This window comes from Heterocephalus glaber, unplaced genomic scaffold (genome assembly GCF_053883595.1).
Source record: "Heterocephalus glaber isolate CG9 unplaced genomic scaffold, H.glaber_assembly_v1.0 deba00001509, whole genome shotgun sequence".
Lineage (NCBI taxonomy): Eukaryota > Metazoa > Chordata > Mammalia > Rodentia > Bathyergidae > Heterocephalus > Heterocephalus glaber.
Genome location: NW_028258325.1, coordinates 8,597,290 through 8,741,468, shown reverse-complemented (window position 1 = coordinate 8,741,468; position 144,179 = coordinate 8,597,290). Strand labels below are relative to the sequence as shown.

The 144,179-nt window shown below is 43.1% G+C and overlaps 2 protein-coding genes and 1 pseudogene across 3 annotated transcripts; all 3 read left to right on the top strand.

Annotated features, from left to right (window-relative positions):
• The first annotated feature begins 51,650 nt into the window (after window positions 1-51,650).
• On the top strand, window positions 51,651-51,971 carry LOC101725258 (small EDRK-rich factor 1 pseudogene; annotated as a pseudogene).
• Window positions 51,972-65,556: 13,585 nt separating this feature from the next.
• Window positions 65,557-120,836, top strand: Bod1l1 (biorientation of chromosomes in cell division 1 like 1). 2 transcript variants are annotated; one of them, XM_013073049.3, is made up of 27 exons: window positions 65,557-65,912; window positions 71,051-71,175; window positions 75,321-75,511; window positions 75,967-76,581; window positions 77,288-77,437; window positions 79,795-79,961; window positions 84,391-84,502; window positions 85,128-85,263; window positions 86,455-86,527; window positions 88,581-94,602; window positions 96,953-97,017; window positions 98,086-98,170; window positions 101,330-101,373; window positions 102,824-102,884; window positions 104,437-104,507; window positions 105,141-105,213; window positions 105,947-106,017; window positions 107,475-107,559; window positions 107,898-107,971; window positions 108,991-109,066; window positions 109,151-109,185; window positions 110,153-110,198; window positions 112,894-112,943; window positions 113,041-113,125; window positions 113,543-113,696; window positions 116,196-116,336; window positions 119,567-120,836. In XM_013073049.3, the coding sequence occupies exons 1-27, from the start codon at window positions 65,691-65,693 to the stop codon at window positions 119,682-119,684; spliced, it is 9,147 nt and encodes a 3,048-aa protein (XP_012928503.2). In that variant the 5' UTR covers window positions 65,557-65,690; the 3' UTR covers window positions 119,685-120,836. The 2 variants fall into 2 exon arrangements, with proteins under 2 accessions (XP_012928503.2, XP_004847326.2); XM_004847269.4 differs by lacking the exon at window positions 116,196-116,336.
• Window positions 120,837-135,719: 14,883 nt separating this feature from the next.
• Window positions 135,720-139,605, top strand: Nkx3-2 (NK3 homeobox 2). The gene is given in 3 exon segments (XM_004847270.3): window positions 135,720-136,531; window positions 136,534-136,632; window positions 137,808-139,605. Coding segments are annotated over 3 exon segments (966 nt in total). The 5' UTR covers window positions 135,720-136,197; the 3' UTR covers window positions 138,341-139,605.
• The last annotated feature ends 4,574 nt before the right edge of the window (window positions 139,606-144,179 follow it).

Here is a 144,179-nt window from a genome sequence, read left to right as displayed (position 1 = left end):
TAAAGGTGCAAATTTCCAATTAAAAAATATATTAAAAATGTAAAAATTCATTAACAGTTTGCTATAATCACTGGACTCCCCAGGTTTGTATTCCTTACCCTTACATGATTCTCACTGAATAGGTCAAGGAAAGATCAGGAATCTATGGGATTACTTTCCTGGATTAAAACGTGTTCACTACCTGGACTAATATTAAGTCACCTGGAGCTTTAAATTACCATGCCTATGGTATATCCAGAAAAGTTCTGATGTAAGTATCTGGGGATGAAGACTCAGCATCAGTATTTTTAAATGAGCAGCTGGGGTTGAAAATCCTTCACTGAAGTTTGAGGTCCACTCTCAACCTTGCTTTTTTGTTCTTAGCCAATCTGGATAATTACCCATGTTAATGTTCACGAAAATCCAGAGAAATGAATTTAAAACCATCAAGTTGCCAGGTACCCAGGTGGAAAATTAGGACAATGAGCCAAACTGAAAGTAATCATCAAGCCATTATTCACTTGCTACAACAGTGTAAGCAAAAGGCAAAAGAGGTGCTGGCTGCTCAGGGGTCCACTTTCCCCACCCGGTGGCTCTGGGTAAGGATCAAATGGATGCATTACAGATGGGGCAGTTGGTATCACTACTGGGGAGCCCTAGATAAAAGGTTCCTACCTCCTATATACATGCCAGCTAGAAAGGAAGACAGGCAAATGCTAGGAGTAGAAAGGTACTCAGTCAAAGTGGAAAGAAGTACCTCTGCCAAGGCTTCCACTAGTGAGGCTTCCAGATGGAGCTGCCTGTCTAAGAGTGCAGATACACTGAAGAGCACGGCTGGCCTGGAGGCTGAGTCCTTGCTGCATCTCCCTCCAGACAGCTGCACCGAAAGGTCTGTGCACCAGGTCTGATGTGGGAAGGGCACGTCCCCTCCAGGAGGCTGCCAAGCAAAGCCTTCTAATTGCCAATGGTCATGTTTGGAAGATCATATAAGATTGTGAATTGGAGCTGAACTCTTCACAATTATCTATCTTTCTTATAACTGTGTTGGAAATCATGAGTCAATTCTTTATGTGAGTCTATTCTGAAAGGTAAGTCAGCTCCTGACCACTACGATTAGGCTAAGAGAGTCTTCAGTGATCCACTTGAACACCTTGCCGACCTTCTATACAGATCCTTCACCATAAGCTTCTGTAGACACCCAGCACTCTTGGCTCCTCCACTCACTCCAAGTACTCATTAGGGTTTCTTTTCTTTTTTCAGTTACAAAGGACAGAAAAACAATTTAATCTACTTTAGATCATAACGGAGATTCTGTCTGAAGGAATCAAGCAGTCAAACCAAAGGCAAATTTGAGCTTAGGCATAGTCAAATAGAAGCAGAGGTTCAAATAGACCATGAAGACTGTAATATTTTTTTCTTCTGCTTTCCATGATGGGAGCTTTATCCTCTGAAGGCTCTTTCAACAAGGCATCTGTGGAGAGCTGCGTGTGCCGCGCCTTAAAGATGGCGCTGGTTTCCGCCTTCCGCCATCCCGACGGCGAGAGCTCTTTATGATAAACAACTCCTTATTTGGCTGTGATGTGTCTGATGCTCTGCCCCCTCTTACGTGTACCTATCCGCATTCGCCACATGACTATCCGTGATTGGTTGGTTCAGGGGTACTTATTCTAGGGACGGGTGCTCCCCAGGGGTAGAAGAAAAAGAATGTTAAGTTTTCCTGAATAAACTGCTAGAAGAAGAGCGTTGGTGTTGCGTCGTCATTGCTGGTCAAAGGCGAACGCGACAGCATCAAAGACAGCCAACAGCAGCTTCTGAGTTAGTGTTGCTTATATCCATCAACTTCAGAGAAGAGAGCTGCTTTCCATCCACCAATGACCATAACAAACTCCAATAAAGACTGTGATTGGCTCTTCTAAGATCACATGTCTAGCTCTCAACCAAGCACTGTTAATTTCAACCCTGCCAGAAATATATGGAGAGTGGGAGCAGAGTTTCCAGAAGGAAGGAATGCCAAACATACAAAAGGGACAACCAGATTACATACTAAGAAAACTGTGAGGAAATAACTTTAAAAACTTGTTTTCCTAAAAAAAATGATGTTTGCAAATCTTGTGTTCTTGAAGTTCATAAATCACTTCAAAAAATATTTCTTATCAAAGAATATTGTAACAAAATCAAATTATCAATGCAAAAAAAAAGTATGAGAAGATAGAGGCGCTTCTAGTCTGGGACCTACTGTAGAAAACATCCAAGTACTGGGTTTCAATTTCATAGAGATAATCTCATTGAACCCTCACAGCCACCATCAGACAAGAGGAGAAAACTGTGAAGCCCAAACAGATAAGGGTCTTGTTTGAGAACCAGAACTAGCAAATGACAGAAGAGCTTTTGTACACTAGCCCATTCTTTCATTCTTTTTTTTTTTTTCCGTACTGGGGATCGAACTCCAGACCTTGAGCTTGTGAGACAGGCGCTGGAACTACTGAGCTAAATCCCTGGCCCTAGCCCATTCTTTTATGTATGCATGACATTGTTTTCTTTTTATAGTCTATATCTCCACCACAGAATCATGTACATAATCTTATTTTATCTTCCCAACAGCCAATGAAGAAAATAAGACAGATGCTATAATATAAGGTAATTTGACAATACTTCCTCCAGGTTAGACCCTATGCGATATCCCTAAAGGCCTAGACACCAGGGGAGGAAGAATTCAGAGCATTCACAGGGAATTCCAGGCACCTCTGAAAAGAACACCAGCCATTTAGGAGACAGGAAAGCGACATAATTCCTAGCTCCCCTTGTTTTCCAGTGGTGTCTCTTGGGGAAAAACAACACCTTCCTTAACAGCTTCCATTACTCCTCACTCACTTGCCCGGAGGACACAGGAAAGTGATCCCACCCAAGGACTATTTTCATCCTTAAGTGCACTAGCCCCTCACACTTGACAAGGCCTGGGTTGCCTATGAAACAAACTAATTTAATCAACTTTATATAATGGCACTTTGTGCTTACACTTTGTTTCCAGGCTTCAAAGAGGAAATATTAGGAAATGAAAAGAATTTAGTCCTTGAAATCAAACACATGGTGGTCTGAATCATGTCAAATATACTTTCTGGCACATAGTAGGTGTATGTTACTAAGTTCTTTCCTTTCTTTATTTGGCAGTTAAATTCAAATGTAGTGTAGTAGAAGTAAACTTGAACTAGAAACTAGAAAATTTGTATTCCAGTCCTCCCTCCAGCACTAGTTTACTCTGTGACCTTGTTAAGGTGATATCACCTCACTGTTCTTTGGCCTCCTCATTCCTCAAATGAGAATAATAATGCCAGCCTAGCCTACCTCCAGACTATCGTGGGGATTAAATAAATGAATGTTCATGAATTCATTGTGAAAAGTGTAAAGAGCTACACAAATATTAGGGATCACATTTGCCATACCCCTCATCAATAATCTCTGGGACAGCCTTTGGAGAGCATGAATGCTCGCAGAGAGAAATGCAAAGTGGCTGTTTCACTTTGCAAGGTCATTGCTGTGCTACAGGCGCTGACAGGCCGGAAGAATGTGGAGGTCGAATATCAAGGAAATCCTTCATGCAACAGAAGATTTTTGTCAGCAGAACTAGCAAAATGGCAAGTCACAGAAGGCCCCCTAAAAGCATGGCTCAGTCCCTGATCAACATTTCAAAGTAATTTAGAAAAGTCATTGTAAACCATACACTCCTATAGGGTTAGACTTAGAACAGAACTTCAGAAGTCATAAGCCCAAATCTTCTTTGTCCTACTGAGGAAACTGAGGCCCAGATTCACATTGATAATATAAATCCACATTTCCAGTATAAATCCACATTTCCTCTTCTATGCCAAGTATTTCCTTGCAAAATAAATAAGGAATAAGAGATTCTCAAAATCCCAGAATACCTTGATTAAACAGAATACTTACTACAGATTTCTCCCAATTTGGATCCCAGGAGTGGTTGTAGCTCTACGGGGTTTGTAACTTGGGAAGAACTTTGGAAGCTCCACATACAGTGTAACTTACAAAATTAGCATAGCATTTGAGGCACTTCAGATGAAACTCACCACAGACATTCCCATCTTTTCACAAAATAACTAAAAGAAATAGAATGTTTTGCATCATAGTATATCTCACAAGGTTTCCATTAAATTTCAAAGCTGTTCTGTTTAATTTTAAAAGACCAGTTTTTTATGAAGTAAGTAAAGTAACTCCAGGGTTTGAACTTCTCTGTGGTACTACAAATAGGACCATGTAATCTTTTTCCTCCGGCTGGGTGCAAGACTTATCACAGAAGAGGTGGTTTAAGAATGAGGGAGGCCCTCAAATATGGTCCACGACTCACCAAGGAGACGGAAGTCCTTTTTCTTCATTGTTTGGAATGCTATCATCTTATTAGAATGAGAAGATTGTGTTCATTCAAACAAGTATAACTCATGGAGGGTGTGCACACAACTAGTACAAGCTTAGAGCTGAGCTTCTCCCCTTCCCCATCCTACCTGCAAAGTACACACTCGAAGCAACTCCCATCCAGACCCAGGTCTGGTGAATGATTAGGAAAAATGCCCCGAGCTTTCATAAATGATGCATCCTTTGGTATCTATCCTGTTATAATTTGAACTATGTCCCCCAAAAAGATATGTTGAAATCCTGCCCTTGCAAGGTGATCATACTTGAAAATAGGGTCATTCCAGGTGCAATCATTTAAGATGAGGACAAACTGATTGATGTCCTTATTAGAAAAGGCATAAAGACAAATACACACAGGGAGAACACCGTGTAACAACAGAGGTACAGGTTAGAGTGACACAGCTGCAAGCCAATGAACACTGAGGAGGCTGGCAACACCAGGATAAAGAAGCAGATTCTCCCTAGAGCCTTTGGAGAAACCAGGACCCTGATGTTGGACTTTTAAACTCCAAATTGTGAAAGCATGCATTTCTGTTTTTTTAAGCCACCCAGTTTATGGTACTGTGTTACAGCAACCCTGGGAAAATAATACACCTTTCAACTCCAAGGACAAAAAATGAGGACCAGGACTAGGTAATGCAAAGAGGGAAGCCGAAAAGCAGCTCAGCAGGAGAGTTGCAAGCCTCCCTCGCCTGGTAGGCTGCACAGGTTTGAGAAAGGTCTCTTCTGTCACATTGCTCTGGAGAAGGAACAAAGCAGGAAGGCCAGCTTTATTGCTGACCTAGTGTCATAAAAATAATTAGCAAATTGCCACAAGGTGCTACCGGAAGGTGATTCAGAATCTCTGTTGTTCTGCCTGAAAGAACAGCATGGAGCAACCAGCCAGGCTGCTAATGCATCACTTTTGGAGGAAACAACTGTGTTTATGAGCAGATATTAGTCCAAATTGTTCTCCACAGCAAAGAACTTCTTTGTGCACCTGGTACATCCATATTTGGCTCAAAGTGAACAGCCTCAGGTGTGGCGTGAAGGTCACATCGGTCTGAATAAGTGGATGTGACAGCTCCAATCTAGTCCCAAAGCCCAAGGGCAGCAGGTCTGCCTGCTCTATTATGCAGCTCCCTGGAAAGAGACCATTGCTCAGGAAGCTTGGTGTGCAGCTCCAGACCCTCCAAGTCAGCTGCCATGGGGCATCATGGGCCAGTAAGCCCTGAGAACAGAAAAGTTAAGTACTGGGCCCTAAATATACATGTCTCTTAAGATGCTCTTAAAACTTGATCCCCTGCTCCTGATCGAGTTCTAGAAATCAAAACTCTCCCATTCCTTAATTTAAACCCAAGAATGTTTGCTTTATACAGCTATATATGTAAGGGATCATCCTGTGGCTATCACTTTAATTTTTGCCATTATTCATCAAAGACATAAATGCTGACCTTGAATGCAAGAGCAGCATGGCAAGGCAAACAGGGTAGCTGATGGTCCTCACCACCATTTGTTAACTGCTTTGACACTCCCTGGTGCCATGCTGAGCTCTCTGGGTGTATTATTTCTTTTAGGCTTTGCCCAGACATAGGAGTCAGGGCCTATTATTATTCCTAAATCGCAGATGAAGAAACAGGGACCCAGACAATTTGCATGAATAATCATCTCCCCAAAGGCCCACAGCAAGATAAGGCAAAGGTGAGATCTGTCCAGCAAAGGCTGTCATCTTATCCCCTTAACTGCCTATACTGCTTCATCTCTGAACTGGAAAAACATTCTGGGGCCAGTTTCTGGTTCCAGTACTGGGAGTTAACCTCCAAGGACTTCGGACACATCTGTAGCTCCCTTTTCCAGGGCAGGTAAGGATTTATAAACTGTAAAGTTAACACATTCAAACAATGAACAAGTTTCTCTTTTGCTCTCTCTGGTTATACACGGCACACGCCTAGTAGGTAGTTTTTCTAGTTCAAGATGATATTGCTATAGAACAATGACTGTCATTATATTTTATACATGCAAAATTTGCTGAGAGTAGATCTTAAAAGTTCTCACCACCAAAAATAACCACCAAAAAGATAGCCATGTGAGGTAATGGATGTGTTCATTCTGCTGAATGTGGTAATCACTTCACAGTGTATACATACATCAAAACATCCCATTATGTACCTTAAAATATATATTGTTTTTATTTGTCAATTATAGCTCAATAAATCTGGAGGAAATAGGGCAAAAGAGGAAAGGAAAGAAGGAAAGCAAGGGGAAAAATGAAAGAGGAAGAGAGAACATAAATTAGAATTAACAAAAAAAATTTTTTAAAGGAGGAGAGGGCTGTTGAGCATGGCCAGCAGACCACATAATAAAAGAAGTCAGGCAGCATTAGCAAGCCACTGTTTTTTAAGTTGGTATGAATAGCAAGTGTAAGAAGCACAGAATGGAGTGGATTCTGCACCATATGTGGGGAAAACAGAAGGGCAGAGCAATGAGGGTGAATAAAATAACATAATTAGAGTAGGAGACATCCTTTCCCTTATGAACATCTGTGACCCACAGGGAGAAAAACCAGAGGAGAGCTTTGAACAAATAGCAACACTTTGAGAGTTGTAGATCTTTATCTGCCCTTTGGGGACATAAGAAATTTCTCACTCACCTGCTTTTAAATTAAAAACAAGAAACTGTCTTCAGCGATATCACAAGTGGTTATACAAATTATAGTCCAGCCATAGTAGCCCCTATTCAAAAAGCACATTTTTGAGAATATTTAATACCAGTAAATAATGTTAACAGAAGAATGTTAAGCATGAAAAAACAGGATTCAAATATGCCTCTGCAATAGAATCCTACCTCATTAAAATAAATGTAATTTCTGTTCATGTGAATGGAAGGAGATTGGAAGGAAATGTACCCAAATTGTTAACAGTGTTTATCTCTGGGTAAAGGAATAGTAGGGACTTTTATTTTTTTCTTTTCAGTTTCTATAGCCTTAAACATATTTTACAAAGGCCACATAATATTTTATAGTATAAAAACATTTTAAATACTTTTAGCAAGCACTAAATAAGAATATTATTGTTTAGTTACTACTAATAAGAGTGTTATTATTTAGCTAGGAGTTGGGAGTTTATCTCAGTGTCAGACAACATGCTTAGCATGTGTGAGGCCCTGGGTTCAATCGCCTGCATTAAAATAAGTAAATAAATAAATAAATAAATAAATACAAATATTGGGCAGGGAATCACCAGAACCAACTGCTCTAACTCTACTTCAGATCTCTCCCTCAGCCTCAGTTTTGTCATCTGTAAACTGCAAGGATTATTCTTTTTTTTTTTTTCCTAGCCCTCCCTTCACCCCCTCCACCCTTCCCTATTTACAAAGACTTTATTTCCATTTTTTCCATTTCTCAGCATTTTTCCTTTCCCTTCTTTCCTTTCCCCTGCCCCTCCCACTACCCCTACCCCTTTGGACCTTTTCTTCCTATTTTACATTTTCGATTATTCATTCTAATCATTGGTACATTTTAGGTATACAATAGAATGACATTCATCATTGGAAATTTGCACCTTTACATAGTCTCTCTTGGTTCTTATTTTTCAGCCTTGCCCAGCCCTCCCTTCAACCCCTCTATTCCTCCCTATTTACAAAGATTTTGTTCCTATTTTTCCATTTTCTCAATTTAATCCCATTCCCTTCTATCCTTTCCCCTAGCCCTCCCACTTCCTTCCCCTTTGCCCCTTTCCTTCCTATTTCACATTACCTATTATACATTTAGTCCTTATTTACACTTTCAGTTTCTCACACCAGAGAAACTATTCGGAATTTATTCATGTGTGTCCTATTTATTTCACTTAAGAGTATCGCCTCAATGTGCATCCACTTTATTCTTAATATCTAGAGTTGTGTGCTTCCATTATATTTTATGGGCAATTAGTAAATGTAATTGAGAAATGGAAGAAGAAGGAAATGAAGAAGGAAATAATAAGAAAGAAATAATAAGAAAAGAAGGAAATAAGAAGAAGTACAAAAAAGGAGAAGAAAGAGGGTGAGAAAGAGAAAGCTAATTAGATAAGGGTCAGACCAGCAGGGGTAAACGCAGAAGACTTTTTGGGTGCATGTTGATTTTAAGTGACTATCTGACGATCCTCAGGACCCTGTGTTCTTTTGACCTTCGATTATTCACAGATCTTCTCCTGCTTTAAAAATTAAACCACAGAGTGGTTTTGCCTCACAAGTCTACCAGTATAAAAGTTAATCTCTACGCAAAAGAAGGAGTGCCCATAGGAATGTGATGAAATCAAACTCAAATCTGGACCTAGTGCCCAAGGCCAGAAATGACTCACCATTGAAATACAGCAATTATCTGTGTTATCTGCCCACTTCACCTTTAGTCCTTGGCTTGTGTGGAAAACAATTCAGTTAAAGATGGTGCTGATTAACCCCATTCCACCAAACACTCACAGGTCCCTCTGGTCCAGGCCCTCAGACACTAGGAATGTGCGAACAAAACTTTCTTCCTGTCCAAGCTGACCACTACCAGGGCCTCCATATTTCTAGAAGCACAGTGTAGGAAAAAGTCATTTTCACTCTGCTAATACGCTGGGATCTCCATTTTCTATCTCTCTTCCAACCCTCACAGCATCCAAATGCTAGAAACCCAGAATACACTTAATAGTCACCTTAGCTCCTGCAAGATCATACAACGGCAGTACTATGGTCATATCAAAAATATATTCTCATTTCCTTCCTGGACAGAGCAATTTGAAGTCTACCATCAACCATTACCTGGGAGTGGGCTGTACAGCACTGATTTTCTGAAGTTACAAGGGCCGTACAGATTTCATTATTATATTAATAAGACCTAAGGTTGAATCCCCTCCCGGTAAGAATGTACTGCTTGTTTCTGTGACAGGCACTGAGTGAAGTGATTGGGAAAACTAGGTCTTGGGCCAGACTGCCTGGATTCAAACTGTGCCTCCACAGTACAGTCACAGAAAAGGGATCAGAGTATCTGGCTCCATGAAGTTCATCAGCATGCAAAAGTAATCAAGGACATCTGAAGATTAGATATGGAGATTAGAGTGACCAATTGTCCTGAATTTTCCAGAACTTTCCCAGTTTTAGCATTGGAGATTCCACATTCCAGGAAGCCTCTCGATCCCCGGCAACCCCAGGCTCAGGAAACTGTGACAGTTGGTCACCACAGTCATTATCCCAGAACAGTTTACATGATTGGATAGGCCATAAGGAAACTTTGAGGTGGAGGTAGGGCTGGAAATGTAGAACATTTGACCCCTGGGCCCAGGTCCTGACATCAGACTTGTCCTCAATGAAGATTGTGTAGATAAAACACACTAGAATTCATAACTGCATAACTTTTTATCCATCATCCAAACCAGTTGTACATCTTGACAGTACCCCATTCACAAAGTCTCTGGTTCTACACACCCATTTGGTAAAAGAATCCAGTGCCACCTCCTTCCTGAACTCATCATCACTCTCTTCCTCTGTCTCCATTTCCTGTGGCTTTAGGTAGCTGTTCATGGACCTGGCTTCCAATTCTGTCCACCCTCTTCAGACCAACACTTTAGTCAACTGTTTGGCTCTTAAGTCAATTTCACCTCTGAAAGCTTATGGAAGTGGAATCCGATCCCCAGTACAGTATGTCTGAACATTCCCAGAATTACTATAGCCATGATTCTCCCACTAAAGAAAATTTCTGATAGTCTTAAAAATATAGCCCTGATTCTTCTTCTTCATCCCAAAACTTGGGCCAGGAATGACTAGCAAATATTTGACATACTTGTCTCCAATCCACCTCATCATACCCTCAATAGACATCACTAATCAATACCAAGTCCCCTCTCTGAGCAAGAATGAGGTCTTGGAACTTCCCTTTACCTAAAGTTCCTTGTGTGATTCATGAATGAGAGAAGATGCAACCTATTTATTATCCCTATAACAGATTCCAGCTTCACAGAGGGACTTTCTTGCCTTTGTGCCTGGCTAGAGAAGCCAACTGCATAAATGGTGCTTCTTGTCTGGCTAGTCCATCTGCTACTGACAAATGAGCTAAGCCCTCCACCCCAGGTGCAGTAAGTGAATTTGGCTGCTCTTCCAAACAATAGGTCTGGTTCTGACCATGCCAGAATTGATTTGCCCCACCACCTGGTGGTTGCTAATTTGCCATTGGGACATTGGCAAATAGAAGAATATTTCTTCTTTTTTTGTTTTTTATTATTTATATTATTTTATCAGGGTACTGATATCAATAAAATGCACTGATCTTTGATGTTCAGTTTTATGAATTTTGACAGTTGCATTACCTAATGCAACTACCTCCCAGGACAAGAAAGAACATTCTTCACCTGGTCATAAATTACTTCCCTTGCTAGTAGAACTTTTTTTTTTGGTAGCAGGGATTGAACTCAGGTCCTTGTACTTGTGAGGCAGGCAGCAGAACCACTGAGCTAAATCCCTGGCTGAACATTTCTTAACATTGTGAAAAACAGCAAAAAGTTATCCATTAGTTTCCCTTTGTGGCTAGGATCAGATTCCTTCCTGGCTGGTAAATTATACTCCTGCAAGGTCTTACTCAAACTCCAGGTATAAGCTCAAATGGTGCCTTGTAATTTTCTATCTACAGTACAGAAGACTCCATTCCACTTCTATCTGTTCCTGTACTATTGAGTTTTATCTCCCCAGGCTTTGTTGACCTTCTAAAAATTTTTACATCTCCTACATCCTGTTCCTTCACTTATCTTACTTACTGAAGTACCTGTTTCCAGAATAGACTATGTAGGTTCTTTTATAGCATTGCACAGCAATCTCATATATTAGGTATCTTGTAGGAAAGTCACAAACTCAGGACACTGTGGTAGGCCTCATGCTTGGGACTTGCTAGGATTGTATTTTGTGTCTCATTCCCTACAATTTTTCAGCCTATGGTTTAAAATCCAAGGTTCTCAACCTGTGGGAAATGTGATATACTCCACATAACATTTCCATGTTACTCTAAGTTTGCATCAAATTCATCAACTCAGAGAAAGGAGAAGTGTTTGTTAGAAATGTTGAATGATTAAGATATAATTTACACATGATAAAACTCGTAAATTTTTACCGTATAATTCAATGAACTGTGACAAATGTATATACCCAAAATGCCACCATTCCATTCAAGGCATAGATCATCTTCATCCTTTCAGAAAGTTCAATCTTTCCCATGATAATCAGTTGCATTCTCAAGAGGTAACCACTGTCCTAATTGTACTACCATAGTTCTGTTTCACCCATTCAGGAATTACTTGTCACAAAGTTATAAAGTATGACTTCTTCTATGTATAGTATCATTCACTCAACATAAATGTTTTGTAATTCATTTGTGTTACCTATATCAGTAATCTCTACATGTTACCGAGTAGTATTCCACTGTATAAATATACAGCAATTTGTTTATTCTTCTGTGGATAGCTTTTTGGACCATTTTCAGTTTGGAGCTATTCTTTAAAAGGCTGCTATAAAAATTCTTAGAAAAATGCACATTATAATATTATTTATAGTAGCTAAAAACCATAAACGACTTAAATATCCAGGAGTAGTTAAACTGGTAATAATATAGCAATATAAAAGAAACTGCAATCTTTCAAAATTATGTTTACGTTGAATTTTTGTGGTATGGAAAATACTTAGAAGGTTAAAGGGGAAAAGTAAAGTGCAAAATTGTTTTGCAGTATATTCTCAACTCTGTTAAACATATGTATATGCATATAAAATCCGTATTTTAAGTACATATGCATAAAAATAAACTAAAATATTAAAGGGAAAAGAGTTATGAACTGGATCTGACTATGAATAAGGCAGAGTCATTTTGCTAGAAGACGAAGAATGTGCCAGGTTAGGTTGTTCTAGATATTTTTCAATCTCTGTACCTAACCAAGTTAAAAATAAATCATTTCTAGAGATTTTCACATGCTCTCCAGCAGTGACCTCAAAAGCATAATTGTGAAAGATGCCCAACCTGATTCATCTGAAGGACACAGGCAGTAGCAAGTCTGAGGGAAGCGGTTGTGAAGACGTGCCCCTGCCGCTTCTCCATCCCCACCGGGCGGCTTTGTTCTGACCCTCATTACTTCTTGCCCAGATTATTTCAGTAACCTCCTCACCAGCCCTCTGCCACCAGCCTCATCCCACTCTGTTCTCCACACTATTGACAACATGATCTTTCCACATCATCCTCTGATCAAGGACCTTACTTTGCAATTCTTCAACAGCTCCACATGATGCAGAATGATGCCCACACTCCTGTCCACCATTCATGGCTCTCCGTGAATCAGTACCTGCCTCCCCAACACTCCTGCTTCTACACCTGTGTCCTCGCTTGTCATTCCACAGGCCACGACCAGGACAACCATGTTCTTGTAAACCCACTTACATTTGCAGCTCTTTTTTTTTTTCAGGCATAAAATTTTTTTATTTCATCTTCTAGTTAATTCTCTATCATCGTGAATTAACTTAAATGTCACCTCATCAGAAACTCTTTGTGAGCACTTCTGAAAAGCTCAGAAACTCTCTATCAAAGGCTTTTCAGCTCTTCTGTGGCCCCAACTCCAGGAGGCCCCATTCTCATTGGAAACAGGAAGAATGAGGCTCCCTGGAGTTGTGCCATGTGGCAGCACTGAGTGCTTGCCCTTGAATCTCTGCTTCCCTCTTTCCCCTACCCTCTCTAAGTCCTCCATAGCAAATACTTTACTTCTGTCCATGACCTTAACTTAGGTCCCCTCGGGGTCTCTTGTGGACCTGTCCATCCTTTTGACCCAATTTACTCCATCAAACTAACTCCTTTTGCAAACCCTATGTTTTGGGATTTCAGGGTTTTGTTTTTTCCAGTAGTTCTTAAGTTCAGCTCCACCTGGGTTAACATCATTGATTTCCATTAGCCCCATGTCTGACAAGGACAAGTAGCACCCGCCTGTGCGTGGCCAGCATCCCAGGCCTCATTGCTCCCATGAGAAGACTCAGCCGCAGTGATACAAGATTCATTGGGATCCCTGTCCTCAGCATTGGCACCCTGCAGGTCAGCATTTAAAAACATTTCTTTCAGGGCCGGGGATTTAGCTCAGTGGTTTTGCTGCCTGCTGCGCAAGCGCAAGGACCAGAGTTCAATCTCCGGTATCAAAAAAAAAAAAACATTTCTTTCTCCCATAACCAACTAAGGCATATGGTATGCATCATAAATAGTCCTTTCATGGTTTGGATGTGAATGCATTCATAATCCATGCTAGGAAGCAAAGAAATAACATTTACCTTTATTTGACAGACATGCATCCTTAAAATAATAAAAATAAAATCAAGGGGTTTTGTTTTTTAAAAACATAAAGAATACATGAGCTGTTTTATTGATATCACACATCTTCTGCACAGCTGAGAAGATTTCCTAAACCAAAAACCTGGAGGAACTAATCGTGTAAATGCCCATTTTAGTGCCTACAATCCATGGACACAATCTTTTTGACAAGAAGCACTCTCCAGAGTGGATTAGACTGTTACCTTTCTTAGCGTTAGTATTGCTGGTTTTCTGTTTCTTTCCAGAGACACAAAGAGAGTAAAATCTCCCAAATCATATTTGAAACAGATGAGCTGTCAGAGAGAGAAGGATGTGAACAGTGGGATGGAAGTTACGTCCTTTTTTTCCTGAATGTGAAAGAGAGCCAGTCCTTGGTCTCGAACTTGATCCTCCAGCAATACTGAGTATGTAGTTTTTGGGGACAGCCCCTAGCCCTTGAGAACCAACCTGTCTGACTGAATTTTTCTTCATTTAAAAATAAATAAATAAACTTTCCTTTTTGAAACCCCTGATGGCCAAGTGAAATAACGTGGTTCTTGCTTTGGCGCTCACGACACTGCAAGGTCATTATAGTGGTCAAGATATCTGCCCGTGGCCCCCTGCTTGGTCAAGATTCAGATCTTATTCAGTCTTAATCTTTCATCATAAATCAGTGCTCCTGGCTTTTTAATCACTCCTGTTTCTCAGTTCTGAACTGATTCCAGGGTAATAAATCAATTAGAAAAAGTAAAGTGCTTGAAATGATTTTTTTTAAGTGCATAAGTTTACAATGGAAACAAAAGCAGGACACTTAAAAGTGAATCTGGTGTTCCAGGTGTGCCACTTCTACGCATGGGGGCTTAGTGCTAATAAATTCCACAGTAATCTCACTGAGCTGGATTGATTCATTTCTCCTTTGATATTTCTCTTATTTTGTAGGCACAAAAACAAATCATATTTCTTTGAGATACTTGTTCCAGTTGAAGAATAAAGACAGCTCTATTTTTACTGCAGGCAAGATTAAATTTGATATAAGAACATTTTGATGGCCATAAAACAAAAAAGAACAAAGAAGTGATCAACAGCAGGAGACTATGGAGTTTCCATTGATGGAAACTTTTAGGAAAAGCAAGAAACAAAAAAATGCAAAAAAAAAAAAAAATGACCATACTAGAATTAAGACGAGGGATAGAAAATAGACTTCAATTTAAGTTTCAGTTCTGATCAATTACTATTAGCTGTCTATAAAAATGGTTTGAAAAGAATGTGGAAGCCATGTCCAAGCTCAGTGGAACAGTATCTTGATGAATTAACAATGTCTTCCCTGAGTGCTGAGGAGACAGGTAGAGGTGTGCATGTTACTTATTTGCCATTAGATATGGGACAACCTGAAGGCAATATACATAGGTGATGGTCTGACCCAAGACAGTTCTTCCCCTGCTTCAACCCAGTCCAGATTTTAATTAAAATTACTTTATAATATGCTATAAGGAGTCCACAAGAATAGGTGGCCTCTCAGCCTTTATCAGCTGTATCACTAGTCTCCATAGAGATCTATGAGAATTTCATGCAGGTGGGGAGGGCAGAACACTTTGTGTTTGTCTCATACCCTGAGCATCTATGCTTTCTTATTTTATACTCATTCATTTCTCAACAAGTAGTTATTGCACCAGGTTACCTATTACGAGCTGGCTCTAACTGCTAAATTTATGAATAAAGTAAGTATGGTCCCTGACTTGTGAATTTTACATTCTCATGGAAGACAGGAAGGAGGAAGAGCTAGATGAGGGCTCCTTTCAAAAATGAAAAACACTGATGGTCATACATAACTCAAGAAAAAATGCCATGTAGGGGGACCAAGACGAGCCAAAGGCTGCCAGTGTAATTTTCTCCTCTGTTTAGTCCTGGGCATCTACTCCACTGTGTCATGCAGCCCCAGCCTCACAGCTTGCGTATTCCATGGTTCTGATGGTCCACTTCTCTCCTGGACAGTGCTAACCTTCCTGGAGTCCTGCTGACACAATGAGAGCATATCTTTTATAGCCTCCATCCCACAGGTCCTGGTGGGTCCTTCAGAGAATGACATGCTAACATCTGTGTTAGAGGAGAAGCCCTCATAAATAATCTGTAGTAAAGCCAAACTTTCAACAGCAGAAAAGACCCTAGGTAAAGACAGGGAAAGCATTGAGTTGCAGGGAGTGGCAGAGTAGGAAGAAGAAATGGCATGAAGTTATCATAAGGTAAGAAAATCACAAAACAAGTGATTTCAGAGAACAATGAGACAGATTTGGTTAATCCAAAGGAATAACAAAGTATTTAGTGCTCGTGTGCCAAGTACTTTCTTAAAAATATTTCATTCATTAATCCTCACAACAGCTTCATAGGCTACGAAGGCAGACATAGTACCTCTTTACAGATATTTACCAATATGTACCATGCTCAAGTCTAAGGCCACGGGCATATAACAAGCAGAGCCAGAATCCAAGCCCTGTTGTTTGCTTCTCCACATCTAGACCTCCTTCTGCTCAAAGCATTCATGGTGGGATGTTCAAGATTCTCAGAAGGTGAAGTCTGAGAGAGAGTGAAAGACATCAAAATTGGACTACAGAACAGAAAGACCATTTCTGCCAAGTTGGCATTGCTGCTGTTAACTGCTCTTGCCTCAAAACTGATATGTTGACAGAAGATCATAGCCAAGTCTTTATCAGGAAATCCAAGCCAGTATCTGCCACAAGAAGTAAGATCCTTGACTGCTTCTACTTTAAAGACTATTAAAAACCTAGAGATGTGTTCCTCATAAGATCCTCGTTTTCTCCTTCTGCCTTTCTGGTGGCCATTGCTCTTCTTGCTCCTTTGCCTCTTGCTGAAGATACAGCAGGTTTCATTCTTTATGTCAATTTCCTCTTTCCTCCCTACAGATCTGGAATTCATTCATTCACATCCTCCCCACTCTGAAAGCCCGTGTGCATCAGTGAAGATAGTGTGTATACCCAGGCTCAGTCAGAAATTCCTCTTTGATCTAAATCACTCATGGTGACCCCATTGCCCTCGGCAGTACTGACTTAGGTGTCATGCATTCAGGCCAGTGAAACAGGGTAAATCCTCTAGGAAGCATTTAAGAGAAGACTCTTCACTCTTATGGGGATGCAAGGAAGAAATAGCCCCTGCTTGCTCTGGATACTATTCTATCAGTTTGTGGAGCTTTGGCAGCCATCATGTGAATAAAAAGGGACTAGGCCAAGAAAAGGCCCCCTTCACAGATTTAACAATGCTGTTCCTGTCATGTGTTAAAGGGGGAATGGTGCTGATTCACTGTGCATGACAGTTTTGGTGGGAGCATTTTGGCAACTAAGAAGCTCTAAAATGGAAAAATGGGCAATGGCAGAATGTGACTAAAGGAAAAGAGCAAGATAAGTATCTTTTCACTTATTAAATAGGTGATATAAAATATCCTATGACAGAAAAAGGAAAAATAATGGAATTCTTAAAATTGGTTGTGGAACTGTGCTCACTGAATGTGACACCTCTCAGAAACTAGACCACAATGATCATAGTTCCCATGGCATTAAGCAGATGGAAAGGAAATGAGTCACAAGACAAGGGATAGCTGTTATTTGCACATTTGTTGATTTGTGCAAATTCTTCACTCTGGAACCAGGGCCAGTGTAAGAAAGCCACAGGCCCAAAATGACCTTGTTGCTTGCTTTTGAAAATAAAGTTTTATTGGAACATAGCCAAACCCATGTGTTTACCTATTGTGTGTGGCTGATTTTGCATGAAAATGTCAGAGTTGAATAATTGCAGTAAGGACTGTATACTCACAAAGCTGAAAATATCTTGTATCTGGCTTTTTACAGAAAGCTGGCTGAGCACTGATCTGGAAAGAAGATAGATTAACAGACTGAATCACACACAATGACCTCATTATATATAAAAATGACTGACATGGACCATAAGAACTCTAAGTCATAATCTGGAGCAACTAATAGAAAAATATCCCATTATCCTTAAAATCAGGCTAGGAAATCAGCCTGCTATCTATTATTCAGAATTCTAGGAGTTAGACAACTAGCCCATAAGACATAACATTGGGTTACAACAACCCATCCCATACTTTTCTACTGTAAATTTGTACTTTGGCACAATAGTAGCTGGCTGTGTGTCTCAGTACCTGTGCCTGGGGATACAAGAAGTAATCTTCTTGTTTACCCACTTGGTTTACTTGGTATGATGAATGGCAAGGTGTGTGCATGTGTGCAAAAGTGTGAAACTGGAATTTTTTACCTACATAATGCTCCACCTAACAGGTTTTGTGTATGTTTACCTGAATATCACAGGGGACAAAATATACTCACACCAGTCTTCTGTTTTGTAAATATGTATTTTACCATAATGGAATGTGGGTGTGACTTACAGTAGCTACACCTGGGGAAAGAAAAAAAACCCATCTATGCATTCACCCACTTGGCAGATGAATGGCAACGTGTGTATGGGAGCTTCAAAGCAGCAACAGGTGAGTTTTACTCATAAAATGCTCACTGCTAAATTTCTATGCATTTAGGATTTTTTTTTAAAGTTTTCTTTTTCTTTTTCTGGTACAAGAAGCCTAATTCAGCACAATGGCACATGAAAAACCAGACTTGCAAGTTTAGGAGGAAGTCAAAAGTGAACCATCAGATTACTCATGCATGAATGATGAAGACGATAATATCTTTGACATTGGCCATGTGAGCCAAACTTTCTGTGACAGTGAAATGGAGCAAGAATTGACTTATACAAACACAGGGAATCCAGACCTCCTTGATTCAGATGATGAAGAAAACAGCAATGTGAGTACATATTTAACTATTCGAAATGGTACAAAATGGTCACACAACCAAATGGAATGACCAAATGTTAGAACCTATTGGACAAAATGCCAGCACTGCCATTCAGTCTTGGAAATTGTTTGTAATAAATGAAATGCTACAAGATGTTGTGAAATACAAGTAAAACATTTGGTATGCACCAACACCCATACTCAAAAATGTATTTATTATCACACTGCACTAGTTGAACTGATAGTGTTCATAGGTCTGCTGTACTTAGCAGGGATTCCTCATGGTAATTGCAAGAATGTAAAAGACTTATGGAAAAGCACTGGGTGTAGGCTTGTGGTTTGTAGAATAACAATGATACTGAGGAGATTTGGTTTCCTTCAAAATTGCCTGAGGTTTGATTTAAAAACTACCCAGCAAGAAAGAAAAAGAACTGAAAATCAGGCTGTTATCTGCTTGTTGTTTGGGAGATTTGTGGGTGACTGTCAAACAATTTACAAACTATCTGAATACATAACTATTGATGAGCATCTTGCAGCATGTCATGGTCCCTGTAGTTTCAGGCAATATATACTCCCAAGAAAACCTTCAAAATATGGCATAAAATATTTTGCCCTTGTAGATGCAAAGACTTATTATGCTTTCAATTTAGAAATTTATCCTGGAACTCAGCTACCAGATCCTTATTCATATAGTAATAAACCAAATGACACTGTAAACAGACTTGTTGCTCCCATCTCCCAAACTAATTGGAATATGACATTCAATAATTGGTTTACCAGTTTCCAATTGATGTTACATTTACTAACAGAGCACAAGTTGACAAGCCTAGGAACTGTACATGGGAACAAAGCAGAAATTCCAAATGAAAGTTGCAATTTCAAAATAGAGAATTGTATAGTACAACCTTTGGATTTCGGAAAGATACAACATTGGCCTCACATATGGCAAAGAAAAACAAACTGGTACTGCTGATGTCAACATTACACCATGATGGGGAAACCTCAACAAAATGGAAGCCTGAGATGATAACTCTCTACAACAAAACTAAAGGAGAACTAGATGTTGTTGATGAGTTACGCAGTAACTGTTATGTCACTTGAAACACAAAGCATTAGCCAATGGTTGTGTTTTACTCAATCCTAAACATGTAGGGCATAAATAGTTTGACAGTTTACAAAGAAAATAACAAGGGCAAAATACCATGGAGAAATTTTCTTGAGGATTGGGACTGGAACTCATAAGAGAAAATTTATGCAGAAGCAAAAACAAAATGTTTCTTCCCAGGGAACTATGCAAAAAAAAAAAATTGTGGACCGTACTGGTGAGTTGACAGGCAGGTGCAGAATCATAAAGACCTACTAGGACAATAGGAAAACCAAAAAGATGTCAACTGTGTCCTACAAAAAAGGACAGGAAAACAAAACGTACGTGCTATCAGTGTAAGTGGTACTTGTGTATGGAAAATGCAGTTTTTCTGTGTGAAGTCTGTCTTGGGTGTGATAGTTAAAGCAAAGACTATTTCCGTGGTAGACTTATTTTGTATTTATATTGATTTTTACAAAGGTTTTTTTTCTGATGTTATTTTTTAGGTTTTGTTACCAAGTAAACAACTGATATGAAAATGTTGATGTCTATTCTAAGCACTTGTTACATATTTGATATTTTATTTTATTGGTATCTTATTCTCCTGCTAAGTACACATTGTACAGTATAGCAGGAAGCTCCTGCCAAAGCAGGAGGACAAGAGAGGTGACAAGAATGGTCTGCCACACAGGAAAGGAAAGCTAAGCACATGTGCTGTCAATGTAAGTGAGACATGTGCTTGGAACATGTAGTTGTCACGTGTAAAAATTGCTTTGAGTGTAACACTTGAAGCAAAGCTTATTTTTGTTGTAGAATTATATTGATATTTTCATTGTAGTTCATATGGGAATTTACTTCTGATGTTGTCTTTTAGGTTTCTAAGCAGATACACAACTGATGTGAAAATGTTGATGTTTATTCTAAATGTGCAATACATATTAAGAATTTAATACTTTATTTTATTGATATTTTATGTTCCTGTTAACTACATACTGTATAATATAATAAAAATCTTATAGCATGAACATCTAGATGTCAAGTATGTCCTACAAAAAGGCCAGCAAAGCAAAACACACGTGCTGTCAGTGTGACACATGTGTATGGAACGTGCTGTTGTCATGTATGAAGATGCCTTAGGTGTGGTAATTGAAGTAAAGATTTTTTTTGTACAGTACTATTGATATTTTCATTGTAGTTCATGTAGGAATTTATTTCTGTTGTTTTTTAGAATTGTACACCAAAAAAATTTAATGTTGAAAATTTTGATGCTTTTTTATAAATAATAAATATTAAAAATTCAATACTTCATTTTTTTTATTTTTTTCTGTTAAGTAGTTATTGTTTAATATAATAAAACTCATTAAGTTAAAATTAATAATCCAATTATTCTAAAGAATATACATGGATATTATACCCTCATACAATGTGCCTTCATGACAAAATTGGCATTATGCCCTGTGCTGGCAACTGGTCCACAAAGCCAAACAATAACTTTTGTAACAATCATCCCAAAACAGCCAGAACTTGATTGAGAATGTGAAATTTCCTAATTTTTGTTTCTGGTTTCAACATAGAACCAATCAGAGCATATGATTTACATACCCCCAGCCAGCTACATAAGATGCCCTGCTTCTACTTAGCTGCTTCCAAGTTCCCCAGGCTGATGACCTCTAAACAGAGCACACCTGAAACCTTCTCATTTTTCCACTATGTATATGGCTCACCCACTTCTACCTGCCTTTGAGTTTCTGCCAAAACACAAATGACGTGGTTGATTTCCTTGCTAGAGGAAACTCTGAATAATAGCTTCTGCTCGTTCTTATTTGTTTGGTCTTCATTTATTTCCACAGAACTTGGAGTTAAAGGATTTGAACCCTGATCCTGATCTGCCACATGCTTCATATATGCCACTGAATAACTCACTTTACCTTTAAAAAAAAAAAAAAACTAAAGAGAGAATCCCTGTTCATAAGTAACTCACAGGCCACATATAGTGTGAGGGTGAGATTATTGCCACACCTGAAATTGAAGCAAAAACCAGAGGCAGCTCTGAGGAAGGATTAAAGAATCTTATCTGGGTCATGTGTCTAGTAAGTGATTAGCATTGATGAGTTAATAGTCATTATTATCTTTGACCACTATTAATATAACCATTAGGAAAATATCTTTCCTCTAAATTCACCATTGTCTTTGATTCCAAGCACAACTATAAGCTGCCTATCTCAAAATATGGACTAGCCATTTCTTTGAAAATCCAATTTCACAAATGGCTCATCTGTTAAAGTAATGTTTTAATGGATCTTGATTCAAACAGAACTCTTGATTTACAGTCTCTTTTCTAAGGTTTCCATTAATGCAATAATTTGAGTTTGTCCAAAGTATTGTCTAGTTTGGTTCATAGATCCTTAGAGATTTCCATAAATGATACACTTCTGAATGTTTTGAATGTATTTCATCTTTTATAGAACACTTACTTGATTTGTGGTGTGCAAAAGAAACACAAGTTGTACAAAACTTTCACCCATGGTCGCATTGAGTGCCATAAATAATATGTCACCACTTTATTGTCAGTGAACATACTATATATGTCCTTTTATAAGTCCTAAGCATGTCTGTTAAAATAGCTTTTTCAAGCTATGTTTTTCATTTGTTAAAAAAGCAATATGTAGGGGCTGGGGATTTAGCTCAATGGTTCTGGCGCCTTCCTTGCAAGCGCAAGGTCCTGAGTTTGATCCCCGGTACAAAAAAAAAAAAAAAAAAGCAATACGTGAGAGGCTTTTCATATTTTAATTCAAGTGTTATATGAAATTTTAGCAAATTCATGTTGCAAAATTCTCAATACTTGAGGCTTTTCTTCTATATTCAAGTTGAAAAGGAAAGTGTCCTGGTTTCCCATCAGGAATCTACCTCTGATTGTCTGGGTAAGCCCCAGAAAGTAACCTCACATCTGTGGATCCCTTTTTCTTCTCTTGAAGACCTACTCAGATTTATCCCTATGAATTTCAAGCACAAGTGGAATGCTCAGTTGAATGGCCAGCCTAAGCTCATGGAATTTCAACAAGGTTCACTTCAAACAAGAAGCACAGGATTCAAGGTAGAATCTAAGACTTCTAGAGGACTTCTCTCCAGGTGATATTCCCAGACATGCTTGGTCTACATCCCCAGAAAAAACTATGATGGAAAAGGTCAGTGAGGGAATGGCCTTCATCCAGTCGTTCATAAAGCCGGGGCTGAGCTCAGAGGTGGGAACTTGGGTGAGCAAGATAAGACTCATCCTGATGTCCACAGGAAGTGGGCTAAGAAATGATTTGCTGATTAATAGAGACCATTCATTTGGCCTTGATCTGATTGTGTTGCATGATCCCTTAGGAAAAGAAGCAAGTATGTTCTTGTTACTATCAGAAGCAGTTTAGTATTTAACAGCAAGAAGTCTACAACCAGGTTTCCTGGGTTTATATCCTCACTCTGCCACTTACTAACTGCATTAATTTGAGAGTTATCTAAATGTCCTGTACCTCAGGTTTTTCTTACCTGTAAAACAGGGATAATAGTAGTAGTTACTTAATGGGCTTTTCTGAGAATTAACTAGTCAACATATGGGAAATATTTTATATAGGGCTATGAAAACTATAAGCACCCCTTAAGTATTAGTAATTATTAACCATTTATTGGCATTGTTTAAACAGTACAAATACATGATGTCATTTAACCTTCACTAAGGCAGGTCCTATTATTAACAGTTTATAAAAGAAGAAAGAGAGACTTGAACAGTTTATGCAAGGCCACGATCTACACTGGTCACTATACGAGATGGTGTGTTTGCTGTTGGTGAGAATACCACATACCTTTTCTTTACTACAGCAGGTTACTATTTCACATTATTACACATGAGAGTACACATGCAAAGATACAACTTTTTGAAAACTAGTGCTACCAAAATATTATAAGGTTTATCTAGCAACATTTAAAAATCAAAATTAATAGTAGTGAAACAAAACAAGCTTCCATCTATCTACATGTGACAGGTCTGAGTGGCAGCATGTTACAGTTGCCAATGTCCTGACAACATGCACTAATAGTCCTTCCAGAAAACAACAGGGGAGCTCACCAGCCCCGTGCAGCATACACGGGAGCTTATGGGGCTGCTTGCCTGTGGCTGAGCCCCATTTCCACCCTTCCACAAACTGTAGCACTGGCGAATTTCAATTTTTAATACAGCATTTAACAATTTTAATAACTGGTTAAAAAGTTAGAAGTACATGATGTTCAGTGAAAAGGGAGAAAAAGAAGAAAAGCCTATAGAATGTTGTATCATTCACCAATAAAAACTACAAAAAGGATGCTCTTTGAATTTTTTTAAATTTTTCTTCCAAAATCTGAGGCACAATTCTGTTTTCCTTTTCTACTCACATATACACTGCAGGAAGCCCTGGTCACTCCGAAGAGATAACCGTCTGGCTTTATCTTAAAATTCCTGACCTTGCCACTTTACCAGCCAATTAGCAGCTCATAATAGGTTCAGAGTGAAAATTCTTTAGTCATTACCCCTTGTAAGGTGAGACTGTCAGTAAAGCAAGGCAAAAAATGCCAAGCTTTCCTAATTTCAGCGAGATATGCTTGCAGCAGGCATCTGGAGAGTTGCCTTAAGCCCCTTAACTGTAACATTTTAACTCAGACCAAGTTTGTGGCCTAAGCAAGAAAGATATCAGCCCACCTGGAGCTTCTCAGAGCTCTTAGGACGTTTTTAAGAATGTCACTCCTGGGGCTGGGGATTTAGCCCAGTGGTGCGGTGCCTGCCTTGAAAGTGCAAGGTCCTGAGTTCGATCCCCTGTACAAAAAAAAAGAATGTCACTCCTACAAGGTTTGGTGCTGAATGCCTGTAATGCCTGTAGTCCCAGCACTCCGGGAGGCTGAGGCAGGAATACAAGTCTAAGTCACTCCTGGGCAAATTAGTGAGCTGCTGTCTCTAATTTTAAAAACAAAAACAAAAAAGAAAGAAAAAGAAAAATAGCCTGGGGATGTGGGTCAGTGAAAATGCTCTGGACCTAATCCCTAGTACCAAAAACAAAAAACAAAACAAAAAAGAATGTCACTCCGTGCATTTTTGTTCATATCTTCACCCTGAACTCAGAATCTCTGACTTCCTCCGACTTGTATTTTTTACCAAATGCCATCCTTTGTAATAGGTATACAGCTGTCTTTGGTACCCTCAGGAGATTATTTCCAGTACCTCCCACTATGGAAACTCACAATGCGCAAGTCCCTTACATAAAATGGCGTAGTGTCTGCGCAGAATCTACCCACATCCTCCCATATCCTTTAAATCATCTCTCAATCACTTACAATAACCAATACAGTGTGAACGCTGTGTAAACAGCTATTCTACTGTGTTATTTAGAAAGCAAACGACAAGGGAAAGGTATACAAATTCAGGGCAGACAGTTTTTTGCAGTATTTTCGATCCGGGGTTGTTGAATCTGCAGAGGCGGAAGCTGTGGATGTGAAGGGCTGTCTTCCTTTTGTTTCGGTTCAAGCAATATTGCATTCCAGTCCAGTTCTTGGTGACTTTAAAATATCACATCTACCACCTTTTGTCATCAGTTTCTTTTATTTCTTAGGCTGCACATTTGTATGGATATTCTGAGACTGTAATTCCCATCCTCCTCTGAAAATGCTCTTTGCTGAGTCCCCAGACACTTGCTGCACCTCTGTTCTTCTCTTTGAGTCATACTTATTATCATCCAAAGCAATTATTTTCATGAATGTCTCTCCTGTCCCATCTGTATTAGTTTCCTAAGGTGGTTGTAACAAAGTTCCACAAACCTTGCAGCTTAAAATGACAGAAATTTATTGTTTCATATTTCTGGAGGCTAGAAGTGTAAAATCAAGATGTCTGCAAACTTTATTCTTTCTGCAGGCTCTGAGGGACAATCTTCCCACGTCTGTCTCTTGGTTTCTGCTTGATGCTCCTTGGCACGTAAATGGACCACTCAAATCTCTGACTCTGTCTTCACGTGATGTTACCCTATACTCACACGGACTTCTTAGAAAGACACGTCTTTGGATTTAGGGCTTTTTTTCTCAGGATGTCAACTCCTACAGTTCAGCCCCATCTTTGAAGCTAGCCTCATCCCTCCCAGTCTTGCCTTTCAATTCCAAGATCAAATTGTTTATCAGAAAAGAAACAACAATGAAAACCTGCATGTATTTGCAAGTTCTCCAGCTGTCTGAAAACCCATTCCTGATGGTGCTGTTCTTTCACATATGATTAGAAGGAGCTGAAAATAATATGCATGTCTTAGTTTGTTTTTTGTTACTATAACAGAATACCACAGACTGGGTAATTTATAAAGAAAAGAAATTCGTGGTTCTGCAGACTCGTAAGTCCAAGACCATGACATCAGCTTTTGGTGAGGCCTCCATTCTGCAGTCATGGTGGGGAGGAAAAGCAGAAAGGCCATCATGCACATGTAAAAAAGCTTACTTTGATAACAAAGCCACTCACATGAGAGCAAAGCCACTCTGTGAGAACAGCTGTAATCCATTCCTGACTGTGGTGCCCTCATGACCTACATACCTCCCATTAGCACCCACTTGCCAACATCTCCACAGTGGGAAGTGAGCCTCCTGTATGTGAATTTGGAGACCTGATTAAACCATTGATGATCAGCACGTACAACAGCAAACTGAGGGTGTGGGGGATTCGCCCCGATTGTGGTGGCACCATCCAACCGGCTTGCAATGCAGATGGGATGAAAAGGAAAGGAGGCCTCCCTTCACGCCCTCCACTCTTCCCTATTTACAAAGACTTTATTTCCAAAAATAAGAACCAAGATGCATTATGTAAAGGTACAATTCCCAATGAGAAATGTAATTGTGTTGTATACCTACAATGTACCAATAAAAGAATTTAATACAAAAAAAAAAAAAGAAAAGGAAAGGAGGAAGAGTTTAGGAATTCGAAGAACTCCATTCCCTTGAGCAGGTGTGTTTTTTGCTACTGCCTTCACCTGTGGACATAAGACTCCAGCTTCTTTAGTCTTTGAGTGTTGACTTGCAACAGCAACTCTCCACAGAGCTTCTAGGCCTTCAGTCTCAAACTATCTTTGATCCCTTTCATTCTGCAGCTTCTGGCTCCTGGGTCTGAGCAGCTACTAGATTCTCTCTCTGGCACTCAGACAGCCACTGTGGACTCTCCCCACTCTGATCCTGTAAACCACCTAATAAACCCCCTTCCATTTATCTTGATTCTGTTCCCCTGGAAAAACCTAACCAGTATAACTATTATATATATACAGCTGATGACAATTCCTCTTCACTCAAAAAGAAGAGGGAAAAAGAAAAGGCAGACTGCAGGTTGGACGCACCTATGAGCCTTCAGCTGCAAATGACCACCAAAGCCTCCTAAAGCCAATAGCAGGATTGTCAGCCAGCCTTTGGAAAGCCTCCTTCTAGTACCAAAGTGTAGTGAGGGGTTAAGTACGGAAGCCCATCACACTTGGGAATGGAGCCAACTCCACCACTGACTCAGCCTGTGACCTGGAACTTGTGACAAAACTTTTCTGGGTCTCCTGATTCTTTACCTGTAAAACTGGGATAATAGGCACTATTCAAAGGCAATGATATACAAAAGGTGATCAGTGCTGTCCTTGGTACAAGGACAATGAATATTACAGACTGGGAGTTGGTGTTCACCCAAAATGTGTATGTTGAAACCCTGACCCCTTTGTGATAGTATGAGCATCTGGGGCATTTGGGAGGTGATTACACAGTGAAGGTGCAGCCCCTTGGATGGGATTAGTGTCTTAGAAAGGTCCTCCTTTGACCCTTCCACCACATGAAATTACAGTAAAAGGTGCCCTCTATGATTCAGGAAGCAGACGCTCCTCAGGTATAAAATCTTGATCTTGGCCTTGCTAGCCTCCAGAGCTGTGAGAAATATTTTCTGTTGTTTATGAGCCACCCATTCTGTGACAGCAGCCTGACAGCCTGCAACAGTGCACGATGAAGGAGGGCACATACAGCTGACCTCATGAGACAGGAAAGGTCTCCTCTGTGACAACTGTCACCTCCACATGGAGATCAGAACTGGAAAGAACAGAGTCCCTTGATGTAGCCACCCTTCTGTGAGAGAAGACCATCAAAAACTTACAGTCATCCTCTCTCTGCTGCAAACACAAACCTCAAGCTTGTCTGAAACGACTCCTTCACCTCCCCTTGATCCTTCTCACCTTCATGCTTTAGTTCCGGTGGTCTGACTTTCCAAGCTTCACTTCCTTCTCCTTCTGTCAAAACCCTGACATCTTTCAAGGCCTGGCTGAAGTTCTACCTCCTTGATTAAACCTTCCACTGAGATTTATCTGCCTTTTCCCTGCAATATCCCAGAGACCTGGAAACAAAGTACAGATCTTCCCCAATTTGCTTTCTCTGTGTTGCTGAGCACAGAGGCTGACAGATTAAATATTTGTGGAATGCAGCAAAGAGAACATAAAGCTGAAGCCTGGAGTAGAGATGGATGAGTGCCAAGACATTGTCTACTTAGGAAATGGCTTTATGTTTGAAAATCTGGCAAAATGTAAAACAGGAAACTCTCTCTTACAACTTGGATTTCAAATCCACTTGTGTTCATAGGGATGGAATTCTACCAGCTCTTCCAAGAAACATACATCCCTCAGGCACTATGGGAGAAAAGCTCAGGATGCTCAGCCTCTCCTAAGTGAGGAGAAAGTGCACTGGCTCTGGAGAGAAACCACAGAATGAGCCACAATGCCAGAGCCTCTGTAGAGCTGGAGATCTGAAGCTGAAATGACTTCAAATAGCAGCTCAGATGAAAACCTTAAGGAACTCTGTGTTGCCAGAAATAAGTTGCACAAGACTACAATTTCAGCATGCACTGCCTACACACTGAGACACAGGGGACCAGCCATAACGCAGGTGGGCAATGGGCACCATGGTAGAGAGCTTGACGCTATTCAAAGGCAATGATACATGTGTGATTACCTGGTGTCCATTCAAATCTCAGTCCTTAGCCCCATCATTTACTGACTGTGTAACTTTGGAAAGGTTAGTTAAGCTTTCTGGGCCTCTTAACAAAAATGAAATGGTGTAAGTTAACATTAATTATTACCATATTCTGGACACTATGCCAAATGTTTTCCATGCAGTAAGTAACAGAATCAAATAAGTTCATACGTGTGAAGTTCTTGGTGCAGGACATGGCTACTGTGGTCTGCATGTTATTATCCCCCTAAAATTTATATGTAAAATCCGAGTCCTCCATGTGACAATGTTAGAAGTTAGGCTTTTTGGAAGATTAGATCATGGCTCAGATTACATGAATGACATCAATGTCCTTATACAGAGACCCCTCGCCTCTTCTACCATTTGAGGATACAGCAAGAAGGCACCGTCTATGAGACAGACACTGAGTCTTCCAGCACCTTGATCTTGGCATTCAGTCTCATGAGCACTAATAAATACATTTCTCTGTTTTATTAGCTGCCCACTTTCTAGCAGTTCAAACACACTACGACAGAAAAGAGGTGCTGCTGTGATAATGCCTAAAGATGTGGGGGCAGCTTTGGAACTGGGAATGGGAGATAGCTGGAAGAGTTTTGGGGTGATGTTAGAAAAAGCTGACATTGCTATGCAGGGACTGTTTGAGGTGATCCTTGGGAGGGCCCAGAACAAAAAGGGAAAAGCAACAGAGAACAATTCAGTCTTCTTAGAAAATACTCAAGTGGCCATGAGCAGAATGTTTGTAAAAATATGAATGGTAATGGCCATTCTGATGAGTTTTCAGACAGAAATGATTACCTTGTTATAGGAAATTGGAGGAGAAGCCATCTTTTTTTATAAAGCGACAAAGAACCTGGCTGTACTGTCTGTGTCTTAGTATTTTGTGGAAGGTAGAGTTTATGAATAATAACATAGAATTATATTGAAGAAATATCTAAACAAAGTGCTGAAGGTACAGCTTGGCTTCTCTCAAATGCTTATAGTAAAATACAAAAACAGACAACTGATATAGGCAGAATTTTTGTTCAAAAGAGAAATAAAGTGTGGAGGAGGAGGCTTCTGGGCCAACCTACCACTGTTCCCAGCACAGAGGAGGCTTCCAGGTCTATGTGTCACAGCTCCCAGTGCAGAGGACAAGACTTCTGAGGCAACCTACCACTGCTCCCAGCACAGAGGAAGTGAGCTGCATGGGTGCCAGAAGCACTCCCCACCCCACCCCCCAAATCTCCCACCCCCATTGAAATGAGAAGACATGTACACAAGCCTCAGAACCAGACTTCCAGATCACCTAAGGCAACCCCAAAGGAAAATGAGATGGAACACTCTGATACTCAACCACCTGGACTCCCTGAACTGGCAACACAAGAGGAAATCAGAAATAATTACTCACATAACAGCAGAGATTGTTCCCATAGTGCAAGACATGATTAATAAATCTAGAGAGGACACAGATAAAAAAATAGAGGAGCTGAGGAACATGATGGAATCCCAACATAGGAAACAAATGGAATCCATAAAACAGATACAAACAGATTTCCAAGAGATTAAAAACTCCATTGAAAGTCTACACAACAGAATGATCTAATGTGAGGACAGAATTTCAGATACAGAAGATAAGATTGCACTTAGTGACTAGGAAAAGAAAAATTCCTTCAAAATTGTAAGGGACCATGAGAAATCAATCCAGCAGCTGCTAGATGATGCAAAGAAGAATAACATAAAACTGATAGGAGTCAATGAAGAAACAGGAGAGAGTGCAGATGACATAAAAAAAAACTGTTCACAGGGGCCAGGGATTTAGCTCAGTGATTCTGCTGCCTGCCTGGCAAGCGCAAAGACCCGAGTTCAATCCCCGGTACCAAAAAAAACAAAACAAAACAAAACTGTTCACAGAGGTACTGGCAGAAAACTCCCCAACCAGGGGAAAAGAACTTGACATACAGATAAGTGAGGCATATAGGACTCCAATTAGCCTTGATCAAAAAAAAATGTACACATAGGCATATAATAGTTAAGATTCCGGAAACCCAACAGAAGAATAAAGTTCTACAAGCAGTTAGAGAAAAGAAACAAATCACATACAAAGGAAAGCCCATCAGAATCACAGCAGACTTCTCAAGGCAAACCCTCAAGGCAAGAAGAGCTTGGAGTGTAATATTGCAAGCCCTAAAAGAAAACAGCCTCCAACCCAGATTGATGTACCCTGCAAAACTATCTTTCAAAATTGATGGTAAAATAAGATACTTTAATAACAAAGAGCACTTAGGAACTTTATGAATACCAAACCAGCACTCCAAAAAATTTTAGACAAAATCTAGGAAAAAACAAGAAGGATGACAACCCCAGGAAGTCTAGCAGAATGAATCCACCAGGCATGACAAGAAATTAAAAGCAAAGGGGGAGAATCCAACAAAAAGAAAAAGCCATGACAATGATAAGTCAATGCATATCAGTTATAACCATCAATGTTAATGGTCTCAACTCACCAATCAAAAGAAATAGACTGGCAGAATGGGTCAAGAAGCAAAGTCCAACAATATGCTGCATATAAGAAACACACTTAATTCAAAAAGAAACTCATAGAATGAAAGTTAAAGGGTGGAAAACAATACTCCATGTGACAGGAACCCAAAAAAAAGCAAGAGTAGCTATCCTCTTTGCAGATCAAGTGGATTTCAAACCAACACTGATTAAGAGAGACAAAGGACACTACATACTTGTAAAGGGAACAATCCAAGAGGAAGAGATGACAATCATAAATATCTATGCATCAAACACTAGTGCACTCAACTATATAAAGCAAATACTAATGGACATGAAAAATCAAATAAGCACTAATACAATAGTAGTGGGGGACCTCAACACCCCACTGTCACAAATAGAGCAACTAGACAAAAAACAAGCAATGAAATACTAAAACTCAATCAGACTCTTGAACAAATGAACTTAACAGATGTTTACAGAGTGTTCCACCCCACAAAATCAGAATACACATTTTCAGCTGCACATGGGTCATTCTCAAAAATAGACCACATACTCACACATAGAACATGTTTAGGTAAGTGCAAAGGAATTGAAGTTATCTGCTGTGTATTATCAGACCATAGTGCAATGAAATTGGAGATCAATAGCAAAAGAAACCACAAAACTTTCATACACACATGGAAACTGAACAACACACTTCTGAATAACCAATGGGTCACAGAGGAAATTAAAGAAGAAATCAGGCAGTTCCTTCAATTAAATGACAATGACAATACAACATATCAGAATCTATAGGACACAATGAAAGCAATCTTACGAGGGAAATTCATAGCAGTGAATACTCATATTAGGAAAACAAAGGGAATCCAATTAAACAACCTGATGCTGAACCTCAAGCTTCTAGAAAAAGAAGAGCAGGACAACCCCAAAGCTCATACAAGGGAGGAAATTATAAAGATCAGAGCAGAAATCAATGCAATGGAGACTAAGAGAACAATACAAAAAAATCAATGAAGCCAAAAGGTAGTTCTTCAAAAGAATCAACAAAATGGACAAATCCTAGGCAACCTTATCAGAAAAACGAAAGAAAAGGCTCAAATCCATGCAATTAGGAATGAAAAGGGTGAAATTACAACAGACCCAGCAGAAATCAAGAGGATCATCAATACCTACTTCAAGAACCTGTATGCCAATAAGACGGAAAACACAGAAGAGATGGACAGATTCCTAGATATGCATGAATTACCAAAGTTGAACGAAGAAGACCTAAAAATTCTAAACAACCCAATATCAACCAATGAAATTGAAAACATAATTAAAATCTTACCAAGAAAAGCCTGGGTACTGATGGCTTCACTGCTGAATTTCACAAGCATTTAGAGCAGAACTACTGCCACTACTGTTCAAACTCGTCAATGAAATTGAAAGGAAAGCAATACTCCTGATTTCATTCGTGGAAGCAAACATCACCTTGATCCCCAAAGCAGAGGAAGACCCAACTGAAAAAGAGAACTTTAGGCCAATCTCACTAACGTAAATAGGTGCAAAAATCCTTAATAAGACACTGGCAAATAGAATGCAAAAGATCATCAAGACCATACACTCTGACCAAATGGGATTTATCCCAGGGAGGCAGGGATTGTTCAACATATGCAAATCAATCAATGTAATACACTATATCAATAGAGCCAAGGACAAAAACCATATTTCATCTCAATAGATGCAGAAAAAGCATTCCACAAAATCCAACACCCATTCATGATAAAAACCATACAAAAAATTGGAATAGACAGTCTCTACCTCAATCTGATAAAGCTATCTATGAAAATCCAACAGCCAATATCATAGTAAATGTTCAAAAACTGAAATCCTTCACACTAAAATCAGGAACAAGACAAGGATGTGAACTATCACCACTCCTGTTCAATTTAGTTTTAGAAACATTAGTCACTATAATTACAAAAGAGAAAGAACTAAAAGGAATAAAGATAGAAAATGAAGAAGCCAAATTGTCGTTATTTGCAAATGACAAGATACTGTATATAGAAGACCCCAAGAACTCCATCAAAAGTCTTCTAGACTTAGTAACCAAATTCAGTAAAGTAGCTGGATACAAGGTCAACACACAAAAATCAATAGCTTTCCTCTACGCGAACAACAGACTCACTGAGAGAGAAATAGGGCAAATAATTCCTTTCACAATAACATCCAAAAAACTGAAATGCCTAGGAATCAAACTAAAAAAGAAATCAAAGACCTCTTCTCTGAAAACTATAGCACTCTGAAAAGAGAGATTGAAGATGATATCAGAAAATGGACAGACATCCCTTGCTCCTGGGTAGGAAGAATCAACATAGTGAAAATGGCCATACTTCCAAAACCGTTATATAGATTTAATGCAATCCCAATGGAAATCCTAGCAGCATACTTCATAGACCTTGAGAAAACAATCCAAAAATTCCTTTGGAACAAGAAGAGACCCAGAATAGCAAAAGCAGTTCTAGGTAACAAAGATATGCCAGGGAGTACTACAACCCCCAACTTGAAATTATACTGCAAAGCTACTGTGATAAAAACAGCATGGTGCTGGCAAAGAAACAGACCTGAGGACCTGGGGAACAGATTAGAACATGTAGAAACAACTCCAGACACCCTCAGCCATCTCATCTTCGATAAAGGAGCCAAACACCCTCACTGGAGGAGAGATAGCCTCTTTAATAAATGGTGCTGGAAAAATTGGGTTTCAACTTGCCAAAGACTACAACTAGACCTATATCTCTCACCATGCACTAAACTAAAATCAAAATGGATTAAAGATGTAAATATTAAAACAGAAACACTAAACCGGCTGGAAGAAAGTTTAGGAAGAATTCTTGATGACATGGGTGTAGGAAAAGATTTTATGAGCAAAACCTCAGTTGCCCGTGAACTCCACAAACAATCAACAAGTTGGATCTCTTCTTATTAAAAAGCTCCTGCACAGCAAGAGCAACCACTAACAGTGTGAAGAGACAACCCACAATGTGGGAAAAAACTTTCACCAGTTGTCCCTCAGGCAAAGGTCTACTATCTAGAGGGCTGGGGATTTAGCTCAGTGGTTTTGCCACCTGCCTCACAAGCGCAAGGTCCCAAGTTCAATCCCTGGTACAAAAAAAAAAAAAAAAAAAAAAAGTCTACTATCTAGAATCTATAAAGAACTTTAAAAAATCAGACCTCCCACATTTAAAGACCCAATCCAAAAATGAGAGAAATCTGAAATGAACAGACATTTCTCAAAGAAGTAGAAATAGCAAATAAACATATGAAAAAATGTTCAACATCACTGATCCTTCGAGAGATGCAAATGAAAACAATGCTAAGATTCCACCTCACTCCAGAAAGAATGGCTGCCATCAAGAAATCAACCAATAACAAATGGTGGCGGGGCTGCGGGGAAAGAGGAACACTGCTCCACTGCTGGTGGGAGTGTAGACTGGTGCAACCTCTGTGGAAATCAGTATGGAGAAACTTCCAAGAACTAGCACTGGAAGTCCCATTTGACCCAGCTCTTTCCCTGCTGGGTATCTTCCCCAAAGAATTAAAAAAATCATACCACAGTGATATATGTGCACCCATGTTCATAGCAGCACAGTTTGTGACAGCTAAAACTTGGAAACAGCCCAAATGCCCATCAACTGGAGACTGGATAAAGAAAATGTGGGGGGTTTTTTTACAAAATGGAGTACTACTGAGCCATAATAAATGAGAAATTAGAGACATTTATAGCTAAATGGATGCACATTGAGGCAATACTCTTAAGTGAAATAAATAGGACACACATGTGTAAATACTGAATAGTTTCTCTAGTGTGAGAAACTGAAAGTGTAAATAAGGACTAAAAGGTATAATAGATAATGTGAAATAGGAAGAAAAGGGGCAAAGGGGGAGGGGAAGTGGGAGAGGTAGGGGAAAGGAAAGAAGGGAATGGAATTAATGTGAGAAAATGAAAAAATGGAAACAAAGTCTTTGTAAATAGGGAAGGATGGAGGGGCTGAAGGGAGGGCAGGGGAAGGGGGAAAAATAAGAACCAAGAGAGACTATGTAAAGGTGCAAATTTCCAATGATGAATGTCATTATATTGTATACCTAAAATGTACCAATAAAATAAAATTTAAATTTAAAAAAAGAGAAATAAAGCCTGATTATGGTGGTATACATCTGTAATCCTACCTACTGTGGATTCTCAAACAAGAAAATCACAAGTTTAGGAAGCCAGCCTAGGCTACTTAACAGCACTCAAAATAAAATAAAATGGCTGGAAAGGTAGATCCGTGGTGAAGTACTTGCCTAGCAGGCACAAGGCTCTAGGCTTATTCTTCAGGGAGGGAGAGAGGGAAGAGAGAGAGAGAGAGACTGACAGAGAAAGACACAGAAAGAGAGAAAGAGAACATAAAGAGCAGCCTATATATGTTGAGATGTAAGACAAGGTGCATTCGAAGTTAGGCCAAGCCACTTTTTGACAACATGAGTGGTATGAGTCATCCAGGGCCTATTGTCCAAGACAATGGAAGAGCAACCCAAAGGAGTTTCAAAGTTTTTTCAGGGCTGTCCCTCCTTTCCTAAACTCAGAGCTCTAACACCTGGAGGACAGAACAACTTCACAGAAAGGGACACAGGAACCAATAGGAGTCCAGCACTGGCTTCTCCTCAAGGCTGCGTTTCCCACATTCAAGGGCAACATATCTCAGCCACCCCAGGTGTGGCTCCAATCAGCCCAGCTGCAGCATGGGCCATAAAGCCATCCTCTGGAAGGCACAGGTGATAGAAGTTGGCAGTGTCCATGAGGAGCCATCTTCACCAGTACTTAGAGTGCATAAGCCATGGGGTGTGGCCACTCTCGCTTGGGTTCAGAAGAATGGAGCAGCCCATCCTCAGGCACAAGAGCCAGGCTGAGGGCTGCTGTGAGGGTGAGGCCAACAGAGAGAGCCCCTACTGTCACTGCTCAGCAGATCCATGAATCAGGGTTCCCAAAGCCGGGGAGCTAGGACAACCATCCCACCAGGACTTGAGTGAATTATTCTCAGTTCCAAAGGCTTTAGCCTCACTGGGGCCTGTCACTTCCTCCTTCTTCCCAATTTTTCTCTTTGGAATGGGAGTGTCCATCCTATGCCATTCTATCATTGTATTTTGGAAGCACACAAGTTGTTTGATGTCACAGGATCATAGCTAATGAGAAATTTGTCTGAGTGAATCTATCCCGAGTCTCACCCATATCCAATATCTAACTATATTTAGATGACACTGTGGGTTGGATTCAAACTATAAAATTAAAGGTAGAATGCGTGAGGACTTAGGAGACTATTGGGGTGGAACTGAGTATATTCTGCATGTGAGAATGACATGAGTTTTGGGGAATGCAGGACAGGATGCTATGACATGAAATTAAAACTTCACATGGTGAAATCCTAGCCCCACAAAGTGATGGTATTAGGAGGTGGTGCCTTTGAGTGGTGACAAAGGAACCTCATGAATGAGATTGGTACCCTCATTAAAGAGGCCCTAGGGAGATCTTTCACATCTTCCATCATATGAGGACGCAGTGAGATGTTGTCTCAGTTACTTCTCTTGTGGCTGAGACACAATACCTGACACCCACAACTCTAAGGAGGAAAGGTTTATTCTGGCTCACAGTTTGTAGACGTTTCAGTTTATAGTCATCTGGCTCCAAGGCAGGGTGGAATGGCAGAGGGGCATGGGAGAGGAGAAAGAGCTCCTGGCATGGCAGGGGGAGGCAGAGAGAGATCAAGGGATGGGGAGGGAGAGACACTATTCTAGGCCGCACGTAGTAGCCCACCTCCTCAGACTAGGCTTCACCTCCCCACATCACATTTAGCTGTAAAGCATCACACCCCCATGATCCAATCACCCCCCAAATCCCCACCTATAAGCTCATGAAGCTTTGGAAGGACATTCAGATATAAGCCATAAACAGACACCATCAGAGAACAAGCCTCATCAGCTCCCAATCACTCAGCTCCTTGATCTTGGACTTTCCAGCCTCTGACTGAGAAATTTCTGTTGTTTATATATAGCCCAGTCTGTGTTTTTCATTACAGTGGCCAGAAAAGACTTAGATATTGATGCAGGATAAATTATAATGATAAATAGTTGTGGTGGTGATTGCTTTCCAAGAAAAACATTCCTATAGCCTACAGATACCAACAAACTCACGCGCTAGCTTTGTCCTCAACAAGCTGTATGACCTCCACTACACTTCCATAGCAGCTCAGCCTCTGTTTCTGTGATATTTCAGTTGTGCATAACAATATCCATTTCATAAGGTTGTTGGAGGACCCAGGTGGGATATTGGAGGTAAAAGGCTGTGAAGCTTATTGTGCTCCGTGCATAGATGAGATTTTTCTCATTTCTTCTGCCAAGATTGGGTCATTTCCTGTCCCATTCCCATTTTAAGAACATGACAGTGTTTAGGAGAACATAGAAAACATAAGCAGCCTCTCCACGGGTAAATGCTCATAGTGGCAGGCCACTACCTCTTGTCCCTCCAATTCAGAGGACACCAATAACCCATCCTAGGAAAGTCAACTGGGAAGTAACTGGGTCAAATGAATTTAGCCAACCTGTCTGTCACTTCCAGGCTCTGTCACATCTCTGCAGCTATAGGAAGGGCACCCAGGTTGACGGCGGTCCCAATGACAATGAGCAACATGGTAGCTCCCAACTATGATGGTGCAAAGGTGGGGTAAGTAGAAAACGAAGCACGGCTTTTAGAGATAGACAGCAAATGTACATTCCTGGCACCTCTTTAAATGTCACCTCCCACGAATGTTTTTTTTGACCACGCTGTCAAAAACAGGCCTTCCCCCATCACTGCTTTCTAGCTCTGTATGTTAGTTTCCCTTTCTAAAATGGAAGATAATAATTATACTTCTCTTCTCAGATGATGGCAAGGATCTAATACAGATAAGTATCTAAAACAGTGTGTGATGCATAGTATTTAGTAGATGTTAGTTTTTACCAATATTATTATCATCGAATCACTATTTCATTTTAGCATGTTTACTATCTGGAGAGTATTATCTTGGTTATTTATTGACTTGCATGTTTATTATCTGACTTCTCCACTAGATTGCAAGAGGCGCCTCAGTTACATTCCCACTTACTGTATCAACAATAACAAATATCCATTGGAAGAATTAGTAAATGATTTAATGAGTGAATGACTTAATGTGTAAACAAGCAACCATCATGCTCGCTAGACACATTATCTCCCGTATACCAAGAACACATTTGTAGGACACAGTCTCTTACCTGAATTTTAGGCATAAAGAAATAGTGACACTGAAAAGAATCCGGTAGGTTGTCTCTAGAGGAATGGGGGTGAATTGGACATTAATCATTTATCACATTCTGGCTCTATACCAACCATCATGCACGGACCATTGCTTTATCCAATCCTCTGGTCATCTATTTCACAAATACGTATTAAGTTCTTCTCTGAGCCATACACTGGGCTCCCTGGCCCCATCCACAAAGAGGAGCTGTATTATCCCTGTATCATCCCACATTTGCAAGCTTGCTAGGCCATGGGAAAGCCAAGCTCAAAGCAGACATGGGGGAAGAGGAGCCAGAGAGGTGACCAGCCCCCCAGAGCAAGCCCTCAGTATGGCTGGATCCTTTCCCCCATGACATCTGATTTCCTCATAGATTCCTCATTTCCTCATAGATGACCAGATTAAATTGTCCCCGGACCAGGCCATCTGGGCCCGTTTCGTCAGCCTGCAAGTACAGCTTGCAGATTTGTTTGTTCCGATGGGGGCGCTGATAACCATCCCCACAGTTGGGATTTGTCGTCCATGACTTCCCATTCATTTCCTAATCAGTCATCACATTTTGTTCAAGCTTAATGCTGACCTCTCATATTTAATGCCACATTTCATGGCAAAAATCTACCGCTGCATTTATTGGGGGCAACCAGCCAGCTCTTTCCCTGGCCGCTGCAGGGTGTGCTGGGAACTGAGATTTCAAGGACACCCCCTCTCCCCCAATTGTCTCGGAGTCCTCATTTCTACAGACATTGTTTCCCTTTTCCCACTCCTCCTCCTTCCTGCCCTCTACATCACCAAGATCACCATAACCAGAGTTACTTAAGTTCTAGGCAGCTCAGTGTCTAGGCCATTGTGCTGCCCGGCCCTTCTCCCCATCCATGACACTATCTCTCTCTCTCTCTCTCTCTCTCTCTCTCTCTCTCTCTCTCTCTCTCCCCCAACAAGGCCAGTCACGTCATTCTAAACTTCCATTTCATCAACTGTAAATTGAGGAGAAAGGGCTTTATCATTCTTTTCTAAAATTATAATATCCCAAGTTTTCCAGTGATTCCCAAATGATGGAGTCGGAATTTTAGATTGTCTGAGGTGAAAGACATATTTAGAAATCCACTACAGTAGTCCCATTTTTCTTGTTTAGTGCCACCTTCATCATTTTTGTCACATCTATATACCACTCTATTTGCATTCAACTATTATTCTTAAATTCACTTTTAAAAAATATATGGATTTAAATGGGATGCTTTGTCACTAACATAAACAGAAAATCTTAATCATTTGCTACAAATATAATCATAGGTAAAGGAAAATAAAATGAGCTAAGAAAATTCTAGCTGGGGACTTGTGCCTGCCATGGGTCCACACTGGGCTCTTCTCCTTTCCTGTTGAAATAACAGCAAAAGAGGTGCTGATGTCAGGCCAGAAGACTGACTCTTTGCCCTGCCAGAATGGAAAAAGGCCACAGCCTCCCTTTAAATGGTGACGTTATGTAGTACAGAGGCTGAGGCCACCCAAGATCACGCACAACTTCACTTTAGTGAAAAGTCTTCACCACTGGTTTTTAGGTTCACTATTGAAATTAGTCCCTCCAGTGCCCCAAACCGCCACCTTCCCAACCTTTGTCATCACCTTACCCGGGGGTCACTGCAGGAGGGGTGGGGTGGCAGAATCCTCGAAACACACACACTCTGAAGCACAAGATGCTCCAAAGCAGTTTGTAAAACAGCACAGTGCTTTCCCTGGCACTTCAAGTCCACAGCTCCAGGAATCCCTGACCTCGGGCTGGTCTACGCTACCGCTTTCTCTAAAGGAATCACTGCCCACAGACAACAAAGTACATCTTCCGCTGAACTTGGAGAGAGTTCCTCAGTGGCTTCCCTTTCTTCCTTCCCACTCTTTGTGGTCACCAGGGGAGCATGGAGCGGTGTGACGCCCGTTTGAGAGCAGCTACAGAGACTGCTGGAGGAAGGGGATGAGAGGCCACATCCATTCAGCAGGGCGTAGGGAGAAAATAGCAAAGCGATTTCTCTTCGGGTCCAGCCTGGGTCTCAATTCCCATTCTATCATTTTCCAGCAACATGAAGTTGGTCAAGCTACTCAGTCCCTCTGAGTTTCGCTCTCCTTAGCAAAATGGTTCTAGAGACCCTCAGCCCACCACAGTGCTAAGGACCTAAGGAGTCGTGCCAGGGACAGACAGGTCACACAGATAAACACTCACTTGACACCTGGTCTCCTCCCCTTTCACCTTCTTTTTGTTCACTTTGGAAGCATTCATGGAGGTCTAAAATCTACTCATTTTGTTTGTTCCGTTGTTTGTTTTGCTTTCCAAATCCTGAGTCTCATCTGCAAAATGGAAAAATGAGCTGTGAATTTCCATAATTTAACTTTTGTTTTCTATGACTTGATTATGGCAAGTGATGTATGGGAGCTGAGTGGAATGACAAGGAGGGGCAGAGAGAAGAGGAAAAGAAGGACTTTACACCAGCAAACCCAATAATCAGACCCTTTTGAATAATCATTAACAGCCTGCTGGAAGCTCCAAGTCCCCTAAAGATTTTGGGGATAAGAGAGTAAAAACATGCATCTAGCAAATGTGGTGTATTTTATGCATACATTTGAATTAAAGGACTCCTGGTCCATTTTGCACACCAAACTGAGGAAGTGGGGGAAAGTGCAAAGATAAACAGAGAAACACCTCCCCCTGCTGCTTTGATAGTGAATAGCAGTACAGAGACAAAACATTCTTTCCTTGATCCTATAAAACACTAAGCGCCACCCTCCAAAAAAATAAAACGTTTGCAAACCATTCCCTATGTGCAAGTATTTAAATTTTCTGGAATGCATTTTCTCATCCAAAGCAACTTTTGAAGACTTTGAGAATGACGGTACATTATTACAAAGATTATGCTCTTTACTGAGCATTTTATTATTTCTTTATTTGAACAGGAAATACATCGATGAAATTTTAAAATCAAAGTGATAGAAGTGTCTGATTGGAAAAGTCTTGCTTCTGCCCTCCTGCCCCGTACACAAATACTTTCATTAGGCTTTCATCTTCATACAAGCAAGTGTTCACTGTGTAGCCTTCACCCTCTCCTGCCCCCTTACACAAGCGTTAGTTAGTTACTCAGGCCAGGGATTTAGCTCAGTGGTTCCGGCACCTGCCTCAAAATCACAAGGCCCTGAGTTCAATCCCCAGTACCAAAAAAAAAAAAAGAGTTAGTTACTCAATGCTGTTCTTGCTCTTGCTGGTGTCACTCGACAATATATCTGAGACCTTTCCATTTTAGGGCAGCTTAAGTCTCTTGTTCTTTCTTCACTAAGTATGTTAAATGTGGAAAGAAAACATCTCCACTTGGGAAACCATGTAAATTATTTAAAATATTTCAAAATGTGAATGATTTTAACACCCTAAGGTAGAAGTAACCTCCTCTGTCCACATTACCCCCAGATACATGCTCCCCGTGTTTGCCTTTACCCTTTCTCCCACCTCCCTAACTTGGTATGCAAAATGGCCCCTGTGGAATGACCTTGTCTTCTATCTATTTTCCTTAGGTGTCCCTGTGGATTCAAACCTCTCTCCACGATATCCTCTGTGTTGCAGAGCAGAACTGAGCTTTGATGTCACTGACCTTTGAGGCTACTGCTCAGAATTAAAACAGCTTAATGCCATCAAGATTTCTATTGAAAAGCCCAGGCTGAAGGGAAAAAAGGCTTTTGCTTCAGCTGAAATGTTCTTGTAAAGGGCAAAACAACCACTGACTTTGTGACTTTGTGCTGGTTGGATACCCCTGCCATCAGCATCCCCTGGAAACAGCAGGCCTGCCAGCCCTTGATGGAAGCCAGGTCTGGCTTATTGTATTTGAGAGAGTTAGGAAACTGTCTTCCAATGCAGACAGTGAGCCAGCAAGACTGTCAAGGTCAAAGAAAAATCCAATTATCCATAGCAAACACCGACCGTACAATTAAATTACACCAGTCAGGAAAACATTTGATCTTCTGCAACTGATTTTTCCGGAAACTTCACCCTCGAATCGTTCTGAGCCATTCACCAGCATCCGGCTGACCGGTTTTCTTTCTGCCACCGAGCATCCTGCAGCCCTGTGTAGCCAACTCATCCTCGCCCGCCAGCATCCCCCTGGCCACACCAGAGGCTCTGCAGCTCCAGTGAGGGACTCCCACGCACACAGACACCTTAGGCCAAGAGCCCCTGTCTTTGCCTGGAGGCTGTCTTGCCTCAGCAGTATTTTAGGCAGGAAGATAGAAGTACAGACAGGCAGGGCAGGACAGAAAACACAGGGACTTACACCCTCAAGCAGGTAGTCGGTGGTAAATATGGGCCCTATTTGCCCCTTGCTGGGGCAATGCCACTGTGTGTAACTCCAAGACTCTGAGGGACACCCATGGAATTGAGCCCAAGATGACAGCACCATAGGGACCCAATATTCGCACGCTGCTTGTGGGATTCCTCTTTTTCTCTCATTATCTTCCCGGGATGTCTCCTAGGACAGTGTTGGTCCCACTAAGACAGAAAACACACAGTAAGCTTAAAAGAAGTTCAGTGCAAAGAATCGTTAGCTATGATAAAGAGTAACTAACTGAAACCAAAGGAAACTCCAGAAAATGCCCCCAGGCTGAGAAAGGGTACCCAGCAAAAGAACCGTGAGAAGGATTCAGACCTCTTGGGAAAATGTGCGGTTCTGTAGAAAAGTCAGCGCGTTAGCCCTGCCGAGGAGGCCTGGAATGACTGGGAACAGCCCGCTCAGCAGTCAGCCGCTGGTAGTGCGGGGTCGTCCAGCAGGTTGGAGGGGGCGCCCTTCTCAGGGACAGGGCTGCAGGATGCTCCAGGGGCCGCGACTCAACTTCAAACCTACAAGCCAAGAGCAGGTTACACTCTGGCCGGAGCGTGCAGAGGGGCGGAGGGCCACCCACCGCACGGCAGCGACAGCAAGATCAGCAGCCAGGAGAGGGGCTCACAGGCAACCCCTGGGGGCGCGCAGCCTGTGCTGGCTGCTGTTTCCAGATCGATCGAGGGGGCTGCATAAAAGTTGCACGAGGTCAAGGCCACAATGGCGTAGAACAAGCACTTTGGGGTCGGCCTTCTGCCTCTCACACCACGGAGCCTCCCTCCACTTGGAAATAGCCGAGCCTTCCCGCAGCTGCAATATCCTCCAGCGCCCTCTACTGCCCACAGTCATGCTGGCTTTAAGAGAGAAATACCTACTTCAATCCTTTCATCGCAGAGCCTGTAAAAGGGTACATTTGATCTGGGAGGGAAAAACTTGACAGCAGATACACCTCTCAAACGTAGCGTTTGCATTCAAGTATTTGTCTCAGGTTCGGCCTTTGAAGAACCCAAACCAAGACAATGTCTATCAGACCTGATTTCAGTCGGGACTCCCTGCAACCTGAGGGTACTTAGAACAGTTGACCCTGCAACCGGACTGAAGCATGATAAAATCAACAAGTGCTTCACTTCAGAGAAAAATGCGAAGGGGAAGTTCTCCGGGGCTATGATGGGAGACTTTCTGTTGGCATTTAAGTAAATGAGCCTTAAGGGCAATAAACACTGTGATAATGTCTACCACTTACTCACACAGAGAACTCACTGTGTGTCTCGATTTCATAGTGATATTCTCTCTTAATCCTTCCAGGTAAGTGTTAGTTCTAACCTCAATTTTTTTGCAAATGATAAATAGTCAGAAAGAGGAAGTAATCTGTCCAAGATTAGAGTCAAGATTTGAATCCACATCTACTTGACTCCAAGCCCCAGCTCCAACTGGGACAAAATCCCGATTCAGATTAAGGAGTCAGGAGATTGTGGCTCTTGCCCATATTTCACCTATAAATCTCTATCTATTCCAGCAGTTAATTCTTCCTTTCCCAAGGCAACGAGTCCCTCTTTTGTAAAATGGGAGTTAAGTTAAATCATGCATCTTGTAAGGGTAGTACTGACCCCAGCAAGCAAGAAGTGAAGGGAGGAGCCAGGAGGAAGATGTACTCTTCCAAGTCATGCACCCAGTGAGCCGCTCTTCTGATCAGACCCCACCTCCTACTAAGACATTACGGTCTGAACTTTGCAGTGAATGAATCCACTGATAAGTAGAACACCTCCATGATCTGATATCCTTGCAAAAGCCCAGCCTCTGAACGCATTAGCCTTTGGGGACATTCTAGATCCAAACCATCCTCATGGCTCAATAAACCTCCTAAAAAAAATCACCTCTATTTTTGGAGATTAAGTTCCAACAAATGAATTTTAGAGGGACACAACATTCAGTCAATTATAGCTCATATCTACTAACTTTAAACATTTACCCTATCTATGGCCCAGAAATTCTTCTACATATATACCAAGAGAAATAAGATCATATACCCACCTAAGGACATTTCAAGAATATGGATAGCTTTTCTATAACCATGCAACACAAGTATCCCTCAAGAGAAGAACAGATAAACTGCTGTATATTTATACAATGGAGTATACACAATAATTATAAAACCAAGCTACTAATATAGCAACATGAATGAATCCCTTAGGCATTATCTTGAACAAAGAAAGCAGACAGAAAAGTAAACTTACTATGCAATTCCCTTTATGTGAAACTGAAAAATAATCTAAATTTGTCCAGGTAATAAGTATCAGAATAGTAATTTACCTCTTGGTGGAATCATTACTAATGGGAAGGAGCAGCAGAGAAGCTTCTATAAAGGTGAGAGCATTCTTTCTTGGTCTGAGTGATGGCTAAACAGGTGTGTCCAGTGGAAGTTCACAAGCCAAACTCAAGATTATTGCATGCACACACACACACACACACACACACACACACACACACACACAGCTTCTGGCTTCTAATCTCATTTCAGTCACTTCTTACTTTGTAAGATATTGAGCTGAGACTCCATGCTAAGGTTCCAATGTATCTCCCAAAATTCCTATGTTGGAAACTTCATCCTCAATGCAAGTGCTGGGAGGCAGGACCAAAGAAAGGTGGATAGGTCATGAAAGCTCTGCCCTCATGAATGGCCCAATGCAAATATCATGGGACTGGGGGAACTGTCCCAAGAATGGACTTGTTTTAGAAAAGCTCAGGCTCTTCTTTCTTGCTCGCTCACCTTTTCTGGTCCTTCCCTCTTCTTCTAGGGTAGGGGATGATAATATGACAATAACATGAAATGCCAGCACACTGACCCTGGACTTCTCAGCCTCTAGAACAGTTAGAAATATTTCTTTTCCTCACATATGTACTGCCCGATCTGTAGCATTTGGTTCTAGCAGCAAAACATGAACTAAGATTTTCTGTTTCCTTATTTATAAAATGAGAATAATGTGAAAAGGTTTCACTGTACACGAGTTACCAATTCGTCAGTGTCTAGTGAGACAGAATACACACACGCATACACACTCACACATGCACACACATGCATTACACAAAACAGATGCAATAGATTTATTACTGATAGTTCAACAGCAAGGTAAAACTGAACCTAGGATTCCTACCAGCCCACTACCTGATGCCAAGGAAAACTGCCCGGTGTGGGCAGAGTTTCAGCTGTGTGAACTCCACTTGCATAACAGTGAAAGAACCCTGGAAAGCAGGATTTAAACACTGGGGTCACAGGCAGTGCTGGGATAAAACATCAAGGAGTTCTTAGTCCATGTGTTTCTATAACAGAATGCCACAGGCTAGGTTATTTATAACGAAAATGAATTTATTTTTCATGGTGCTGGAGAGTAGGAGTCTAACTAATACCAAGATACTGGCATCTGAGACTTCATGCTGTGTCCTCACAGTAGTAGGGTGAGCAGGTAGAGAAGGGGAGAGAGGAAGGCAAATGAACCCATCCTTTTATTCAGAACCTGCTCTCAAGATAACAAACCCACTCCCCTGAAATGAATATTAATCTATTCACAAAGGCAGATCCCTTAGGACCTAAGCACTTCTTAGGTCTCATCTTCCAACACTTGCATTGAGGATGAAGTAGCCAGTGTATGAGCCTTGGCAGGCACAGTGCAACCATAGATAGGGCATCTTGTTTCTGAGGCAGTCAGTGGGAGCAGAGTTTGGGTTATTCCAGCTCATCTCTCCTTGTCTCAGGCTGCTGTATTTCCAGCACATTCTACAGTTTTTCTTCATACTCACTAAGGGAAAGGAAAAGAACTGGGTGGGTCCAAGGATGCCAGAAGAACTGTCCTGCAAATGATAACTCAATCCTCCCCCAGCTGTCTAAAGGACTGGAGAGGCAGCACGCATAAATGTGCCTGCCACCGTCTCCATGCTCAATAGCTATTCATTCTTCTAGATGAATTTCACACTCTATTAAGTCTGACTTCCCCAAAGCAGGGATTGTGCCTGTCATGGCAAGTATGTGACATCTGTGTGCCCAACTGCCCCTCCTGAGCTTTGGAGGACATAGCTAAGCAACAGACACAGACAATGACACTTCTCTACTGTCCTTTAAAATCCATCTCAGCACAGCGCTCCCTGAGGCTGCACCACTCCATAAGAGCAAGCACATGAGGAAAAGCTTACTTGCTGTCCTGACTTACATCATATTCATCTTTGCCTTGTCTATAACATCTAGTACAAGGACTTGTCAAGCTTGAGAAAAATGAAAAAAGTGGCCAGGCAGGGTAGCAAGCACCTGTAATCCCAGCTACTTCTGAGGCTGAGGAAAGGGGGTCTCAAGTTTGAGGCAGGCCTGGGCAACTTAACCAGACCTTCTCTCAAAATAAAACTAGAAAGTGCTGAGAGGTGGCAGATGTAGCCCAATGGTAGAGTGCTTGCTTACCAGGCATGCAGCTCTGACTTCGTTCCCAGTACTGTAAAAAAAACCCTGATACTTATTTAGCATCTAAAATTCAATACACTCATACTCTCATACTCAAGCTGAGATTTTCTTTTTTTTCCATATGGTGCCTCTTAAATCTTTTTTTTTTTTTGGTACCGGGGATCAAACTCAGGTCCTTGAACTTGTGAGGCAGAGAGAACCACTGAGCTAAATCCCCGGCCCAGGTGCCTCTTAAATCTTCATGGAACAAAAAGCCTATGGAAGAAAAGCATACTTCTAGTGCAGCAATCAAAGGAAATGAGACCAATGTTTATTTAAGTAAGAAACACCGATCCACAGATGAGGCAGCGAAGCCAAGTTAGAGTCCAGCTTTGTCCACCATGGCGCACCACGTTACATCAGCTATTGACAACCTGTGCATTTTTCTTTTTTTTTTTTTGGTACCATGGATCAAACTTGGGTCCTTGAGCTTGCGAGGCAGGCAGAACCACTGAGCTAAATCCCCAAGCCCCTACCTGTGCATATTTAATATCAGAAAATAGTCAAGCAACTCCCAGTGCCTTCCCTCAACACCGGAGACAAACCGAGAAACAAGGAAAGAGAGACATACATTCTCCTATTGAGGATGAGTTAGAAAGAGAATCTAGGAAATGACTTCATGCCCAAGAAGTAAATAAAAATAAGTGAGGCCTGGTGGCTAAAAAAAGAGCAGGACAGAATCCACCATCTACAAGACTGCAATTTACTGGCTGCTAATTCTGCACATTTGCTTTTTCAAGCACTAGCACATTAGGGATTCTGCTAATGGAGCCACAGAGCGCCTTCTCTAATCCCAAGTGAGTGCAGACACGCACGCTCTGCAGGGCTGTTTTTCTTGCTTTCATTTTAGTTTGCTTCCTGCTAGGTCCATGTATCTCAGCAGAACCTGCAATAGGGAAACAGAGCTTCCCCAACAAAGCAGGGCTGTTCCCTGGGGAGGACGGAGAGGACTTACTGAGCACAGACCTGGAGTATGTCAAGGCCACTGTTTAGAATCTGAAATGCTTCTTAAATTTGTATTAGTACGTGTTCCCAGTACAGAATGGTTATATTCATTGTGTGCAGCTGGTAAAGTACATAACACATCTTAATTATTTTTCTGTCTCCTTCCCATCCCCTCCTTCCCCCTTCCACCATCTCTCAGTCCCTTTCCCTTTTAAGAAAGATCTATCTCCCTGTTTCCTATTATCTAGCTTTTATTTTGCTCCTTAAACTGTTTATACTGAGGGTTTCATGTATAAGAGAAAGCACATAATATTTAAGCTTGTGTGTTTGATTTATTTCATTTACTTATTTCACTTAACATCATGGTCTCAAAGTGCTTTCATTTTCCAATAAATGATGCAAGTTTGTCTTTCTTTATGGCAGAGTAGTACTCCACTATGTGTAAATACCACATTTTCTTCATCCATCTGTTGATGGATATGTTATGGCTGTGTCTAGATGCCCCCCTCCCACCAAAAAGCCTTATGCAGTCATAGGTGGGGGTTTTTCAGGGATGGCTGCATCTAGAGTGTGTGATACTAGGACTGATTCATGGTGCAATGCTAGGATCAAGGGCACTAGGATTAAGGGTGTGAGTTCTACCCACCGTAAGTAGCCTGGATAAGATATAAGAGATAGAAAGAGCTGTGGTTGTTCCTTGTTGCTTTGCTGCCTTCTGCCTGCCATGAACTGTTTTTCTTCTGTGATGTTCCTCTGCCATGCCAGCCTGCCTTGGAGCCAGCTGATTAGGGACTGAAACCTCTACAAACTGTGAACTTTTATAAACCTTTAATAAACCTTTCCTCCTTTAAATTTGGGTGTCAGGTATTTTGTCTCAGCAACAAGAAAAGTAACCAATACAGGCTATATGGGCTACTTCTGAGATTTAGCTATTATAAGTTTTGCTGCTATGAACATGGGTATACATGAACACTAGAATATGGCAGCTTTCGCTCTTTCGGGAAGATACCTACAAGGGTAATAGCTGGGTCAAGTGAAAAATACTTCCATGCCCTTTCTCTGGAAGAGCATATGACCACAGGAAAGAAATGGGAGAAAAGGGCAGGAGGAAGAGGAGGAAGAATTCTAGAATATCAGCACCAAGAGGCCCTGCACAGGTCACCCCCCATTTCAGTCATGTTAGTTATACCACAAGTACTGTTATTTACTCATCCTCTTGCTTCAAATAAGTGCATTTATTTACTTTAGCCCTGCCTAAGGATAATAGCCATATCATATAGCTGATAGGCTTTTTATAATTTTTAAATCCAGTAACTATGAAAATTAAAAATATTCACCCATGTATCACCCACCAGCTTTTGAGATATGCATCATGCACTGGGAAATACTGCTGAAGTTCACTGGATTCCAGGCTTTCTTCTTTTTATGATTACACTAATTGTATGAATCTATGAAGCACGGTGTGATAACTCGATACACATATTCAGTATGTAATGATCAAATCAGTGTAGTTAACAGTTCCACCTCCTTAACCCTTTTTTGTCTCTAGCAATGGAAATGCAGTGGTAATAAGAGTTTGGAAGGAAACTAGCTCTGTTTAACAGACAAGCTGTTATGCTGAAAGCTGGACAACGTAGCTTGGAAATCTAGTCTCAGAATTCACACTGCTGCCCACCCTGCCCCAAGCCAAGCTCTGGTCCTCTGACTCACTGCTCCAAAAGGTGCCTTGGAACCCTGCTCCAGCTTGAGCTCTTGTTTCACAGAGGAGGAAAGTAAGGCACCAAGGTCACACTCACCCTTACAACAGAAACAGACCTTGTACCTAGGGCTTCTGGCAGACATCTGGAGACCACTGCATACCCTGTGCCCTGAAAAAGCTCCAACCCAGCCCACGATGACGGCACTTAGTCTCCCTTTCTCCCTTCAAACCTTCTAGTTTCAAGTAACACCTGAGGTGAGCAAAGAGTAAATTCATGGCTAGGAGTTAGGACAGTGAGGTTTGAGGTTGGACAATCACGGCTGGACAATGATGATTGGGCAATTGGTGGCTTTGGTGCTACTTGAAAGACCTTTGGGCTGCGTATATAAGACCGATGCATGGGAATCTCAGGGGTAGAGAAACAACCTGAATTCTCGCAGACCATTGGGACCCTCTGTTCTCCTTTAAAGGACATCGCAACTTGTGCATGCCTCTAGAAATACGCTCAACTACCCACATGCCACGCCAGCCATGGTGGAAAGCAATCTGAGACAACACCTCTGACTCCTTCCCCACCTGCAGCTCCTCTCACTCTTTCCGGTCACGGGCCTCCATCATCCCACTCGGTTTGCATCCAGCCTCTGTTCCCACTACAACTAGGCTACTCTAGCTTCTCAAGGTCTCCCCATTACCCACTACCCACCAGCAGGCAGCACACCCCACCCTACTGTTGATGATAACTCCCTCCTTCAAGGCTGGAGGGGAAGTCATAAATAATAAAAACAGTAACCATTTCCCTTTTCCATTAGATGTTAGCTCAACACATGGAATCACTTCCCAACAGCCAGTATTTCCTGGCTCACAGAAGGTGAGTTGCCTACTTCAGATGATGGTGTTCCTCCATCTGCTGGAGATGGCTTGAGGAGGTATGAGTGAGGGATTCTAGCCACATGTAAGAAACTGCAACAGATGACCACTAATACACTACTCCACCCCTGATGTTCTCCTACCCTACAGGGCTTTGTGTCCTTTGGGTCACAGTGAGACTAATTTGTAGGCAGTGAGGAGAAGCTGAGACAGGTTAGAGAAGTATGTTTGACTGAGAAGTATCTTTGACTCTAAGGCAAGAGTCAACAAATGTATTCTGTAAAGAGGCACAATTTTAGGCTTTGGCAGGTTGTGTTCTCAGTTGCAACTACTCAGTTTTGTCATTGCATCATGAAAAGAGCTGAGACAATATATAAACATTTAAGTGCGGCTATGTTCCAATAAGATGTTATTTATGAAAGAAGTGTGAGTTTAGTCTTAAAGTGTTCGCAAATAAAAAGGTAACTCCAAATCTTGGCTGTAGTTGGCTAACCCTTGTGCTAGAGCACACCTGTCAATGTGACTACCTCGTTCTCCTTTCCTGCTTCATGCAATCAATACCAAGCTGTCAGTACCACCTCCTGAGTATTTCTTGTGGACACCCATAATGGAGACAAGCTAGCCTTTTAGGTAATCAAATCCCTATCATTCATAGTTGGTAACTAAGGAAAGATCATAAAACTAACCTTACTTTGGGGACATGCACGTATTTCTTAAAACTTCAATGGTAGGGCCGCCAGCTGTGAGAGCGGAGGCGTCGCCCCGCTGAGGGCCCCGGGCTCGGCCTTCCAGATTGACGGTGGCAGCCACCGCCGCTGGGCGTGCGAGGGAACCCTTGCTGGTCTGCGTTGCTCTGCTCTAGGCTCCGCCGGGTGGTCGGCATGGCCCGTGGTAATCAAGGAGAACTTGCCCGACAGAAGAATATGAAGAAAACCCAAGAAATGAGGGAGAGAAAAAGAAAAGAGGATAGCTTGACTACTTCTCAGAGAAAGCAGAGGGACTCTGAGATCATGCAGCAAAAGCAGAAGGCAGCTAATGAGAAGAAGTCTATGCAAACTGGAGAAAAATAATGACCGGGTCTGGGAAACGTGGGTGCCACTGCCAACTGGTACATCATAAGCTACAAGATCAGGATTCCTCAGAATGAACAAGCATTACATGTGCTATAACTCATCCTCAAAACTGTTTACCTCAAACTTTGTTTTTCGGCCTTAGTGTGAAGTTTTAGAATCATTCTTCAAAGAATAAAACATCATGCATGTAAAAAAAAAAATGTCAATGGTTGCTAAAACCTTGGAGTAGAAGCATTTGAGGCTTCTAGCTAGGACAAGTGTTGTAGGCTTAGGGATACTATGTATAAGCCTCCCCCTTTCCAGATTCCTAACTTACAGAGAGCAGACCCAAGAAACTACAGGAAAATCAAGATACATTATTGCACTTTCCTAAAGGCAGGCAAATTTACAAAGTAAATAGAATATTTAATATTTTGGCATTACTATGTTGGAGAGCACAGATTATTATAGACTATCCCCAATGTTTTTCTACCTCTTGGAGACCTCTAGGTCTGTCCAGAGGGAAATCAAAGCTCAAGAACCAACTTAAGGCCAGCTAACCCAGAGCTGCTCTCTGAATTGTTCTTACAACCCGCACAGGAGAGAGAGAGAGTGAGCAAGCAACACTGTGCCCACAGACCTGTGTTTTAATGCAGAGATGCATCACCTTGTTAATTTGACTAATATCTGATTGGAGATATCATGAGAACCTGGGATGCACTGGATTGTGCTGACCAGGTATCAGAACCACAATTCCAAATTTAGCACAGGGAGAGGAGGAAGAGACCACGGGACCCTCAGAGCCCAAGGGGACAACTCTATGTGCTAATTAGCATAACTAATTAGGGATGGTGCCAATAATTAGACATTACAAATTGACTTTCCCACATCTAATCTCATTTATTATTCTTAACAACCCTGTGGGATGGATGTTCATATCAACCTTATTTATATGAAATATGCTGACCAGTGGTGACTGAATCTTAAACTGGTTGAGACTTAAAAAACCTGGGTGCTTTATGTGTTCACCGTTAAAGTCTGAATTTAGCTTTGAGGCAAGTTGTTTCTTAACTGTCGAAATAATCGTCCCCATCTTCCCTTTGAGTTCAACCTAAGCAAAGCAAGTTTGTTCCTACCCATTGGTTTTGAGGGAGGCACGGCACTTTTCTATGGTGCTTGGAGAGAGATTTTGGAAAAGGCCTGAGTCTAGAAGAGGGTGATAGGTGAAATGATGATGGACTTTTGCTCATATATCTTTCTTTTAACCATATATGACTGTACATATATGTAGAATGGACCGAGGAGCCTTCTGGAAAAAGAGAGTTCAGTATTTATACATTTATTTCATTTACTAGAACACATATGATGGGCAAGGGTCGACACACCTGAAGCCAGCTGGTGAGAAGAAATACAAGAATTCAAGAACAGAAATGCCAGAAAGAACTGACGTGTGGATTGGGTGACCCAGGCCCAGGAAGTTGAAGCAAAGTGTTGGATCCATGTGGGGAGTGGCAGATTCAAGATTCCAAGATTGCTTTCTGGCTATAAGGTTTTGTCTTGGGAAACACAGCTGTATTTGTGTGCAGGGAAAAAGCTAACCTCTTAGGGCCTGTGACTCTGGTAACCCAGCCAAGTATGGAGAAGAAGAGTATCCTTAACCAAGGGAACACAAGAGAGTAATCGTTGTTCAGTGTTCTCTGAGGAAACACTACAAGGACAGACATTTGAGCTTCCCAGATTCAGCACGGGGAAAAGAATCCTAAGAATTATTCTTCATCTGCAGAGCCTCAGTGAGAGTTCCTAAAGACAGGAGATAGGGAGGTGCTTCCAAATCTGAGCAGGCAGAGGACTGGAGTCACAAAGTGGCTGTTTGCAAAGGAGCCTTGTTCTGTATTTCTATGAACTTTTGAGGTCCAGGGACTTCCAGGTTACGAGCATGTGGTCTGACTGAGGCTCAAAGAGGATTAATAAGAGGAGCTTAGCAGTTCTTAGCATTTGCTGTGCATAGAATTACATGGAGAGCTTCTAAAATAGACTGATGCTTAGACTAAAATCCAGTCCAACTGAACCAGTCTTTTGAAGTGTAGCCCAAGAACCAACTGTTTTTGAAAAGCTCCCCAAGTGAAGTGATTATAATGTGTAGCCAGATCATGAAGTATAGGACTAGTCTGAGGCAGATAAATTGGAGACAGACGGAGTGGGATGGGGGGACAGGAAGGGACAGAAGCGGAGGGGAGGGAAGAGAAGAGAGATCTTGTGGAGGCAATGGTGGTGTAAGCAGCAAGGCTGGTCCAGGGGCTTCAGACATCACCAGGGAGGCCTCTATGAACTAGTGTTTTAAAAAGCCCTCTCAGTATCTGTGACCACTTAATAAATAGCAATATAATTAGAGGTCCTGTTCATGAAGAGCCCTTGCACCTAGTCCTATGCAAAGACTCCAATAGGAATCGCCTCATTTACCTCCTCCCAGGCTTCTTCACACATACACATACACACGCAAGGACACTGGCAGTATTATCCTCATTGTAGCAAGGAGAAAACTGAGGCACAGAGATATGGATAACTGACCAGGCTGAGTCACAGAATAAGCAGTGATGAAGCTGAGATTAAGTCTTAGGAGGGGAAATGATAATCAGCTTCATTGCTGCTAGGAATCTGAGATCCTAGGAATGTGGGGTCTTTGACTTTCAGCAGTCTGTGACAGAGAAAAATATAATAAGGAAACTGACACCAACTAGAAGCCTGGCAGCTGCCCCTCTGTCTTTCTATGTGCTTTCCTGTGGGATATTTGCAGCAGAGTACTGCTAAATGTTTAAAAATGAATGCAATGGGGAAAGAAAGCCCTGGCTTGTGGCAGTTGTCAATTTCTGTTGTGTAAATACTCCCATGGTGGTTAATTGGAAGCTACCAAACTGGCATCGGCTATTTGACAAAGTTCCTGAATAGGTAGCATGAGTTGATTTAGTTGGCTCCAGTTCACCCCCATGGAATTGATTACACTCTAAGAAAATAATGTTTGTTGGTTAGAAGTAGAGCCTCCCAGCCTTCATTCTCCAGTTGAAAGGAAACCAGCTGGTTTTAGCATCCTTGGATGATCTCATTCAGGATTTCTTCTCACAAAGGCTAATGAGTATTTTACTCCAGTTCAGGGAACACATGCCATCTCATTGAGCTGACTGGCCTAACTCACATACACTAATGAACCAAAACTCTGGGCTTGATAAACTGAAGATCCAACTGTGAGTAAGTGGTATCCTGAAATTGGGTAAGTCCTGGACAACCCCAAACATAAATTCCTCAGATAACAAAGTACTTAAACCATCTTTCGGGAAAAGCCTACAGGATCCCCTCAAGAACAGTCTGAAACCAGCTTTTCAAATGTGGACATGTGCAGAAGAAGCCAGCTTGTGTGGCCAACGATCTTGATTTCACAAGCTCAAAACCCCCCGTGCAGGACACAAATCACCCAGAAAAGAAACCCACAACCTGTCAAGCAGGACAGTGATGTCATGACTGTATGCACCTATGCAAAAGAACTCTACCATTCTCCCATTCTCATTCAATCACCAAGCAGCTTCTGTCTGCAACTTTCTACAAATCTCTCCCGCCACTCCCTACCAACCAACTGGGGAGGCAGATCTGAGTTGACAGTTCCTTGGCTCCTTGACAGTTGATCATGTAATAAAGGTTTTTCTTTTTTAAAAAACCCATTGCAGTAGTATTGCCTTCTACTGAGACAGGAGCTGACAGGCAGGACCTTGAGGGAGCCACTCAATGGGAAACAAGCAGACAGATGCCCTTCTCGTGAGAAGTCATGAGAACAGGAAGCCAGAGGCAAACTGGAAGAAACCAATGCCAGCAAAGATGAAAAGGAATCTGACCAAAAGGTGACCCCCTAGCTTTACTGTAATGCAGTTCCACAGTACGGGCTCCTGGCAGGAGAGAGTAAAACATGTGTATAGACACATTTTGAGCTGTGTGCAAAGCTGTATGTTACCTATGCAGTAACAAACTCCAACCTGCCCAGGAATCCCTGACCATTTAAAAGAAAGAAAAAAAAAACATGAATAATTGGTCACCTTTAGAGACCCCTTAAAATGAAATGTACAACTCTTCTCAGGACTACTTTATCCATGAGGTGCAGTATACTTTTTTCCTGTAACAAACTTTTGATAAACTAGAGAAAAGTTTGATCCAAGTAATGATTTGGTTTGATTAGTGGAAGGACAAATTAGAACTTTTAAAAATAAAAAGCAGAGGGGCTGGGGATTTAGCTCAGTGGTTTCGCCGCCAGCTCCGCAAGCACAAGGACTCGAGTTCGATCCCCGGTACAAAAAAAATAAATAAATAAAAAGCAGAGTGGGAATTGAGTCAAATTACCAATATGTATCTTGGGAAGAAAAACTGGAGTTCACAGCAAATCAGAGAATACCAGTCTTTTAAGTATCGGTATAAAATACAACAGCTAATAGGATTTAATAAAAGAAAGAAGGGTGATAACAGAGGATTAAGATCTCTCAGGTTCAGGCTTACTCTGCTACTTCTGAGAATGTTGGGTTAAGTTTGGTCTTCACTGAGGGAAGAACAGCAGAATGCTCAAATGCACAGGCTTTGGATTGGAATCTGTGGCACTTTAGTAAATTAACATTTGCATGCTTCTGCAGACTTGCCTGTAGAACATTAAAGATACTATCAAGCAGCTTCTCAGATGAAATGAGAATGAGAAATTATCTACTTTTCATTTCAAGTTTATTGGAAAGGTAAAAGACTTCGAAAAAAATCTAACAGTTCAAGCATTTTCTTCTGGGAGAAAAACAAAATAACTTAATAATTTAGGGAATACTATATGGCTGGAATTTTAAAATAAGAATGTCACATTTCAAAGTTATTAGGGTAGTATAAAACACAGTTTCCTATATTTGTGTGAGACCCCAAAAAATGCCATCCCAAAATATATTGCCCTGTCATATTTCATTGTGGCTATTTAGGTATAGCCTAAATAGGTATGGCTGCCAACACAAGAACGACTCCGAGAGGCTGCTCTTTTGAAAAAGGAATTTATATCTAGAAAGGGAAGCTATATTTCTAAGGTGAACAGCCAGAGGATGTAGATGGGCTTTTCATTCTGCCGAGGAAAGATCTTTTCACGGGAAGGTAGTGGGATCTAACGCGAGCCAGAGATCCTAAGTGCTGTTACCCGGGAGACTTCGCCTGCATACCCAGACAGTTCTACTCACTGCACTACACAGCTCCTGTCCTCAACCTTCCGCAGCCTACCACCGCCCCCTTTCACCAAGAAGCCCGAGGCCCCACTCCTTCGTTTTGCCCTACGTGAGCTCCAACTGTTTAGCCCTTCTTGGTATATGTGAGGCTCCTAGGTTTAGTCATGTCAGTACATTCACAGGGGTTTTTTCCTGTTAATCGATTGCCAGTTTATATCATATATTAAAGTTACTGAACTTTCAGAGGAAAAACAGTAAATTTAAAGCTTCTCTACAGGTTCGGTGACCACCAGGAGACAGTGAGATTCCCCTGCTTGTTTCAGAGGCTCAGCTGGGGACCATGGACCCTGACTAAGCTGACACAGGTAAGAATTCACACCCACCAGTCTCCTTAGCTCCTGCCAATGGAATCTGGTCAGGCAGGTGATAAAAATCTTTGTCTTTTCTTTTCAAAATTAAACTGACAGGGGAAAAGAATTGTGCGCACTTATTCACTCAGGTGTGCCAACTCTGTTGCCAGAATTTTAGGGTAAAAGGCCCAGCCCTGGGGGTCTCAAGAGACCAAGCCTGGCCAGCCATCTCAAACATCATCCACAATGAGCAGTGGTGAAAAATAGCAAAGGAGCTTTAATCAGCAGGGCCATTCTGGGAGGGACAGAGTCAAGAGATTCAAGATCTGTCTTCAAGGGGCTGACAGACACTTGGAAACAGGGGAAAGGCAAGGCTTGAGAGTTTGCATAGCTGGGAGGGTGGCGTGGCTGGCAGGGTAGGTAAACCTAGTCAGGCCACGGTCTGCTTGGTCATTATTTCAGGACCTGTTCTGCAGGTGGTTCTGGAGCAGTCTTTATGGCTAACAGGGGTAGTCTGGCTTCCATGAGATGCTTGTTCCTGCTTGGAGCTTGGTCTCGCCATGGGGCTATCTGTTCTACAAGGCTCTGAACTCCAAGATGACGACACTTTCGGTGCAATGGCTGCGGACTTCTACGTGCTGCTCCAGGGTATAGAGCAGGATACTATAAAGCTTGGTAACTGAATACCCCACAAATCGTGAAAGAACAGTTATTCTTATCATAGTGCCCTCAGTATTGAAAGGGAGAAGATCTGGGTTAGGTAAACTTAGGGCTAAACTTTATAGTACTGGTGTTTAGACAGACAAGTCCTTAGGTGATTATCATGCCCACTTGCCGAGCTGAGCCTGGATCTGGCCCAGAGTTTTAGGGTAATAAAAGATAAATAAAGATGGAGATGCTGAGCTTTATTCTGTTCCAGTTACCTATTGGGTATCTTCAGGCCCAGTGTCTAAGCCCATTATAACTAGGGTGTATTTTGGTAAGAGTACTCTTAGTTGGCCATTTTTTCCCTCCTAGACATGGTCTTTGTCTGCTAGGCAGCCAGTCTGAGAAGGCTGAAAATAAGGACTGGAAAATGTTAGGCAGCACTCTCTTTAGGTCTTTAGGAGTTTGCCTTTGTTGTATCAAATTGCATTGCTTTTTTCCTTAGTTGTCTTGAAAGCAAAAATTTTCGATCACAGGGGCATCTTCAAGCCAGCTGGCTACCTAGCAGACACCAACACAGTGGTGGCGGTCACTGGAGGAGACCTGAAAGAGGTCTCTACACAAGTCAAGCTCTCAGGCGTAAGAAAGAGGATCTGCACTTGGCTGCAGCCGCAGGCTCTTCCGAATCTTATGCCTGCTGCTCTTACCCTTTGCTTGTGCTCCTTAAGGAAATTGCACAAAAGACATAAAAGAAGACAGAGATTCAACAAGGTGAGATTCAGATAACCACTTTTAAAAAGTTAAGGGACAGACAAGATTTATTTTGACTGAAGATGACTTTGAACTTCGACTATGTTACTAGAAATGCACGTGTTAGTCCAACAGAGACATCCCAGTAAGTCTTTTAATGGAAAGGCCATCCCAGGGATACCTCTGCTAAAGATTTAGTCTAAGCCTGGAAAGTTTACCCTGTAATCATGTCTTAACTTTTGTCAGAGTGGTAAAAGACATTTAAACAAAAAGTCATTACTGAATTCCAGAAAAGTGCAATGGTCAATTTAGTACTCATTGTCTAAAATAATTTCTGGTGAGTACTTTCATTGGATTTTATTTTAAAAACTGGCCATATTTTCTTTTTCCAACTAACTTTGCTCCTTCTAGAGAAACACTGTTAAACTGCAAGGAAGTCCTTCAAATCTTTAGAGCAAGGAAGTTCTTGCTTGTAAAGAGTTATGAATTCTCAATCCTTGGCTTCCCTATTAAGAAAAGAGCAGCCCATCTGGCTTAAAGAATATCAGATTTATACTGGCATTTTGATGCATGCCAGCATCAATTAGAACCAAGCGCCAAGCCAAGGTTCATTTGTTTATTGACAAATGCTGATATTCATTAGTCTCCTATGTGTGCTGCACCAGTTTTCATAATCCCTTGCCATTTCAGTAACTTCTGTTACCAAAATGGTGCACATTCCATATTAAACAATAGGGCTCTTAGGATACTATTTGGAATCTATTCCACACAATCAAATGATGTACAGGGACAAGTATAACAAGACTTCAGGAGTATGTTGAGTATAGGCAGGGCTTTTGCAGTCCACCATTGATCTGTGCTTCACTCTGTGGCTGGCAAACTTTTTCTTTTCAACATTGGCTCTATTTACATAGCAGGGGCTAAAACTCCGATGGAAGGATCCTAATTGATCCAGCTTGGGTCTTGTGTTCGTCTCCAGATAATTCACTAATGTCAACAAACTTATGTTTTTTCCTAGTTTACCTTAGAGAGACAAGCTGGTCACCCAAACTGGTCCCCACAGCAATACTTCAATTTATTGACCAGTGTGGGGCTCAGCTTTTTATCTTAAAAGATCAGAGATTATCAGTATGCAAAGACGGGATCTGAATCTCAGCTGATTACATAGTTAACCAAGCTCTTATGCGTCTTATGTATAAACATCATTCATGGGAATAGAGCAATTACCAAGTAGACTGCATCCTATATTTGATGGCTGGCACTTTTCTTTCTGTAGAAAAATCCAAATGTGGAGCAAAATGTGACCCAAAAGTACCTAATGATCACAGAGTCAGAGGAGGGATTACATGATCTGATTGCCTAGCACCAGGCAACAAATGCATACTCTCCATAAAGACAATGCTGTTTCTGTCATTTTGGATTCCTCTCTTTCAAAGATGCAACCCCTGTCATCTCCCTGAAAAGATTCTTTCTTCATACGTAGAATACTATCTTTAGGTATCTAATTACTTTGTTATAATCGCTCTTTGATCAATTCTCTCAGAATTTCTTCCCATATTATTTGGATTGGATTTGGGATATTCAGATAATCCTACCAATCCTATAGCCCCTCCCTTCTATTCTAATCTTTCTGAATTCATCCCTGAAGGTAGACTTTTAGTTTCTAGGGCCTTATATGCCCACTAGACTATTCAGGAAACACACAGTAAAGAAAGCTCTTTTGAAAATAAAAAATGTCACTGAAGACAACACAAAACTTCTTTCTTACTTTATAACCAAATATGTGAATTTTTTCATTTCATGTCATTTGCAATATTGTCAGCCTGGTTTTCAAAATAGCCAACAATTCAGAAATATTAATAGATATTGGCTAACTTCACAATAAATACCACTTCCCAAATTTAAGTGCTATAACTAGTAAGAGTTTAAATCTTAAAAGCAAAGAAATACAGAGGGGTGAGGGAGAGTAACAATATTACCTACAGAAAAGAAAAACTGTTCCCAGCTACTCGAGAGGCTAAAGCAGGAAGAGCTGAAGTTTGCAGCAAGCCTGGGCAATTGAGAAAGATTCTCTTAAAATAAAAATAAAATAAAATGGACTAGGAATGTAGCTCAGTGCTAAAGGCTATGAGGCCCTGGATTCAATCCTTAGCATCATAAGAAGATTAAAAACAAAAGCAAAACAAAACAAACATTTCAAGAACCACAAATGGCCACCAGGTTCCCCACTGATGAAAGAATTCATATTTCAGAATTTGACTTTAGCATAGCTATTACCTCCCCCAAACTCAAAAGTAATTTTTCATAAAGCAGTAAATCTGCCCATGTGTTAATGGAATGTCTCATATCAATGGGCTACATCACAGGATGGAATAGAAATAAAGTATATGATGCTGACTGTTCCTGTTACACATATCATGCGTACCTAACACATAGACCTTACACATAGACCTTCTGTTCAGAGCAGCAAATTCATACCTGGTGAAAGGCACAGTTCTCCAATACATGCTTCCCAACTCCAAAGTCACTACTGTCACAACCACACCTTTGCCACCCCCTTTGAGTCCAGGGCTTGCCAAACTTTAAAGGGCCAAATGGTAAGAACTCTTGGCTTGCCATGTTGTCCCTGCCTTTACTCTGCCATTGCAGCTAAAGCAGCTATAGACCATAAGCAAACCCAGTGGGGTTGCTTGTTTAGTAAAACCTTGTTCATGCAAACAAGTAACTGGATTAGACCTGTGGGTCATTAGTTGTTTATCTCAAATCATTTGTCAGCATTTGTGAAAAGTCTCAGGTCTGTCTTGGACCTACCTACCAAATGAGAGATCTGGGACAGGACTAGGAGATTTTGTTTTAACAAGCCTTCAGGGAGATGTAATGTCTGCTAAAATTGGAGAACCCCTGTTAATCTTGCTCACTATCCACACAGAAATCTCCTGTCAAGTAAAGCATTGACAACAAGCTGATTAGTATGTCTAACCTAACAAAAAGAATCTTCCTTCTTCACCCCTTCATGATTTCTCTCCTCTGAAGTCCCTCCCCCCCAAAAAAAATTCTAAAGGTTTATATAATCCAATCCCAGTCACTTTTGGCCACAAATGCTATCTTGCTGTCCCAGGCCCACTTTTCTAAAAAGCTGAGTCTCAGTCACCCTCTTGAATCCTGCAGCTCAAGGTAACACAAGTTCAGAGTCACCATTTTCAAAGCACCCTATTCTCGGGCACTTCCAGATGGGCAGAGAGTGAGGTTTCTGGTCTCTGCCAAATGCTGCAGCATCACTTTTCTGCTTTCTACCTTACCATCCGCTTCCATCACCCCCTTGTTCTCATGTCCTGACACCAACGCAACTTCAATTATCTCCTTCCTCCTTAGGTTCCTTCAGTTTTAAATGTCTTCAGTTCCATATATACTGGGAAAACCCACTAAATCTATAGTATCTTTGCAATACTGCCTTGTTCGGACTGACTTCGTCCGCATATGTAGGGGATTCCACAGAGAGAAGGTGCAAGTGATCCCTGGATGGGATATGTGTGGGTAAATCACTTGTCCTTCCAGCACTGGTTTCCATATCCACAAAACACACGGACCAGACCAGTGAGTCCCCTTCTAGCCACTGGGCCACTAATGCTATCACTAGAGCCTCAGCGTTCCTCTTGGCTCTGGACTTCTCTGCGATTCCTGCTCTCATGGCTAATTCATGCCCAGCTGATACAGAGTACAGAAGGATGGCCCTTGACCTCGGGGCCACATCAGGACCATGCAAGAAGCTTTGCCAAGGACAATACAGTGAGCCCACCTTGGGGCTGCCAGTCAGGAGGCAGTGGCATTTGAAAGAATGCTCTTCTAACAGTTGGGTTTAATGGAGGAAAGAAAGAAAAGAAAATTCTAAAAGGCCCAGTTAGGAATGGGAATGCCACTGAGCAGGGTGCCATAGGATAAAAGCAAGCAAACATCTCTGCCTGGTGATCAGGTAGGCTCCTCGGGGTAAAGGCTTTCACTGGAGAAGCCCCCAGAGACAGGACTGGGGCACTGAGGAGGGCAGGGAGCAGACCAGGCTGTGAGAAATACAGGAAATCGCAGGTACCTGCCTCTTGGCAGGATACCCATGTCTACCAGTAATTGCTGCTGTAGAAACTTAATGCCCCTCATCACCAAAGTGTTTATAAAATGTGTTGAACTGTGGTCTTTTCATCAGCCTTGGTGAATAAAATCAGAGATGTTCAGTGAGAAAATATATAACCGTTTGTCGGGATGTTCAGAATTCAGACATACATACAGAGGAGTATAGGAATAACAGCAATTTATTTGTGAAGCCTTCACCTCGTCCAGGCCCTAACTACTGTCACAAATTCTATTATTCTTTCTAAGGAGAGAACAAAACACACAGGTCACTGGCAAGAAATGCTGAGTGCTTAACACAGCTTTTTAAAAAGATTTAAATATGTCTCCCTCCACTCTCAGGTATTTGAAATGCTCATCCCTAAGACCTGTTTTCAGATATAAAGTACTTTTGAGCAGCCAAAAGTACAGAACAGATCAATGACCTAGATTCTTTTTAATGTATCCAGAACGTTTTCCCCAAGGCTAAGAAATTGTCCAAGTTACTCTGTATCAAGTATGATGTGCACAACCATCAACAGCAATTTAAGGATACAAACATTGCACAATTTCAAATTCAGTCTGTGCTATTCAATAAGACAGCTCTTATACATTTTAGAAAATGAGTTGTGAATTATCTATTTAAATTATATTCAATTCTCACCTTAATACATTTTGGAAAATAGGTAGGATTTTCTACACGATATTCACAAAATGAAATTATTAGCCAATGGAAAAAAGTCTTAATTTAGCTGCAAACCACTTATTGCTTCATTAGTTTCTTCAAAGTTAGGTCATTGTGTCTAATTAAATTTGTGGAGTTTTGCAGAAGTTTTATGGCTGATTCTGACTTAGTTATTCCCAAAAAACTTTAATAAATTTGATGTACACATTCCTATATACCAAAGAAATATTAAGTCTTTTTCATACTAACACTTAATAAGAAATATAAATTTAGCAACGTATTGTACTGTAATTGTATTGTTGAAAAATTAAAGGAAACATGTTACAGTTGCCTCGTTTTCAAAACTAATTTTGAAAATGGATTATATTTTATATCATTTTAACTTTGACTGTTTAGTAATAAAATTTTAAATATCATTCCATAACTTTTTTCTCTGTAGTCTTCATTATACTTAGAACACATGATACTTTATTTGAATTGAAACAATGAAGTTAAAGAGTCTCTAATGAGATGTAAATCTGACTTGATAGCTCGGTGAAAATGGGATTTTCTGTTAATTGACATATATAATAAACATTTTCGACTTGAGGGAACTAAATCTGCAGCTATAGTTTTGCCAAAAACAATTTAACCACCTAAAAATAAAAGGCATTTTATCCAAAACTATGAAAACAAACAATATTTAGATTTTCTTCAAACGTTGAGCATATCAGGCCGAAGAAGGTACATCTCATTGAAAAAAAAAAAAAAGTTTAACTAACAGTCTCTTAGTAAAGCTTATCCAGTATATTTCCTGGGAACTGACAAGGTAAAAGAATAACTACTATGCAAACAAATCTTTTGGTAGGTCAGGTTATTTAAAATTGTGGGAGGACTTAATTGAACAGTCAGCTCATAAATAAGCAAATTAACTTTCTGATGTCCAGAATTAAATAACTTTGCTACAACAAAACTCCCCCATGCCCAGATACAGTACTTGTTCATATGGACAAGGTCTTTAGGGCATATGGCTATAGATGCCAATTAGAAATAGAATTAACGCTCAACCCTCCAAGAATAAAGCATATTCATTTACTGATGTATTTAATGCAGTCCAATAAAATTTACATTCTATTTAATAGAGCAAGTGCAATACTTAGTTTGCTTTGAACGTACTAATAATTTTAAATCTAAATCAGTCCAAAATCTGGCGATTTGCTGGCTGTGTAACTCTGCGCCCATTTTATCTTTCTGGGTCCGTTTCCTGATTTGCAAATTGGGGACAGTCAGTAGTGAGATGAGCTCTTAAGCGTTCTTCCAAAGACTGAAAGAGTTAAGGCAGGTAAAAGCACTTAATGCTATGTATGCCCTAACCACAGTGCGAGCCGTAGAAGCTTTTCCTGTTCTTACGGTAATCAATAGCAAAAGCTTTAAAAGCCTGGTGTGGGGGAGGTGTCTTCAGACCCGAAAGAGGCTGGTCACAGGCACAGGGGGAGAATGACTAGAGATCGGGGTTGAGAACGGGATGGGTGGGAGGAAAAGACCCCGAGCCCTGGAGCTACCTGCTGGGAAGAAAACTGGGCAGCATCACAGGCTGAGAAGGCAGAAACCTGGGAGTTTGGCACAAGCAGTTGCACGAACGGTTCACATTACTCAAGTCTATGGATCTCTACTGCTCCGTGAACGGGCAAGAGCGGCCAGCCTGACGCCACTAAGGGTGTAACCCAGTCAGCGCCGCGCGGCTCGGCTCAGGCCGGCTCCGAATAGACTCTCAGTCAGGTCGAACCCACGACAGTCAGGTATGCACTTGGGTTGTAGGCCTAGACTTACAATCCACGGCCGGCGCTGCAGCCGCGGCTACCCAACTTCCGGTGCAGCCCAGCCTCGCGAGGGCGCCGGCACCCAGAGGCAGTCGGAATGGCCCCTCGCGGGCCCCGTAGCCGGGCCTTCCTTGCTGTTGTCCCCGCCTTTTCTTTCCCTCCCTCAGTTCCCTTTCACTTCCGGGGTCGCTCTGGATCCGCTGGTTCCGTAACAACATCCCGTTGGCTTCCTCAGGCGGTGGGACCTCGCGGCCGCCGCCTCCCGGGAGCGCCCGCCCGCCGGCTCTTCTGGGCCAGTGCGCTCCCCGGCGCAGGCCGCCATGGCCACCAACCCGCAGCCGCAGCCGCCGCCTCCCCCGCCGCAGCCGCAGCCTCCGCCGCCGCCGCCGGGCCCTGGGGCTGGTCCGGGCGCGAGCGGAGCGGGTGGCGCGGGCGCGGGCGCCGGAGACCCGCAGCTGGTGGCCATGATCGTGAACCACCTCAAGAGCCAGGGCCTCTTCGACCAGTTCCGCCGGGACTGCCTGGCCGACGTGGACACCAAGGTGCGGGGCGCGCTGGGGGCTGCGGGGCCCGGGGCCCGGGGCCGCCGTGTCGGGCCGCTTCCTGCAGCTCCGCGGGGCGGCGCCCTGCACCCGGGCCTCGTCGCCCCTCGCCTCGGAGCGGAGCTGCGCCGCTAGGCGCGGGGCCAGGGGTTCATTCATTCTCCGCCCTGAGGCTCAGTTAACCGATGCGGGTCTGCTTGGTACCCACCGCCAGCCGGGCACTGCCTGGGCCCCGGGTTTGCACCGGTCCGGTGAGCAAGACGAAATGATTGTTCTTAGGGAGGGTACTTTGCAAGCCCTGAATCTCCCGGCGCTCAGATTCGTGCTCATTTTCGTTTCTTATTTCTCGTTTGATTTACTTTGCATTCCGAGTTATTCTTGCCTTCTCTCTTGAAGGTTCCTGGGTAGTACGGTGCCACGTCTTTGTGTCTTGCAGAAATGATTTAGAAATAATTGATCAGATTGTTTGAAATGTGTTTTGCAGGATGTTAGGGGGTAGCGGTAGAGGGAAGGCGGTGATGAAGGGTAGGGAGGTGGGACTTTAGCTCGAATTCTCGCAGACTACTTGATTTAGGTAGCACGGGCCAAGTTACGCTTTTAAGTTGAGAAAGTAGAGCAAGGTGTGTATAGGAGGCATCCCCTGCGTGGGGGAAAGGACAGAGAAGAGGTGACAGCAGAGACTGAAAGTCGAGGAAGAGCAGGAGAGAAGAGTGAGCTCAACAGGATGAAGAAGAGGGGAAAGGTGAACCAAGACGGTCTTTATCCAAAAAGTTCGAGACCTGGAAGGGCGAAGGGAGGAATTTCTTACCAAATGGCAGAATGTAGGGGGAATTAACAGCTGCTAACTTACCTGTTTGGGCAAAGAATAAAAGGACACCAGAAAAGTGAATTCAGTGAGATGAGTGTAGAACCAGTGGAGTGTAGAAGTCTGGAAGCAGGTGAAACGGGAAGTCGATAGGAACCCCCCCCCCCCCAATCTGGGTGAGTCCTCTGGGTCAGAGACGCGCGGCTTGAAGGTTATTCCTGGAAATGCTGGTCTGGTCTGGTCTGAAGAGCCTTCTGTGAGAAAGGAGTATTTACAGCATCTGCACGTTGCTCCCAGGCTTTCAGATAAACAGCACACAGTTCCACCATCTCAGGGTATTGGAATTTTGTGCCATAGAGAATTTAGTTTACTTGGGGATGTTTATCTAGGAATTATATAGTTTTCTTACTTTGTGAAAGAAATATGCACAGCCATCTGTTTTAAAGTAATATTTATTACCTTTTTAAAATTATTTAATGGGAGAAAATTAGACATGGTAAAAGTTACTCACATAAAGCTCATTGTTTGTATCCAGCAAGTGGAGATTTGCTTTGCTGTTCTCAGAATCCTATAAATATGTGTGTTAGCATTGTGTGTGCAACTTGAAATTTTTAATGGACTGACTGGGAAAAGGCTACAGTATCTAAGATTCAACTTTTATTCATTCTGTGTCTATAATATCCCTCTGAAAACAGAGTATTAAAAACTTTTGGGGGGACACCGTTCTTTTGGTGGTCTAATGAGAGCTAAGCCTTTCTCCCAACAAAAATGTACATGTACGCATTGAAATGCTCTTCTGGTAATTCAGAGTGGGTGACTTTATGCAGTTTTCTGTGGCTCTACCTAGTAGAGAGTTCAAGGACCACAGTATAAACTTCCCTGGTTTAACTTTGAGCAGTACAATGAAAGTGATGCTAGCCTCCTCCCAGACAGCAGGAAGCAGCTGGGAATGGTTGAAGTTGTTTTATCATTCATATGCTTGCTCAGATCCTCCCCAAATCTGTCTCTCTTTCCCCAGGCTAACCTTTACCGTTCTTCCTTTTCCTTCTTTTCTTCCTCCCTTGTAGTCAAAAATTTTGTCAACTTTTTAAATTCTTATTGGGGCACATTTTATATACCTTTATTATTTAAAAATAGTAAGTTTGAAAATTAAATAAATACAATAGCTTTTTCTCCATAGGAGCTTAACATTCAGAACAATATGATAAGTAGGCAAAAGTAGAAATCTTGATTCCCTATTTAAGCAAAAGAGAATCATTTGAATGGAATCCTTGGTTCCCATCTGCCCCTTGTAGTATGGTTCTTTTGATAACTGAATCTGAAAATCAGACCTGCTGTCTGCAGGAGGGCTTACCTGTAGCATAGAGTTGTAGCTGTAACTGGATTTTGTCAGTCACCTACACACTGAAGAATGGAGGCATTTGGTACTGGATAGGTGCTCTGCAGGAGCAAATGTCATCCAGGCCAGTGTGTTTAAAAAGGGTAAGAAGTACCAGAGTCTGCTGCTACTCTGGAAGGCCAGAACTGGCTCTGAGTGTCGTGGGGTCATCGGTGGTCCTTAATACCAAGTCTTCCCAGTGGGAACCCTGGGCTCCTTCACTGTGGACATTGATCTCAGATCTCCGGAGAAAGCCTGGTGGCTTCTCAGCCACTCTGCTTCCTTTATGATGATTAGCAACTGGAGAGTGGAGGAAAGGTCGCAAACCTGTCATTCTGTCATAGGCAGGAGCTCAACCAATAAGAACTGCTCCCCTCTCCCCAAGTAATGAAAACTGATTTTTGGACACTTTCCGAACACTCTCTCATTTATAAATGGTCCTGGTCAATTTGATTACTCAACGAACATTTACCAAATGAGTTTTGTTTTAGGTCTCAGAGGTCCAGGAGTGAACCAAAAGTCTCAGTTACGGACCTTACGTCCTAACAGAGAAAAGCACCAAAATAGCATGTGACAGTGTCTATTTAAGAAAAAAAGAAAGAAAGGGGAAAAAGCTCTACAAGGATGGAAAATGCCCACTGTTTTGTTTAGGTCAGTTGTTGAGGAGGATTTCCCTAAAATGGCACGTGGCCTCTCCTTGAGCGGTGGAAGGAGCCAGTGCAGGCCTGGCAGGAAGCAGGGCGAGTGGGGACCTGAGGCAGTGCCTGCTGGGGGAGCCCCCTCCTCCCCAGATTCAGCAAGCTTCAGACACCAACCTCACTGTGGGCTTTTTCTTGGACTAGAAGCTCTTCACAGGTCTTGAGCAAAACCTATTTTAGATCGGTTGATGCTGAGTGATTAATAGTGTTCCCTTTGTGACTATTGACGATCTACTTTGGACAGTGAATTATGTGGTTGCCCCAATTTTAGAACTTTACAGTACTTTGATGGGAAATAGATATTAGGTAGGCAAGAGTAGACCAAGTGGCCAGGTACTATGCTCTAGGCAGGAGATGAGAATTTTGGACCAGGATGTTACTACAAAAGGTATTGGGAAGTAGTTAGATCCTGGAGGGACTCTGGTGCTAGCTCTGGCAGAATTTGCTAAAAGAAGGAGAATTTGGAAACAAAATTACTTGTTGGGTAGTTCAAATTGGAACTTGTTGTGGAGAGACAAGAATGCTAAATGCATTGTCGTATTTGAGTTTAATAAATGTTAGATTTGGGAATACTAGAAAGAATTATGCTTTTGAATCATTGAGAAAGAATGGGTTTCAGTTCACACTGATTTTGAGTAAATGAAGAAGAACATGAGAAACAATTGTGAAGCCTTCTTGCACAGTAGAAAACAGGCATCAGCAAAAGTCTGAAAATTGGTAGTGGTGAGAGGGCATCTCATAGGGACGCAACTTTGATCATTCTGTGTTGTGCATAGCTACCCAGTCATCTAAGAAGTATGTTTTAATTGTTTATCTACCAGGGGGGTGATGGGTTGTGTAAAAATGAAAATTAAGGGAGGAAGAGGAGTAGGGAGATAAATGTCCCCCCACCCTAACGTCAGTGCAGTGGAAGGATTGCTGAAATAGTCTTTGTGCAGGAGATAGCAGGAACATGGAGGAAGGGCCATATGAACCTCCTGTGGCTGTCAGAATGACTTCACAAGTTGAGATAAGCTCTGGAGGTAAGAAATTTGCCAGATGGACAAGTAGGGAGAATGGTTGTTGTGTGAGAATCTGTTGCTGGAATATAAACTTTAAAGGTAAAAGAATGCAGATGGCAGAAGAGAGAGCTGTACCATTTTGCTTCAAATCATTCAAAATCATTAAAAGCCCTGAAACTCACTATGCTAAAAGCCATACAAGAGAAAGATAAAGACCACGAAAGGTGGGGACAACCTCTAGGGACTGAGTGCTGTCCTGAGTAAAAGTAGAAAGGACCTATTACCCTCTTCCTCCACTCCCCTTACATCAAGAGTCCTCAGCCTTTGCACTGTGAGCATTTGGGGCTGGATAGTTCTTGCTGTGGGCTCTCCCATGCATTGTGGAAAGTTTGGCAGCATCATTGCACTTCCCTCACCTATTGACAGCCAAAAGTATCTCAGACGTTGCCCAACCTCCCCAACCCTGCATCCCCTGGGATTGAAATTGCTAGCTACTGCCTTCCATCAGACTGAATATATGGTCAGAGTGATTGCCCTGGTACAGATCTTAGTCACTCTAGTTATTGTAGACTTTCCTAAGTGTATTCTATGTCTGTTTACTCTTTCACTATGATTAGTCATTCAGGGGCTCAGCTGTCATAGATGTAGTTGCTTCTCATTCTGTACTCCATAATTTCAGACGGCTTGTAGCTACCCAAAGCCTTCCAGCGCCTGGCCCCAATCTATGTCTCCAAATTAATTTCTTTACTTTTTGTATTCTGTTCTCCAAGCAAATTGGAATGCCGGTTTGGGGGTTTACCAGATGCCCCTGACCCTGCACTTCCTCATCCAATTGCTCTTGCTTACACTGTTGGCTGCATCTGCAAGGACCTCCATTTTTCATCCCCAGCCCCATCGTGAAACTTCTAAACTGATTTTATAGCTCACACCACATTCTCAAGAAAGGCTTACTTCTGCTTCTTGCACTTTCTTTTTTAGACATCATCTCTCATAAGTTAACATTTAGTTGTGTTTTATAGTCTAGTTCTTTCTTTACAAAGAGATATTTTCCTTGTGTTCCTTATCTCAAAACACTTTGGCCTAGAGGAAATAGGCAGGATTTGACTGAGTTTAAATTAGTAAGAATTGTCATGTGCTGTGAAATTAGGTTGCTATATGGATAGGGAAAGAAATGTTAACACTATTAAAGATATTTAAATTCCTGAGACTTGTGACATCAGAGATTGTTAATATGTTTATTTGTGTTTTCACTCCAGCCTGCCTATCAGAATTTGAGACAGCGCGTTGACAACTTTGTTGCAAACCACTTGGCTACTCATACCTGGAGTCCTCATCTCAACAAGAACCAACTAAGAAACAATATTAGACAACAAGTCCTTAAGTAAGTCTCAGATTTCCAGTTCAGGAGTAGGCTTCAAAATGTCACAGTGTACTTTGCCCAAAAGCAGAAGCACTGCAGTTTATTCACCTAGTGACGGCAGTTTTTGCAGGTTTGCTGTGGCTACTCCATGTGATGCAGTATAATTTGGAAGTATAGTCCGTTTACTTTTCTTTTTTTTTTGAGGGTCTCATTATGTAGTTCAGGCTGGCAGTGAACTCACAGTGATTCTCCTGCCTCCACCTCCCAAGTGCTGGATTTATAGGTGTGCACTACTATGCCTGGCTAACCTAGCTAAACACTTTACATTTCTCTCATAAACTTTTAACAGCGTAAAGTTTGGCTGTATACTTACCAGGTTACTTGAAGGAAGAAGATAGGACTTTTAAAAAATCAAGATATAATATTAATAGACAATACCATAATATCCTATATATCTGCATTTACAGTTATTTTCCTGACCCTCAGAACTGGCTTTATAGATAAAGACATTAAACGTCACTGAAATTAAAACTTTCTCTTGATAGGAAGCCAAATTTTCCAGTACAGACCCCCCCCAACCTTTTTTTTTTAACATTTTGCTTTTAACTCTGCTATTTAGTGATAATATAGCAAAACAATAAATAAAAATAAAAATAAATATATATATACACACACACACACTATATATATATATATATATATATATATATATGTCAGTTTGAGTGAATATAAGGTAAAATAAGAGTTGGAATGCTAGAAAGACTGGGGAGGGGCAATATTTACTTCAAAAAAAAAAGGAAAAGAAAAACTTGTTTTACAGTCTTACATTTGTTTTTGAATATCATTATTTGCCAAGACAAGAAGGAGACCTCCTATCCCTGCTGTCTCGTTCTGCAAAAGGTATAAGTTATTTAAAGAGTTACTGGTCTTCCTGCGTTACACTCAGGCACATTTTTGAGAATAAGAAGATGTGGCTTTTAAACAGTTCAGCGGTCTGTTTTATACGGCCCAGCTCTTTATTTTCTCTTGTCCTTAGGAATCTCCCTAATGTGATTGTTCCAAGCCACAGGAAGCCCCAGAAATAAAAAGTCACACTCTTAACTAAAGACCCATTTAGCCACAAGTAACACTAGAAAGCAGAGCCTGAGGGCTTGGATTGTGTCTCCTTGTGAATAAGAGAAGAGGGAACTTAACAGTAGTTTGTGGTCTGCATTTTAGCGGATGTTGAGGAACCTGTGAAAGAGTCCAGGTGAGATCAAAAGATGCCGGCAGAGGCCCGCATGGGAACACCTGTTGGGGGAAGTCCAGAAAGAGAAGAAACAGAGAGACCTGTTGGGTGATGGCCTGGATGGTTGCTTCTGTAAACCACCGCTCAGGAAGGGCACGGGGCAGGCTCACTGATGGCGACTCCCCGGCGTCTGCTGTTCTTACAGTGCTTTCACCCGGCACTTTGCCTGGCTGCCTCCCTCTGCATGATGCTCACATGACTTCTGTAAAAGCACGTTGCATTCTTTTTCTTCGTATCTTAAAAGATCTCAAATGGAAGGCCAACTTCGTGGAATTTCATGTTCTTTTCAGCGTACATGATCTGTAAGATAAGGAATCAGTCATTTTTTATTCTCTTATTTAAGGGAACTAAACTCAGATGTCGCGCTTGTGGAAATCAAGCACTAAAAACACTTGTACAGCTCCAGCATGAGGCGTTGTGTGGAAAGGGGCAAGGAGCTCTGTGCCTGTTAGTGACGGGGTCCTGGGGCAGTCTACCTGTGACTGATGAGAGCTTTCATTTAGAGACACTCACGGTGAAAGAGGGACAACAGCTGTCTTCTCTTGTGTAATTTAAGCAGTGCTTGTTCCTGGGACATCGTAGATTTTCTTCCAACTGTGTTATTTCTAAATGAGCTATTTTCATTTAAATTCCATTAGTCGAGTTTTATGTTACTGAGAACATTTTAAAATTCCCTTAAAGAGGTTACTTAGCTGTGTGCATAAGGATGAACTAGTCCTGTAAATAAATACAATTTCAAACAATTTTTCATACGTATGCTTTGAGAAAGTTGACTGAAGTTGAGCCATCTGCAGCTACCTTTTTTGTGGGATGTCGTAGTCTAATACCAGCAGTTTCAGATAGTTAAATTTACTCATTAGTCTCTCGACTCTGTAGAGAGAAAATTTATATCTTATTAAGGCATTCATGTTGTGCTACAGAATCTGAAAATGCTAGATGGCTTCGAATATTAATTTTTAACTGAGCAGAATTTAAGAGGCAGACAAGGAAGTAATTTTAACTGAGAAAATGCCAGTTTCCCTGTCTCTTCTTGGCCTTGCCTTTGAGCTGGGACTGAGGCTTCTCCACTCTGGTGAGCCGCTTTGGCCGCTCCCCGAGGGAGCCCACTGAGAGCACTGTGCTCCGTAGCTCTGGCTTCTGTCTCATACGATCAGAGCTGGCATCCACTAGAGAGAGGACGGCTGCAGAAGTATTTTGTTTGTAGGACAAGAAGTAAGAACATAGGCAGAGAAAGAGACTGAATCAATAGTTTTGGGATGGATCCGTTTTATTTTCTATACATTTTTTACTTGTATTTTATGCTTTTGTACTTGTGCCTTAAAAACATATTCCAAGATTGCTGCTATGTCTTTTCCACCTGCTATATTTCAAAAACACCTTTAAGATGTAGCAGTGATCCTAGGGTTTGTGTTGGGGTTTTTTTTTAGATCTTAGAACTTTAAAAAGCAGGCAACCTACTTTGTGCCATGTCAGCTCATTTTTCTCTGTGGCCCACATAAGTGGAATTATAGTATCACGAGGCAGCAAGTTGCCTCAGGAAATTAAAATGGAATCCAGCATCCACCCCAGACAGAGCTGCTCTCAAAAATAGCTTTTGTGAAGTGTAAGCAGAGACATCTCACCCATTCTGTGCAGACCACTGAGGCCTGGAGGGGAAGTGACCAGCACCTTGTGTTTAGGAAGAAAGTGTGTCTCTTACAGTAAAGGCATGTTCTCTTGTTCTGCTCAGACGCTCTGTACAGAAGCACATTTCAGATCTTGTGCTCATCACTCCTCTGTCTGTTGTGTACATTTCTTTATCCTGGAGTACCTTTTCCCCCCTCTATAGAAATCAAGACTCAGCTGAAATGTCTGAAAGGTTCCTTTGTCTGGCATTCACAAGTTATCTTGGACATACTTACTAATTCCATTTGTGTCTCTTTTCCTACTAATTTCTGCACGGTGTGTACTCATGCCTTTCATCATACTCTTGCTGTTACTTGGTTTTCTGGTACGGACTCGCACTATTTAGTTCAGGCCAGCCTTGAACTCACTACCTAGCCCCCACTGGCCTCAAATTTGACATCCTCCTACCTCAGTCTCTAGTGCTACGATTATAAGCATGTACCACCACACCAGCTCATCTTATATTTTACCGGTTTGTATGTGCCTCCCCAGCCAGAGAGACTGCTCTAGTTCCTAGCCACAGGGTGGCTAGCCTGGCAACTGTTATGTAAAAGACACTCTTAACATAATTGCTAAATAAATAATCATCCAGTTTTTGTAGTATGAAGATGCTAAAAACAAAGCCAAAAATCTAAGTTTTATTTTTGTTTTCCTAAAGTTTTCTCTTTTTTCAATTTAATAAGATTATAGTTTGTGTGTGTTCTTCAGTTTTCCTGGAGATTCTGATACTTACTAAAGGTTTATGATTTTTTTTCCCAGAATCTGTTGATTATTTTCGATTGAAAACTTTAGCAGTTGTCTATTCCCATATACCAAGGGTATGAAGAGTATAGGAGGTGACAAAAGTATCACCTGTACATGTAAAGGTGCTGCACTGTAAAGATGATGGGCTAGTTCTAAAGGTGTTTTGTCTTGTTTTTATTCAGTCTTTTAATTTTGCCACCAGTGACATAATAATGGTTTAGTTTTGGTTTTGGGTTTTTTTTGTTTTTGAGGGGTTTTTTTATAATACAGTAAAATATCTCCAAAGCATGAAGCTTACTTTGCATTGCCTACATTTTTTGATTTTCTGTTAATCCGTACGAGTGAATTAGGGCACTTCAGAGTTGACCCATATATAATGTATAATAGATACAGTTTTATTGAAAAGTAATCTGTACAAATTAATATGAAAATATCTCTTCACCTTTCTGTTAATTATCTTGAATTTCAGATCAGGAATGCTGGAATCTGGTATCGACCGAATTATTTCTCAGGTTGTAGATCCAAAGATCAACCACACATTCAGACCTCAGGTGGAGAAAGCTGTGCATGAATTTTTGGCCACACTCAATCACAAGGAGGAAGCAGGTGGCAGCACCGCTCCTGCTGAAGAGAAACCAGATTCTTCCCTCATTACACAAGGTGCTTTGCGTTTGCTCTTGGTCAGTTCCATTGCTTTTCTTCTTGAGCCGAGTATCAAGTTAGGATATTTGGTTCTTGACAATGTGTCTCTATTTGGCTGCTCTAATGAAATTGTATTTACTTTAAATATCACCCAAGTTTCTCAACTGGCAGAGCATTTGTTTTTTGAGATTAATATATAATAAAAAGCATTTAAGTAATGGTAGATGGGTGTGCATGTCATAGTTCAGGGAATAGCTGAAAGAGCTAAAGAAGATTCTTCTGGAAATTAGACTGTTTCAGATTGCTGGTGCTCTTCCTGAGATACGGTGGTAAGCAAAATTCTGAATGCTGCTAGCAGTGGCACCTGGAAGCCTGAGGGAACACATATAGAGGTGGCAGTGGTCTGTAGTGTGGATCAGCAGAAGTGTCCACCTTCCACATAAATTTACTCTAAAACTTGTCTTTCCTCCAAGGTGTTCCTGCTCCTGGGCCCAGTGCTAATGTAGCCAGTGATGCCATGTCAATCTTGGAAACCATAACTTCTCTTAACCAGGAAGCCAATGCTGCCTGGGCCTGCACAGAAATGTCAAATGCCAAGACCAGTGAGAAAGTATCCAAAAAACTCTCATCTCAACCAAGCACTGATATTAGTACTGAGAAAGAAAAAAATTCAGAGGACACGGCTGATAAAGAAAAGGCTGCACCAGACTGTGGAGGGGAAGGCCAGGAAGCAACCCCGAAGTCTGAAGAACTCAGTGATCTCCAGTGTCCAGCTGAAGAAATAAAAAATCACACGAAAGAGAATAATAGCTTGATTCTGCTAAATAAGGATGCTCAGCAGGAAAGCAGTGACCAAAAAAATAAATCAACAGACAAAGGTGAAAAGAAACCAGACGGCAATGATAAAGGAGAAAGGAAAAAAGAAAAGAAGGAAAAAACCGAAAAGAAATTTGATTACTCAAAAAGAAGTGAAGATGCACTAAAAGTAAAAGATGAGAAACAACCCAAGGAAAAAGAAGCGGAGGGTTCAAAACTCCCTTCAGAAAAGGGCAGTAATAGAGCTAAAACCGTCGAAGGAACAAAAGAAGGTACATTAAAACACAAACTCTTTTAAACAAACTTCTTTTAGAGAAAAAGTTTCTACTTTGGGCCACTTGGCCTTCAAATTAATAAATATGTTGATATTTTCTTTTCTTTTCTTTTTTTTTTTTTTTTTGGTACCGGGGATCGAACTCAGGACTTGTGCTTGCGAGGCAGGCACGGGAACCACTGAGCTAAATCCTGGCCCTATATCTTGATATTTTCATTTCAAAATTCTGAAAACTTTTGTTTTCTGTGTTAAAGCAATAAACATATATTCTGTCCCATCCTAATATATCTATTCACAGAAAATTAACAAACTGTAAACTATCATCTGTCTGGTAATTGATTCACAGACACTATCCCATGCAATTTAATTCATAGTTGTACATCTCAGTCTTTAAAATATTAGGTAGTGCATACTTCAGTTAATTACTTTTTACTTTTGTGTATATCGTTTACATTATAAATCAATAGTTTATTATTACAGGATACTAGCTTGCCTTTGTATTTACTGATATTTGTGTTAATTGATATTGTACTCATTGATACTGATATTTGTATTGATTTATTGATAATTTATTTGGCATGTACTTGATTTATTTGATAATTTACTTGGCACATACTTAGATTTTAGATATAATTTAGGAATTGTGCTTTGAGTATGTTCCTATAACAAGGTGTTGTATTTTCTGTTTTATTTTCTTCTGGAAGATTGTGCCTTGATAGATTCTGATGTGGACGGACTTACTGACATCACAGTTAGCTCTGTTCATACCAGTGACCTTTCGTCTTTTGAAGAAGACACGGAGGAGGAAGTTGTCATGTCTGATAGCATGGAAGAAGGAGAGATCACATCAGACGGTAAAGCCTTTTACTTAGTAATGTCTCTCTGAAACTTGCACTGAGCATTATTTGTGTGTTCTGATGACTGTGTTCTGTGGGACAGTGGGCTTAAGTGTCAAGAGCATGGAAAGTCATGAGATGTTTCTGAGTCCCATCTCTGAGGCTATCTGTCTTAGCAAGCTTGGTAAATTATTAACCTCAACAACCTCCATCTATAACTCGCCCCCTGAGATGATTATTGTATGATTTGGATGAGATAATGTATATAAAAATGCCTTTTCTTTGTGTAAGTGTAATGTTTTGGGGAAGCATAATCACAAGATAAACGCTCTGGTAACAGTTCCAGGTTTGGGGGTCCCCACAACCACCCTTAGATTGAATAATTCACTGCACGTGCTTAGAGAACTCAGTGAAAGCTGGTATATTCACGGTCATGGTTATTACATCGAAAGGCCTCAGACCAACATCAGCCAGAGGGAGAGAGGTGCACAGAGTGGAATCCAGGAAAGCTCTATAAACAGGAAGCCTCCAGTGGCCATCCCCAATGGAGTTGTTCTTGGTATCTATGTCTGAACATGCGCACAAGGGTTATCAGCCGGGGAAGTTCGTCAGAGCCTTGTCCAAAGTTCTTGTCGAGCTCCAGCAGGTACTGGTAGATGATAGCCCATGTGGCTCGTACGGGCCTCTGACCCCTCTGGAGGTCAAGCGGAGACTCCATGATCCAAAGCACCCTCCCTGTGTCGCATCTTACGCCACTTGTTTTGTGAGGCATAGCATTCCCAGGACTTAGCAGTGACCCCCAGAAACCAAGAGCAAAAGCCAAACCCCTCCAAGCAAAGCTGAATTCTTTACTACACAGTTTGTTCCTAGCTAACAGTGTTTCAGGGTCTGGGCTTTGGCCTTCTATGTAATCCTCACCGAAGCCCATGGAAAGTGTGTCCCGACTTTAGCCAGTAAGCACCAGAATGGATTTCAGACCTGGCTCTCTGCTTCCAGGTAGTACTTTATGTGCTTTTTACCCCGTGATTAAATTCTCATGACTTTCTGTTTAATAATCAAAATACTGATTTTTATTTGCAGTTGGTTTTACATGCCATGTTGTAATTTGCTGCCGTCTTTGAATAGGATATCTTGGGAGAAAATCAAGAGGAAAAAGTAGAAGCTTGTAACACCACAGAAGTTTCTCTCAGTCTCACCAATCTTTCATTCCTGCCTTTATATCCATGAAAAACTGAATTACCAGAGCCGGGATTGAGCTCAGTGGTTCTGCCACCTGCCTCTCAAATGCAAGGTCCTGAGTTCGATCCCCGCTACCAAAAAAAAAAAGATAAATAAGATAAAGGAAAAACTGAATTACCTATCGAAAGAAGCAACAGCCGCCTTCCCCAGTTGTCCTGTCTGTCCTCACAAGTCAGTTCTGTAGTGCCCATGTGGGAAGCATGCTCCTCACACTGGACTCTGCTTTCTCTGCCCTAAGTTCTAATACTTGATGGTTTGGGGGCGCTTTTGAAGTGTTTTCTTAGGGCTCTATTTTATGTTTATAGGAGCTAAATAAGAAGATGGCTGTTGTGACACACTAAGCAGGAATTTAAAAGTTTGCTTTCTCTTTCCCTTCTCTTTTTAATGTATCAAATGTAAACAACTCATCTTCCTTATGTAGGGGATTTTAGTGTATGCTTAGTGTAGGAACTGTTACTGAGTCTTACCTTTCTGAACTCACAGGGAGTCATTAAAATCTCATTTACAGCTTCAAGTGAATTTGTTTAACTTAACAGTTGTAAAGCATTCGTATCAAGTCCACTGAGAGGTAAGAACTATTTGTCAAAAGAGCATTGTTGTAAGAAACTAGGGATAGGGGAACACATGTTGCTGAGACGGCCCCCGGTCCTTGGGTTCCTTGGGCAGACGCAAACTGAACATGACGTAAACAGTACAACGAAACTTAAGCTTAGGCCATCAGAAACCACTAGCTATCCCAACTAGAGAATTCTTGTCTGATCATATCCAAGTAAGGCAAAGGTCTTGCTGTATTCAACATGATAATTTACTTTCCTTCCACAGTCAGCCTGTAAAACCTCGTGTTCCCACTGCTAAGGCAGAATTCTCTGAACCTCTTCTGGTTCTCAGTCTGTATACACAGTTGATGAGTCAAGTTTTGCTCAAACTCTAAAGTCTAATCTGAAGTTTTTCTTTTAATAGCATAAGTATATAAGGGGCTGGGGATTTAGCTCTGGTTCTGCTGCCTGCCTAACAAGTGCAAGGTCCTGAGTTCGATCCCCAGTACCAACAACAACAACAAAAAAACAAGCAAAAAAATAAGTATAATGTCTGCTAATTCACAGAAGTACTGTTCTTTTTATTGATTTTTCTTTCAGATGAAGAGAAGAGCAAACAGAATAAAACAAAAACCCAAACTAGTGATTCCAGTGAAGGAAAAGCAAAAAGTGCACGGCATGCATATGTTCACAAACCATATCTTTACTCGAAGTACTACAGCGATTCTGATGACGAGCTCACTGTAGAACAGCGGCGACAGTCTATTGTAAGTCCGGCTTGATCTGTTACTTTGTTAGCTTCCTGCATCGGGATACCAAACTTGAGTAATACACAAGGTATTGATGCATGGAAGAAGCAGAGTCATGGACTCTGCCTTCAGGAACTTGTCATTTCACTAGGTAGAGTAGACACATGGGACAGAGGTGTTTGTCTTGTGTTGTTCATAGAAGTGAAAAACACAATGATCTCGTTTCATAGTATGAAAATGTGTGGATCAATATGGAACAAGTTGTGCTAAAATATAGTGTGCCGCTGTTATCTTAAAATTAAGAGAGAATTGTAGTCCATATATGTTCCAGGTTTGACAATTCTTCCAATTACAAGATAGTTATACTTGTGAATTGTAATAGCTCTTTAAAGAAAATTTCTATGTAATTGTATGTGTAGGTCAATTTTAAGTTGGCTTACAATTTAAGAAACATTAAAATAATGAAAATTTTTCTATACCAGTATGCTAATAGGAAAATCATCCTCCTAGGCTTTTCTCTTGAAAAGGTTAGATGTCCCCAGTTATGTGTCTTCTTAGGAATTTGGTACTTTGACCTTTAGCTCTGGAATGGAAATGGGTGGTAGGAGTAACACAGTGATTGTGAATTCTTCATAGTTTAAAATATGACAGCAGAAAGGTCCCACATCCAAAGCCTGAGTTCTGAGTATAATCACCAACTGAAACTTGTGGTCTCTTGAATCTGTGTACTAGCTTTTTCCTACCTATACACGCTTGATGCTCAATTACACTTTTATGACTTATCTTTTCAACTGAAACAACCAATTTGTTAAACCACCTTTTATCAAAATTATACCTTTCCCATTCTGGCATTCTAAGAATAATGAAAAATTTTCACATCTTTTTTTTTTCCCCCCATTAAGTTTATTGGTACATTTTAGGTATAAAATACAGTTACATTCATCATTGGGATCTTGTACCTTTACATGTGTGTCTTGGTTCTAATTTTTTTCCCCTTCCCTTGCCCACACTTCCCTATTTGCAAAGACCTTGTTTCCATTTTTTTCCTCTTCTCATATTTTTTCTTTTCCCTTTTTTTCCTTTCCCCTACCCCTCCCACTTCCCCTGCTCCTTTAGACCTTTTCTTCCTATTACACAATATCATTTATACATTTTTGAAATTATAATATCAAGATCTAGGAGACATTACCACAGATTTTACAGAATTTAAAAAGATATAGAAAGCATATTACAAAAATCTGTTTTGAAATAAATTTGACAACTTCTAAGAAGTACCTTGGAAGACAAATTAATGAAACTAACTCTGGAGGAAATATAACATTTGAATAGCACCTATTAAAGAAAGTATATTCCTAGCTTGAAAACCTACCTGTGTGACAAAAGCAGGCTCATATACATTTTAACTGATACATTATATCAAACAATTAAAGCAGAAAAAAAAAGGAACACTTCTCCCCTCATTTTAGGAAATCAACATTGTGCTAATCCTAAAACTGGATAAAGAAAATAGAAGAAAAAAGTATGAACATAGATAGAAATTTGTTTAACAAAACAAACTCTTAGAAGTCAGATCTGGCAGTATATAGAAAGTGGTTTTGTTATAGGGATGGCAGTGTTGGTTCAGCATTGGAAGATCCACCCCCAAAAACCATCGTTTTAACAGAGGAAAGGAAAAAGCCATATGCTCCTGTCACTAGTTAGAGAAAAAGTATTGGATTGAATTCTACAGCTGTTCATGGTAAAAGCTATCAGGAGACCAGAAGTAGAACAGAACCTTCTCAACAGTTTAAAGACATGTACTCCATACTTCCAGTGAGAATCCCTTATATGAATGGAGAAGATACAATGCTTTCTCCTTAAGGTGGGGAACAAGGGCAGATATGCTTACTCTTTATCTGGCCATTAAACTTTGAAACCTAGGCCCCACCAAAATGACCTGGCAATAAAATGACACAATTAGGATAGTATTGGCAAGGTAGAAGGAAAATCTTTATATGTAGATGAAATGATCATCTACAGAGAAAATACTAAGAAATCTCTAGGAGCCCCTAGAACTTGTATTTGAATTAAGCAGGATTAGAAAACACAGGTATATATAAAAATTCAGGTCTGTGTATACTTGCTATAAATGAAGAATTGGATATTGAAATTTAAAAGTTATGTAGGAGTACAAAGGACCTAGAAAAGTTAAAGAAAAACAGTGTTGGAAGACGTTTAGTACCTAATTTTAAGACTTCTTCTAAAGCTGCAGTAATCAAGGCAGTGTTGGTGTAAGGAAAGACATATAGATCATTGGAATAAAACAGAAAATCTAGAAATAGAACCACATATATATGGTCCACTGAGTTTTGAAAGATCATTGAACATTAGCATTTTATAGAATATAAACTCAATTCAAGAGCAGAGGAAGAGATAGTGTTTTCCAGCAAACGGCACTAGAACACCTGGTATCCGTATATAAAATATTAACCTCAACCCTTTATTTCCGTACATGAAAATAACTTGAAGGGATCTATGAACCTAAATATGAAAGCCTAGAAGTATAAACCTTTAAGAAGAAATTATAAGGGAACATGTTTATGAATTCAGGGTAGGCAAGAACTACCTAGGATACAGAAAACATGATGTATAAAAGAAAAAAATTGACAAATGAGATTCCATCAAAATTTAGAACTTTAAATGACATCATTAAAATGAAAAGTAGTCCTTAAACAGACCATATTTACAATGCACATAACCTATGACCAGAATATATAAAGAATTCTTAGAGCTCATTAATAGACAACCCAAATTAAAAGTAGACATAAGAAGATGATAAATAGCCAGTATAGCACAAAGAAAGGTGTGCAACTCTAGAATCAGAAAAATACTAATCAGTACAATAACAAGATTGAATTAGACACTCATTAGAGAGATGAAGTTAATAGTTTTCAAAGCCTTGTCATGACGTTTTCCTTTTGTTGGATTCTCCCCCTATAGGGGTTTAATTTGCCACGCCCAATGGATTCATTCTGCTGGATTTCCTGGGGTTGTGATCCTCATTGTCTTTTCCTAGGGTATTGTCTAAAATTTTTTGAAGTGCCGGTTTGGTATTCATAAAGTTCCTAAGGTGCTCTTTATCATGAAAGTATCTCATTTCTCCATCAGTTTTGAAAAATAGTTTTGCAGGGTACATCAGTCTGGGTTGGAGGCTGTTTTCCTTTAGGGCTTGAAATACATCACTCCAAGCTCTCCTTGCCTTGAGGGTTTGCATTGAGAAGTCTGCTGTGATTCTGATGGGCTTTCCTTTGTATATGATTTGTTTCTTTTCTCTAACTGCTTGTAGAATTTTGTTCTTCTTTTGGATTTCTGGAATCCTAACCATTATATGCCTATGTGTAGATTTTTTTTGATCAAGGCTAGCTGGAGTCCTATATGCCTCACTTATCTGTATGTCAAGTTCTTTTCCCCTGTTTGGGAAGCTTTCTGCCGTCACTTCTGTGAACAGTTTTTTTATGTCATCTGCACTCTCTCCTGTTTCTTCATTGACTCCAATCAGTCTTATGTTATTCTTCTTTGCATCGTCTAGCAGCTGCTGGACTGATTTCTTGTGGTCCCTTACTATTTTAAAGGAATTTTTCTTTTCCTGGTCACTAATTGCAGTCTTATCTTCTATATCTGAAATTCTATCCTCACATTGATTCATTCTGTTGCACAGACTTTCAATGCAGTGGGGGTTTTTTTGCTACCAGGGATTGAACTCAGGTCCTTGCGCTTGCACAGCAGGTGGTGAAACCACTGAGCCAAATCACCAGCCCCTCAATGGAGTTTTTAATCTCCTTGAAATCTGTTTGCATCTGTTTTATGGATTCCATTTGTTTCCTATGTTGGGATTCCATCATGTTCCTCAGATCCTCTATTTTTTTAATCTGTGTCCTCTCTAGATTTATTAATCATGTCTTGTACCATGAGCCCAATCTTTGCTGTTATCTGAGTAATTATTTCTGACTTCATTTTTCCCAGATCCTCTTTTGTTGCCAGTTCAGAGAGTCCAGGTTGAGTATCAGATTGTTCCATCTCATTTCCCTTTGGGGTTGCTGTAGGTGATCTGGAAGTCTGTTTTTGAGGCTTGTTTACGTGTCTTCTCATTTCCACAGCGGGGGTTGCTTCTGGCGCCCTCGCGGCTCTCCTTCTCTGCCCTAGGAGTGTGGGATGGCGGCGGGGGAGCTTCCTTCCAAATCAAAACACACATACCCCCATACATATAAATACATATACATACATATAAATAAATGCCTGTGCATGTATATATCTATCCAGAGAAGAGAAGAGAGAATGTATGTACTTTCGCAGCATCCATTAATTTGAAAGAACATGTGAAGGACAAAGAAAGACTTTTTTGCTATATACTTTCTTTCGGAGTGTCTTTGCTTTTACCTGGTACAGTTAGGGTATTTTGTGATTTTAGGCAAAAGAAAAAGAAGAAAGACTTTTAAGAAGACAAATTAATAGGGAGAAACTTGAAGAAAAACGAAAACAGAAAGCAGAAAAGACCAAGTCTTCCAAAGGGAAAAGTCAAGGTATGGTAAATGTTAACTTTAATTATTTTAAACTATCTCATGTATGCTATTATTTTCTAGTTACTCTTGTCTTACATATGACATAAGAATATAATAAAATGAGCTATTCTCAAGTGTGGATGATTTCCTTACTTTTTAACCTGATGTGTTTAGTCAGTTTTCTTTGTATTATATCCCTACATGTAAATTAAGCATAGGGTATTATTCCAGTCATGATACCAGTTTATTTTTCATTGGAAAATAGAATGAACTATCACTGGAATATGGTTGTTAGCACGTAAGTAATTAAGTCTTACAGCTGATACTGATGGAATTCAACTGTTCTATGTTAACTTTGGGGGATTTTTGTTTTGTTTTGTTTTGTTTTTGGTGCTAAGAATTGAACTCAGGATCTCATAGGTGCTAAGCACATGTTCTACCACTGAGCTATGCCCCCAATCCCTTATGTTAACGTTTATATTGGCTAAAACAAAATTGAGTTCCATTATGTTTATTTCATAAGTTTCTCAAGGACATTAAAGCCATTATTCATATTTATAATAATTATAAAGTCTGAATGAAAAAATATAACATTGTTTATAAAATTCTATTCTGAAATACAGTTTTTTGACTGCTTCTTTCCTAGCCAAAAATAATCTGGACTTAGAAGAATCAACAAAGAGTTTAGAACCAAAAGCCCCTAGAATTAAAGAAGTTCTTAAGGAACGGAAAGTTTTAGAGAAAAAAGTAGCCTTAAGCAAAAAAAGGAAGAAAGATTCCAGGTACATATTTTATCTGGCCTTGTTCTGATCGTAATGCTCTCTTGAATGTGTGAGGCTTTCTGAAGAAAGAAAGCCTTCATGGAAGTAGAGTTGTGCCTTCGGTGTTTATGTTACTGCATGTTTATGAAGGGGCTTAGGTTTTGTTTTTCTGCCGTAATTCGTTGTCTTAATATCTGTACCATTGCAAAGTAATGTGCATGTGTGTGTATATAATATATCTGCAGGGTATCAAACCCAGGGCCTCATGCATTCAAGGCAAGTGCTCTGCCGCTGAGCTAATTCCCCGCCTTTAAAGTAGTATGTCAATTACTTTTTTGATGATTTTACAAAATCTTTAGACCTCTCCAGAAAAATGTACATGTGTCAACACATGATTAACACTAGAGTTTCAGTGTGTTTATGGACTGTCTAGAATTACTCTGGAATTGTTCCTGTTTGCTCATTTGGTAGCTGCTGAGAATAATTGTATCTGGGCTGGGGATTTAGCTCGGTGGTTCCACCTCCTGCCCTGCAAGTGCAAGGACCTGAGTTCGATCCCCGGTACCAGAAAAAACAAGAAGAAATATAGAGTAATTGCATGCATTCTCCAGCCCTTCACACAGGCCTTTTTACTAGTATCCCATGCTTCTCCCTCTAATCCAAGATTATATTTTTAACCGTACATTATCATTGCTAATTCTGAAAGAATTAGAAAGCCAAAGAGACTAGGAGAGTAGCTATGAGATCTGTGAGCCATGGGCTACAGTTTTGCTGTTCCCTCAAGTTGCAATTATGTAAGTTAAGGATGGGCTTCAAGATAACTGAATCATTAATTTGTAGAGTTTAATAAGAAGAGTCAGCTTTCAAATTTATAACTCTCATTTCTATTGATCTGAATAAAAAGTCTACTCCATTTGCTCAAAAGGTGGTTAGACTTTCAAAATATAAACATAGCTTCTACAGTACTCATCTTCATGCACTGAATCCAGAATTTTTGTTTCTGCTACACTTTCCTTTAGCACCAAGAGCAGTTCATGCCACATTTGGCATTATGTTCTCCTGTGTGGACTAAGAATAGGATTTCAGTTGATGTGTAACAAGTCTCCCATTTATGGATTTAGTGCTTATAGTTAAGGAATGGTTTTTCCCTACCTTACTGAGAAATTCTAACATTTGAGTCAGTGTTCATAATGAATGTTTCCCCACCCTTAGGAACATTGAAGAGAATTCCAAAAAGAAACAGCCGTCTGAAGAAGACTCTAAAGAAATCCTAAAAACAAGTGAGGTATGTCTTAATAAAACTCTGTTTCAAATACTCTTTTGTTTTGTTAGATATAGACCTTTTAGTTCTTTGTGGTAAAACTTGGTAATTTCACCTTTTCCATGTAAATGTAAAAAAATTCTTCCCATTTAGCATTCTTGAACCCCTATCCCAGTATGCCCTGAATTCCTCATTTTGGTGAATTGATTTATGTCTTTTAAAAAAATTTTTCATGTTTACATCTTTTATTAAATAAATAACTTCTTTTCTTCCTTTGCTTTCACCCTCATCTTGTTTCTTACACTAGCAGTAGCAAAGTTCCTGGAAATAATCATGAGAAGGAAGAATAAAATGCCTCCATCATAACAGAGTATCCATTTTATTCTTTCATTCTTTGTCCACATGTGGATATAATTTTTTACAGTGGATGTAATCTGACAAAATGTTTTTCACATTTTAGTCATTTCGTATTTTCTGTTTTTCATTGCACAGAATGGGTATATCATTATTTAAGCCTTTTTTATATTTAAACACTTAGGTTGTATGTAAGATTTGATCATTTTATTTATTTTTTGAGACAGTCTCCTTGTGTAGCTCAGGCTGGCCTTGAACTCACTAAATAGCACAGGCTGGCCTCAAACTCAAAGCAGTCCTCCTCCCCAACCTCCCAAGTGCTGAGATTATAGGCATGTGCTGCCACTCAGCCAGATTTGATCATTTTAAAACATGAAAATATGTGCAGAGAATACATTTTTTCCCTTTTTGGATTATTTTCCTGAAATAAGCTTTGGCTTTCAGTGATTTTAAATCCTTGTTTACACAGCCATAGTTATAACTCTCTAGCTAAAACATTTTAACATTTTGGGGTAAAGGACTAGTAATGATTATTTGTTCATAGCCAGTAAATAGTTTTAGTTTCTATAATCAGAAATTAGGTGCATATTTAGAAGTACATCCTGATGTCTCACTGGCATAGTTATAAATATTTATTTTCTGAAAATTTTTTTTTTTTTTTGGTACCAGGGATCAAACTCGGGTCCTTGCACTTGCGAGGCAGGTGGTGGAACCGCTGAGCTAAATCTCCAGCCCTTTTTGATAAATTTTTGTGAGAAATTATCTCTTAAAATTATATTCACATTAATTATTTAGACTTTGTTGGAAAAATTAGTTCAGTGCAAACTCTGGTTGCTTTTTTCTTTGAGAAATTTAAAGTATTTATTAAGATGTTGCTATGTTTGGGTTTCTATACTAATAAAAGTACATATTAGTCTTCATGTTGAAATTTAAGAAGTTGCAGTGTTAAGCTGACCCCGAGACATAGAGGTCTTTGGCCCATTATTCAAATGAGAATAATTATAGCAAGTTTTTATAAAGTGAATTTAATCAGTGCCTACTGATTAATATTAATGATCTATTCAGTGCCAAACTGGGCTGGAGAAGAAGGTTCAGATTCTATGGTCTCAGCACCTTTCCCTGAATGAATAAATATATCCATATATATGACATTATTACTGTACGTTATTGTGTATTTGAAACTTCATAGGTAAAATATTCTATAAGTACTCTTAAGTTATCTGGTTTTCTAAATATAGGATACCTTTAATTTCATTGTAAAATGTCTAAATTATTTTCATCAGCATGTATAGTTTTAACTTTAAAACAACATTGGACTGTCATTCATTCTGCTTATACTTATTACTGACTCCTGGGTGTTAGGGGCTGTAGCATTGTAGACTTAAATGCTTTTCAAATGCATAGTGAACCCCAGAGGAGAAGTTAGGCTCTATAAAGCTGCCTAAAATATACAGGAAGAATGCTGGGCTCACAGCAAGATTATCTCACCTTGTTTCTAGAACAGCTCCTTGTTGCATAAGTGTCAAGTTCAGGAGTCACACTGAGCTCCATCTTCCTGATAGACGTGGAGAGATTAATAAAACTACCACAGGTTGCTTCCAAGGATTAAGTTAGGGGTCACATATGTGTCAGCAGTTAACATTTTAAATGCACCCAGATATTAAATTTGAATCTAAAAATTGATTTGGGCATTTCTCATATTTTAACCTTTATTTTCTTCTAGCACTGTGAAAAGGAAAAGGCATCTTCTTCAAAGGAACTAAAGCATGCTCATGCAAAAAGTGAACCAAGTAAGCCTGCCCGGAGACTTTCAGAATCATTACATTCTGCTGATGAAAACAAAAGTGAATCCAAAGTAGAGAGAGAACATAAAAGACGAACATCTACTCCTGTTGTAATGGAAGTGGCACAGGAAGAAACTGAGACAAGAGATGGGAAAAGGCAACTAGAACGCTCAGAAATCAGCATAGAAGAACCCCAGAAACAGAAAAGTACACTGAAAAATGAAAAGCATCTGAAGAAAGATGATTCGGAAACATCACATTTAAAAAGCCTCCCTAAGAAGGAGGCAAAGTCGTCCAAGGAGAAGCCTGAAAAAGAAAAAACTCTGTCAGAAGAGAAATTATCTACGAAACATAAATATAAGAGTGACAGCACGCACAAAACAGGTGATGAGACTGAAATATATTCCTCTGAGAAAGGTTTAAAAGTAGAGGAAAATACTCAGAAGCAAAGCCAACAGACAAAGCCTTCTTCAGATGATAAAGCCGAACGGAAAAGTAAACATAGGAATGAAAGGAAATTATCAGTTTTAGGCAAAGATGGAAAGCCAGTTTCTGAATATATTATAAAAACAGATGAGAATGTGCGTAAGGAAAGCAACAAAAAAGAGAGACAATTGTCAACTGAAAAAATGAAAGTGGAGCACAAATCAAGACGATCAAGTGATTCCAAAATTCAGAAAGATGCTCTAAGTTCCAAGCAACACAGTGTCACATTACAGAGAAGAAGTGAAAGTTGTTCGGAGGATAAGTGTGATACAGACTCAGCTAATTTAGATAGCAACTTAAAACCAGAAGAGCTTGTTCACAAGGAGAGGAGAAGAGCAAAGAGCTTGTTGGAAGATAAACTTACGGTGAAGTCTAAATCGAAAGGTCAAGGCAAACAGTTAAAAGTTCCTGAAACAGAATTACAAGAGAGTGTCACAAAACAGGCAGCCACTCCAAAACTAGAGAAGGAGAAGAGCATAGACGAAAATGACCCAGAAAAACAGCGCAAGTCTAAAGTTGAAGACAAACCTGTAGAAGAAACTTGTGTTGAACCTGCATTAGAGAGTGCTACTTCTTCACATAGTGTCCAGAAAGACTCCAGTCACAGAGCTAAATTACCACTGGTAAAGGAGAAATATAAAGGTGAAAAGGATTCAAGCTCCTCTAGACTTGAGAGAAAGTTATCAGATGGCCAAAAAAGCAGAAGCATAAAGCATAGTAGTAAAGACATAAAAAAGAAGGAAGAAAATAAAGCAAATGAGAAAGATAGTAAAGAAACTGACATTAATCATGAAAAGACCCGGGGAAATGGTTCAGTCATAGAAAAGAAATTAAGTAGAAGGTTGTCTGAAAATCGAAGAGGAAGCTTATCACAAGAAACAACCAAAGGAGAAGAAAAATTAACAAACACTTTGGGTACTCCCAATAGTTCCACCCTTCAGAAACCAAGACGAAGTGGTGATTCCACATCAATCCTTGAACAAGAGCCAATGGAAATTGATTCTGAAGCAGCTATTGGAAATGTATGCGAAGTATCTAAAACCCAAGACAACAGTAATAGTAGTTCTCAACAAGACACTGACTCTGAAAATATCACAAAACAAAAAACTACTACCACCGTTCGAAAGGATGAATTAAGAACTTCTACCATAGATCCAAAAACAGCTGCAGCCTGTAAATTGGGGCGTGGAACAGGAGTTTCTAGTAATTCTGAAAAGCATACTGACCCTAAAAGCATCTTGGCCAAGAAAGTGCATATCCAAAGTGCTGTATGCAAACCCAATCCCAGAGAGAAAGAGCTCCTTCATCATTCCTTCATGAATGCAGACTCCGAAACAAGTCATAAAATGTTGCCCAGTAGCCCTTCAGAAACTGATAGGCTCCCAAAGGACTTGAAAAGCACAGCCAGACCCACTGATGAGCATGTTGCTCAAGGAGATGTTACTCTTGAACATTCCACAGATAGAAACCCCTCACCAGTCTTAAGTTCCAGAAGTGTTGTGCCTCAGAATGAACCTCATGCTTCAGATGTAGTTCCTGTAGTTGACAGAACTGTTTCAGAAGGGGGCATAGGCAGCACCTCCCTTGTGGATCACTCTGATCTCCCTAACCAAAGTTTAACTGGTAGGAAATCAGAGGCCTCTGGGACAAGTGATAGCAAAGAAGATAGTGAAGGTTCCACGGTAGATGCCTCAGCAGAAGCAAGCATGACTGGTAGAAGTCACATTCCAGAAGGTCACCAGGCCACTCTGCTGGACAGTAAAGAAGGAGAAGTAAATACACCTCTTGCTAGCAAGTCAGAAGCCATAATTGTGAAAAATGAAAACATTAGCAAAGAGAGCTTGAAGGACACAGACAAGAAAGAAAATGAATTAAGTACAGAGCCCACTGTAAAGCAGACATTTAGAGCTACAGACAAAAATGCTGAAGCTGTCGAACTTGAGCATAATTGCAGCCCAGCTGAAATAAGCATTTCGCCTGGTGCTCAAAGAGGGAACAGAAGCAGTGAAGTAGACACCAGTGATGGGAGCGATGCTGCATCATCCATTTTGCAGCAAAGGAATGGAACAGCTGAGTTTGATAGAGCAGAAAAAGCTTCTGTTCCCACTAGTACTGAAGGGAAGGACCAGGGCATCACCTCAAACCCAGTAAAGGGTGGAGATGCCACCACTACTTCAGAAACAGGAGACAGCAGGATGCCTTTGCCATGCACCAGCATTGAGGCAGATGAAGGCTTCGTAGTGGGTGCATGCACCAGAAACGATCCCATCCAGGTCAGGGCAGAAGCCAGTGAATGCACCGTTTTTGCTGCAGCTGAAGAGGGCAGGGGTATTGTCACCGAAGGATTTGCTGAGAGTGAAACTTTCCTCACAAGCACCAAGGAAGGTGAAAGTGGAGAGTGTACCGTGGCTGAGTCAGAAGACGGAGCCACAGGGCCTGCAGCTGCTCATAGAGGTGAAATCGAAGCCAGTGTAAACAGTGTTGTGTCGGAAGAGAAAGATGACGCAGTAACCAGTGCAGGCTCTGAAGAAAAATGTGATGGTTCTTCAAGTAGAGACTCAGAAATAGTCGAAGGGACTGTTACTTTTATTAGTGAAGTTGAAAGCGATGGAGCAGTGACAAGTGCTGGGACAGAAATAAGAACTGGATCCATGATCAGTGAAGAGGTTGATGGGACCCAGGGAAACAGAACAAGAATGGGTCCCAACAAAGAAACAGAAGGCACGGTGACATGTACGGGAGCAGAAGGCGGAAGTGATAACTTTGTTATCTGCTTAGTAACAGGAGCAGGGCCCAGGGAGGAGCACGTGGCTACAGGGGCAGAAGTGGCCCTGGTAGGTAACGATGTGCCCCCGGGGACTAGTGCGGACCAAGAGGGTGATGGTTCTGTGATCGATGGTGCGGAAGGTGAGAGTGCAGTCACTAGCACAGGCATAACAGAGGAAGATGCGGAGGACCCAGCAAGTTGCACAGGCTCGGAAGACAGCAGCGAAGGCTGTCCTATAAGTTCTGAAACAGAAGAAAGTGGAGAGAGTGCAATGGACAGCACAGTAGCCAAGGAAGTCACTAATGTCCTCTTAGTCATTGGTAGCCCCTGTGATGATGAAGGCATTGTGACCAGCACAGGTGCAAAAGAAGAGGATGACGAGGGGGAGGGTGTTGTAACTAGTACTGGGAGAGGAAATGAAATTGGACATGCTTCCACTTGCTTAGGTATGATAAGTGAAGAAAATGAAGGGGTGTTGATTTGCGAAAGTGCAGAAGGGGACAGTCAGGTTGGTCCAACAACAGAACACGTGATCACTGAGGCCGGGGCAGCCCTCCTGAATGCAAATGAAAGTAACATTGATAGTGTCAGTGCTGCAGAGAAGGAAATCAAAGAGACAGAGATCTGCTCCAGTGCCAAAGGGATCGTAGAAAGTAGTGTGACCAGTGCAATTGCAGGAAAGAGTGAAGTGGTGCCAGTTCCGGAAGGTTGTGAGCATCCCATGACCAGCGCCGCTTCTGATCAAAGTGGTAGTCAGCTCATTAGGAAAGAAAAGGCTAAAGATACCACTGTTTCCACTGGCCTGGTGGGGGGCAGTTATGATGTTCTTATATCTGGTGCAGCCCCAGAATGTGAAGTGGACCACACATCACCAAGTGAAAAAGAAGATGAAGGCATAATCACCTCTGTAGAAAATGAAGAGTGTGATGGCCTCATGGCCACTACAGTTAGTAATGATATTTCCCACCAGGATAGCTTAGCTGGGGGTAAAAGCCAAGGCAAAGGCTTGATGATTTCCACCAGTACAACAAATGATTACACCCCTCAGGTGAGCATGATTAGAGATGCAGGAGAGGGGCATTCAAGTAGCCTGAGAAGTGAAGAAAACAAGGAAGGCACCAGAGTAAACATGGAAGAATTTGAGGCCCCCACACCCAGTGCAGTTTCAGGTGATGCAAGCCAACTTCCTAGCAGATGTGAAGAGAAAGATGAGTGTGCCATGATTTCCACAAGCATAGGGGAAGAGTTTGAAGTGCCTATTTCCAGTGCAATAACCATCAAATTTGCTGAAAGTCAGCAGCCAGTTGCAGTGGTTGAAGAAAGAGCTAAAGGTACAGTCTTGGTAAGCACTGAGGACTTCGAGGTGCCTATGCCCAGTGCTCCCGCAGAAGTTGAAAGTCGTCTTGCCTCAACCAGCAAGGAAGAGAAGGATGAATGTGCTCTCATTTCCACCAGCATAGCAGAAGACTGTGAGGCCTCTGTTTCTGGTGTAAGTGAAAACACACAGACAGTTACAGACGGAAGTGCTGTTATCTCAACGAGCTCAGGGGAAGACTGTGAGGGCTCTGTGTCCAGTGCTGTCCCTCAGGAGGTAGTCTGCCCTTTGGTCACACCAGCAGAAGAGACAAATGACACTGCCATGATTTCCACGAGCACTTCTGAAGGATGTGAAGCAGTCATGGTTGGTGCTGTCCACCTAGATGAAGACCAGGCCACCCCTGCAAGAATGGAAGACTTGAGTGATGCTGCAATCATCTCCACCAGTACAGTTGAGTGTGTGCACATGGTCACCAGCCTGCACCAGCGCAGAGAGAATCAGCGGGCTGCAAACAACCCCAAAGGAAGCGATGAGCTGTCAACGGCAAGAGTGAGCAAGTGTGAGACCCCCATGCCCAGCCTAATTGTGGACAATAACTGTCAGTACCCTGGGCTGTTCACAGGAGACAAGAAAGGGGGCCCTGTGCTGGCAGTGAGCACTGAGAAAGGGCATGACCGGCTGCTGGTCTGTGAGCCCTCTGCTGGCCAAGGCCACCCAAGAGCTGAGTGTGCAGAAGAGGAGGAGAGACACAGCAAGGATTGCCCTGGCCAAAACCCGTGTGCAGCAAAAGGACAAAACCAAAGCACTTTGCGTCTCCTAAATGCAGAAAAGACTGTGTCGCCAGCTGAGGACAAAAGTGCAGAAGCTGAGACAGCAGAGGGCAGTGGCATGGTCCATTGTGCAGCAGAAAGGGCCCTAGAGAGGAGTGCTCCCTCACCTGCCCAGCTGAGCAGACCAGAGCAGACATCTGGGCAGCCAGCTGAGGACCTATCCATCAGCACTCACTCCTTGGCAGCAGTAAGTACCGGTGCTAAAAAAGCTGATGACGTCCCACCTGTCAAAGACACTGCTGCAGAGTATTCCTCTATTCCTCCTGACCAGCTAGGTCCTGAGGACAACTTGAAAGCCACTGCCACTAAATGTATTACCAGCCAAGAGTCAAAAGTTGCTGCTACCCACACAGTCGTCTTTGCAGCTGCCTGCCATGTAGCTGTATCAGCTCCCACATTCGAGGAAGACTTGACCACAGAGAGTGACCATATTGGCCAGCGAACTGATGAAGCATCTGCCAGGAAAACAGGACAAGGTCACAGCATGGGGACAGCATGTCTCCTCGGGGAAGGGGACCTGGAGGTGACTGTTTCTGCTGAACAGAATTTGTGTGACGAAGGTAATCTGTTTCTAATTGTATATTTTAGCTTTTTACAAAGATACTTGCATAACAGTTTATTTAAAACTGTCTTTCAAAGATGATTTTGATTTCATAATGATAAATCAGTATAATTTTTTTCTTTTATCATAATATTCCAAAACAGCTCATCAAGTTTGGTGATTCAGTTATTATCCCCACTACCGGGGCAAAATATCCAACTTAGGGAAGGCCAGGACATTTCAGTACATAGTTGGCTGACTCCAAGGCAGGGCAGCATGGCAGAGGGGTGTGGCTGGGCAGAGCTGCACCTCGGCACCTCAGGAAGCAGAGTTCAAGGGAGGAGCTGGGAAGGGAAGTATGACCTTTCAGATCGGTCGCACCCACAGTGACCGCCTCTCCCAACCAGGCCCCCCCCTCCTAAGAGCAAGTCAGCTGTACACCTGTAATCCAGCCACCTGTCAGAGGTCCCACCTGTGATGGCATGAGGTGTGGGGCAACAAGATAGAAACCAGAACAGCTGAGCTTCTCCCCAAAGACTTGCGTTTGAAACTTTAGATCTGTTTCACATGTGTCTGAAAAGAGAAAAGCAGCTGAGGCATGAGAATTCAGCCAACCACTCCTTATCTGCAGAAAGGTTTCTAAACTGTTTGATCTTCATACTTCTGGGGCAGGAACCCAGGGCCGTGCAAGCTGTCCAAGTGCTGTACTCCTAAGTTGTATGCCCGTCTCTGGTCTTCCTATGTCTTGTCAGTCAAAAGGAATAAATGCCACGACTGTATGAATGAGTACTTTTTTATATCTCATTTCAAAAAGGAGAAAATAGGGTCAGATCATTTAAATCATACATATGGCACTTCTAGGAAAAGTCAGCCTTTTTCTCTGTTGTGGAAAATGGAGTCACTCGGGGATGGGGGTGCTGTTATGAAAGCAGACCTCATTCCAGACTTTATTCAACTTATTGTAGAATTTGTAGTATGTGTGAGTTCAGTCTGCTTGCTACTTCTAATCAAGGAGCACTGTTTTGGTTTTGTGCGGGGTGGGGGGGCGGTTGTGGGTTTGTTTGTGTGTTTGTCTTGGTGCTGGGATCAAACCTAGAGCTTCATACATGTTAGGCAAGCACTCTACCACAGAGCTACACCTGCAGCCCCTAATTTGTTTTTTTAAACTGAGTTTACCGTTCAAGTAAAATGAGTTCATTTATGGTTTAGAGTGTGTTTGAAAGAGACAGGAATTCCCTCCTGACAGATTCAGATTCTGTAGAATGCCAGTCTTTTAGAAATAGTTGTCAAGATGGGCAGACAGGTGTGAATCCAGCCATGTACTGTACCCACGTTGTCAGGGCCATTATAACGTGACACGTGCCTAGGATAGGGTGAAAATGAGGGTGCTGAGAGAGCTGAAAGGAAGTAGATGGGCTAGACTTGAAGAGACTAAGGGATGTTCACTCCTTTCTACTCTGGCTGTATAAATTGTAGTATCCTAGACTTTGAGACTTGAAGTGACCTTGCTTACTATCTAACCTAGACTTGGGAAATTGAGGCTGGTAGGTTTAGTCTTAGAAAGGAGGCATTAAATGTTCTAAGGATTGGAGTGTGCAGCTTTAAAATTTTCCATTGAATTTAGCCTAGAGTAAATTGAATGCTCCAAAAGTTTTTAGGATACAGTCATTACTACACTCTGTTATCCTCCTTTCCCCACATTTCCTCCCTAGGGGACCAAAAATAGGAGGGCTTTTAGTAAGAAAAATCCTGCATGCTCTTAGAGGAAAGAAGGCTTTTCTTCAGCAGCTTATATGTGGGGCAGATAAGGGAAACTGAAGAAACCACAGCTGCAAAAGGCCCGGAGAAAAGGAAAGAAGCAAGATCAAGATGAAGCTGAGTCTCCACCTGAGAAAATGCCATTGGCCTTTTGTCTGCCTCTGTTGTTTAACTTTATGTTCAAGTTTGCCGTGTTAGCATGAAGCAAGTAAAGTGAATCAGTTCACAGATCACCTTTATTAAGAGTGTACCTCAGCAACTCACAATATATAGTTTTAGGGACAAAACTGATGGAAATGACTGCAGAAAACTACTGGGAAATAAGACGTCTCCATAAATAACATTTTATCATTTTTTTCTGTGCAGCCATCTTGCTGTACAAACAAGAAACAACTCCACTCCCCCAGAATGAGTCAGTGCCCCTGCCTTCCGTCCAGATCCCTTTTATACAACATGGTCCTTTTTATTGTCTTTTATTTACAATAAAATAAGCAAAAGAAGGTAGAATGGTCTGCCAGATAACAACATTCTGGTTCTTTTTGATTTAGGATGTATTTTATGATCAGATTCTTAAATTATTCTTAATATTTTAATGGCTTGAATTTCATTAGGCAATGAAGAGTTTCCACCAAAGGTTTTGGAAGGATCAGAGCTGACAGCCAACTTGAAAACCGAGGTATGGTTGATAATTCAGTTATGCTGAGCTGCTAGTGGACATCCACCATTTCATGATGGACAGGCAGACAGACACAGTATTACTCCTGCTCTCATTGTACTGCTGATGACTAGTATTGTTATTGCCATATCCTGTAGGGTGGGGGAAGCTGAGAACCTCAATGATGTCAGTAAATAGGGCCACCATCAATTCACTCCTCAAGCCAGAAATGTGGGAGTCCCCTTCGGTTTCCCCCGTCACCTACATTTGGTCCATTGCTGACTCTCACGGTTCCATCCCAAAGCAGAACAGGAGCTCATCTGGATATTGCTACAGCCACCCACTGGTCCAAACCACTACTTTATGGCTCCTGCTGTCCCTCCTCCTAGTATGTGGTTCACAGCTGTGCAGGGTGTCTTTGAAAACAGACATTAGGTCTGGCATTGCTCTGCTTAAAATTTAATGTGGCTTCCCACCCAGCACATTTCAAATTTTTATTATTATTATTATTATGGCCTGCTGTGCCATATCAATTCGGTCTGCATGCCCCCTTTCCAACCTCCGACTGTACATGACAAGATGACTGGGTGTGCAGAGGGGCACAACTCACCCAGAAAGAGTGGTGGCAGGCAGACTTGCACCGGGCACTTCAGTGGGGTTCCAAAAGAGTGAGTCTCCCAGAAGCAAAAGAAAAGAAAGCCGCCCGGGCAACAGGGGGTTGTGTTCTGGACTCGAGAGTGGGGAGTTCGGCCCCTGAGCCTGGAGCCGATGACGGGACCACTGCTGAGACGGAAGCATGGCAGGGAGCGGGACGCACACAGGAAGGGCCATGCGTTGCGTTGTGTGCTTCTAAAGTACTGTGAGGACCACTGGTGGGTGAAACAAGGTTGAATTTTTATTTCTTTTTAAAATTTGTTTTGTTTTTCAAGGGTAATTCTTCATTTTCCAGGTTTGTAGGAGCTTGAAACTAGATTTTTATATTGTTTCAAGAGGCTGGGGTTATTTTTCTAATACACTTGAGGCTAGTCTCCCCTCCTTAATTAATTAAATAAACCACAGTTTATTTTTATGGTGCTTTGGATTTTTTAGACATTTGTGCCTTCAGAAGAAGAGAAAGTTCGTGAAATTCTAGCAATGGGAGAAAGTCAGTGTGGGGGAAAGCCAAGTGGAATGGGTAAGCTCTTCAATGTTTTACATTGTTTTCGTGTTGCATATATTTTAACCTTCCATTGCAGCTTAAAAGCAATACCTGATTTATAAAATACAGACTGAATTTTTGCCTCTCACTTTTTTCTACATCAAGGACTGGTTTGAACCCAAGGGCTTATGCATGTTAGACAAGCACTCTACCACTGAGCTACACCCAGCCGTTTTTAAAAAATGTTATTTTGAGACAAGTTGTCCCAGTTTTCTGGGCTGGCTGTGTACTTGTTAGCCTCTTACCTCAGTTTTCTTGGTAGCTGAGATTACAGGTGTGCACTGTTGTGCCTGGCTAGCAGCTCACTTTTTTAAATAGATTAAAGGGAATTTTTTCCTCTTATTTTTAGCATATACTTTTCCCATTAAGCGTCAGTGAAACACACTGTAAGGTAATTGCTTAAATTTGATATCTCCAAATAACAATGGCAAAAGGAAAGCATTTAGAGCAAATACTTACTCCGCCCCAGAATGTCTTTCCATGCCCTTCCTTTCCTGCCCCTCCAGGTGCCTGTGCAGCACATTCCCTAAAGGATGGCCTGCAGCTTCCGCTGTGCCTGCCAACCCCTCTGGCTCTGTCTGACAGCACTGAAGCTAATCTCAGCCTGCGAGCCTCTTCTTGGCCTCTGCAGCATTGTTCATTGGCAGCTGCCGTGTGTGTGTGTGTGTGTGTGTGTGTGTGTGTGTGTGTGTGTGTGTGTGTGTGTGTGTGTGTGTGTGTGTGTGTGTGTGTGTGTGTGTGTGTGTGTGTGTGTGTGTGTGTGTGTGTGTGTGTGTGTGTTGCGCAGAGCCTCAGCATCAGAAAGGAGCAGGGGCCGGGGATTTAGCTCAGTGGTTCTGCTGCCTGCCTCGAAAGCGCAAGGTGCCGAGCTCGATCCCCGGTACCAAAAAAAAAAGAAAGGAGCAGGGCAGTGGCTCTCAGCCTTGTGGCCTCAAAACCACTTTTCACCCTGAGAAAGTGCTGAAGCCCCCAAAGAGCTTTTGCTATGTGACTCATACCTGTTGACCAAATCAGAAATTAACACTGACTTATTATAAGGGTTAACTCAGTATAACTCACTCACTATAATGTAACCCATTTTTAATGAAAAATAACTAAATTTCCCAAAAGAACAAAATTTAGTGAGAAAAACATTTAGTTTTACATTTTTGCAAATCTCTTAAGTCAGGCTTAATAGAAAACACCTGATTTCTCATTTATCTGCTTCCATATCCACTCTTGCTGTTTGCTTTTCTGATAGAAGTATATGAAAAATATCCATCACAGATTTATGGTTATGTTTCAGCAAACTGTTCACATAAGTGTGGATACATCTCATGCCTCTGGAAAACCCTACTGTGTGCTCTTAAGTTCATAAGCCAAATAACATCTTAGCAGTAATGGGACATTAATGGGTCCCTTGGGTATCACTTAATGGAAGCCCCAGGAACTTGGAGGGGAACTAGAAGAATTGTGACAATCGAGAATTATTTCTGGTTTGTACTTTAATCATTATTTTATATTTGCTTCTATTCACATAATGAGAAAAAAACATTCTTCTGGGAGTATAGCTCGGTGGTGAATTGTCTGCATTCTGTGCAAAGGCCCTAGTTCACTTCTCAACCTCAAAGGAAAGAGGAAGAAAACCAGGACTAAACGTCTGTAGATCATGTGACAAAATTTAAGCCAGTTCTCTTTTTATTAAATAGTGTTGAATATCTCTGCATGTCGGGTATAACAGTCAGAGTGATGTTGGTGGTAAATGACAAAAATCCCTACAAATATGTAATTGCTTAAAAGCAGTTTATCAGCTCACAAAACTAAAAAGACAAAGCATAATCCAAGAACAAGCTGGTTCCCCACAGGGACTTCCAGTAGAAATTTGAGTTCTTCTCTCATCCTTCCACAGAGGTCATTGCTTTCTCATTCATGCCTCTAGGGAAATAGCTTTGTCGTCTTTGTGGCCAGAATCCTGAGACTTACTCTGAATCTGTGTACATATGTGTGTCTGCCCTAAAGTAGAGCTGTGACTGGAGAAATGTAGCTTGCTAGTTGACTAAAATTGAGTCAGGTGCTTTGTTTTTAGAACCTCATAATGTCCTGCACCAAAGTCTGGGCTGTTGGGGAGAGTGCTGAGGAGGCAGCTGTATTGACCATCATACTCAGCTCGGATCTTTAAGTTATTCCCATGACAAAACAAGCCAGACACTTGTAAAAACTGGGAAATCAAAATTGAAATGATTGATGAAAATAAGTCATTGAGGTGCAAGGGCAAATGTGTAAGGAGCAGTGGATGTGGAAACATTCAGATTGAAAAACTAATACATACGTATAAATCCCCTGACCACTGTCTGGGAGGTGGGAGCAGCAGCACCTGGGGACCTTCTTAGGTAAAAGGAGCTGAAATGGCCTCAGGGGCCTTGTAAACAGATTATCAGTAAGTAGATATACCAGCCAGTCTTAGAGACCTCACCAACACTTGGTAAGTCATTTGTGCCGAGATGATGGATCTATCCAAGATGCATGAGTGAAACTGTATCATGGGTCCTGTGTTTCACAGTTCAGGTAACATCTCATTTGTTAATTGTCAAGGAGGTAACATTTTTGGATTCTAAAGTCTTTTGTTCCCTGGTTATATTTTAGGCTGCTTTAGTGTATTTAGGTACAATTCAGTAAGAGATCTATTTACGTAAAAGGAAGTTGCTGGAAAGAAATATGTGTGTTCTGTCACTGTTGAGTAGAAACAGTAGACCCTGTACTTCAAGTTTCCAGAGACTTTAAACAGACTGTTGCTGTTTGAGGGAATAGGATCTAACTTTTCATTTGATGGCATTATTTTTAAAAGAACCAGTGTTGTACTGCAGCATAACAGTTAAAGTAAGGTCTTCAGCGTTAAACTCCAGGTCAGCAAAATAGTTAAATCAGTGTAGCAACTTAATGGACCCCTGCCATTGTTACAAAAATGCAGGCAACATTAATTTCCATTGTCTTTTTGGTAGTAAGAACACAGATCGTAAAAAATAATTGGCCAGAGTTTTATAATTCACAGAGGCTTAGTTCATAATCTTATTTAACTACCCTGAAAATCTTTGTATTTTTTTCTGTACAACTCAAAACCAGTATTGTTTCCTTATGTTTCATTTTTGTTTTGAACAGCTGAACTGCAGAGAAAGCCTTCATTGGTGAAAGACTCCCTAAATGTAAGTAACTGTAATGGTAGTGATTTTGGTGGTGTTGATAGTTTTGTTGGAGGGGCTGTCTGCTTCTCCTTAGGAGTCAGAATGCTGTTGAGAGTGTGCTCTGCCCTCACGTTCAGACACTGACAGTGGGGCTTACTTGCCTTTTCCTTATTTACCTGTCGTTACTGATGAACTCTGAACTATCTGGTTTTATTATTATAATAGAATTGAAAATTGAATTGTAGTGTCTGAAATCCCCCTGGTGCTGTAGACAAAATAGTTTACTGTTTGAGAATTAAAGTTTACTTTATCCTTTTATTTTTACTTTTTCGGTACCGAGGATCGAACTCAGGACCTTGCTCTGGCCCCACTTTATCCTTTCACAAAGCTCATCTGAAGACCATAATTACAATATACAAAGTGGATTTCCTTTTTTTTTTTTTGCCTTACTCACTGAATTTCTGGGGAAGCTATTATAGTACTGGGGGTGAACATTTTGAAACACTTTCGAATCCCAGGCAGCCACATTTTCTTCAGTTCCCTTAGAGCTGGGCAGTCTTTGATGACTCACCACTGTGGGACCCTAATGCCTACCTCACCTCATTGAACCACTTTTTGTAGCTAGAGGCTTGCATGTTCGTTCTCTGCTGACAAAGAAGGAAGAGAAAAGCCCTGCTTAGCATGGTTCAGGTCTGCCGTCTCGAAGTAATCTTGGGCTGAAACCTGTGTTACCAGGCAGCATGTATTCCCTCCTGTCTCACACCCTGCATCGCCAGCAGCCCTATCTCCAGAGCAAACCTGCACATAGGCAGGGAGTTCTGTAGCTGGGACTTGGAATGTTGTAATGGATTTTAAGATGTTCCCCTTCGGTTTAAAATAAATTTAAAAAGTATGATTGACAAGATTGGCTGGACAGGGCCGGGGGCGTTAGCGCAGTGGTGCTGCCACCTGCCTCAAAAGTGCAAGTTCCTGAGTTCGATCCCTGGTACCAACAAAACAAAAGCAAAAAAAGATTGACTGGATAGTTAGTCCTATGGGAAAATCCTTTAAGAAGTTTTTTTTTTTTTGGTGCCGGGGATCAAACATGGGTCCTTGCACTTGTGTGGCAGGCGGCGGAACCACTGAGCTATATCCCCAGCCCCTCCTTTAAGAGTTGTTGAAGAAAGAAATGAAATCATGAGAACTCTTTGGATCAGAAAGGAATTTATAAAATTCAGAAATTTTCCTCTTAATTCTTTTTTGCAAAAACCATTTTGAAGATGAGAATAAGCATTGAGAGATTAGATTGAAATATTTTCACAGGGGCAGTGTTTTTATGCTTATGAGCTTCTGGGTCCATTGAAAAGAACATGTATTCTAACTTCTTTTGGAATTTCCACAGACAGCCAGATTATGTAAATTCTCCTTTCCCCACTACCTTTAAGCATTTTGCGAGACTATCCATAAATAACCCTTTATTTTGTACATTTAGGTTGAGAACTTAGGCTCACAAACAAATGAAGAAATTCATAACCAACTTTGTAGCAAAGGAGGTAAGTTAATGGATTTCTTAGTATTAATTTTAATATTACAATGACCATTTTTGAGAGTCAAGCTCTGTGTTAATAATCTAGTGAAGTGAGTATTAAGCATCACCTCTGTAGTTGAGGAAAGTGAAGTTTACAGAGATCAGATGACTTGTTCAAGGCTGTGCAGGTGAGAGGTGGTTCCTTGCTTGAAGTAGCTATTAGAACTTCGCCGGGAGCCTCACAGTGGAGTTGATCTCCCTTGAGTACAAAATGCGTAGTCCCCTGTGGTCTCTACCATCAAAGCCTGGAAATTCTGTGCTAATATTCACCTGCACATTTGTTAACTTCTGACAGTTAGGTTCGGTATGGGAGTGGATCAGGGTTACCACCTTTGGTGGGTCTTCTCCCAGGGCTGAGACCTCACTGTACACAACCTGTATGGATCACCAGCTCCACCCAGAATGGAGGATTTTGCTGGTTCCTAATGATTTTGTTGATTCTCTTTTCCAAGCATGGGGAAAAGAGGGTCTAATCGTCATACCTGTATTTTATAATATATCATACTTAAAAGTATAATAGTGGTAATTGTAAACTCTTGTACCCATTACCTAATTTAATCATATCTTAAAGTCTAGCATATTTGATTCACACAGAAAATGTTGCAAATATAGTCAAATTCCTTAATATTCCTCCCCAGTCTTTCTCTTTTATCTCACTCCAAAAGGAATTCTGCATTTCATAGATAAAATTTCTAGGTACATAAATAATGTATGGCATATTTTGCCTTACATGAACAGTACCACATTATATAAAGGATCTCCACTGTAGTTGCTCACTTGAAGTATTCTTAGATTTTGTCCTGTTGATTTGTAGAACTCTTAATTGCTAGTTTGGGGCTGGGGATGTGACTAATGGTGAAGCACTTGTCCAGCATCCATGAGGCCCTCTGTTTGATCCCAGCACCATAAAATCACAATATTAATTGCTGGTTCATATTCCATGGTGTAAATAAATCAGTTATTTTTTTTCACAATTTTTCCAAATTACAAACGGTGCTTCTTCGCATGCCCCTGTACCTGTTTCCCAAAACATGTAGCTGTATCTCTGAGGTGGAACTGCTCAATTACAGGCAGCTCTTCAGTGTCCTAGATGTGCAGCTGTCACTCTGCATCTTTTCTTTACTCGATATTGTTAGACTGCTCCTATTTGCTAATCTGATGACCGTAAACCAGTATTTCTTTGTTTTCCTCGGACATTTTTTAATACTGGGATGCTACACAAGCTCAAGGGAAAGGCCTTGCAGTCTGAGTATAAATCCAGTTTGCAGTCCTAGACATGTTATTTCCCACACTGAATGCCATTTACTCACAATAGCAAAAACCAGAAGAGACCTGACAGTTTGTTGGGAAGATCCCATCCAAAATCATTTGTTCACTGTCCACTGCAGTGCCTCATATGTAACTGGTACTCAGTAAAACTACTATATCTGCTTTCCCACACACACCTAAAAAATATAATGGAATAAAAATATTTTTAAGTATTTAAGACTTTTTTCTTTATTAAATTTACTACTCAGAGATATCCAGTGACAGAAAAGACAACACAGAAACCACAAGAAGTCACAGTGTTGAAGCAAACCCTAAAGAGGTATGTTTTCATAATAAGCTCAAGCATTTCATGTTTAATAGGTGGTATTTTCAGCTGAATGCAAAGAGAAGCTTTAGAAACGCTTTACTTCTTTGTATAAATTAAGTATTAAATGGATGTGTTAAGAGTTCTGCAAATCACTTTTACCTGCTTATGCTGTGTGTGGTAATATTTAGGTAATATGGCAGGTCCCAGGATTATTTGGAAATGTCCATATTATATGACCAAAATGTGTTTTCATCTACTATTTTTCATCAACTGTAAGAAGGCCATTTTTAGTAGGCCACTAAAAGACCAGAAAAACACTACTGATTATAATATGCCATCAATGTAACACATGACTTTAGAGATTAGAAAAAAAAATTTTTTTTAAGCATGTGTTTCAGATTTGTTGAAATGCAGTATGTAATCAGAAACAGATTTGGATTTTTATAAGGATTTGCATTCAAATCCAGAAAAAGACTCAAGGCTTAGAAAATTAGTCTTATCTAAGTTTGGATGTCAAAAATGTTGAGATATTTTTATTTATATAGCAATTTATTCCGAAGGGTTTTACCCTTAGATATTATACATTTTCTTTCAGTTGACTTGGTCTAGATTCTGTTGCATTTAACATGGTCACTTTAATTCCAGGTTGAAGAGGAAGAAGGGCATATCTCTAAAAGAAAGGGAACAAAGCATTACCCATCCTCAGAAGATGAACTGGGTATTTCATTTGCACACTTGAATGTGATTAGTATGAATGACAGAATAAAATTTTAATTGTTTTTTAATTTTATATTTCAATAATCACCATTATTGAACAGTGTAGGGTCCTTTCTACCTACACAAGGTAGAAATTAAATGAGTACTTGTTGAATGAATATATAATAAAATAGGTTAAATAATTTTTCTTTTTAGTTAGGAGCATAGGATTACCTTATTGTAATTTGTTGAGTTTGTGTTCTCTTCGTGTACTACCCATGGTATTTTGTGTACATTCCCAGTTTATCTTTATAGCAATCCTATGAGTTAGGTGCCATCACCATTTAACAAATAGAGAAATTAAGGCTCTTGGCGATTATGACTTGACTTCAAGCTAATCTGATTCCAGAACCACAGTCTCGATCACTAACTAAGCTCTGCCTCCTCAGCTGATTGCTCATTCAGAAAGTGTCCCTGGGGACTCTCACCAAGTCCCCCCCTTTTTTTGGTATCATGTTAGCACTTCAGGATTTTTTTAATGATATATATATATTTATATAATTTTTTTCTTTCTTTTACTTTACCAGAGCCAAAGCCCCATGTTTGGTGCCCAAATCATATGACTTTTTAAATATTATTAAAATAACTTTGACTTTACTGTATTGCAGGCCTCAAACTGTCTTAAAATAGAACAGTGTGTTTCATTTTTCATTTAGTTTTTATTGTTTTGTGATTCTGTCTAAATTGACTTACAGATGATCATCCAGATGTCCTAACAGAAGCAGCACAGAGACAGTGCTGTGAAACTGAGCCACAAGACACAAAGGTACTCCTCCTGCGTCTAGTTTTGGGGGTGACCTAATTACATCACTGTGAATAGTTATGATAGTTTTTCAGTCTAGTATCCCTTTTACTATTAGTGTAGCAAAACGATACATATCTTTTTATTACAAAACGTGTATTTTTGCCGGGGATGTAGCTCAGTGGTTTCGCCGCCTGCTGCGCAAGCACAAGGACCTGAGTTTGATCCCTGGTACCAAAAAAAAAAAACGTGTAGTTTTAGTGCCCCCTCACCAAAATTTACTTTATGATTCTTTAACTAGGGGATTGTATTGATGTCACAGTTTAGATATAATGGTTGCCTAGATTTTTGTTCAGTAGTATTGTTGATTTCTTGAGGTTCCTAGATGCTTTATTCCAAAATATAATGTGCTTTCATCCCAGATATACTTGCACCAAAATATTGAAATGCAGTGATTCCCATTACTGTGAAATATTAATACTAGACCTTCTTTCTAGCTTACCTCCTGCTCCTGAAATGTAGGCACTTCCCGGGTCAGTCTCACTCGTTGCCTTTTCTCATGATCTGATTTTTGTCTTGGGGCTCAGATAACTATCTCACAGATTTTTATTTCTCTTACTGCTCTCTTGTTCTAGACCTAGATTTCCTCATATCCTCCTAGACACCTCTTCATGGATGATGTTCTTTCACTTCTGAGACCCTAACCCTAATATACTGTGAAGGAAATAATTTAAATAAAATTAAAAATAATAGAAAGGAAGATTTCCACTTATTTATAATCAGCCATTTAGAAACAAACTTAAAACTTAGTTTAGTTTTTTAATGTAGCTTCATCTTAATTTATATAGTTAATACTATATTAGTATGGTAGCAGAAACATTTTGGTATTTAATGCTCGAAACTATTCTGTGGCTCAGGGTAGATAATTTAGCTGTTGAGTGATCACTGCTCTGCATTATTCCATGTGGATACCCATTAATCTCTTGGCACTTTCTAACTTATCCCTTCCCTCTAGTTGCTCCCTGTCCACTACTCCTCAGGGAAAAAATATCTGTTGCCAGTTTCTATGAATTCATTCTTTGGCCTTGAAAGTCCAGGATGAGACAGGAAAAGAGTAATTTCTGTTCTGCAGGAGAAACAGTTATAGCCATACCATTTTATACTTGAATCTTATGTCAGGCTTTTTGCCTTCAGGATTTTTTTTTTCTTTTCCTTTTTTTTTTTTTTAATACCAGGAATTGAACTCAGGGCCTTGCACTTGGCAGGCAAGCGCTGCACCACTGAGCTACATCATGGCCCTTTTTTTTCCCCCATAGACTCTCAAGCAGCAATAATAGTTACTTTCTACAAAATATTTTCCAACAGCTTACTCTAAAAGAAAACTAGGAAATTGTTTTTGAAGTAGAAAGGAAAACTTTGCAGAGGGTGAATGGGGGCAGACTAAGTTAGAAGAAAACATCTCTCGTTCAACCTCTTTGTAGGAGGAGGCCTCTGGAGATTTCGAAGGACTGTCTAGAACGAATTCTAAGGCAAACAGCACTATTTCCAGGGCCGTGGAAGACAAAGGTGAGTAAAACATCTCCTAGATAAATTAGGAGACTAAGCCTTCAAAGCAGCCAGCATCTCTCCCCTGGGCTTCACCAGCAGAAGCATCTGTTTGCCTCTTTGGGTCTCTGTGTACGACACAGAAGGTTTTTAATTTGCACCCTGATCCTGCTCCACTCAAGTGTGCTTCTCACTTAACCGAACTCAGAAGTGTGTCGGTGGAGTGGTGTGCGTGTGTGTGTGTGTGTGTGTGTGTGTGTGTGTGTGTGTGTGTCTGCCACTGTGACTGCGACGGCCCTGGGCGGCAGTGAAGGCTGCCCATGGTCACTAGGGCGCACTGAGCTCTGCCTTTTCTGCAGATGAATGTAGCAGCAGTGAGGCTACTGGTGAGAAGACGGAACAGAATGAAGATGACAGCATCAAATCACAAGAGGTGAGACCGCTCTCCATACTTATTTTGCTCAGAATTATTTAAGTACTGAGACTTTTTTTTTTTTTGAAGTGTTATGGGACACCATTTCATTTTCTTTTTTTTTTGTACCGGGGATCGAACTCGGGTCCTTGTGCTTGCGCAGCAGGCGGCGAAACCACGGAACTAAATCCCAGGCCCTGGGACACCATTTCATACAGTGCATTTTATCAGTGTCATTATGATTAATTTTGTTCACTTTGTTTCATCAAAACCTTTCTGGAGACCTACTTATGTCCCGGCCACATAAGGATGGCGGACACTACGCCAGCCAGTGGCAGTGGCAGGCTCCTGGCCCTGCAGCTGAGCGCTGCCGGCCAGCTGGCAGGACAGGAAGAGGCAGGAGGCTGGCTGCCCGGGCCATGAGTCCCACCAGAAGGGTGTGAGAGCAGCAGCAGGAGAGCCTGAGGAGACCCAGTTTCAGGAGGCAGGGTCAGGGGTTCCAGGGAGGCTGCAGGCGGACCTGCCAGCTCCAGGCCCGTTCACCTTTACAGGAGCCGTGGAGCAGAAAGTGGAAGTGCCCTGAGACAGGGTCTCTTGAATGCAGGGACACAACCATTGCGGAGTTTGTCAGGTTTTTAATGGTTCTTTATGTTTTTTAATACTTCTGTATGAGATTCAGTAGACCCCTTTTTTACACAGAGTAACATTTGATCACAAGCAACTTGAACTAAATCCCATTTTAAATGGGCACATACAATTCTTAAAAAGTAAGACATGACACCATTGAGTACTCACTTCTATAATCCTCACCACTGGGTGTGTTCCTGTGAGAGTTACCAGTATTTATCAGGAGTGGGAACTGCAACAAAAGAAAGAAAGAAGACACTACACCCAACATCACTTGTTTCTTAAGTAACAGAGCTGCTAATTGAGCCCTCTTAGGAGGAATTCTGAGTCTCATTTTGAGAAAACAAACTATTTGTATAATAGAGGACAAAATTATTCCTTAATTGCTGGTTTTGTTTTCATTTCCCTTTTAGGAAGATCAGCCAATAGTTATTAAAAGGAAAAGAGGAAGACCTCGTAAATACCCTGTGGAAACAGCAATAAAAACAAGTAGGTATTTGGTATGTTTTCAGTTCATATCCTAGAAATTGTTGAAATGAGTTTTCTAAGTGAGTTTTTTGCTTGTTTTTTTAGAAGAAGACTCCAAAACAGACACTGGTATTGTTTCTGTAAGTAATTGCAAAAGATGAGAAAGAACTCTTCAAATACTTGCTCTTGACCTGGAAAGTGAATAGTAGTATAATATTTAGTATTTGAACTACTTTAAGTATTTGAACAGCTTTAAAAGCTTTTCTTCAATAAATCGTGGGCTATTCAAATAATATTATAATCAGTAATATCTTTATATAAACAGAATTGTATCTAGAGACTTACCTTATTATAGTGAATGTTGATTAAAATACAGAAATTTGCTCTTACATGATTTTGAGATAGTGGCTTTTTACGAAGACTTCTGAGAAGTCTTACCATCTTACTACTGTCTGTAGTACTATTTTTATAGTACAGTGTGTACTCATTACAGTAAAGGAGAATCCTTTCTGATGCTTCGTCTTTTTTTGACAGTCTTTACTTTGGGCCCTAAAGTATATACCCAGCAAAATCATTGGGTCAAGACTTCATTGCCCGCATTTCAATGACAGCATTGTAAGGAGGACAGACGTTTGTCCACTGACCTAATAGAAGCACTTGGGATTCAAGCGTCAGCTTTGCCACTTACTTTCAGACCTGTGACTGGGGGGCAGTTATGTGACACTCAATTTCCCTGGTATAAAGATACCTACAGTGTCACTGTCACAGAATTAGCATAAGACACCAAACCAGAGAGCCGCTTGCAAGCTTACTGGCCAGCAGGTGAGCTGGTTAACTGGACTGGGGAAGGCAGCAGTCGTGGCTGACAGCATTGTCTTCGGCGCTCATCCTTCAGCATCACAGCAGGTAGCTGGGGAAGAGGCCTGTGGCAGAGACCATGTGTTCGGAAGCATTAGGCTTCTCTGTTTGCTAAGTGTACTTAGCCAGCTGCGGAAAATTAGTTCCAAACATTCTGTCTACTAATAAATAGAGCTCTAATAAATAGTTTACCTTTCTGTGTGATAACAAAAACCTGCTCATTTCAATGTTTTGTTCATTTGAAATTAGGTAGAGCAGTCTCCACCTAGCAGCAAACTGAAAACGACACAAGCAGGTATGTTCCCAGAGCATTTCCCCTTGTATGGTCTAAGGAACTGGGTGTGCTTTCAGTCCACACAGGAAATTTTCAAACGGACTTCATAAGTAGTATTTTTTCATAAGTGAGCCTGGGAGGCAGGCTGTTGGGGAAAGTTTTCAACTTCCATTCTGTTTCTCAATGATGAGTGGACTTCTTGGTAAAAATTGTCCTTAAAGCCATGACTGACTCTTATTTCTGTCTTTTTCTGTGATCTGACATTTTCTTGGTTTAAGAGGCCTAGGAAGCCTTCATAGAGGAGAGTAAAGCTAACAAAACCAAAATAGTAAAAGCACTCCCTCCATAGAAAGAACTTGCACTGCGTGTCCAAAGCATCTTAAGAAAAATTAGATCACTCTGGTATTAGACGCTATCATCAAGAATGCACAAATTTAACTCAAAACATGTTGTTCTCAGAGGAATAACCATTTTGAAAGCAGGTGTGCAACTAACTTCCACACCTTGAATCCAGGACTCAAGAGATGAAGTCATTTTGAGTATTTTGCCATTTCCAAGCAGGAAAAAAATATTCCAAAATGTTGATAACTATCAGCTCTGGGTGGCAAGGGTGATGGCCTCATTCCTTATTATGTAGTCGTTGCAGGCAGTTTCCAGATATTTTTCAGTGTATATATATTATTTCATGGTTTGAAATTTTTAACATAAAAACAAGAGCAATTTGTGGGCTTTAAAGGCTTGACTGAAGCAAAAGGGGAGCTAGGCACAGTGGTACCCACCTGTAATCTCAGCTACTCAGGATGCTGAAGCAGGACGATCACAAGTTCAAGATGAGCCTGGGCAATTTAGTCCCTAAAAAGGGCTGGGGATGTAACTCAGTGTTAAAATGCCTCTAGGTTTGATCCAAGATAAAAAACAAAAGTGAAAAGGATGAGTGTGACAGCTCTTTTCATCAAATAAATAATACAGAGTCAGCTTAGGAAAGTATAAAATCTATCAGCAAGATAAAGCAAATGTATATGTAATATCTGTATAAAAGTTCTACACTTCACTATGTGTGAACTTTTGATTATACTTCAGTTTTTCTTGTCTCTTGATAAATTAATAGTTTGTTTTTTAAAGGAGGGAAAATTCTACTTATGTTTGGTTTTTATTAAGACTTCTAAAATATTTTAAATCTGTACAAAAAAATCTTCATAACTCATGTGCTTTTTACAGATTCCGGTGTGAGCTCTGTGACTTATATTATGGGGTTATTTGACAGTATCTTTCTGGATCTGGGTAGTGATTAGAAGTGGAAGCAGACTTTCTGCTGACCTTTTTTTTTGGTACCAGGGATCGAACTTGGGACCTTCTGCTTGTGATTTAGCTAAATCCCCGGCCCTTTGCTGGCCTTTTTATTGGCTAACTTCTCCATCTTCATTAGCATATTGGTCTTGCAGAAAAGGGCAACTGCTGCCTATAGTTTTCATCATTAATAAGAATTACTGTTGAGGGCTGTGGATTTAGCTCAGTGGTACAGCGCCTGCCTCACAAGTGCAAGGTCCTGAGTTCAATCCTTTGTACAAAAAAGAAAGAATCACTGTTGAATTTTTTAATGTCTGTCAAACATGCTCATCATTTTAGCTTCAAATATTGCATTGATTAATCTTTGTTTTTCTTACCAAGATTCATTCTCAGAAAATTGTAATCATCTCTAGAAAACATGCATAATGAATAATAATACATTACCTATACACTGGCCTATAGTGTGTACTTTTTAATTGCCATGATATATTCGGAGTCAAAAGAATTCAGCTGTCACTTAGAATAATAGTTGTGTGAATCTGAACAAAGTATGGAAATCAAGTTACTGAAGTCTGATTTTTCCAAACTATTATACTTATAGAACTTCATTGAGATTCAAAAGAAGCATAGTTCACGAGACTTTAATCCAAAGTCTGAAATGCTCCAAAACCCAAAACTGGGCCAGGGATTTAAAGCTCAGTGGTTTTGCCGCCTGCTGCACAAGCGCAAGGACCCGAGTTCAATCTCCGGTACCGAAAAAAAAATAAAAAGAAATCCAAAACCCAAAACTTTTCAAGTACCAGTATGACACCACAAGTGGCCAATTCCACACCAGGTCTCATGATAGGGCTTCCTCTGCAGTCCAAATACAGGCACACTTAAAAATTGCATAAAATTGCCTCAGCTTATGTTAACAAAGTATATGTGAAATATAAATGAATTTCATGTCTAGACTTGGGTTCTGTCTCCAAGATACTTCAAATATATGCAGATATTCAAAATTATGTAATAGGAAAATCCCTGGTCCCAAGCATTTTAGATAAGCGATACTCAGCCTGTGGGTTATCACACCCTGTGGTCCCCGCTCCATTTTGGGGGCCCCCTACACACCCCCTTCCCCCTCCCCTTCCTTTCTGGGTTGGGAATATCTTACAGATGAAGATACTGAGGCTTAGGAATTTTGAATAATTTACTCAGATCACATAACTTATTTGTCACAAATCTGAAATGAAGACTTCAGTCTCTGATATGCTCCCTGCTAGGTATTTTCATTTTGTCTGTACTTGACAACCGATACAAGATAGTGATAAATTATATATCAAAATTATTAATTAGCACTGGTACATTAACAGATAACAAGCCAGACTTGACTATTGAATCTAATTTTATCATAATAAGTATTAATACAGAAATTTTCCTTTTCTTAAAGATGAGTCCAGTAAAGAAACAGCTAACCTACAAGAAAGAAGTACAAGCAATGTAAGTGTTAGTTTTCTGATCAAGATACCTCCTTTAGAAGAGAGCTTAATAAATACTCAGTTGACCGCACTGTCAACTTTAATTTTATCTCTTCTAGGATGATGGTGAAGAGAAAACAGTAGCAAGTGCTCGTCGGAGAGGAAGAAAGCCCAAACGTTCACTCACCCTGTCAGATGATGCTGGTACAGCCTCAGCATATTCTCAATCCCACAGTCTTATTATTTCAAGGTCCCCTTTTTTTTAAGAGTTTTTCTTTGAGTGAGAAAAAAAATCCAGTGGGATAGTTAGTATTAATATTGCACAAATATGTGTGAAATAGCTCTAATCCTGTGTCAGAAATGCTACATTCCAGATGTTTTTCTGAGTACATGTGAATTTTTCATCAATGCTGGCTGTGAACTACATAAGTAAACTATCCCAAATGTGTTTGAGATTAAGTTAAACAGTTGTGACTTGCAAGTGCTGAAACTAAAAGGAAGTGGAAAACCACTTCTTCTGCCTCCAAGTCCCTAATATCCTAAGTTCTGAGCTCTGTGACTCTCCTTTGGAAGTGTCTTTGGGAATTGTACATTCCAGGTGTTACTATTCTATCTGAACAGAATCCTCAGAGCCAGAAAGAAAACGCCAGAAATCGATCTCTGAATCAACTGAGGACAAAAAAGATCAGGAGTCTGATGAGGAAGAGGAAGAAGAGGAAGAGGATGAACCCTTGGGAGCCACCACTCGGTCCACCACCAGATCAGAGGCGCAGAGGTAATGGGGTGACCCACAGCTGCCACAAAGCTGTACTGCCTGTCCACCGGAATGAGCTCCAGCTTTTGGGGGATTCTCTCCCAAGTGCCCAGCTCCTGCCCTGCAGGGAGCTGTTTGCTTTCTTTCGCTTTATCTTCGGCGGAGGGCATGTGCCCTCAGCCCTCTGCCAGTCTGCATCTTCTCCGAGAGCCCATTCTCTGTCCTCAGTTATTATGGGGGTCAGTCATTTCAGAGTCTGCAGGGTTCAAATGGATGTTTGGTGGAAACCATCAATTTTGCTAATCTTTTTTGAGCACCTCCTGTCTCCAACATTGTACTGAGCTCTGTGAGTATAGAGACACAGAAGAACGACCCCCTCACTCAGCATGCTTAACCTCAGGGAGCAGGGGAATCAGGCACACGCACACTGTCGTCACTTACACCAGTCATAGGAAATTGCCCAAATTTGGCCATTTTTATACTCAGGTAAATGGTATTTCCAAATGTTCCCTGAAGTGTGTTCTCTCGAGCCCTAGTAGAGCCAGAAGCCTCTGGGGAAGAAGAGTAGATGGTCAGACAAGTTTGGGAAAGCCAGGGATTCTCTCTGCTCTCTTAATCATAGTCCACATTAAAGTATTGAAGGCCCCGCAGAGCCTAAAGGAAGGCAGCCTGGACTGGCCCATCTCCCCCGGCCCCGGCCCCAGCTCGTGTCATCACCGACGCCAGCCGGCGTTGCTTCCCACAGCTCGCCTTGAGAAATGGCACACGGCTGTATAGTCACATCCTGATTCTCAGTAACCGCCTAAGCAAGAGTGCTTCATAGTTTCAGTGTGATTCATAGTCAGCCGATTTCAGCATGATCCTCTGACGGTGTTACCCAAAACTGACGACAAAGTTCAGGAATATTCATTTCCAAAAGTACCACTATTAACACTGTCACCATAATACATTAGTAAGGGTGTCATAAGCCACATATGGTGGCAGACGTCTGTAATCCCAGCTACTCAGGAGGCTGAGGCAAGAGGGCCCATAAGTCGGAGACCACCCTGGCAACTTAGCAAGACCCTGTCTCAGAATAAAAAGGACTGACGTTTAGCCCAGTCTGAGTTCAAGACCCAATACCACAAAGAGTGATAGTATTTTGCATTTACATAAAGACTTAAAATCAACCTGTTTGTGATTCCTTCCAAGTTACACATATTAGCCACCAGTGCCAAGGTTTGGCTTCTCAGCATCAGACTTCAAAGCCAAAGACTCGAGGAGCGCACATGAGCAAAGGGAAAGTACTCTTATGTTTGGGGGTTTTTGGCTCTGCAGCTCGGACAAGTAGAAGATGCAGAGTTGGGCTCTGCTGCTGCTGAGCGGACAGGCTGGGCCTGCAGAGCAGAGCTCCTCGCCCAGCCCAGTGCATCCCTGCACACGGCTTCCTCCTGCAGTCCGGGTAGCCCGGCCCGTGCAGCAGGGCTGGACTCAGAGAGGGTCGGACAGGCCTTCCAGCTGCTGCCCAGTCAGGATCTAAAAAGGGCTGTCAGACTTGCCTCCTTAAGAGTGTCCTTTAAAAGTAAGTCATTTACCTTACACAGCTTGATAATCTCTTGGATTTATAAGTGGGTTCTTTTCTCTTTGACTTCAGTTCCTCAGCATTGGGGGCTGGTTGCAGGGCTCTGGCACCTTCAGTTTTCCTGCTTCTCGGGGCTGGATGTGTCCCCCGTGGTCGTCTGGTAGCGGCATCCATCAGGGCCTGAGCCACCACATCAGCAGCTCCTGGGAAAAGCCTTCCTGCCCCAGCACAAACCTCAGAGGGCAGGGCACACCGCCTCCTCCCCACCAGTCTCCGTGTCGGGCTGAGCCAGCCTCTCTTGTCTGCTCCTCTTGGTTCTTCTCCTCTTGGGTACTTTTGTATAATCCTCCCTTAAAGACTTGTAGGCAGCTGCTTCTTGCTTTGGGCCTTCTCACCCTTGTTCACTCTCCTCGGCTCATGTCTTCTCTAAGAAATAGTATTTTATACCAAGTGTGGTCTAGTGAATCAGAAAAGGATTGTGCAGCCTTATCTTCTCCATCCTGTTTGTCAGTAGGCATCGAAATCAGAGTTGCCTTAGGTTGCACTAAACAAGTGCTTTGGCCTAGAGTTTGTACTGACAAGACAGATCTTCCCTTACCTGACTTCTTTCTTGTGCCGCTGACGCTCAGAAGCGTAACATTTATCCCTGTGAATTGTGCTTTCATGCATCTTGGCTGCCTGTTTGTTCTGAGCTCTTACGGTAGCTTTGTGTTGCTGGCAGTGTATCCTCTGCGTCACAGATTCATCTTTTTCTAAGCCGTAAAACATCATGCACAGTGAGATTCGTGCGAGTGTGCATAGTCCTGGCTGCCGTTGAGGTCCGCCAAGAGAGCCAGCCATGCACCTGCTTTCCTTCCCTGCTCTGTCTTGCCCATGAGGGGCCTCATCCTTTCTAAGTGATCCCGGGGACTGGCAGATTCAGCGCTACCATTGCCCGGTGTCTCTATAATCTGTTTCAGAAAGCATCATAGCGAGCTACCTGCACGTGCAACATCCAAACTTGGCAGCCCAGAAACAGTTTCTCCTAGAAATCGCCAAAAATTAGCAAAAGAGAAGTTACCTACCAACGAAAAAGTTAGTGAATCTCCCCCGTTAGGAAGGTAAGTCCCTGCTTGCACCTCAAGTCATGTTGGACGCCCCGAGGCTCTTGGGGGAAGGCTGCTCTCTTCCTAAGCGGCTTTCAGATTTTCATCTCACCAAATAACTGTCGGGGGGAAGTTGGGACAGGCACAGAAGGGGTCCGCAGTGGCCTCGCTACTTGGCCGGGCCACACGGGCTTGTCCTTGACACGGGAGCCCTGTCTGGCACCTCGGCCCAGCAAGACCAGAGGCAGGGCAGTCTTCTTCCCCGGATCACAGGGCTGCGTGCAGGGTCGTCGGCACGGGGAGAGCCGCTGCTGCTCTAGCCAGGGCACTGCAGAGTGATGAGGTCGCAAAGCTGAACGTCCTCTTTCAGCACAGCCACCGCCGCCTTGCGCCTTGCACCGCAGCCTGTGTCACCTCTGCTCCCACAGGCTGTGCTGAGCCGAGCCCCGCTCTACTCCCACTTGTGCTAGTGAGGTGTGCACCCGCCCCACTGCCTTGGAAGCCGGGCATCCTCTTCTCTGGCTCCTGTGCAGGGCGCCTTCCCTCCCGCTTCGCCCAGCCTGGTTTCTTGTGTTTTCGGTCCGTACTAGGTAGGTAAGGCAGGCGGCTTGGCTGAGGTGCCTTTGTGTCTGCACTCTTTCTTCCTTTAGATCGGGTTCTTGTCTGATTTCCTGTACACCATAGCACTCAAAACTAAGCCTGTCCTGACGCTTCTTACCACAGGTCGATCTTACAACACACTAGTAACATGCTCTGTTATCCCGTAGCTTCAGAAGGCAAGTGTGCTTTCACTTCCCTCGGGAGTTGCAGTGCGGCACTGTATTTGTTACACGTGCGGGAAGACTGTCAGATCTGCGTGCCTGCGTGCGTGGGTGCTTCTCAGGGTCTGTCTGCACAGAGGCAGGCCAGGCTCCTCTGTCGGGCCGGCCCTGAGTCTGGAGTGTGACAGACCCCCAAGTGACAGGTGCTACTGGCTGGTCACAGTCCATGCTCTGCCGAGTGAGGGCCCAGCCCGCCTGCCAGGCTCCCACAGCCTGAGTCCACACTGCTGTTCCCTGCCAGTTCGCCAGTGCTGGCTCCTGGTGCACAGCATCTCCACAGTAAACGAGGTCCTGGTGGCTTCCACGGGCACAAGTGGAGTGGTTTATTAACAAGCACTGGTTTTTTTTTTTTAAGTGCATGTTCGCTGGACACCATGGTCACATTCATCCTGGGGAATTCGTGCCTGAACGTAATGCATCTTGATTCTTTCTGTCCCATTCCCTTCCAGCCCTTCAGTCCTTCCCCTCTCCTTTTATAAAAGATTTGTTTCCCTTTTTTTCTTTCATTCCGCCTTTTTTTTAAAATCCCTTTTCCCTTCCTTCCCTTCCCTCTCTCCTGTCCCTTGTTCCCCTTCCCATTTGCTTTTTTTATTTTGGTACCAGGGATCGAACCCGGGTCCTTGCGCTTGCGCAGCAAGCGAAGAAACCACTGAGCTAAATCCCCAGCACCCCCCTTCCCATTTGAACAAGTTCTTCCTGCTTTTCAATATCTATCTAGCACTTTGCTCCTTATTTGCCCTTTGAGTTTCTCACACAAGAGAAAAATGATGTTTAAGTTTGTGCATCTGGTTTATTTCACTGAAAATTATGGTATTTCTATACAGTGGAATACTACTATGCCATAAAGAAGGATGCTTGAGGCATTTTTAGGTAAATGGATGCATCTGGAGAGCAGGCACTGCTTCTTAGCCATTCTCAACCTATGTGTGCACACCATTAGACAAGAGCCACACCATCTCCCTGATACAAGCTCCATCTGCCTGTCTAGCAGTTCTGCTTTCCCAAGTCTTTTCACTCATTGTAACCCCTTTACTACTTGCTACCATATGTTGAACATTGCAGTGGGCACTGGAGTTAGAAGAGTGAATAAATGTCAGCAGCTGCCCTGGAGAAGCATCTGATTGAAGTCTGATATGCATCAGACTTTCAAACTTTTTTGACAGCAGCCCACAGTAAGAATATATTTTGCAGTATCTGGTGCTCACATTCCTGCCACGGTAAATGAGACAGAATTTTCATGAGTCCAAGTTAATAGGTCTGATAGTGACAGTATTTTCTCTTGTGTTCTGTTAATACGTTAAAGTACTGACTATGCCCTGCATTTTGAAAAAGCCCAGCAGGTAAACTGAGATGGTGAGCACTGTGGTGATAATCCAAAGAGCTGTGGGCTTCTCGGGGGAGCAGCTTGCTGTGTGATGCACAAGGCCTCCCCGAGGAATGGCTTTAACTGGCGCTTAGCAATGAGCAATGTGGAGCTGGATGCGGAGCTGATGCACACCTGTAATTCCAGCTACTCTGGAGGCTGAGGCAGGAATATCACAAGCTCAAGGCCTGTCCAGGCACCTTACCCAGAGCTTGTGTCGAAACAGGAAAGGGTTTGGAGTGTAGCTCAGTGCCCCTGGCTGTGGTCCCCAGTACCACTGAAGGGGAGGGAGCTTGCTCAGGTGCTAGTTTAGGGTAATTTTTATTTTTCCTGAGGATGATTTTTAAAACAAAGTATCACACATCAAAGCATGAAGCTGTAAAAAGAAATCCTTTTTTTTTTTTTTTGAGAATGGTAGATGTTTGGCCGAGGTGTAATCCAGGACAGTAGAAAACTGAAAGTTTGTGTGCTGTGTTCTGGGTGACTTTATCCTGAAAACTTAAGAGCTGCTGTGGATTTGATATATCTAAGGTATTTCTAAGGATATAACAATCTGGGGTCTGATGAAGGACAAGGATTGCTGGTGCTGACGGCCTTGGTTGGATGCTGTCTCCTTTGCTGGCATTACGGGCTCTACTGCGTAGCATTTCACTGGGAGACCTGTTTTTGTACTTGGTCAGAACCTCGGCTGCATTCCCACGGTCCTGCTAGTTGTCTCAGCGTGGAACAGTGTCTGTGTGTGTATCGGTAGGGCTAGCAGTTGATCTGTTTGTTTTGTAGATAGAACTCGGACCAAGTGGAAAGCTGACTTGACCAAGGTCAAGAGCAGAGGTGTCAGAGCTGGAGCCAGGACCCACCTTCCACCTTTCCCTGGGCCCTGTGTGTATGAGATTCTCAGCAAATAGCCACCCATCTCCAGCTCCTTTTCCCATATAAATGTTACCAGGAGTAACTCTTCCTAGTAGTCAAGGACAACCTGTTGTATTTCTTAAAGAACGCCCAGAGTACTGGAAACAGCTGTTTTTAAGTTCCATCATTGCCTTGCCTTTTGTGTAATGCAGATCAAAGACACAGCTGTCCCCTTCTACCAAGCGCAAGAGAGAAGTGAGCCCTCCTGGGGCCCGGACCCGCGGCCAGCAGAGAGTAGAGGAAGCCCCTGTGAAGAAGGCGAAGCGGTAATGCCGGCCCCTCGTCCCCAGCTTCCGAGGAGCACAGCGGAGAGAAAAGGGACAGGACAGGGCCGCGTCTCTCGGCCATAGGCTTCTGTTTTTCTTTCTTAACCAAGGAAAGGGTATGCATGTGCTATAAGTTCCTAGGTGCAAGCTTTTCCTTATTATGTTTTAAACAGCTTTATAAACTACTGTTCATAGAAGATATTATGTACATTTATTTCAGATAAAGGAAAATAAGTTTACTTTGTATCTGAACTCAAAACAAAGTAGTTGTATATTTTAACATTCGAAATTGGGATCTCCCAATGTGACACATCACAAAAGCAAACCCTCCCAGCCCATCAGACGCCAGGCTGCCGACCGGTGATCTGTGTATAGTATATAAACATGTAAAAATAGGCTGTATTTTACTCTATGTATGATGCTAATCAATGAACACTTTATTTATTTTACAGAGAAAACTTTATCTGTGAACTTTACTATATATCTGTTTATTTTATTTTATTGGTTTTTTTTAATAAAAAAGGTTTTAAATGCTATGCAGTCATTAGTAGAAACCTTTGTAGGACTCTGCCTGCCCCGTAACTATCTGACTATGACCTGGCAGGAAATACAGACACTCGCATGTATCCAAGTAAAGTAGTGTAGCAAAAGAAAGGGTCTCCGTTGCTTTTCTGTTCAGTTGTGACTGCTTTTTAAGAATGTAACTTGTTTTTAGATTATTACACTCGCATCTGTGACTTTACCACCAGCCCCTGTGACGTTAGATCCTGGTTCAGGTAAAGTCGGCCCATCCTCTGCAGCAGGAGTCCTCTGTCACGTTCTCCCCGCTCTGTGCTTTCCTGGCTTCCTCAAGATCCCGCATCTTGTCTCTCAGCGAAGGGAAGTGGTCACTCCCACCAACTCAGCTTCAGGATTTTACGTTGTTTTTATACACAGTTATTTCAGGAGAGAAGCTGGTTTTACTGCCAGGTTCTTTTTTAAACATGTTTTAACTCCCATACGAACAAACTGTGCAACTTAAGTTTTTCATAAAATTAAACTTTTCTTAAGGTCAAATTTGTCTCTTGCAATGATGTGATGAGTTGCCAAATAATTGAGATTATTTTTAAATGTTTTGTTCATATTCTTGTTTTATAATTAAAATATACATTCAGTGTGTGTGGGTTTTTTGTTTGTTTTTCTTTTTGACTCAATGTAAGGTGGATATTTCTGTCATTTTACATGGTTTCTTACTGAGATTTTATATATAAATTATAAATTGTTTCCCTAAAACTTGAGTGGTAAGAATTATTTTTCCTGTGTTAATTTTTTTCCTCTGAAAACTTTCTTCTCTGCAAGTTATTGATCTTAGATATGTTGTTCCATTTGCACATGCAAATATATATCGTGTCTAGAAGGGACCATGGCACCAAGAACGTGAGAGTTTTTCATTTGTACCTGTAGGGGTGAGTTTTAACCAAAGCTCAAAAAGCTAGCTCTCTTTCTTAAAATCAGATGAGGTAGAAGTCAGACTAGGTTCCAACGGCTCTGTTTCCTTGACTCAGTCTTTGCATTTGTCACTCTTAGATTGGTTCACCAGAAGTTCACGGCTGACATTGGCCCCTCGGTGTGGGTGTGAAACCACTGGTGGTGGAGTAATGATGCTGCCTGCTGCAGGCATGACCGGAGCCGGGGCTGAGGAGCTGATCTCTTGATAAGATTGGGACTGGACTGGAAGTCAGCAGGAGTGCTCAGTAGCTTCCGGTGCCTCGGAAACCCAAGCAGAAAGGGTGTAACACCCATAAGGGTCATTGGAAATAAGTGGGAGTAGTTCTTGACCATGCTGATGATTGGATACCTTTATCATTTAGTAGAGGAAGGCGATGGGGAATGCAAACCATCCTACAATTCACAGGACAGTCCTAGAGTTCTTTTTAAAAAGGAGAAAAAGATAATCTAAGTCAAAAATGGACTAGCACCCCCCACTGTTAACCCACTGAGGAACATGCAGATCATCCCGATTTGCCATTTCCCTGGCCCGTCTGTGACGAGGCTGGGACAATCAAATGAGGCTTGTTGAAGGTAGCAGAGGCCCACGACAGGGTGAGGGACTCACAATCAGCAGCTGCCTCCTCTTCCCTTGTTGCCAGTCCACAGTGGCCCTTCCTTTGGTACTCAGGCCTCCCTTGGTTATGCCCTTCAACCTCTACTACCTGGACTCCTTAAATACTAGCACCTAAGACTCACCAGAGCCGCCCCAGTTGGCACTGGCCAGTGTGTGACCCTCCTCTTCCCTCGGAAATCTCAGTTGGTAGCAAAGTGGAGACAGCTCTTAGCCCCCGGCCCAGGCCACAGGGTTCTTAGCTGCCAATGAGAGGGAGCACGGAGCTGCCCTGGCCCTAGGACCGTGATCCAGAGCCGAGCTTTCCTCCAAACCCTGCAGTCCATGAAACCCAACTATCGGGCAACACAGAGATGGCTCTAATTGGAGGAAATTCGGGAAAAGTTTGCTTGCTTGTTAGTCTTGACCTGTTTTATTGAGTCACACTGTGCAAGAGCACCATACATTTTCTAAAATCACTGCTTGGCCATCTTTCTGTTCTGCAATCAGGAGCAAGATGTTTTTCAGACTATACTGACAGACACTCTCGGGAAGAAGAAAACTTGTTCTGTAGCCAGCATCTTTTCACTGAAACTGCTCTGCTGGGAAGACACACCTTTGCTCAGCCCCTGCGTTTCGCTCAGCCCTGGGGCCACAACGGCACAAGTCTTCTGGGGGCGGCAACAGTGTGGCAAACAGTGCGGCCATGCAGGCAGGGGTGGTGTCTCCGCACAACACAATGGGGAGAAGGTCACCTTTTGGAGAAGGACAAAGGATTAACTCCTGGCAGAAGTATTTTCTTGTTTCTTCAGTATAAAGTGGGGTTTCAAGCAAGCTTGGAATCTAGACAAGACAGCATTTTGCAGGCCAGGGAGCAGGAGTGGAGACAGAAGTGTCATTTTTGTACCAACTCAACCTTTTCGAGACCTGGCGGAAGCCTATACAGGTAATTGCATAGCTCTGTTTCACATGAATCCACTGTTTCACACTTAATAATTCACATTAAGAAATTGTGAGATTCAATAGGGAAGGCTGGAGGGGGTGAAGGGAGGGCAGGGAAATGGGGAAAAAATAAGAACTAAAGATACATCATGTAAAGGTACAAGATCCCAACGAGGAATGTAACATATCTAAAATGTACCAATAATCTTAATAAAAATTTTTTTAAAAATTGTGAGAGAAGTCTAGCTAGCTGATTCATCTGAAATTTCCTAAGATTACTAAATCTCTGCTTCCTCCCCCAGACTTCCACATGAAAACTTAGATACCCCTGGAAATAGATGTCACATAAAACCTTCAAAACCCTTAACTCGGTTTCATGACAGCCCTGTGGAAGGATGCCAGACTCCGGGGTATAGTGAGGGAGACGCAAGGGGGTTGCGCAGTTGCAACACTCACCCGGAGCAGGCTGGGACTGGACCCAAATCCTGCTGGTCTTGTGCAGGGCTTTCTTCTGCTTTGGCCTGGCCAGAGCCCACAGTGGCCTGAGGAAGGCTGTGAGGTTCCCTCCCATTCTCCTAATGACATACTTGACTTTTTTTTAAAGCCAACAAAAAATCTAAAGGTTTCTAAGTAATAATACTTTGATTTTTCAAGTTATGACTTAATTGTGGAAAATTAGACTTAACAATAAGCAAAAGGAGGAAAACATCACCTGTCCCGAAGTCAGTATCGCTCATCTTTGATGAATAATTCTTCCAGACTTTTCCTATTTGTGTCAACGCAAAAACTCATGCACTGGAGTCACCAGCACACAAGATGCTGTTGCTATTGTAAAGTGCACCACCACGCCCAGCTAGCCAATTTTTTAAAAATAAGGTTTTTGTTTGACATTTACTAATATAGGACTTGATTTTTACCTATCAAATGGATTAAAAAATACTTAACTGTGGCCTTGTACAAAAAGGCATCTTTTCATAATTTTGTTTCCCAAACTTATTTCCTCTTCTATGAAATGTCTATTCATGTCTTTTGCTCATTTTGCCATTTAGTTCTTTGTAGCACTCAATTCTGGCAAGCCCAGTACCCAAAAGAACCTCAGCCAAGCTCTCCCAAGCTCTTCTAGATTTTGAGATGGTCCAAGCCCAGAAGGCATCTTGCTGAAGTCAGCCCTTACCTTGTCTCCGAGTCAGTGCAGTCTGAACCGGCCAGCCACCGTGTGCTGGGGCCTCCACACGGCCTTCCTGGCAGTGCCTTCACTTTTCTGCTCTATGGGGTCTCCTAAGCCAGCATCCCACATCTTCCTCTTGTTTGTTTTCTCCCATCTTCTGATGAAGTACCAGCAGCATTCTGATGAATAACACAGGATCACTTGTCCAGCCAGACTTGGGAATCAGCAATCTTATCCAGCACCAAGCTCCACTGCTGACTTCAGTGCTGTAATAGTGGTGAGGCAGAGAGGAATGGCCAGTCTAGCTTCCCACTTTCTCATCCACATCCACACACTGCGGGCTAACAAAGTCTGCAGCCACAGTACTTGTGTAGAAAGAAGCCACTTCGATCATGGGATATCTGTACACAGCTGTTGTATCTTCTAGGGAGCCGTGCTCCATGAATCAATAGATTCTAAAGATGTTTGTGTTTGCTTTGCTGTTGCCATAAACGATCCTAGAGATTCCAGGTCTCAATCCAAACACATCCTGCAGTTATCAACTCTCCCTCGCCAAACACTGGCTTTCCCCAAGCCCTGTCATTGACAAGGGTAGAAGAATGTGTCACCTGTCCCTTTTCTCTCCCTGGTCACCTCTCCAATCATCGGACCGTAGTCCTGATTCTAACCATATTCTTCCCACCACATTATTGAATCAATGTTTGTACCTTATTTCAGTCATGGTCCAGTAATGTATTAGAAACCGCACCACTTATTTTAGCAAATAATTTAATACTGGAATTTAGCTTAAACAACTATTAGAGAACTAAAAAGCAAGTGAGTAATGCTAATGTGATGCAGAATAATTTCAGAAAACAGTCATCACCACTTCTGGGCTTAGGGGAACAAATGGACGTCATTGGGTAGCTTCTCAGCCCTGCAAGTAGAGGGGGGCCAGGGGTGACCCTGCCCCATTGGTGCTGATACCCCTGAGTCAGGACAGTGTGGCTTCTCCAAGAGAGCAGGGGGGAAATAGAAACTGTAGTCAACTCCAACTGTGATGCTGAAAGAGAGACCAAACGGGAAGTAAGATCCTATATCACCCTCAGCGTCTAGACTCCTTACTCCCTGTGATGGTGAACTTCAGGAGTTCATTGACTGCATTAGGGAAGATCTCGAAATGGGAGAGCATTATTTTCAGTTGTGTCTGCAACAGTGTGTCTTGGGTGATTAGTGCGTGAGTCTGAGACAACTGAGTGAGGAATATTCACCCTCAAAGTGGCACTGTCCAGTCAGGGTGAGGCATGTGAGAGAGAACATTAGAAAAAGGGCAAATTATCTGTCATCCCCAGGAACTGGAGTATACTTCCTCTCCTGCCCTTGGCTCTCTGTTCTGTAGACTCCAGATTTACACCACAGGCATCTTGGAGTTCCCAGCTCTTTGGCCTCAGAGACTTACACCACCCGCTTCCCTGTTTCTGAGGCCTCCAGACGTGGACTGAGCCTGCTACCAGCATCGCAGGGTGTTTGCAGGTGACTTATGGGGCTTCTCTGCTTCCGTAATCACAGAAGCCAATTCCCTAATAAGTCCCCGGTTATGTATCTTTATCTAGACCTTATGTCCTTCATGTATATTCATATCTAATATTAATTCTGTTTCTCTGGAGATCCCTGACCAATAGAGATTGGGGCCCCAGGAGTGTTTCTAGTGGAACGGAATTTTAAAGATTAGTTTCCTTAGTTTGAGGTTCTCCAGAATTAGGATTATACCTAAAAATGGTGAAGATTCTACTTGTAATAGTATAGAGAGCACTGACATTCTATAGTGTGAACTCTTTATAGATATCAACTTAAATTTAAAAAACACAAAGATCCTCTAAAATAATTTGGGAAAACTTATTTGGGAAAAAATTGCAATCGAAGTAGCAGAGCATTATAATCAGAATATGCATGCCACTGTAAGCTATGAATATATTCGAGGAGGTTGAGGAAAAGGGAAGGTTTCAAAGACAAAAGCAAGATGGGCTGGGGATTTAGCTCAGTGGTTCTGCCGCCTGCCTCGCTAGCACAAGGACCCGAGTTCGATCCCCGGTACCAAAAACAAACAAACAAACAAAATCCTTCCACTGTGACACTTTGTTGGAGTTTATTATTGCAATTATTTCAGATTCTGAAAACTAAAAAAGTACAACTATCCCCTCACTGAACGCCGTGACTCAGTAAATTTGTCCACCTCCCACCCCTAGGCCCCTACTTCCTTTGGACCCAAAGATGGATTAGTTCTGGAGAAGACTTGGACAGAAGGTGCCTTTGCTTGTCCTCATACTTTCAGGAACAACCCACTTTGAATTCACAAGGAGACACATGTCCCCGCCCCGGGCACTGGCGTTTGTGTGGGGCTCCAGTGAGGCCTCTGCAGACCGCTCCCTGTGACACCTCCCAGGGCAGCTTGGCCGAGCCTGTCTGCTCCTCCTGCTTAGCCCAAGCTCTGCCTCAGCATTCTGTTTTGCCCTTCCAGTTTCTCGCCTCACTTACTCAGGCGGAATGACAGCGCTTACCGCAGTTCCCTAACATAAATCTCTCCAGGGCCCTTTCCCCCCTTCCCGGGAGCCCCTTTGCCTAAGGCCCAGCACTCCAGCCCTTCCTCTGGTAGAACCCTCCAAACCATCCCATCATGGAAACAAACATCTCCAGGCTTGGTCTCAGGACGTGATTTAGCCACAACAAAAGACGCTAAAATATGCTATTCGCGTTAAAAGGCTATGGGAGCAGCTCCTTAGCCTCGGAATGACAGTGAGCTGACATGCATTTTCCAGGCCCCGCAGATTCTCATGGAGAGGCCAAGTTCCAGTGACCTGGAATGAACCACTGGCCTCTCCGCGTTCAGCCTCCTCTTCTGTGAAGGGAAAGTCTGATACCTGCCCTGCTGACCTCATAGGGTTGTCTTAAGGATGAACTGAGACACCTCTTCAATAAATATTCGCCGAGAGCCTACAATATTTCAGGTGCATTCTAGGCCCAAGGGACACGAGGATGAATCCTTTAAAGCTGATGAGATCCGTCGGTATGTTTGTGTAGAAGTAGACTGCGTACTCTCACTGCTGCATTGAATATACCACATTGATTATCCATTCTACTATTGTGCGGTTGGGTAGTTTCCAGGGTTTTGGCTATTTCCAAAAAATGGGGCTGTGAATATTCTGACGTATGCCTTGGTGGACTTTCGTATGTCTCTCTGTTGGGTCGGTTCCCTCTCAGTCTTCTTAATGAAGCCAGAGAGAAAGCTTTAGTTTGCCCTGACCTGCAGCAACATCTCTGAAGTCCTTGCCAATGTGTCCCAGCAGCGAAGAGCCAAGCTCTTACCACTCCATTAGGCTAGAGTTCACACAAGTTGGAAGATTATATACAGTTTACTAAGAGGTTGCTAGTGTTCTGTGTACTTATATCTTTATAAACATATTTGCATTGTTTGTACATTATTTATATGAAGATTCTTCTGCGAGAGCTCAAGTTTTAAAAGGTAAATCACTTATATAAAGATATTAAGTAAATCGGGATGATAGATGGAGACCCACAAAGGGCAAAGATGTAAAGGAAGTGTCTATGAAGGTTGCAGTTTAGGGGTCACTGCTCTGCAAAAGTCATAATTTCACAGTAAACATCTTTTTATATTACCATAGGGCAGCACCTCACCTCCATTAGTTGATGTAACTGGAGACTTGGAGCTCAGGTTAAGCACACCAGCAAATCCGTGTAAAACCCCTGGTTTCCTCTTGCTATAGGGAGGTGGGGAAGCCCCAGAGAGACTCACAGGTCAGGTAACATGCAGGCTGAGCTGCAGGTGGACAGCAATGTCTCTTGGACACTTCACACTTTCGTGTCCACCTGCTCTCAGCCAGACCTTGTGATCAGCCAGAGATCTCTGCGGAAGGGAGAGGGGAGACAGCACACGGGTGGCCTAAAACGGGAGCCAAGGTTGTGAAGGGTTTCATGTGAGTACCTGAAACTCTTGGCTGTGACAGGAATCGAGGAACAAGCAGCAGAGCACCTGAGAGAATCGATCCCTCCATTCCTCTACGTCCGCCTGACTCAGTGTCGCCAATAGCCAGGGCACCTCTGAGCTCTCAGACTAACTACCCAGCTCTACAACCTCTTTCCTTCCAACTCTCTTCCTAATGAGCAATTTTAAAACTCTTTTAGGATTTCCAATCCATTGGCCCTACATCATCCACCAATCACCCTCCTCATGCCTGTGGACTTTGTCCTGATCCACCTTCCGCCCCATGGGTCCGTGACTGTGAGCCCTGGAAGTCCAGCGGCCTTACCACCCTGGCTGCTGTTCTCTGTAATGGCCCAGAAATGCCCGACCCTGGGAGCCCGGTTGGCAACATGCCCTGGGCCAGAGCAAGGCAGCATCCTGGAGAGAAGCACGCTTCTGTGCTCACTGGTCATGCTTTCGATTCATGGGGCTGAATCTCCACTGTGCCCTCTTACTCAGCTGTTTCACCAAGCTTCCCTCTCTCTTCCTCCCCTATTGCCCACAGGACTAATTCCTACCTTCTCACGCAGTCGCTCTCATACTTGGTAGAGAATTAGATTAAGAGGGAAAAGACAATAGGAGGCCGGGGGTTTACCTCAGTGATTCCACCATCTGCCTCGCAAGCGCAAGGTCCCAAATTCGATCCCTGTACCAAAAAAAGAGAGAAAAAACTAAGAAAGAGGGAGATAGATCTTTTGAAAATGGGAAGGGGGTATAATAGATAATGTGAAATAGGAAGACAAGGGGCAAAGGAGTAGGGAAAGTGGGAGGGGTAGGGGAAGGAAAGAAGGGAATGGAACTAATATGAGAAAAGGAAAAAATGGAAACAAAGTCTCTGTAAATAGGGAAGGATGGAGGGGCTGAAGGGAGGTCAGGGGAAGGGGGAAAAATAAGAACCAAGAGAGTATGTAAAGGTGCATATCTCCAATGATGAATGTCATTATATTGTACACCTACAATGTAGCAATAAAAGGATATACAAAAAAGAGAGTGCGGACACAAATAGAATTCAGATTTAAAGAACATGTACTACACCTCATGTGATTATTATGTACTGCAAACATATACTAATAGAAGCAAGAATTTAAAAACAAAAAACTTCAGCTGGGCATGGTGGCATAAAAATTAAAATTTAAATTTAAAAAACCCCAGCTGGGCGTGGTGCTGCATGCCTGTAATCCCATCACCTGAGAGGCAGGAGAACAGCCATGAGTTCGAGGCCAGCCTGAGCTACATGGCGAGACCTTGTCTCAAAAGAAAAGGAATGAAAAAGAAAAACTCTCAAAACTTCAAAAGATTTTCCACTATATAGAAGTTGAATTTAACCACACACAAAAAGAATTATGCTAAGAAAGTTTAATATGGGCCAGGGATTTAGCTCAGTGGTTCTGCTGCCTGCCTTGCAAGTGGAAGGACACAAGTTTGATCCCCGGTACCAAAAAAAAAAGTTTAATATGCTTAAACCACTTGAACAGTGCTCAGTAAATGGCTGATAGTCCTGTTCTCACCTCACCCACAATCACCCAGGTAACTAGCTTATAGGCAGCTCTGCCTACCTCCTTCCTAGAGACAGCCCTCCCCCTTCTACAGGTCTTAGCCTCTACAATGTTCCCCTTTCTCCAGCACTTTGAACTGTCTTTGTGTTGCAGTGTGCATGTGAACATACGTAGATTCTACTGTTTCCTATCTAAAAATCAATCTCTAAACAAAGTGGTTGTAACATGAAAAACATTACACAGGTTCCTCAAAAAAACAAAAAATAAGGTGGGGTGGTATATCCCTATAATCCCAGGACTGTAGGAGGCCGAGGCAGGAAGATCATAAATCAAGCCTCGCCCAAGCAACTTAGTGACTTAATGAGACCCTGTCTTAAAATTTAAAAAAAAAATAGTGAAGGGCTGGTGATGTATCTCAGTTCCAAGGCCACGGATTCAACCCACAGTACAATAAATGGCTAAATAAAAAATAATCATAATCAGTAATCCCATTTCGGAACCTATATCCAAAAGTCTTGGAAGCAGGATCTGGAAAAGGTATCCATAGATTCATGTTCATTGTAACATGATTTGGAAAAACTAAGAAGTACAAACAACCCAAGTGATGAACGGATAAAGAAAATAAGGTATACACATACAAAAGAATATTACTCAGTCTTCCAAAGAAGGAAATCCTGCCACATGCCACACTATAGGTGAAACTTTAGAATATTATGCGAAGTGAAATAAGATGGTCACAGAAAGATAAACATAGTATGATTCTACTCATGACACAACCAGAAAAGCCATTAATAGAGAAAACAGATTGGTGGGTGCCAAGGAATGGTAGAGGGATGAATGAGAAGTTAGTGTTTCATGGGGAGAGAATTTCAGCTTTGTAAGACAGAAAGGAAATGGATGGTGGTGATTGAACAACAATGTGAATTACTTAATTCTGCTGAACTGTATATTTATATATGTTAGGTTAAAATGGTAAATGTTGTTGCACATTTGTAATAGGGTTCTCTGGAAGAACAGAATCAATACAAAATATATGTGTAAATGTACAATGGGATTTATTAAGTAGACTTTGACAGGATCAAAGGTGGAAGAATCATAATGGCCTCTGTGGAATCAGAGGCAGGAATCCAAAATGGCGGCCAGTCCACTGGAGAGCTGGAGGATCCAGGAGCAGTAGAGACTCAAAACCTGAGAGCTCACTGTAGATCAGGGTATGAGTCTGGGTCTGAAGGCCCAAAAGTCTGTGAAAGAAGGCTGAAGAGTCTGTATCAGAAGACTAAAGAAAATGGAGACCCATGTCCAAAGGCAATGGTGGGGACCAGAACCACCACAAAACAGACACATTTCCTTCTTTTCCTTTTCATTTCATATTGGCTACAAGTCTATTGGCTGATGTCACCAACATCTGGGGTGGATCTTCCTCCCATGGTTTGCTGGCCTACATGTCGATCATCCATAGCCACACCGAGGGCTTCACTGATCTGCTAGACACTTCTTACTCAAATCAAATGGACATATCACATTTAACAGTCACAGAGTACTTCACCATAATTCAAAAACTTTTTGAGTAGTGACAAAATACGTGCTGATTCTGATCATAACTTCTATCTTCTGTATGTGCTATCTAATTCAAGCCACTATGTTTCTAGCTCTGATTCTTGCATTGGCTTCTACTTGGTCTTCTTGATTCTCCTTTTGTTACCCTACAGCCTTTTTGCCATAGAATAGCCAGTGTATTTTTTTTCCTTGGAAGGTTAAAAATTTCATTTTTGAGAAATTTTTTACCACACATTTCCTTACAAGATAAGTCATAATCAGTTACCTCTTAGCTTAAAAATATTCCTGTGGTTTCCCAACATACCTAGAATGAGACCCATGCTTCTTCCTGTGGCTAACAAAAACCTACTTGATCTGGTTTTGCCTTGGGCTCCAGCGCTTACCGCTGCCCCTCCCCAACTCTGCCCCCAGCCACAGAAGCTCCCTGTTGGGTCTGCAAACACCCTATGGTTATGTCATCAGCCAGGGCTTTTCTAACAAGAATATGGGTGACTGAAGTGACAAACCTTTGTCCCTTACAGTTCAGAAGGCTGGGAGTCCCATATCAAGCTGCCAACAGTTTCTGCCTTTGAAAATAGACCGCTTTCTTGCATCGTCCTATGATGATGAGGGGCAGAGACAGATGGAGACAGAGATGGACACCAAAAGTCTATCTTGTATCTTCCTATAAGGGCACTAATCCCATTCATGAGAGCCCCATCTTTATGACCTGATTATCTCCCAGAGGCCTCACATTCGAACAGCATCACATTACAGGTTACAATTTCAACATACGAATTTTGAGGGGACACAAACATTCAGAGCTTAATAAGGTGCTCTTTGCATCCATTTCCCTCACTGTGAAAATCTCTTCCTTTTTTTTTTTTTTTATACTGGGAATTGAACCCAGGGCCTTTGAGCTCACCTACATCCCCAGACCTACTTTTATTTTCTCAGACAGGAGTCTCCTGCCCAGGTTTGGCTCGAACTTGTGATCCTCCTGCGTCAGGCTCCTGAGGTTCTGGGATTACAGTCGTATGCTGCCATGTCCAATGACCCAAGGTATTTTACCTGCTTTCAGTCTAACTCCATGTAAAGTAGCCCCTCGTTCTGCTTTTGCTCCAGAGCACCCATCTGCCTCTGAGCTCTCCCCATGGCTTTACTTAAGCACTTATTTATCGATGGTGCCCCCTTACTAGAGTATCAGCCTGTTGTGAGGTCTTACAAGGTTTTGACCTCCAGAGCCTACAACAGTGCCTGAAACCCGGAAGGCAAGAGCTGCAAAATTTCCCAAGGGGAACCGGCAAACACTGTGAAGGCCGAGGACAGCTTCCTAGAGATGGAAGCCTCATCAGTAGGGAAGATTTTCTTGTGTTTCACAGGCATCTCTGCACACCACAAACAACAGCAGCCAGCATCTGCATCTGCTCACAGCTGCTCCCCTCCTGAGCTGCCCGCTCCTCCACCCACCCTCTGGTAGACAACCAGGTGGAGAAATGGGAGAACAGAGCCCAGGGTGCAGACGATTCCTCTGCAAGGCCTGAACATTGTGACGGTTAGGATCAGACGCCTCATTGGTATCATGAATGAAAGTCCCCAATAAACATTCCTACTGCTCCAATAAAACGCCCGGGGCACGTGCCCTAACCCATCCCCCTTGGAGATCTCAGGGCAGGCAACATGCAGAGTCTGCGTGGAGCTGCGCAGCGAGGCTGGGTTAGCAGCAGGCGGAGGAAACCAGCTTTATCTGGCGGGCTCTCCACGCGGTACTTCTGTCCGGGTCGACCGGCCGCGCGTGGCGAAGGGGGCGCCCGCTAGGTGGCGCTCGTTCTCCACGGTACCCGGGAGGGCTCCCGCCGTGCGTTTCCTCCTAATGCCCTGAGGGGGATCGCCAAGCCCCCGCTTTATACTTGCGGAACTTTCTACTGAGCTCGGTGAGGTCGTTTCCCTGCACCTCAGCCTCCAGAGCATAATCTGATCTCCGAACCCGACGGGATTCCATCACGAGCAGTCCCCTCTACACGCGGTGTAGCTTATTGATTATCCTGCAAATGGTTTGATTCCTTTTCCTTGAAGGTTTAGGTTCAGGTGCGCGGGCCTCAGCGAGCTTCATGTCAAATGCAGGGAAGAATCATCAGCCACGCCTGCTTCAATCCTTTCCTCGATTTCCTTAAATTGGAACGAAGCTCTTTTCCCGATGAACGAGTAATTCGAATCCTGAACATCGGGAAGCGCTGGTTAAAGGGAAAATCCACTGGATTTGGCATCACACAAAAGCAGATGTGACTCTCGACGTGGCCACCTGCTGCGGGCCACGAGTCTCAGTTTCCCTTCCGTAAAATGGGAGCAATGACAATGTTTTGAATCCATCGCACCCCCACGGGTGAGCAATTTAAATAAAGCGGCAGGCTGCGGCTCTGGCTCAGTGCCTGAGCGATGTTTAAATGTGAAGCTACTTTGGCCTGGTCCCGCGTCGGCCGTGGGCGTGAAGGCCCTGTGGGGAGGGCACGGGGCGACACCGGACGGGGTCCGCTCGCCGCGCAGGGCACCGCGTGGGTCGTGGGCCTCGGGCGCCCAGGGCAGGTCGCCGGCGCCGGGCAGCGCGGATGCGCGGTGCGGGCGCTGCCTGTGACTCGCGGCCGGGGCCCCTCTCCTGGCGCCCGCCGAAGTCCCACTGGCCCCGGGCTCTGCGCCCGCGCGGCGCTGCGCTGTTGGGGAGCCGCGGGCGCGGCACGCAGGGGGCGCGAAGGAGCCTAGCGGCCGGGAGGACCCGGGGGGCGCGGGGAAGGTGGGAGAAGAGCGCGGGAGGCGGAGGCGGGGCCGGAGCGAGCGCGGCCCTGGCCGGGGAAAAGGCCCCGCCGTCCCCCGCGGGCTCCGGCCCCTCCCGAGTCGCGCCTCGCGCTCTCAGGCCTTGAGCCGGCCACACCCTGGGAGGACTCCGCGCGCCACCGCGGCCCCAAAGCCTTTCGCCCCACCCAGGCCAACGCGTCTAACCCCGCGGAACGGGCACGCGGCCTGGGGCGGCGCCGGACCGGTCGAACCCGTGGCCACTCCGATTTGAGCGTCTTTATTAAAAGACTTTCGTCAGCTACGTGCATCGTTTTCGAGGAACTGCGGTACAGTCCCAGAGCTCTCCTGGTACTCGGTCGTTGAACTCCCAAACTTCTCTGCCTACCCCCACGGTCCCAAGTCACTCTTATTTGTCCCACCGAGTCCTGGCCCCGCAAAGCCGGTAGCTGTGTCACACCTGCCGGCCCGCAACCTGCCTTACCTGTCCGGCCCTCGGTCCGCCTCGGCCTCTGCCCGCCCCCGCGAACAGCGGCGATTATCCGCACTCCAGCCCGCTCCCCAGCGCGGAGTGGGGCAGCATTAAAAAAAAAAATAGGAAAAGGTCCGGGAGGGGGAGGCCGTGTTCGGAAACCTCGTCGGGTCCTCTCCAGGCCTGCAGAGCGAGCCGGGCCTTACACTTGGGCGACCCCAAGTCTGCACGCCTTTCCCTCCAGCTGACGCGGGTAAGAGCTCGCGGGGCGATGGCCTCGTCCAGTCTGATGTTTTCCCTGGGCAGTCGCGGGGCTGCGGGGAACAGGAAAACCTCGCACGGCTGAAAGCCTGCAAAGTCTGGGTCTGAGGCTGAGCCCTGACCTCCATGCACTTCCGCCTGCGGGCAGAAAAAGAACGAAAGGAAGGCAAGCGAGGAAGCCTCACCTGAGTGAAAGACACCGAAGACGCCCGATCCAGCGTCGTTTGAATTGAAATCACAGTTCTTTGCATTTATCTCGTGGATCGAGCTTGTGTAGCTGATGCTGCTAAGCCTTTGGTAAAATGTATCAGACAGTCAAATATATTACGGACAAATTTTTTATTTAAAAATAGAAACATACATAAGCAACATTTGTTTTTGATGTGCCAGCAATATTTGTTTCTTACATGGTTCTTTCAAGGAGATAAAACCACGCATTTCTTGTTTTTAAGGAGCAGTAAATGTCAGTGCTAGGTCGCTGCTATGGTTCATTCCCAGGTTTTCTTGTAAACAAATACATAACTGTTCCCATTCCATATACAAGTAACAGAATACTTAAAGAACAAATTGAAAGTTATTTTTCTTCTTTACGCGAATCTTTAACAAACCCCAATTAAAGTCAGTATTGACCGCTCAGAAAAATGTACAATTTCAGAAACTCTCCCAAAGGGAACTTTCAATCTCTCCTCTAACTTCAGTTTTAACTGTAACAGTTTTTTTATCTTTTTAATGCCTCTCTAGAAATCGAAGCAGCAAATCAAAGACAGCAAGGAAAGAAAACTATTTTCTAGCGTGTTTTTTAAAAATTAACGGATTGCTTTTGCGAAGAGAATTAGCAGTGAGGAAGCAGCGAAACTTCGGTGATTAATAAGCATTCTGTTGTTCCTCGACTTTAGGATTCTTCCTACAGAACAGAAGCTGTGGGTGTCACTTTGGAAACTGCATTATCTTGGATTCTCGCTGCAGATGTTGACCGAACTTGGCTTCAGTGCTCTAGCAAAGCGCTGGAGTGGACGGGTTTGTCTGCAGAAGTCCGAAGCCTGGTTTCGAGGTGAGCATCCTGGTTGAGAGAGGATGCTCCGAAGACCAGGCTTAGGAGGGAAAGAGTTAAGTCCGACCCTGTCCGCAGCCGCTCAACTCGCCCAGTTTTGTCTCTTAAAATCAACGTCTCCCAGCTGGAGCCAGCCAATCCGCGGCCCCGAGCGCCCCGGACGGCCCGTGAAGGGGCGTGGCCTAGGGCTGTCACTCAGGGGTGAGGAATGACACCCGGGCGGGGGGGGGGGGCGTGTTGCGGGGAACGCAGGCGAAGGAAAGAGAAGAAACAGATAAAACCGGGCACAGGGTAGAGGTGCCCTGGTCCTCTCCGAACCCAGCGGCCGCCGCAGCCTCCGGGGAGGCGCTGGGACCCGAAGAGCCGGCGCGGCAGGAAAGACGGGGACCGGCCAGGAGCAAATCCGGCTGGCGGGGAAGGGACGGGCGCAAAGGAGAGGGACTGCAGCCGAAGGGGTCCCCAGCCTTCGGCGCTGCTTCCCCGAGGGGCAGACCTCGGCCTGCCCCCAGGGCGACGGGCGATGAGCTAATCCGGCGAGCCAGCGCGCGCTAGAGCGTGCGGAGCCGCGTCCGGGGGAGGGGGTCTCCGCGCGGGGCGGGCGCGGGCAGGAGGCTCCGGCCCGGCGCGCGGCTCACTCGCGCCCGCCGCGGTCGCCCGCGTGTCCGCCCGGTCGCTGCTGCCCCGGCGGCCGCCCGGGGCGGCGCAGATGGCGGTGCGCGGCGCCAACACCTTGACGCCCTTCTCCATCCAGGCGATCCTCAACAAGAAGGAGGAGCGCCCGGCGCCGGGGGGCACAGCGGTAACTGTGGCCGCGGCCCCCGCCGTCTGCTGCTGGCGGCTCTTTGGGGAGGCGGACAGGGGCGCGCTGCGGGGCGCAGGAGACTCTGTGCGGGCGTCTTCCGCCCGGGCCGGAACGGCGGCGGGGCAGAGCGCGGGGAGCCCGGGCGGCTGGGACTCCGACTCCGCGCTCAGCGAGGACGAGGGCCGGCGGCGAGGCACGGACGCGCCGGGAGCCAGCGGGGCCGGCCGAGCCGGGGGGGCCCGGGCCTGGAGCCGTCCGTGTGCGAGCTGCACGGAGCCAAGGACCTGGAGGAGGAAGCGGCGGGCCGCAGCGACAGCGAGACGTCAGCCAGCGTCTCAGGTACGCCGCGAGGGGGCTGGGCTGGGGCGTGCGGACGCGGAGGGCGCCACGCAGCGCGGGGGCTGCCGTGAGCACCCTGTAGCGGGGTCGCGGGCGCTGGCCTCGTCCCAGAGCCCTGCCCCCTAGCGGGGGCTGCTTTGATCCTCGAAGGAGCGAGCCGACCTGGGGAGGGGACCGAGGGGCTCCTCTGAGCCCCAGGGCCGGGGAAACGCCCTGGACAGGGTCGGAGAGAACCGATGCTGGGGGTGCTGGGCGTTCATCACCAGCGCCCGACTGGGTCTGTCCTCATCCCCTCAGCTGAAAGAGTCTGGAGACCTCAGACAGACGTGGTTTTGCTAGGGAGCAGACATGCTAAAGACCGGAGGTCCCGGGACCCACGCTCATAACGCAAGAATAGATACGGGGTTTCGCCTCCAACTACATAACCGTGCAACCGGGGAAAGGGCTGAGGACCTGGGAGCAAGAGGGAGGAGCCCCGATTTAGATCCTTCCGGTGGGACCCGGGAGAGGGTTCTCCCCGACCGCAGGCCGGTCTGAAAGACCCCGTGCCCACCCTCTTTGCTTCGCAGGCTGCTGTAGGCCTCAGGCTGGCCCAGAGCCGGCCTCTCCCCGGAGGGCTGCGGGAAGGGGAGGAGGAGCCCGCGGGGAAGCTACTGTAGAGCAGGAGACCCCTCGTCACCCAGCGCCAGCTCTCCACTCACATCCTGGCCAAATGGCGAGAAGCCCAGCAGAGGCCTCGAGTGGCGATCCTGGGTAGCTGGGGAAAAAGACTCCTTCTAGCGCTGACCTCCCAGCTTCCCTAAGCGTAGATAAGGCGTGTATGCTGCGACAGACTCGCACGTGTCGCCGTAGGAGTCGGGTGAACCCAGCAGGGAGACAAACGCAGGCTACAGCGCAGGCCCGGTGGGTGCGGAGGGTTAGGGGCGCGGGAAGCTCGGGCCACAGTCACGCCACTGAGGGGGACCCGGCCTCCGCTCGCACTGGCACCGCTGTCGGCCGGTGACCTGCAAAGGAAGAGGCCTAGACGTCAGAGGCGAGAGGACCCGAGGACCTCCCTGCCGCTGCGCGGGGGCACAGTGAATTTCCGCCCAAATCTGCTGGGACTGTGCGGTGGAAGTCAGCCTCACCTTTGCGATCTGACAGTGCCTTGTTTTTGTTCCCGCGGGGGTCCGCAGGCGACCGCAGCCCGAGAGCCGAGGACGACAGCGCGGGCTCAGGAGGTGCCCGCGGGCCGGGGCTGCGCAGCGGGGCCCGCGGCGGAGCGGCAGGCGCTGCGGAGGAGGAGGAGGAGGAACCGGAACCGGCGGCGCCCAAGCCGCGCAAGAAGCGCTCGCGGGCCGCCTTCTCGCACGCGCAGGTCTTCGAGCTGGAGCGCCGCTTCAACCACCAGCGCTACCTGTCGGGGCCCGAGCGCGCCGACCTGGCCGCCTCGCTGAAGCTCACCGAGACGCAGGTGAAGATTTGGTTCCAAAACCGTCGCTACAAGACTAAGCGCCGGCAGATGGCCGCAGACCTGCTGGCGTCCGCGCCCGCGGCCAAGAAAGTGGCGGTGAAGGTGCTGGTGCGAGACGACCAGAGACAGTACCTGCCCGGCGAGGTGCTGAGGCCGCCCTCGCTCTTGCAGCTGCAGCCGTCCTACTACTACCCATACTACTGCCTGCCGGCCTGGGCGCTCTCCCCCTGCGCAGCCGCCGCGGGCACCCAGTGAGCGAGCGGCGCGGGAGGCGGCGAAGGATTCCCGCGCCCGCTCCACGCGGGACCCGCGCGAGGGCGCGGAGGACGAGGCCCGCCCGGCTCGCTCTGTGGCCCGGGTCGGAACGGAGTCCGCACCGGGGAGCGCCTTTTTTCTAATTTGGACCGAGGCTCCCCGTAGCCCAAGAGCCTCGTGTGGGCCCCGGGACACTATTTATTACCAGGACAATATAGGATGCGGATCTGGATTGTGTCTGCCCGGGACGGCGTTTCCCCGGGGCGGAGAGGACTCCCGGAGAAAGTTCCCAGAATTTCAGGCCTGCCCAGAGCTTCGTGCGCTAGGCCACACTCGTTCATGGTATCCATGCTACCGATCTATGTGTATCTACATATCTCTTATTTTTGAAAATTGCATTTGTGACAAATGAGTGCGCAACCCCGGCGGCCCCAGGCCAGGGGTTGAGGGGAACCGGAGAGGGTTTGGCGTGGACCTCTGCCTCGCCCTCCCTGGTCAGACCTCAGAGGGCGCCCTCCCGGGCGTTGAATGTAAGGAAGAGAGCTCGTGAGCCGAGCGAGCGAGGGGCAGGCCTGGGAGCCCCAAGCGAGGAGGGCACGCTCCATGGCTCTTCGCAGAAATCTGCTTGCTTGCTTGCTTTTTTTTCCAGAGGAGGTTCAGACTTGTAGCACTTTGCAGTTGTTTGTGTTCAAATAACGGTTATTTTTGTATTCAATGTGAAGATCCCAGCCTTTCCACGGCGTCCGCAGCTCCGCACCCCGCTTCCCGCGCCTGGCCTGGGACCCCCCAACACACACCTGTTCCAAGACAGGTGACCGACCCCGCCTGTCCTGTCAGCTCGCCGCTTTTCGCCTCCTTAGGGGCGCTGTGCACTCAACTAGAGTATTATCTTTGAAGAGATTTGTGAAGTGTGGAAGCTGTATTCGCTGTATTTTTTTTCTTTAATTTATAAACTTCTAGTTTAACATGCCCTCCTGGACGCCGTGTTTTCTCTAAAACTTTGTCGGTGCGGTTTTGGGGGACCAGTAATTAGAGCAGGGAGTAGCCGGGCTCTCCCTTCTGCCTCGAATGAGGAGTCTCTCCCCACCCCCCAGGAGTCCAGCCCCTGCCCTGCAGGAAGGACTCAAACCCGTGCAGCTCAGGGAATCACCACCTCAGGGGTTTTGCGCCACCAATGAATCCAGATTCCGGGAGCAAAACCCTCGAAGTCCTTGTTTTCTGGCGGCTTCCGAGTCTAGGAAGCGCCCAGAGTGTACCCGCAGCCAGTTTCCACCCCTCCCCTACTCCGCGAGCCCGTCCACGTCCTCTCGCGCTGCCTTTTATTTTCGTAGCCCTTCCCTTAAGTCTTTACTTCGTTCCAAGAATGAGCTGGTACAAACTTTCGCTGAAATCCTGAAGCGTTTAGGAGCAAACCAGACTTCGACAGCTCAGCTCCGGACACCTGCGCGTCTGTCACCCTCAGAATCCAAAAGCGCTCTGCTCCTCGGCGCAGCCTCCTTTGTCCCGCACGGAAGCCCACCGCCAGAGCGGAGGATGGGGCGTGGTTCACTTGTTGTTACCCCATTTTAGAGATTAACCTCCCAGGGTTGATGTGACAAGACTCCCCAGAACACCACAGATCTCGCTGGGTCGCTGGCAGCAAGGAAGAGTTAAGGCCACATGGCAGGCGCCCTGGCCCCGGTGCAGGCGAGGCCAGAACCAATGAAACTCGAGCTTGGCTTCTTTCAGTTTCACCTGGAGAGCGAAGGCCGATTTTCCAGACTCCAGGGCCCCAGCCTTTCATGGCTTCTAGGCCTCGGGACCTGGGAATTAATTCTACAGGCCTTGGCCAGGAGGGCCGAAACTCCTCGGGCCAGCCGCGCCCAGCGTGGCTGTTGGGGCGTTACAAGGAGGATCCCCCGCTTCCGGAGACAGAAATGTCAGGGCGCTGGCCTTGGCGTAAGCTTGACCCAACGCTCACCCAATCCAGCTAACCTCCCTGGGATCCCCGCAGTCATTTTGTTTCTTAAAAGAAACAAATTGCTTTCATGCTCGATTTGAATTCTCTAATTGCTCACAAATGCATTCTCCTTTCCAATGATGCTACAGTCTCCACCCTTGCTTTTCCAGAGATTGGCACCTCTGGAGGGATTTTGGAAAGGGGAGTCCGTTTTCATTCCCCTCCTGAAAATGGTAGGGGCAGTTGTTTGCGGCTGCGTCCCAAGAGGGTGGTTTATTCTCCATCCTAGCGGACAGGGAGGCCTGAGAACCCGGGAGTACGACAAGGATCGGAGCTCCAGGGTTGCGCCCAGCAGCGTCCCCTTCCACTACAAGACCCCACCTTCTCTTCCCACCGCCTGGGGCGGGCCTCACTCCAGGCTCCCGCCTGAGCCAGCTCCTCAGGGCTGCACCGCTGCGCTGCTGGGGGGGGAGGGGGAGGCTCCAGGGAACTCGGTGGATCCTCACTGTGGCCCTGTCCCTCTCAGCGGCCCAGGGCACCTAGGGTTCTGGTTCTGGAGTCAGAGGTGTCCTCTGGGTCCTGCTGGCCTTCGAGGGTTCACCACCCGCCCTGGGCTGCTCTTGTGGCTCCTGTGGGAAATTCATGGTATTACTTTCTTCATTTTCTTACTTCCTTTTCCTTCCCCACTACCAACTCTCCCTTCCAGCTTTCTTGTTTGTTTGTTTTGTTTTGACCAAAAGCATTCCCGCCCTTCTGGCCCTGTCTTGCTCAAAGGCGCCTTGGTTCATCTACTGCCTGCCAGCTATGCTGGGCCTCCCCTCAGCCTGGTGTCCCAGAGCAGTCACAGCTGCAGCTTGAGCCCAGTGCCCGTCACCCTCTTCATCCTCTGTCCTTCCTGCCTTTGGTGACTATTAGTGCTGGGCTTCTGGTCACCCTGCTTGCCCTACAGATAGATAAACTGAGGCAAGAGGAATGGCTGGGGCAGGGGGCAGCATGCTCTTTGGCCTAGACTGAAATGGATCCCAGGGATTCAGGCGGAGTCATAGTCTTGCTCTGGGGAGCAGATTCAGGATCAGTTGGCTGCCAGATGCCCATAGTTTGTGTGTGTGTGTGTGTGTGTGTGTGTGTGTGTGTGTGTGTGTGTGAGAGAGAGAGAGAGAGAGAGAGAGGGAGGGAGGGAGGGAGAGACTCGGGCCTTCGGTCCTTATCTCAAGCTGTGTCCTGTTCCAAAAGCTTGAATTTGTGGGACTCTCAGATTCCTAGACAGTATCTTGGCTGTGCAGGCATCAGGCAGGGGGAGTTAAAGTTGAGTACTATTTTCAAGAAGAAGTGGCTTCCTGTCTCAGGGAATCCCAGCATCCTTGCCCCTCTACCACATTAGGAATGGGAGGGCACTGTGCCAAGTCCAACTTCACAGGAGCTGGTCTAAAATGATCTCTGATGTCGTCCCCATGCCTCTGAGCAGTGACTCAGTAGCATTAGCATCCAGGACCTGGAGCGATCGACAGATTAGAAAAGCGGCTTCTGGGGCCTTCCCAGACTGGGAAAGTGTCCCAGAGCACTGCTCCTGGTTCCTGGTTCCCTGCTCTCAGAGGGATGGGGGCTCAGAGCAAAGCCTTGGATCTGCACAAAGATGGCCAAGTGTCCCACAGGGGCGGAACCTCACTGCATGCCTGTAGATATCCTCAGACGGAGGTCCTGCCAATTAAGTACCAACTGGCCACCAGAGCTTGGTGCCCCCAGGCCAGACCAACAATCCACTTTCCAGACCCAACATGAAGCTGACTTTCAGGAGGAAAATGTAGAATCTTGCCTCTGCCTCCAAACTCTGCAGAATCCAACACATTTACAGAAAGACTCCTGGTTTGCCAGGGGAAGAGCCAGGACTGAACAAACATGAGATGCAGGCAGAGCCTGACATTTCCCCCAAGACCAGGAAACTCCTGGAGGAGGCGCTGGCCTCCAAAGGACAACAGGGGCCATGGGGACAGTGACCTTTAGAGGAAGGGAAATACGCAGGAGCTGGGCCCCTAGCTGCTGCCCAGCAAGCGTAGAGCTTAAATCCTTAAGGCCACCGATCTCACTCTTAGTTGGGAATGGCACAGAGCTTCAGAGCTTCGTGGGGACTGCAGGAGACAGCAAATACTTCACAGTGCTCAGAATGGCAGAAAGGACTCAGAGCCAGGAGCAGCAATGGTTGTTGCCCCTGCTCAAAGCCTTTGGCTGCCACAGAAGCCACCTTGAAGGAAGCAATGGCAGAGGCTCTTAATTGGAGGGAGTCCCAGAGGAGCAGCCAAAGCGTATTTAACAAGAATAGCACAACAGCAAAGCAACAACTGCATCCATTTGTCCGGGCCTTGCACTCCCAAGAGCACTTACAAGTCCTGCCCTGCCCTCCTGTTCACCGAGGCTGCTGAAGCCTAGCTGATGTCACCTCCATTTTACAGAAAAGGAAACTGAGGCTCAAAGTGACAATGGGACTTTTCCATCATTACAGGCCGCAAGAGGCGAAGTTAGGTCCCTAAAAGCCCAGAGGCACATTTTAAGATTTGAGGTGGGCAGCGTGGGCATCCTCCACATTTGCCCTTGGGGAGCTTGGATCACAAGACTGTGGGTAAACTTTGAAAACTATTAAGCACTGTACACCTGGCATAATCTTATTATTATTAATTATTATTAGGAATGTCTAGGCAGTGCTGAATCACCGACTGAAAGCAGTCTGCTTTGAATTCCTGAATCCTTCAGGAATTTACAAGTGCTCAGTGGTCTGCTCAGCTTGGGCTCCACCACAGGCCTGGACACCACTGGACAGTTTTTTGGTTTGTTTTTTTGTCTCCCAATATAAATGTTTTAAAATTTTATAAAATGCCAAAGTAGGAATGCAAAAAAATGTGAGGCAATGTAAATGTTACATCATCTAATAAATTGGCGTCTTCCCTGGGAGGAGTCACACATAGGAGTTATTCAACACAATTAGGCTTGTTCGGTTGAAGCATTCCTAAGACAGGACTGATTCGCAGAGCCCTCGGAGCAGGGCTGGCGGGTGCAGGTTTAAACTGAACGTCAGAAGCCCAAACTTGGGCAAGCTTGGAGAGTGAGAACGGAAGGCCCGGAGCGGAGCGCCTCCTGCGCCCAGTCCAGGCCACTCTGCGCTTCGCAGCAGCAGGAGAGAGGCACCGGCGCCAACCCGGAACCGCGGCCACCGCGGGTCACCTCTGTTCCCCTGGGCGAGTGCAGGCCAAGGCAGCGCGCGACGGCTGCGCGGGTGAGGCCCTCGCCTTCCCCAGGCTCGCTCGCTCGTCTCCCGGCCCAGGCCCAGGCGTCGCTGGCGTCCGCTCTCCTTGCGGGGCGGGCACCGCTCGCTCCGCCGCCTGTCGCCGTCCTGAGGTTTTCGAGTCCGCGTCAACCCCGCCAGTGGTACTTTCTGCAACTGCATCTTTACCTCCGGGTGCGCGGCCGGGCTCTCGGTGGGTGAGTGCCTCCGTCCCTCCTCCGGCCCCTCGCCGTCGCGGCTCGGGCCGGGCGCTCTCCCCAGGACTTGACCCCGCAGGGCGCCGTCGGGGCGGGGCGGGGCGGGGCGGGCGTGACGTGTGAGCCGAGCCGGGTGGGCGGTGGGTGCTCCGCGGCTCTGGGGGCTGCAGAGTAGCGAGCCTGAGGGCCCGGACTCCACAGGCCCCAGGCAGCTCGGCCACTAAATTGGTGAATCTTAGGAGACGAACTTCTCTTCTTTGGGAATCTAGTTTTTTAAAAGTTGGAAGGCTCCTGGGTGACGTTTGGGGTCCACACGCCTTGCGTGGAGGGAAAGGACAACACTTTTCTACTTTTAATGACGAGCCTTGCCTTTCCTGTGCAATTCAGGCTTTCATTTGGGGACGGATATTGTTTTGTTTGGGAGGATTT

Bases quoted from the DNA above. Each gene is read 5' to 3' on its own strand.
- Bod1l1 (XM_013073049.3), top strand. From the start codon at position 65,691: ATGGCCACCAACCCGCAGCCGCAGCCGCCGCCTCCCCCGCCGCAGCCG. The intron at 65,913-71,050 runs GTGCGGGGCGCG...TTTTCACTCCAG, and splicing joins TGGCCGACGTGGACACCAAG to CCTGCCTATCAGAATTTGAG. The intron at 104,508-105,140 runs GTATGTTTTCAT...CTTTAATTCCAG, and splicing joins TTGAAGCAAACCCTAAAGAG to GTTGAAGAGGAAGAAGGGCA.